Below are 144179 nucleotides of genomic sequence, written 5' to 3' on the forward strand. Positions count from 1 at the left end.
TGTTTAGCAAGGGTAATTTTATATCAGATCTTTGACCTGCCATGTTCATTTCATAAGAGACCTTGGAAAACATGCAGGTTAGCTTTGTAGAATCTAAACAAGCCTATGCAGTACTCTTCAACATTCCAATTAGAAATCACTTGGATTGGAGAACAGGATCCCAGGTTAGTTCTATAAAACCAACAGAGACTGTTGGCAATCTCAATTTCAACTGAATGTGCTAATTAGGAATACCAACACATATTATTCTCTGTCCTGCTGTTGCTCAGGTGATCCATTGGAACACTACACACGTCTTCTCTCCTGGCTCAGTACATATGTCTTATGGCTTGAGGGATGAATAGCCAATCTAAGCACTAATGAAGCAAAATGCCCAGAAGAAATGCAAGATTTATTATGTACTTACAGCTTACACCTTTCTACCTTGCAGTGGTCTAATTACTCTACCTGTTTCTAATGCTTGATTATGTCTGATTGTTCATTGAAATGGGAAGAAATTTCCACAGTACCTTCGTCATAGTCAGTCAAACTAGTCAGTAAACCAAAAACTTAACTTTGGTTCTAACACTATGACATTTAAAAAACAACCAAACTGTATAGATTCACCAATTTCGCCTACACAATTAAATTGCCTGTTACAGCTAATCAGGTGCTGTTTGTGTATACCTACTTAACCATATTTTGGCAACAAATTTGTATCCAAAAGTGAGCTAAACCTGACAAAATCTCCAAAAACCTCCCTCTGGACACACCCTCTTTTAAAAATCCTATAAAAAAAAAGTAAACAAAACAAAGTTTTTTTTTTTTAATTGTAAAGATGCACAAAGTTTCCTGTAAGGGGTAGGGTTGGTGTAGGACAATTTCACAATTTCAGGTAAATGCTGTTCTTTTGAACTTTCAAAAGATTCTGGAAAAAAACAACAACAACTGTTTACACAATTATTAACAGTATTATTATCAGCATAATAAAATGATTTCTGAAAGTTCATGTGACACTGAAGACTGGAGTAATGGCTGATGAAAAACAGCTTTGACATCACAGGAGGAAATACATTTTATTTTTACATATAAACATAGGAGCCTGATAAAAATGCTAATTTTAGCTGAAAATTTTAGATGACACTTAGAGGCTTTTGCATCTGAACTCTTCAAATAAATAAATACAAAGTACAAGAAGTACAAGAAGTGAACATTGAAATGAAAGTTACAATAATTAACACAAACATCAAATGAAGAGTATTGTAATAAAAACTGCTTTATATTGCATAAAAATATATTTATTATTGAGATCACATGATCACATGAATTATTCTTAAAGATTACCCTGATCTGACATTTTCTGGGTGACTGAATAAAATAGAACATATAAAACAGAAAATTTCTACAATCTGCAAAAAAAACTTTTCTTTGTGTCATGCAGCATCAACACCACTTGGTATCAGAATGAGTACAAGTCTACAGGCATGTAATCTTAAAAATCCCTGTCTGCATCTGAAATCACATACTTTTAGACTACATAGCAGCAGGTGAAAAACATTAAGTGAAAAGTCAATGTCTGAATTCACAGTATTCATAAAAGAGTAGGCAAAAATTCCCCAGATGACCTACAATTTCTAGGGAGATTCTGCAGTGGCATCTGATAAACACTGTACTAACCCATGAGGCAGTGGGAGAAGATTTTTGAATGGCAGTTAAGCAACTGATATTGAAAGTCACATGACAAAGACACCATTGCAGATGTAATAGGCCTACTTAGAACATAAATTTTTGATATAAGTTCTTATTCAAATGTAGAACCTTCTCAGAATCTTATTGAGTATATTGAGTTGTCTATTTAGGAAAAGACTCCCTGTACAGCAGTAAAAGTGTTTCTCCTCTGACAGATGAAGTACATTAGCAATCAATATAGTTTTCTCATATTTCTTCCACTTTTGACAGACAGCACTAAGGTCCTGTTGGCTTCAGTTGCTCTTACAGACCATATACTCTAATTTCTCCTCTTTAATTATTGAAAACTCATGTCTTTCTGTTCTTGATCTTGTTGCCATAAAATGACTTCTATAGAAGTGAAGGCTATTCTGACAGTGGGACATTGTGCACCCTAGGCACTTCATGAATATGATGTTCACTCATGTTTAAGTCCCTTACACAATGCAACACAAAAATCTGCTGTTGTTTTCTCTCCATTTCAGGTATGAATTCAAGTGAAATGACACTCAAGAACATATATGTGGCCTCTGTTAGAGAAGCATTGCATTTAGTATCAGTTGATGGGAAGTTGAGCAAAGGTGGTTTGACAAGCAAATGCACACTGTTGACTTCTTTAATGTTCTAAAGTGCTCAGTATAACCTGTATGTGCTGCTGCTATGAAGAATCCAGCATAGCTCTTACTGGGTCAAATTGACCTGAAATGACAAATCACAATTCAAGAGTCACAATTTGCTGTTTGTGACTGAGCATGAGTAAGAGTCACGATGACAGTGAAAGCATTTTATCTTGACAAATCACTGTGTGTAGGGTGCCATGAGGTTCCAGGTCAAAAGGTTAACATTAAGTTACAGAAAATCTGTTAAGGTGAGGCCTATTATGAATTTTAAGCTGATGGAACATTTTTTTTTCAAGTTGATGTACATTATCGTGATTTAGGAGTCTCTTTAATTGCCCAAGATATTTATATTGGCTAACTTATTATGGCATTTATTATATTGCTCAGTAGTCTGATATCCATGCATGTTTGTATATGCTAATGAATCTGCCCTGTGTCCACTTAGCTTCCACACCTGTTAAACTGAGCATTGAGGAGTGTAGAGGCATTCAGTTGGTGTTTTCTGGCTGATGTGTAATTCTGTATTGCCAGGTACAAATGGTGTTCAGACGTCACTGACAGAATGCAGCATGTTCGGTGTATTGCAAAGGCAAATACACATTTAAAATGTTGGTTGCAAAGCTGTGGCTTCCTCTGTGAGGAAATCTTTGGCAATGTCTGTTGTTGATGTGAGACATGAATAGCAAAGAGAGATTGATGCCCATTTTTCATTCACACCACTTTGGCTACTGTAATTGTAAAACACAATATATTTTTCACAGTATTTTTAAACATTTAACATGCTTTTGTAAGAACACTTAACGAATAGATTTTGTGATTAGATTTTTGCATATTGATTTTCAGTGTGTCAGTTATGAACAGTAAAGTAAAATGTTATCGGCTGCAGACCATAGGTCACGAAAATGGATTTTGTTTTAGAACGTCACTGCCACCTACTGGCAAACAATTGCATTGCAGACTCTTAGTGACATAACAATAAGACGCGGACAACCAGGGCTGCGTTTCCCAAAAGCATCGTAAGATTAAGTACATCGTAGACCCATTGAAACCAATGGAGCTACAGTCAGTTTAGGCTTACGAAGATATTTGAAAACGCAGCACAGTTTTGTTCAGTGTATTAAGAAAGAAGTAAAAAAAAAAGAAGAAAAAAAAAACGCCTAATCTATAGCTTTATTGTTCAGTCAGCTTGGTTCTGGGTCTCAACTCCCCCAGAATCTTGTTTTCCATTATTGCATATGGGCCTTCTCATGGATGAGACATGCGGATAACTACATAGTTTCAATTTTAGTCAGCCTTCACTGAATTTTCTATAACCAATAAACTCTGAAAAAGTAATCAGTCAGTGTTTAGCATACTATTTGTTGTCAAAATTATTTCATTGCAACTGTTTTTTCATACCTACTGAGCTATAGAATATCTGCAATAATGTGAAATACCAGAAAAAAAGAGTTATTTTATGCATAAATATGGTTTCATTTTTGTACTTTACAAATTAATGAAAAATTACCGAATAATTTCTAGTACAGCTGCACTGTGCTCACATTTAGCCTACTTATGCATTAAATTACAAATGAAAAATTACACATCATCTTGCGCCTTATTGTGATCACAAACTGCAGAATATTAAAGTAGATGCATTTGGGGCTTGCCGGTCAGTACAGCCCGTGCACCAACACCACAAACTACTCCTGTCAAAGGCAATTAGGGAACTCCTGGTCAGGCCTACAATCACGCTGCCCCTCCTTCACCGGCCAGCAGGACTCACCTATTCCAACGTGTGAGCTGCTCACGTTGAGCATTGGCATGAGCCTTCCCGACCGGGCACCCCAAATCAGGTAGTTCCAAACCAACAGCTGGTAGGGCCTACCCATCCAACGCCATAAGCCGCTACGATTGAGTACGTAAGCTCTTCCAGCCGGCCAACTAGGCGTCTTCTCGAAGCACCAGCCCCTGTCAAATCTCAGTGCTTAATTTGGGGGGTCATTAGTCTGCCGGCTGTCCTTCGCTCATTTGCTTTTTGGGGAGTTCTCTGGGTTCGGACCATTCCCAAGCTCGAAGCCCTTCCCCGGACAAAATGCCAAATATGCATTACTATACTTCATCTTATTATATGTAAGTTTGAATTCTCTGGGCACGAATGGGCTGGCCCGCACTGGGCCATCATTGGATTAATGTGGGCAGTCCCATAGTGGGGGCTACTCACAGAAAGCCCGCGGTGAGCCCAAAAATTGTGGGCCTTGCATGGGCAAGCTCACACTGGGCCTGTTTAGGTTTGGTGTGGGCTGGCCCTAGTCTATTGTGCCCGCAAAAAGTCAGCATGGGCCCCGCAGGGGCATGTTTGCAGGGTAAGCAAGTGATGATGAAACAGACTCATCTATGTTTTGGATGGCCTGAGGGTGAGTAAATAGATATTAGATATTAAGTTTGCAATAAAATCTGTATTCAACGTGTAGAATTTTTCTTCTGCTTTCATGTTCACTTATAGATCTGGTCAGTACAGAGCATTGAACTTTCAGTCCCACCTTGACATGCGAGGACTGTCCTTGCACCCAGTCATTGCATTAATATTTAAAAAAGTTAATAAATGCAAATTTATAAATATGTTGTTGAATTAATAATAACATAAAACCAGTTAATATTTGACATTAGGACATTTCTTTAAAGTACCTGAAAGATGTGATCCCCCTGCTGATACTTGATTGCTCTAAATATTGTCTTCATCCTACTTTCCTTGACATATTTGCATTTTCCTGTTGAATGAGGTTATTAAGGCATTGTTTGTTACTTTAATTACTGATTATTACATTTAAATAGTTGCTTACACTTTACAAATGAACCTTAAATGATTTATAGATTTAATGGAAAGACTAACAATTTGTTTTAGTTTGATTAAAAATGCCATTGCTGTTGTCAGGCTTGTTCTCAGACTCAGGTGTTTCCTATAAGCATTTCCATCTGCTGTAAAAATCAATGCATTTTACCTATTGATTGTTTTGAACTATGCAGTACGTGCAAGAATAACAGGCTTTATAAAAGCCCACTTGCATGACCTCAAAATAAAGTACATATCAAACACACACAACAAATAAAACAAATTACCAAGTACACAAGTGTCTTTATTTACGCAAGCAACTTTGTTCCTACAGTTCGAAAAGAAAAAAGCCACTGTCAAGCTGTTGGCACATTTATGTACAAAACCAGTTAATTTTACTGCCTGCTACAAAGCATTCTCAGTGAAAATACAAAAAATTAGTACAGTATGTGGATAAAGCTGAAAGCAATGTCAGGGTAATACTGGATACGCGACATCATAACAAGACATGGTTCGGAAAAATCATCACGAACTAGAAAGGACAAAACTCAAACACTACAACCTAATAAGATATTTAGCTTAATATTGTAAGCGTAGCAACTGTAATACTGCACATTAAGAAAAAAATATAATTGACCCCAGCAAGACAGTCATAAGTGTAAAAATCTAAATAAAGGATTTTTTTTTGTTTGTTTTTTTGAGTTAGTTAAAACTTTTACCATTGGATGCATAACCATGCCACAAATAACAACTATATTTATGTTTTTAACCTAATACAAGTTTCTGGTTTTAAAAAAAGCTGCATAACTAATAAGAGTACAGGGACTCAACTCTGATTCCAAATGCACTTACACCAAAAAACTCACAATGGTCCATAAGTGCACAAAAACTAGCTTTTTTTTTTTCTTCCATTTTTTTTTTTTTTTTTTTTTTTTTTTTGAGACACCAACAAAAGTACTTTACTGCAAAAGTAGGGCAACTGAAGTCGGCAAGACCGAGCCAAAACACTGAGATTGTAGTAACACATGCTTGTACATCCCATATCTTTCTTGTTTTTATTCGAATGTCATGTAAATACATTGTTTATTTAACCTTCCACAGTGTTTGGCAGAGTCGTTGCAATCAACTTTTCCACTTAGATTTATACTTCTCCGATATGAATGACAATCTCAAGAATATCACCTAACACTGACTGCCGATATGTGTTTTAGAAACCGACATGAAATGTGTATACATTTAAATAGATATATATATACAGTTAAGAGGAATGACAGAAAAACCTGTTTTTGTTTGGATACTTGCATTTAAAAAGTTAAAGCTAAAACTAAGCAATAAAACACCTGAAAATGTTATTTGCATGTGAGAGTATGGCTTGCAATGGATGAGAGAAAACAAATATCCGTAGAGTCTCCCAAGGCAAATCCGACTAGACCACTCTAGCTGATTTGAGACGTTCTTTCTTTCTCAATCAGCAGCCATCTCTGTCAAAGCTTAATAAACATTACTAAGCACCAGTGTCACGCCTTCCATTAGTACTGCGCACAGCTAGCATATACAGTTAGGCCAAGCTACAGTATAGCAGTAAAAGTCACTTGAAGGTACTTTTTGAAATCCCTGGCACTCCAAAACTGAATTTGTTGGAAAAAGAATCTGTACATTGTTTGTGCTGTTGCTGCTGTAAGTGTGGCAGCTTGAGCGATTAACCTGTAAATCATAACTTACAAGTTTGGTCACATTTTGGTTTTTAAAAAGTCTAAAGAAAATCTAAATCATGACTAGCCGTTTATAGGGTGAACGCAAATCATTGGTGTGTAATACAAAAATGTGAAAAGTGTTCTGTAATCCCTTTGGCTAAACTCAACCCCCCTAACAAGACCCAATGAGACCCAAAAGTGTGTGGTACAAAAGAGAAGCCACTCAACTTAGTGTGTTTATCAGGTTGTGCTCTCAGACATGTCAAAGAAAAAGGGAGGTAGAGGAGAAATTAAATCGGAACAAAAACAAATCCTGGGTAGTCAGAGACGTTGCTATGGAGACGATAAGCACATCTCTAGACCAACATTCTGGGTCACACCCGTACATAGCAAGTATTACAATTAATTACCTCCCCATCCCATCCGATCCCAAACCCCTGGAAACCATGGAAATAAGACGTAGTTATGTTTAGTTTATATGTGTGTCTTCAAGGAGGGGAAGGGCATGCTTGTGTGTGTTTGTGTGTGTGTATACATATTTATATGTGTGCACATGAGCGCGTGCTTTATGTGTATGCGTTCAGACGCTCTTTAGAGCGAGTAGAGTGGATATCGTGAAGCTCCTGCTCCTCCTTGGACTTGATGTCCTCGTATTTCTGCATCCGGCAGGCGTCCTTCACGTAAGCCCAGTTAGCCGACAGCACCATCAGGTAGTGCACCTACAGCAACACAGGGGTTAGAGGGGAGGGTTAGTGTTAGTGCTGATGACCCATCTGTACCCAAAAAGGGTATTACTTTGGAAACTGTGCGGGGGTTTAGAAGCCCAGTTTAGATTGGAGATCAACTAAATCAGTTATTTCCCCCATCGGATGACGTGGTAACCAGTTTCAGCTCAATATAAGCCAGGTTAGTTAGTTCATTTACACAGGTTATTGCTTATAACTTGTGTGTTAACTTGAGGAGGTGGGGAAAGGACAGGGACTGAAACGATATTGCAAAATGGAAAAGCCTGGGTGTCATTTTAATCAAGCCAATTAAGGGACGTCATTATAAAAGTCGCTGTCGTAGGTGATGGTGGTGGGGCCCTTGCTGGACAGAGAGTGTGACGGGATGTGGGGAGGGACACCCAAGACCGGAGTTGGCTTCAGAAACGCGTGCAGTACCTCCCCGTGCTCTTAGATGTCAGAATGACGCGGTTACGGATGAGGACAGACACTGCCACCACCTATCACAGTAGCCAGATCATTGAAAAAGAGAAAGGAAGACGGTTACTTGCTGCCTTCCTAACTCCTGTTCACCCTCAAACCTGTATGATTTTCTTGCTTCTGTGGAAAAGAGAATGGGATGTTTTATTTATGCTGAAAGTGCAGTAAAAGCAAATGGTGAACACGGGCTGTCAAGCCATATACATTTTTATTTACTGGTAGTCTTGTTTTTGCTCAAAGCGCTTGCATGTTATTCATGTTCTTGTATATTTGAATACGTGCATCAAGAAACCCAACTAGGTTTAACATCAATGCAGGCAAGCGTCATTGGTTCTTGTGTGTCTCATAACCAACTGTGATGCTCCAAATGCATTCCATATTACTCCATATTCATGTGCATTTTTTAAGAATGAAAATGAGAGCAATGAGTGAAGGGAAAGACTTACAATGCCTTTTAGGGTGCATGTTTGGAGACTCTGGTCACTATTTTCTTTCAATATATGAAACGTCTGTGAAACGTTCAATGTTTGGAACAACAGAATAAATAACTGATGCCAAAATTTTCATTTTTGGATGAACTATCCCTTTTAATTCGGATGGTTCTGAAAATTATGGTATAATTAATGCACTTCCAGGACCAAAATGGCTCCTGCAGTTCCATTGCAATGCCACAGTCGATTCTTTTTTGCTGAAGTTCCTCTATTCACCAATGGGTGGCGTTACTGCTGCACAAATCAGCAAACTGCAAGTATGCAGCAATGTTCCCTGAAAGGTATGATGTAATTATATTATCAAAAGAGCACAAATTATGATCCAATTCTGTAGACTCTTTGTTTCTAAGTACTTAATGTCCAAGCTGTTTTCTCATTTCCAAACCAATGTGGAATGCAATGCAACCGACTTGAATGATGCCAGACTGTTGCCTTTGCAGAAAACAAATGCATTGTGCTCTTCACACACACTGCAAGGAAGCTTAAGCCGAAGACAAAAGCACAGTGCAGTGCAAAAACACTCACAGTGTATTGACCGCATCAAATTAATTTGATGCTATTGTATTTATCTTCTACATAAGCTCTAACATTAACCAATGAAAGACAGCTTTCCAAGGTTCAAACCTAAGGGTAGAACACCTCACAGAAAATGTAGTCTCACAATCATTTATCGCCGTTCCAAACAAGCTTCTCTCCTTTCTTCCCTCTCCTCTTCTGTTTCCATGGCAACAACACCTCCTGCATTTTCAGTGATGAGTGTTCCTCTCCCTCTCTCTGTCTCCTGTCTTTGCTCACTCACCATTTTACAAGAGGCCTTGGATGTCTATTGCATTTTAGACAAGCCTTTAGACTGTAATTCTGAACTAGTCCTTGATTTCTATAACATACTTGCTGTGCTTAGATTTCATATTACCTCTCTTGCAGGTGTCACTGCATTCATAGGATTAATGAAACTCATAAATCAATCCATATTTCATTTATTGTCCTGAAAGGAAATTTAGATTCAGGGAAAATTCATACAATGCAGAAACAGAACAATAAAGAAAGAAAGACAGAAAGTAAGAGACAGCAATGGAAAACCTCACCATGGCAATAACGGCTGCTCCAGCCCCCGCAAGTGCACAGACAAACAAGTGGAATGTCAGATCCAGCTGGAGAAAGAGACAAAAACAGATTCTGAAGAGGAGAAACGTGGATGGTTTAAATAAGTACAGATAAATCCAGGGCCAGATTTACTAAACAAATAAATGGTGCAAATACTGGTAAACTGACTACCACAAATCACAATGCATGATTAAATGCTCTCCATAAATGTTGTGGCTAAAAAGAAAAACTCCTACTAATGCATATGCAATAAGGTCAGCCTCAAAAATAACCCACAACGTTTCACTCTTACAGAAAGACCACATGAACTTCACATGCTCAGACGTTAAAATCAAGTGTGAAATATGTGAAACTCATTTGAAACATAAAATGAGCATGACACGTGGTTTTGGAAAGTGTTAATGTGCAAATGTGTGAAACCCATGTGAACATGTGTGGACAATATGTGATCACATGGGTTTCAAACATTTACACCATTAAAATGTTCCAAAATGTGTTTCATATGTGTTTCACATATTTCATATGTGATTTTAATATGTGATTGAGCATGTGAAGTTTGTGTTTTTTTTCTGCAAGGGCATTGCTAATTTTTCACTGCATTTCTTTAGTAAATCATGCTTGTGCAAGCTGTAAATCTGGCCCTAGATCTTCAAAACGATCTAAAACGATCAATTCTAGGCCACTGTGACATCTTTACTATAATAATAATAATAATATTGTGAAAGCATAACATCCACTGGCATATGAGTTGTGGTACTGTCCATACAAGGAGCTGCACAATCTTGCAAATAAATATTATATTTTAAGTATTACATATTTATATGAAGGAATCCCAGCTGCACTGCGTGACTTCAGACTTAAAAGCATGGAAAGGTTCACAATTTATTCATATTCTCTCTCTCACTCAACAATTCTTTTATGCCATAGGTCACTGACTGTAATGGCAGACTGAATTTAGATGAAGGCCATCAGTCAGGATAAAATAGGCCCTGCTTCAGAACTGCCAACTGACCTCATTAGATTCACACATCTTGATGAAGTTCTCAGAAGCGGTGCACAGTTTTTTCTCCTCACCAATGGACACAATTCCTGCAGTTCAAATAAAGTAAGATGTTAATGGCAGATTCATTAATAATGCAATGATAGTACATGCTTAAATGACAATTAGGTATGTCAAAGCTGGCATTTATTGTTCAGCTGTAGTCATGCTTAGGTCATTTTATTGCATAATGGTTCTCATTATGGCAAAAGGTGTACAACAGATCAGTAGTGGTGATTTAACTATGTAAATACAGGGCCACTGTGATTTTGCCAAGTAAGACATGTTCCTGGATCAACATTACTGTCCAAAAATATAGATTAAACCCAATCCCTATACCCCTAAATCTAACCCTACCCATAATTTATTAGTAAAATCAGTGTGAAATGATAGCTGATTAACAAGGGTGTAGAAGCACCTAACCCTGATCGTAAGCATAAAACAGATATTTCCTGAAAAGTTATCTCTCAATTCTGATTGGTTGATTGGAATGTTGTTCCAGGATCAAACAAGGATGTTGATCCAGGAACACGTTGTACTTGGTGAAATCACGGTCACCGTAAATACAGAGTTCTGGCATGAAACTCTAGATGGTAGCAGTTTGCATTGTATGCATCAGCAAAATATTAAGCATATTACCAGCAGCATTTAGCATCTGTGTTTATACAGCTGCCTGGAGCAAAGGCAGTTTAGAGCATGTTATTGCTCTAAGGAAAGTGAAATAAGTATTTTTGTGTATGCATTTCAACTGGGGTTCACCATATACATCGGCGTAATCTCAGTGTTCACATTCATTTTTCTAAGGTCAGTGATTTTATTGTGATGAGTGTGTGGTTGATTTCAGCTTCGTAGCGTCAGAAGCACGCGGTTATCGCAGTCATATCAATGACAGTGTTGCGGAAAGAAAGGATTTTAGAGTTATTGCTAAAGATCATGGTTGACGCAATCTTGAATGAAATGCATTATGGGTACTGTAGTTCAGAGAAATGTGCTCATTGTGACATACTGTATGCTCTAGCTGTGCTGCGTATTTCAGGAACCGGAGAAAGAACATTAATATTCTGCTTTTATTTAATTTCATTCAAGTTCAGTCCACCCAGGAGTTTCGTGCACTGTAACCCTGATAACTTTTGTCTACACCAGAGAGTAAATGGCATGCATCTGCTAACTTTGTCTGTATCATAGCACGAACATGAATTAACCAGCTGTTACTCTGCTGCTGGGACTGATGAAGTGTAGAAAATAACAGCAGATATCAAATTACAAAATTATGATATTTGCTCAGGTGGATGCTGAGGTCTTATCTATCGGATTGCAACATATATCCATTTTGTTAATTAACATTACACATAGTGCATGTCTAATTAGAGTTAAGCCAGTCGGCGTGGTAGCCCAGGCTCACATAGCAATAGGCCACTAGTGATAATCCAGTCGGCATGGTAGTCCAGGCACACATAGATAGTAATACATCCATTTCCAATGGTTCTTCGGAGCAGCAGCAGTACATATGTCTTGGCAATAGATCTGCTTTGTTGGGGGGTTACTTGTCTTTCATTGTCTGTCCATCTTCATGTGTGTGGATGTATGTATGTATGTATGTACACTGATGCAGCAGTTTATCCAGCGGCATGCATATATTAGCTTGTATTGTATTGTGCTCAGTGTCTCCTGCTTTGTTGGGGGGTTATTCATATATGTTATATGTTATTCATATGTTATATGTTATATGTGCAGCAGCAGTATTTCCTACATGCTCAGAGCAGCATGCTGTGGATGTATTGGCAGTAGCAAGTGTCTGTACTTCCCTGCCGCAGCAGCAGCAGTGTAGCAGATCTATTCCGCCAAGACCAAATACATTAACATTGTCATGTACATTACCATGCCAATCCCTCTGAGAGTTGTCATGACAGAATTGTCTTTTATGTTGCAATACTATTTTAAAAATGGCCTTATTATATTTTAATGTCATAATGGTGCTTCCAGCAGTAATGATACACCATGGTGTTTTGTAATATGTAACAAGGGTGTTTAATGATATCTTAATAGTGTTTATATATGCGTTCTGTCATTTAGCTGTTGCAAAAAAAAAAAAAAAAAAAAAGTTTTTAGTTATTTTTCAATATCCTCTGCTTTTGGATGTCTAATACATGCACTAAAACATCCAATAAACTGCAATATAAAACAACTTCTAAGTTGTTTTAAATGATCTCAGCCAACCCTACAGCCAACTAGACTTGGCATTCACTGCTAACTTATTTAGTAATCCAGATGCACTTTAATCTTGACTAGAAAATCCTAGGCAGCATTCCTATCCATAGATCCATATTTTATTTTGCTGGCTAAGTATTTTATTTACACCAGTATGCATAGAACATGAGAAATGACTGAAAACATGTCTCCTTAGATGAGCTACGCACCAAACTGACGCAGGTCGAAGCAAAGGTTGGAACTTTCTACCAGTGTAGTGTTCTGACAGGTGTTCCAGATGTTGAAATACATGAAGACTGGCAGGGAGCTGAAGGCTGTAACTCCTAGCCAAGCCAGCATGAAGATATAAGTAAGCATGATGAACTGAAAAAGAGAGAAAGAGATATGTATGCATTTCTTGATAACTTTCAAGTATTCCCACACTATACCATATGGAATTAACTAAATATAAGTATAGTTATGCCAAACGTATACTGCAAATGTGGCATAGAAGTGATTATGAAGTGTCTGAAGTGTCTTGACACAGATTATATAATGCTGTGGCATAAGAGGTGGCATAAATGCATACACAGTATTTACAACTACTATACTGTGATACTAGGGCTAAGGTGGGTCAGAGCAGGCATAATTTAGTCTGGCTTTCATGCTGCCTTTTGTCTTCAAACTGAATTCTGAGCTGGCACAAAGCAGTCTTAACTTGGATATGTAAACTCCATAACTTTAGCAACTAATAAATTAGGAATGCATGATACAGTGGTGACCTTATCAGACATTTGAAGCATTTTCTGATACTGGAATTAGATCATATCAGACAGCTTTTCTTTTTTTTTCTTCCCTAATTCAATAAAAATCCTTATTTTCTACTCTACAATGTTTTGATGCCTCATTTAAAGGGATAGTTCACCCAAAAATGAAAAATCTGTCATTAAACACCAACCCTCATTCCAAACCAAAAACAAAAAAAAAAAAATAAAAAAATTCTTAATAAAACCTAAAACCTTCCTAAACCTCAAAACAAATGAACTGACACTTTCAAGGCCCAGAAAGGTAGCAAGGATATCAATAAAATAGTCCATGTGATATCAGTGATTCAGTCTTAAATTTTATGAAGCTTCTTGTGAACATGTGTCAAAGACTGACACAGAAGAGAATTCTTGTTTGATGTCACATGAACTGCTGTCTATGAAGGGTCAGAAAGCTCTCAGATTTCATCAACAATATCTTAATTTGTGTTCCTAAGATGACTGAAGTTACAGGTTTGGAATGACATGATCTAATTAATGACAGAATTTTTATTTTTTTGGGTAAACTATCCCTTTAACTTGAAGTATGCGATTTCTTTCAGTGCAAACTATTTTTTTAAACAAGTCAAACTTAAAAATAAAATCATGCATAAGTAAATATAATTTTATATAATATTCTGTGATAGACCTAATTTCAAGATCATTGCTTTTCGCATCATATGGTTGTGCATTAGTTCTTTCAGATGGGTGGTTGATCTTACCCAAGCACTGACACAGCGCCCACATGTGGTGATCTTAAAGTCCCCATAGAGATCCCGGATGGCCCCAGTGGTGAAAAATCCCTCCACCATCAGCAGAATACCATAGACGAAGAAGGCTGCTGCCACTCCATAGATCACATACTTAAAGATGTCAATCCTGAGGAAGCAAAACAAGAATAATTAGTCATTTCCATACGGAAAGACTGTCTTGTGCTTATCTTGCACACAATGGTAATTCAATAAGATAACAGGGAGTATACTGGTGTCAAAGTATTTTGTGAAGCCCTAATCCACTTAATTTTGTGTGTAGATTAAATTCAATTATACAGTCTCATTTTATAATTTCAAAGCATTTGGTAAAATAAGATAAAATGGCTGAAAAAAATGCTGCTTCACTTCCACTATTCCTTCGTCCACCCACTCATTTCTTTCGTTCTCTCCTCTATCCTGCATTCCTTCCCACCAGTAAAGTTCCGGTGAGCAGGTGTGCTTGGCTGATCTGGTGCGATTTCAGAACACTTAATTCTCTAAATGGGACTGATTCCCAAACCTAACATGGTAGAACTTGTGTTTCTGTGTGTGTCACTGATCTTTAGAAATATGTGTGTGGGAAAATGTATTTCCAAAAAACAGTCTACACTTCCTATAAGGCTGAATTATGTAAACACACAGTTCAGTGAATTCAATTTTTAATTAACTATAGTAATTATAAAGTGCATTTCTTTACTCATATAAAATAGAAATTACTCTGTATTGTCCCTATTAACAAATCCTTGTGCTGTGCTGAAAATCCTTCACGTGTTTCAGTTAGCATTACATTATTAAGAACTGGTGACAGAAACTGAATTAGATTCATGTACAGCACTTTTGAAGTAGGTGGCTATTAAAACGGGCCTAAATAAATTGGGCTCAACACAGAGCACTGCCTGACTGTATGTTCTTTTTTTATTATGACTTTGGTATTGTGACACTCACATGGTAAAGACATCCAGGGCATCAACCGGCGACCGGACAACATCAAAATATGTCTGCAGGATGGTGACGGTTCCAGAGAGCGCCTCATGACCACAGCCACAGAAGAGTGCCACCCCGGCGTACAGCAAGATGGTCGCGATCAGAGATGCATAGGGAATCCCACTCAGGCATTTGAGGCAGCATTCAGAGCACCCTGGGAACAAGAGTAATAGTAAGTCCATAACTGCTGTAAGTGTGTATAACAACCAATAGCATAGCTTTGCTCTCCATATTTGTCAATGATGTTGATAAATGCAGGTGTAGAACGTCCAAAGAAATTCAAATCAAGTAGAATCATGGGAATCAAATTTTAAATTGCCATTTCCTGCAATTTACTGCCAAAGCATAATTCTTTCAGGGTTATAAACAACAAAGACTACATCAAGTCAAAGCTGGACGGTTTATGTACAACAGATGGAAATTCTGAATTCGAGTGCTGTCAGTCCAATACCTTACTCAGAGTGGTAACAGTTTTACTGGATGAAAGTGCAAAGCAAATTCTATTTGCACAGTCCAAGAGAACATTCATTCCCACACATGTCACAGGAGAGGAAGTTTACTGTGATTCTAACCAATCATAACTGCCGCAGATGAGATTCATGGATACAATTCAACAGCACACAAACAATATTGATTGCAAAATTGCAAGTAGAGAATGGCACCAGTGGCAGCTATTCTGCAGCATGGCGCAACAATGATTTATGGGTAATCATAAACAAAGCCCACCAGTACAGGAAAACATAAAGAGCAGGTCTTCAGAGGATATTCACTAGTATGTATAAACTTAGAAGAAAAATAAGAGTTCTTATTGTTCTTACAGTAAGTCAAGCAGGCTAAATGTTCACAGCACAAACTCTTAAGCCCTGCAGCAAAGACTTAATATGGACGATACAGCTGAAGCTAAACGCACACGGTTCTTGAGCTTACATCTAATTTTCCCAATAAGCTGATGCAATGACATTGTATCTGCTTTCTCCTCACTCCTTGCAGCTGCGCCCCAGAACCTGCTGTTTACAGGAGTGTGGATAATGTGTATTTTGCAGCACTGACCCAGCTGTTACAGGGGAAACAGACTTACACCTCCATTACACCTTCAGAAGAGCCTGCAGCTCTGAACACAGTATAAATGCTCTGAAGGGCAGGCAAGCGTTACATCATCAAAACACGCTTTATGTAATCCTGACTGATTTTTAGTAATACACTGATTAAAAAATTATAACAATATTTATTTATTAAACACAGTGCATTAGTACTGGAATTTCAGTCAGTGCTCAAACATTTCATATGCGTTGACTCTTCTCGTATAGTTTTTTTTTATTTTATTTTTTCAGTTCAAACATGAATTAATCAAAAAAAAAAAAAATGTCAGAAATTTTAAGAACACTATAAAGTCTGCAATCTGGGCATGGGTCAGTAAGATTTTATTTATTTATTTATTTATTTATTGAAAGAAATCAATACTTATTCAGTAAGAATTCTTTAAACAATTAAAAGTGGCATTAAATATTAATAATCTTACAAAATATTTCTATGTCAAATACCTGCTGTCTTTTTTTATCAATAGAGAGTTCAAAAGACAGCCGAAACGCGCTCTCTCTCTCTCTCTCTCACTCTATCTATAACAGTTATTATAAATTGTAATAATTCATAATATTTCACAGCCTTGGTGAGAATAAGACTTCTTTTAAAATCACTTAAAAAACTTTTGAATGGTATTGTAGCTGTAATTTAACAGATTTTGCCCAGGAAATCATTTGGTGTGGCCCTATTGCAAGTTGTGAATTTTGGTCACTCTTTTGGTATTGTATAAACCAGGAAAAACAAACAATCTCTCTAAAAGACTTCTGGATATATATATAATATTGTAGGCAAATTTATGCAATCCATACAAATACTGATCCAGTTTGTCCCTTGTGCATCTTATTTACACAAAATCAATATCATCACTAATACTAATACATTTTTTTTCAGTGTAGAGTCAGCAGAAAGTCTATGTCATTAAGGTCTTCAGAGTTTTTGCTATTTCTGGGATCCCTATTTCCAAGAGTAATTGCACCTCATTTCAGGCAGACTCACTGTGATATTTGGGAGTGGAGAAGGAGTGACACGTTACTTATTTATCATGCCAATAAACAGCACCAAACTGCCATCCCTGTGGTGTGCTTAAGATGCAGTCGTTCTTGGAAGTGCTGAAACAGATTAATGAGGAAGCCAAAGTCTGTTCTTTGATCTCAGTAGAAAGAGACATGAGATCAATACTGTCAGTGGAAAACACAAGCTTAAACCTGGCTCGTCAAGTGCATCCCTCTCATGCCATATGTATTGGCAGGAAATCTATAACATTGGCATAGGTAGGAATATTGCTATATGTACGCTTGATTCAAACTCTTTTAAAAACAATAGTTCAAAAAAGGCTAAAATCATCTCTCTGGCCTTGGATCACAAACAGTTTGACAGTCCAGAGTCAATAATGCCTCAGTGTGGATGTCTGGTTCTTTCAATGTTATTTCACATTCAAAATCAGTGGAGAGGTTTTTATTTTTTTTATCATTATAGATGCCCTCAGGAGGGAAGTCTGCAAACTGTCTGCAATTGAAGGTGCATTCAGTTATAAGTGTGTTTGTGGTAAATCAGATAGTGCTCAAAGTCCTCAGATACAATACTGATTTTCATTATATATACAGCAAAAGGAAAATAATAGGGAGCAGTGGGTGAATGAACCTATAGGTGTGGATTATGAAATAATAGATCAGAAAACAGTAGGGTAACAACAATAGTAAACTTGTTGGAAAAATAACCCTGTATTATTGCAAGATTTATTTGTGTCTCTTACTTTTTCTTACTAGTAAAATCATCTATGATCCTGATTAATTCAGTAAAAAAAAGGACCATATTGGTTGATTTAGCTAAATTTGAGTCATAATGTTACTAAAATTGTATTTCTTGTCATTATGTGACACCACTGACAGGAAGAAAATAACATCACAAATAATAAATGAAGCACTAAAACAGACCTGGTGGAATTAGCAGGCACTTTCACAGGAACACTAATGGAGGAAGACTATATTGACTATATTAAGGTTGAGAGAAGTGGTGAGCAATTTATAGTACGCCCGAAGAAGCTTGTCTCTCTCACAGATGAATTGCTTCCTGCTTGGTAGTATATCAGCAAATACTACTTCCACTTTGTCCAGGAGATCAGAATCAGAAACCATTAAAATGATAATCTTCAGCCTTTCTTATGTTTAGTCCAAAAGTTATTTTAGTTATTCAATTTATAATAATAATAATATAAAATATTGCATAATTTGTCTTCACATAATAATATATTTTTATTTTAAAAAATCATCTTTGTACAACAACAACAACAACAACAAAAAAAAACATTTGTGTGCTTTCAGTTGGTTTCAAATTTTATCTCAGTCTGATTTAATATTTAAAATGGGGTAATATAATTATACTATAAATTAAACATAATATCCAAACATTTAATTTGAAAATACAAACAGATTAAATTCCTTTCAAATGGAATGAAACAGAAGAGCAGCCCAAACCTCAAAAGCACATTAGAAAGGCCATCAAAGCTGATGAGGAAAAATTATGTAACCCAAAAATAAACACCACACTTCCATTCCAGATGACTCGTTGTTTCATCCTGGTGCAGCACTGCTGGAGTAATGTAGGTTTACAACAGGAACACCTGTCTCATTTCCTCTCTGTCCAATGTCTTTAATCCACTGTCAGAGGAGGGAATGCGCCACATCTATCAGGATAACAACACGGCAGATGTGAAAGATTATCGAGAGTCACTTCATTCTACATTTTTATGGTCACATTGGAAAGCATCATGTACCTCCAGCCAATTATCCAAATGGATAAAAACAATATTGGAATGCTTATATTTCATATGTGGGAGTTTAAATTAAACACACCAATGGCTTCTTTCTAAGAAGAAATTGGATATTTGCCCTATTGTTCTTTACTGGAAAACAACAGTGTCTTATAATAACAATCCTTATCCTACAAAATACAAACAAATTACAATATTTTTACATACAGTATAACATAATGGAGAAGCAGACCAAACTACAAAAGCACACAAAAAGACCATCAATACTGATGAAGAAAAATTATGCATTGATAAAATACATTCAATTTACATTCAATTTTGTCACCTTTTATAAATACGCTAAAGCCAACACTGTAAAAAAGAAAACTACACAGTGTTTTTCCATTACTTTATCTCATCAAATTATTTATCCAATTTCAACTTCATTTAAGTTATACAAGCAGTTATAAAGAACTTGGTTCTTTAAGTCAGTTTAATTGAAAAGACTTGTACAGATAATACATTTATTACTTAAAAAAAAAAAAAAATCAAGGCAGCAACTGAACTAAAGTTTTTAAGTTGAAGTAGGTGGAACTTACTTTTTACAGTGATAGCTTTAAAACTAATACACATTGACTTTTATTTCATGGGGTCTTAAACATCACCAAATAAACATCATTATTTAAACATTAAATAATATCACCTAAAAATAAAATATGCTGCTTGTATCAGCCCTTTGATGCACAACATGGGTCTAAAGTAGTCTCAGCCTCAGACTTCACGTCCACAGACCGTTGGCTGAATGTCTGATATATACGGCACACAAAAGTGGAAACACTTCAGGAGTGTCGAAGTCATCATCGAATTTGGTTGAATTCTACAGTATTTCCGGGAGATGTGTGTGTCGCGTTCTTTAACGTTCAACCTGGAAACAAAGATGCCGTGCCGCCAAACCCCCTCACGAAAGAGAATCTTTTTGATTCTCAAAAGTATGTAAAATATTTAAAGTATGCGGCCGACTGATTTTTTTTTTCTCTGTATCTTTGCAAGAAATTAATTTCATCATTCAGAATTCCATGACCCCAAAACGTATGCCGCTGAACGAAACGAACTGGTGATTGATTTTTTTTTGTCGGTTTCTCTGTAATTAACTTGTTTTTTACAAAAACAAATTATTATATATATATTTTTTTTTTTCTCTGTATCTTTGCAAGAAATTAATTTCATCATTCAGAATTCCAGGAATTTCTCAATTAACTTGTTTTTGATCATCACAAATTCTTATTTTTATATATATATTTTATTTTAACAACATGAGTCTAAAATGACCTGCATTCATTTCCTATGTTATTTCAGTTATGGATGAGTGTTTCTTTGCTGAATCTCTGAAATAAAGTTTTTTTTCTATCATTTATTATTACAGATGGTCTTTAAATATGTTGTTTTCGACTTCCACAAATCGTTTTGTATATTTTGTTTCTTTTTTTTTATTCAGTTTTACACACATGGGTCTAAAATGACCCGTATTCATTTCCTATGTTATTTCAATCATACCTGAGTGATTCTTTGCAGAATCTTTGAAAGAAATGCATTGTATTATTTATTATTAAAGGTATTCATTAAATATATTGTTTTTTATTTACACAAATCATTGTTTATTTTTCCTTTCTTCACTTTATAACCCCCCCCCCCCCAACACACACCCCACAGTTTTTGTATTTCTACATCAATTTTACCCACATGGGTCAAAAATGACCCATACAGAAACCTCTGATATTTGCTAATTCTTTGCAAGTAGGAACATATTTCTTGCAGAAAACTATTCACCTGTCCCCGCATTTCACAACTCCGCATGGCTGGTTTTGTATAATTGATGCATTTAGTCTTATTTAATTTAAAGTTATTACCAAAGAAAATATTTGATATACTGTGGAAAATAACTGAACATAATATTTGGATGTTAGGCTAAGGTTCCCTTGACCTTGAAATCTATTACTAGTGAGACAGAGAAACATGTTCAATACTATTAACTAGCTTGTTTTTGACATATTCTATTTTAGCTAACTAATGTTAGCTAGGTCAACAAAATAAAAGTCAAAATAATATGTTATTATATACAAGTATCATTGCTGTCATAGTACTAAATCACTATCACCTGCTTTTAGATTGAGCGGCTGTCACTACACAGAGCCGTATTTCACTGACAAACTAGGCGATATCGTGAAATACGGCTCTGTGTAGTGAAAGTCGCTCTATCTAAAAGCAGGTGATGGTGATTTAGTACTAATCACGGGACCGGCTTTACTGACGAGATGCGCACGACAATCGAATGTGATTAATTGCACAGCCTTACTATTTTATGACATTAAGGATTTGGCTGATGAGTCGTCTGAAGAGGAAACTCAGACCTAGTCCAATAGATTGACTAAAAATCGTTTGCATTTACTCATGTTAGCAGAGAACACCTAGGTGGCCCATGGTGCCATGATGCAATGTGCTGGATGTTGCCATCCTGATTGCCTACAACAGGGGTGGCCAACGTCGGTCCTGGACAGCCACAGTCCTGCAGAGTTCAGCTCCAATCCTAATCAAACACACCTGAACAATCTAAACAAGGTCTAAGGGTTACTAGAAAGCTAGAGGCGGGTGAGTTTTTATCAACGTTTAAGCAAAATTCTGGAGGACTGCGGCTTTCCAGGACTGACGATAACCATCCCTGGCCTACACCAACTTCACTGCACAACACCTTGATTACATGGCTGGTGTGACCAATGCATGAAGGAGCTGGTCAAAGAGCTTGTCGTGCCACATATGAAGAGGCATTTGGAGAACAGGCCCCACCTTCAAGACAATATTACAGTAGGGCTGTGCGATATGGACAAAAAAAACCTATCGCGATTTTTTGATCAATTTTGCGATTTCGATTTTAATCACGATTCTGACACACACAGACATGCTTTACAGTCATAAATGCATTCAGTATAAATCTGAAACATATTTCCAAAAGAAAACCATGAGAAGCTTTAAATCAAAAAGTTGTAACGCCTCTAGAACAGACATAAGTCAAAATAATCACTAAATGAAGATGTCAAACAAAATGTCTTGACATATGGCAAAATAAAATAAAATAAAATAAAACCCGTGTCCAGGGCTTTTTTTTTTTTTGCCATGCATTGGTCATAGAGCTCATTGTGTAGGCTCCGTTGGCGGTGCCTCAGGTGCTGAAATATATTTATTGCCCAAGGTTCACACGTACTCCGTCTGCAGTGCGTGTACAGTATGTGTATGCAGTGCAGAAGCAGCAGCGAGAGCGCATTATTGTAACACGAAAGCACATTAAAATAATGCAGATTTCCTTTGCTTTGTCACAAAACCAGACACGCGTGCTCAGATACACGTTGCTCTCGTCCAGAGAGTGCGTGCGCAATTAAAACATGTCTCCTCTCACTCACTCACTCACAACTCTCTATGCTCATGCACTAGATATTCATTCTTTTCACACCTCTCGATTTCTAACCTTTTCTGTTCACATCTTTTACAGAGTGCAGTGTGAAGCTCTGATCCATTAACATGGGCTCGGAAAAAATACGCATCACAGACAGAGTGTGTGAACCTGGAGTTAGGCATATACCCAGTCTGTTCTGTTCTCGCGCTCCACTTAGGTGCGATGCATTCTGATTGGATCGGATGGCATACTGCGGGAGGTCGGGAACGCGGAAAATCGTGCTATAAAGCGATTTAGAAATCGCGCACGCTCAAATCGTGATTTTATTACGATTTCGATTAATCGCACAGCCCTATATTACAGAGGCAATGGGAATATGTGGGATAAAAAAACAAAACAGAGTCACCACCCGGCCACAGGTATACATCAGGCAGGAGGGTCAATCAAAGAGGAAGAGGTGCAAGATTTGCCAAGCTGCCAAAGACAGACAAGTCTTCAGCTGGTGTTCTGTGTCAGGCTGGTTTGCAAAGAGCACAAACCTGTAGTTGTCAATTGTGAGGCATGTAAGCACCGAGATGGCAATTTGAGATGGCGCTGTACCTTCTGACAAAGTGGCAAATAAATATATTTACAATGTTAAATATGGTGGTCTAAATAACTTTTAAAATAATAATTTTAATAAAAGGTCTTTTTTTTTTTTTTTTTCCATGCTTGCATAGATGGGCCATTTTTGACCCATGTGTGTAAACTTGATGTAGTAACACAAAACCTGGCGGGGGGAATAAAATATTAATTTGTGGTCTTTGTAAAAAGATATTTTGAATATTCATGGATCATGGAATTTATAGATCAGGGAATATTAAATGCTAAAATAAACTGATTTCAAAAGATAAAAAAAAAAAAAATGCCCAGCAAAGTATGAAATAACATAGGAAATACGGGTCATTTTAGACCCATGTTGTGCATTAGAAGGGGTTTTCATAGCTTGTGCATCAAAGGGTTAGTATTCAGAGACTGCAAATTCACACTGAAGAAAAAAACGACTGCCCTAATGAGAATGCAAATGGCTTACGAATGGCTTTTAAATGTGAATCATTAAAATGAACACTTTATGTATTTTGAAGAGTTTTCATACTATTTATGAGCTTATCATCCTGGAATACCAACAATATAGCGTTACAAATCTTGAGCTGCAGTGAATGGACAGATCGATTGAAAAGCGTAACATTACTCCTGCCACTGATGCACAGCACCTCTCTTGACAGCAGACAGATCATAATTCACCCCTCCCTTTCTTTACCCCACAAAATATCAGGTTTAGTTGATTCTAAGAATTTTGTATATGTTGTAAACCTCTCCCTAACTCAAATATTAAACGAAACAGCTCCACAGATGCAGGACTCTGAAAGGCTCTGTTAGCCGCAGCCAGCTGCCAGCCTGACCGGAATGTGAAACAGTTCCCCAGCATGCAGCTAATGGCATGTTGAATGACCGGAGATCAACCAGAGAGAGAGATAGATGGAGGAGCTGATGCATCACATCTGTGTAAATGAGAACTCCAGCACCATCAGGCAGATGCAAGTGCAGTAAGTCAATGTTGACATGTATTACATGTTTATATGAGCCACTCAGCACAGAACATTCATAATTTATCTTCCATAATCATGATTTAGATTTTACTTTGAGTTGAGTGTGTGTTTGACAGACTGCATTGTGTTCCATTTCTTGTTTGAGGCAATTTGTTCTGTTGGAGAGGCATTACAAGGTTTGATGAATTAGAATAGACCACAATTAGAAACACAGAAATGAACCACCTGGGCAGCTTGGTAAGAGATTACAGCTCCTCAAAGGACATTATTTTAAAAGATCAGAAATTTGGACCAACAATGGCTATGTTTCTATCTAAACCTGCAAATTTAACTTTAACTTAAACTTAGAATATTGCATAAAACATTTGCGAATAAAGCCCATATCCCATATATTCAAGACAACAAAATTATGCATTCCTGGGAAAATGGCGCAAGAGTATTAATAATAAAAATGAAAGTTGCTGCAACCGAGGAACCCCTTTTTTAATACATAAATTACTTAGGGTGCTTTCATACCTGTAGATTAATTGCTTTGTTCCAAAACAGGGATTAAAATTATTACAATGTTGCTTTTTTATTCTTGGTGTGGTTCCCTTTCACATGGCAAAGTTTCTAAACGGACCAAAATTGTTAATACAAGTCACATGCGAGTAAACTGTCCTCTCACTGGTCAAAGTTCCACAATAAAAAATGAGTGTCACTTATAGACATCAGCAATTAATTTAATTTTTTTTTTTAATTATTATTATTTGTTTAGTTTTTTTTTTTTTTTTTTTTTTTTGCTGCAATTATTGCTTGGTGTGAAGGGTTTTTCTAAAACCTACACATGGTACTCTGTTGCTGTGTGTGCATGTCCGATAGTGAGCTCTTTGCTAACCACAAATATCTGAAATCCAAAACCCCACTCAAAAGACATCAGGGACCAGGCAGTGTTTATCCCCTGTTAAGTCTCTCCATTGCTCCATCACTATTAAATCAAGCACAAGGGGCAACCCAGAGGAATGCATTTATGATGTCATGGACAAGGAGCACAACTCCTTTGACTTAAAAGACTATCTACCAGTAAATATAATTAATTCTATGTGAAGGGATAACAATGCATACAGGTATCATAATGTTTAATGTGTTTGATTCATATGCACAGTATGGGTGGAATACTTATCCGTGCTTTTGGTGTTCAAAAAGCAGTGTGGATATCAGCTGACAATCAAATCCATAGAGGCCTCTAGGAGTGTTTAAAGGGTCTGGGATATTCCTTTAGAAGTATCCACTGCTCTCTGATGCAACTTGCTTTAATTTATTCAGTTAGTAACTCTTACAGCCATTTCAGCATTAATGACACTGCTGCCCTATTATGACAATTAAGCGAGTAGAGGCTTTTTACATTCTACACAAAGGGTGCTTAAAGGTGACCAAATAAATGTCTTCACTCCACTAACTGTGCAGTGGTTGTAATTACTGTATTATTTTTATATAAACATTACTAAACTGTTAAGGATGGCATACAAGACATAACAATTACAAAACCAAATCCAGTAATAATTTCACTCTATTCCAGTCCACAAATAAATTAAATTCTAGTTGCCTGTGCATCTAATGAAAAAAAAAAACATATGCAATTCAAAGGCTTGCCATAAAAATTGACAGAAAAAAAAAAATAAATAAATAAATAAAAATAGGGCATGTTAAACCAAATGTCTTCCCAATTACTCAGCACTCTCGCAGGTCATGAATCAGAATACAGACTCTTCATGTTTATATAATGTTTGTAAATTGGATTCATATGAATTCATTTCCCCTTTACAAAAGAATCAAGGACTGAAGCAGGCTGTAGACGAGTGATATGGTTTGTGCTTATTGCCCACAGGCTTACATTTAATCACCATTTCTTAAATGATTTATGAAGAAACTTTGTCAATGAATATTAAGATATAAAATGCAAATGTAAATTAATTTAGCTGGGTAACCAGACCCATACTGAACCAGAAAGTAAACAAAGAGAAGAGAATTGTCTCTGAGATATTTTGTTCTAATATACTGGTTCTATAGTTACAATTCATTGTAGATTTAACGGTAAACGTAAACGTTTAGAAGTATTTTAAATAGGAGTTTCTTTAACCAGGAACAATTTAATCTATAGAATTGTATGTATATTTTACATGCATCAAATAATACTTTCAATCATATCGTCATACTGTTGTTCAATATTACTCATATTCATATTTTCAGTATATTACAGCTTGATTGGAAATAACAATAAAAATATTCTGTTTACACAATATTCAACTTTTTTTTTTACCCATCACATTATATATTTCATTTCAAAGCACTTCACACCCAAATAAACTAACTTTTGAACCATTATTAGGGCCAAAAATTTAGTTTCTGGTGTTAACAACACTTTTTCCCCCCATCACAAAATTAATATAAAAAATTCTTCACTCTTTGTTTGCAATAAAATTGTATACATTTTTAATTGCACCGCATTAGAATTGTAATATTTTTCATATTTAAAGACAAAGTTTGACGCAGGTATTGTTTTAATGATAATAAAGCACTTAATAATAATACAACTTGTAGTAAAACAACACTGTATATGAATGCACATTATACTCATTAGCCAATGATATATACACAATACCAAAGCAGAGGATGGAGGCACTTCATTGAGGCCCGCTGGCAGACCAATACCATGCTCCATAATTCTCCTGGGACTGACAGACATTGCATCTCAAAGTGGCAGACCTTTATTAAACCCTGCGAATTAGCAAGAAGTCTTTGTGTTGATTGCTTTGAACACTTCTTATTCTCACACCAAGGTCGTTAATTGGACGGCTTTATAAGGGAAGTTTGAATAGAGCCACCCTTTGAGATTAAATGAATTAGTGAAATATATTTAACAAGCTGCTGTTGCACCAGTGACTGTACGGCATTTGTATAACAGCAGCTCTTGCAAAATTTATGAACAGTCTGTTCCTTGATGGACTTAATATAATTGCATTCATTACAGACATTATGACAGATACTGAATTTTATGACCTGTAAACGAGTTTCAAAGGAGTGCTTAGTGCTTGACACAGAGTAGTCAACAACTTACAGAGACTAAGTGCTCAGATATATAAACCCATAAACCAGGACCATACTTCAAACAAAGACAAGCCTTTTCCCACTTTGGAAGTAAATCAAGGCTACATGATGCTTTGAGGGGCGATGAGTGTAATAATGTATTCAACTTTGCTTTTTTACCATCTCTTTCCTCTCATCTGTCCTTTACTCACATTCACGCCGGATAATCGGCTGGTGAGACAGCGCAGTACTGCCAGCTGTCAGGCATCACAAGCATCATTGTGATCTAGGCAGCATGGGGTCATAAACAAGGGCTGTACTGAACTCAGCTGACATCACATCAAGAGACACAGTTCTGCAGGATTCAGTCATGCACAAAAATCTTTTCCTTTAGTTACCTCAACAACCCAAACTCACAGCTGAATATATATTACCAAATATTTCTATTTTAAATAAATGCTTTTTTTTCCTACATTCTGTCCATCGAAGAATCTTGAAAAAAAATTTCAACATAAGAAATATTTACTGATCAGCAAATTAGAATGATTTCTGAATGATCATGTCACACTGAAGACTGTAATAATGGCTGCTAAAAATTCAACTTTGCCATGACAGGAATAAATTACATTCTAAAATATATTGAAATAGAAAACAGTAATTTTAAATCATAATAATATTTTTTTCAGTATTATTACAATATTACAGTATTATAATATTTTAATATTTTTAATATAGACCCCCAAAATACATATCATATAAAAAATATACAAACAATTGTAGTATTTTGCTATGTATATTTACTATGCATGGAATTTTTACTATGAATTGTAAAAATAATTCATAGTAAATTTCACAATTAACTACAATGAAATAGCACACATTGAATTTCACATTGAATTTAAAAAATACTTCAATAATCTTTGTTTCATTAAAAGGGTGGATGTAAATCGCGCAGAACCTGTGAAAGCACACAACTCTTAATGGTATGTTTTTTTTGTTTGTTGTTGTCTCATACTTTTAGATACACTGTTATTTGTAAATGCTACTGCTTATGTTAACTTTTAATATATTGTTTATCAGGGTTTGTGACATCACAAACCCAGGAAGTAGCTCATTGTAATCCCTACCAGCTGTTTTTGTAGGCATTAAACTGACAGAATTTTACATTACACACTAACTAAAGTTAAAAAAGTGAAACCGTAATCAACCACCCCTTTAACTACTTTGATAAGTATCAAACAAGTGTATCACGACAATAAACAATCTGCTATAAAACAGTGTAATTTTGTTAGAATATAGAGCTACTATAATCACTTAGTTTTAATGTGTTTTCAAGGCAGTTTTTTCCCAATTAAAACCCAGGTATTATTTATGATACATTCATTAAACCAATGCTAATTCAGTCTAAATGAACTATTATTGTTAATAATTTTTGTCTGCATATTTTAAATATTTGGAAATGCCATATATAAATAAAACTGTAGTATATTTGTGGGTTGCTGATAAATCTATTGTCCCTCCACTGTATTCTCCATTGTTTAATTTTTTGAAGTGGTTTGCTTTTATTTGCCCATGTTGGATAGTTGAAGTATTCTATGAGCAGACTCATCTGTTCTGCCCATTAATTGTGGGCCATAAACCAAACAATCTGCTCCTAATTGCTTGCAAATTTCCACAGCCTAAACTTAGAATATTGCTGAAAGGTGAGCCCCATTGTTTGGAATATGTCAGCAGTCCCACAAATGCACTTTAATCACTGGCCTGTTCCTGTCATACAGTGACCATATGTTGATTGTTCAGTGTTCAGCGTTTCGTTTTCCCACCAATGGGCTCAGATGAGCATACGTTACAGTGGCAAGACAAATGGGTGAGTGTGCCCGTGCACATGCAGCAGGCTTCATCCATTATTCAAAAGCAGTGCAGCGCGACGCGGAAAGGGGCCTGCCATCACTATCAATAATTCAACTCTCCCACCGCAAGCCCCCTCCATTTCTCGCTGTCTTTCCCTTTTTTCTCTTTGTCTGTTTCTTTCTCGGGTCTCCTGTAAATGAAGAGCGTCCACTGATGCACAATGTGCTAAAGCTGTCAGTTAGCACAAACGACATCAAAAAAAAAACCCTACATCAAAAAAAAAAGTGACAAACAGAAAGAACAGACACAAAACAGACAAAATCTATAGAGAGAATAAAGAGGATTTTGTACACAGACTGGAGCATCATTGGACAGTGTGTCCATTTCAGCTGCACTGTAAACCCGAACAGTACTACTAACTTATAAAGAATAAGAACACTGCAATTAAAGTCTGTTAAATCGTTGATGCAACTTATAACATCGGTTTACTGAGTGACGTAAAACTAAACAGTTTCGAGTAAACTCTTCTAAATAAATTATTATTTTTAAGTTTACTGAGTGACGTAAAGTGACGTCACATCGTTGCTCTAACCGACGTTCAGAGAAAAATCCATTCAACATGGCGGAGACTCGTAAGCGACCGGAGCAAACTTAATGGAACAACTTTTTGAGTGTTGTAAAAATATCATGATAAAGGAATGTTTTCATTTTTTGGGAAACACTGTTTTTACACAGCGCTGTAAAGTGCGGTATTTCCCTAGTGCCTTTGAATGCACATTTTGAAAGCTATTTTAGCGTCACTGCTTATAGTATAATATTAACGTCAAAGAAGGGCACTAATGTTAACGTTACCCGGTATTTTTCAGTAAACACAGTCCTAATGTACATTTTGAAACTTCCATATTTAAGGCTGAATTTGTCAAAAGCATCGTTAAGTGGAATGTTGAGACCATTTGGTGGCAAATGTTTCTACGATCATCTTAGCCATACAATGCTTTTGGGAAATGCCCCGGTAAATTTGATTTTTATTTGGTCTGTTTTTAAACAACCAGCAGCTAAGAGTATTAATCCTAAATTGGTTTAAAGCTAATTTGGAAAAAATTACAAAAACAAAAATCAGTAATTAAACCTTTACAAACTTTCTTTAAGTGGTGTTACTCTCTTAAATTGCAGGCTGAGCTGGATGCTGAATACAAAAGAGTGAGCCTCACACTCAAGGTAAATTCTATTGAGTAAGAGCAAGTTGTGTGATGTGTCCTCACAAATAGGACATAGACTTGGCTTTCTCTTTTCTACATCCATTGTTTGTTATACACTTACTTTTAAACATTTGTGGTTTTCTAGGTTTGTGCTGAGTTTCACCATATCAGAGAAAGTGGCACACACCAGCAAGATTTCACAGATGTTGCATGACATTCTAAATGTTTGATCTTCAGGTGAGTGCAAATTCACAAACACTAGCTACCTCTAGCACATACAACATAAAATATAACATAAAGTTTAACATATTTATTAACATTTATATACATTATTACAACAACAAAATACCAACATGAAAGAACAATAAGCTCTCCCAATGTACGTGTGTAAGGAGAACTGTTCTTCAGGACATGAAATGGAAGTATTAAGTGCATTAATAGATCTGAAATAGAGTGGGGGAACAATGACATCAGAACCAGGAAGTGTAATTCGCTGCGGGTTCCTTTAAGATTTCCTATGGGTTTTTTTAATGGGGTATTTCAATTTATGAATAAAATAAAGCTTGTGGTAAACATAACTTGACGATACTTCTATGTTTTTTTTTTTTTTTCCTACAGTGTAAACTGCACACACACTCAGCCTAAAAAAACTAACATAACTACTTAAAAAAAATATACGTTTTTAAAAATGAACATAACTGCTTCAAAATTTGTATTTTGGGTATGGATGTGTGTAATTTACGTTGTACAACACAATGTAAAAGTATTGTCAAGTTCTGTTTACCACAGGCTTTATTTTAATTGAAAAACCCCATTATAAAACCCCATAGGAAAATCTAGAAGGAACCCACGGCGAATTACTCTTCCGGGTACTGATTTTAGTCTCTGAAGTTAAAGTTCTACCCTCTGTGCTTATTCCAGGAGGAACTGGGCGAGCCAGACCTCACTGACACAAACACCTCTCCTGCTGATTTTGTTATCATGGACCATAAAACCACTACAAGTGCTGCAAGCACTGCAGTTGTGATGAGATGATCTTCCAGTGTTTGACATTCAGAAATACAAACACACGGTTTAAAAAAAGCTCAATAAAAAATCCTCAATTGTATAGCCATAGTTGTGCGTGTGTTTTTTATGCACAAGTGTATTTTTTGTGTTAGTATTTGTATTTAATTTAGCACCACTGCATCAAAATAATGGGTAAATAAAAAAATAAAATAATTACAAATAAAAAAGATTAAGCAAAAACTAATTAAAACCATTTTTCTGAAAAAAACTAATTAAAACCTATTAATAACAAATAATAATCTATAAAAAAATAATTTTAACTTTAAAAAAAAAATTTTTCAGATTTATAGGTGTCCACAACATTTTTGAGTTTTCTGAAATTATCGGGTTTTACAGTGTGGCATGGGACAGTTGTGCATTCTGAGGACACTGATTCACTGTTTCAGTGTACAAAGATTTCCACTAAATAAAAAAAAAATAATAATACATATATTTTGGGTTAGTTTTTTTAACAAATTAATACTTTTATTCAGCAAATATGCATTATATTTATCAAAAGAGAAAAATGTATAAATAAATGTTACAAAAGATTTTTATTTTAAATAAATACTGTGCAACTTCTATTAACACAATAATCCTGAAAAAAATGTCATGGTTTCCACAAAAACATTAAGCAGAACAACTGTTTCTGTTTTTAAGAAATGATGGCAATTCTAGTTTTATTAGTTGTATTACTATGTAAAGTACATTTATCTGTTTAATAGTTGTTTAATATTGTTACCTTAATTCAAATTTGATTATATAATTTAAAATATACATACACTGTCATTTAAAACGTTGTACAATAAATTCATTTCTAAAGTTTAAAAACATTTCTATTTCAAATAAATTTTTATTATTTAGCAAATCAACATATTGGAATGATTTCCGAAGGCTCATGTGACACATTTTAAAATATACATTAAAATAGAAAACAGTTAGTTATTTAAAATTGCAATAATATTTCACAATAATACTTTTAATACTTTTGGTTTTTTTGGTAAACACTGACTACAAAACAAAACAAGCTTTGAATAAGTGACCGACCTATTTTCAAAAAGGGCTTGATGAGTCGAGAAATGTCCCACTACTACCATACAACCAGAAAGGGACTTCCAATTGACCCTGCCCCTCTGATCCATATCCCTCTTGTTCATTTGCTCCATCTGCCAGACTCCTGTCAAACAGTTGTGAGGGAATTACACCCTCCAGCCCATTGCCCGATCAGGTCAAAAGGTCAAAATTATCTAATGGTTAGCTCTCAGTGCAAGAGAAAGAGCAGGCGTGGCTGTAAAGTGCTAAGCGAGTGGCTAATTAACATGCAAACCAGCTTCTCCCATTAACCCCATTAGGACTTAAACATGAACCATTCCAAGCTTGGGGCACGTATAGAGCAAAGCATAGATAATGCCCCAGTCTTGCTTGGAATATAAATAAAATAAAACTACTACAGTATATTCTAGCTATAATATCTGAAACCTATGAGAATAGCAAAGCGGGGCAGAATGGTGTTTGATTGAAATACATTATCTCGTTTAAGGTTATTTTAATTTTACACTAATGGCCAAAAGTGCTTTTTAAATATTCAATTTTAAAACCATGAGAATTAATATGGTGTTAGTCCACTCCACTGGGAAGGCTTTGGAACATGACTGCAGGGATTTGCTCTCATTCAGAGTCAATGGGTGATGGGACCTGGCTCACTGTCAGTATGCCATTTCTTTATGGACCTTGCTTTTTGCACAGGTATGCCAGTCAAAAATAGCATTGTTAGCAACAAGAACAATCATAAAAGCTGAATATATTAATTAAACATAAGCATCCAGATCATTTGGTCCGTGATTTGCATGCTAGCATTTAGCATCCTGCAGATTTTTGAACTGACTTATCTGGGCATTTAATCGACCAGTGACATTTCCATGCCAACCCAAGCAAATTCAGCTTGAGTGCAATGACCCACTTACTGTATGCCAGCAAAATCAGTGGGACAATGGAGAATCTGACACATCTCTTACACACAGAGCTCAAGGGTTACCAGCAGAGAATAAAAGGAAGGAAGCTCAAGAAGCGAAGCTATGGCTCTGGGTTTCAGGATTAGACTAATATTATTGTATTCCACAATGAACAACTTCTACAAAAGTAGTGTTGGATCAGCCCACAAAAGGGAAATAACAAGTTAACAAGTGCTTAGACTTGTTAAACTCTTGCATGCAATATTGAGGAAGGAGAGGGTGTTAATTGTGGAAATTAGTGAAAAAAAAAAGTGTGAAAAACACTAATGGTAAAGGGAAGGATAGAGGTGACCAAGTATTTTTGCTGTTAATATGGTTTACGACTCAAATAGCAAAACACATACACAGACACTCCAGGGCTAGAGACCCATTCTTCCCACTGGTCACTCTTTTCTCAGTTGGTCACACAAGCACATAATTTGGTCGCTATTATTATTATTTTTTTTTTATTTATTTATTTTTGCTAAAACATGGGATTAAATCAATGTATGCTGATGAACTTGTATCATAGTTTATAGTTATGGTAACGAAAGTGTTCAACATTCACCCCGTTGCTTTTTCATCACTATTTGTGATTTACATTTTGTGAACCGGAGTTCCTCTTTTGCTGTGTTTTAATCCAGGCTTCGGACACTTTCACTTTCGCTTTTGAATTTGAGATCTTGGTGTCACGTTTTACAAGAAATGATAATTGTCTGTTTTGCTTACATCTAAACACTTTTCACTTTTTAAGACTACAACAAAAGATGGATTCATTGTTATTCTTAACTAAAAAGCACAACAACAATAAAACAGTAGGCTACGATGACAAACTAGCCAACATAACATTTATTAACAAAAACGAATAAGACGAGGCATGCAATACACATGGTGTATTATATTCACCTTTTTCCTCAACCTGGAAGTAAGCCTATGGGTGAGACTTCCGTTTCATTAGCTGCTATAGGTAAATAACGAGGAGAATAACAACATGTAGTAAGCGGTAAAACTGTTTGCAGTACAAACCAGTGTGTTCTTAATTAAGATAACTGATTAAAATAATATGATAGGACACATCAATTGTCAATATCAAGCAGCAAAACGAACTGTTTTGTACAGCTAAAAATAGCTGGACGCAAATGTGACCGAAAACTAGACCCATAGAATTTACAAATGGCGGCGCCCATTTTTATGTCAGGAAAAAAGGTGGATACGGATTAATAAATTACAGAATGTTTAGCAAACACTGAGGAATCAAATAAATATAAAAAAAATAAATTAAAGGAAACCTCCATAGTGTAATGTTAGGTAAACAGCAAAGATAACAAGCTTTTCAAAATGAAAACAAAAAGAAAAGTAAACAACAAAAACCATGTTTTTCTCCACAAGAATACCAACATGTTCACCTTCTCTGGTTTAAGAAGCGGTCTTTACTTTACTTTAACCTGAAAACTTGCTGATGCGGCAAGTATAAACCTGGCTACAAACCCGAACCACTCGCACTGAAAGCACCTCTCTTCATGTGATCTGTGAAATCTGACTCCTGCTACAATGTGCCATGGCTGTGCAATGCACGCTGTGTGGAGCAGACTCTTTGGAGCAGCGCAGACCATGCACTCACACAAATGCGACCACGTCAAATTTTATATCGCACAATCTCAAAAAAAATTGTCTAGAGCCCTGCACTCACACTGTCATAAGACCTGACAGGAGCGTTTAACCAGCTGACCCCCACCCTTTAACCAAGCTATAATTCAGTCTCGGCCAGTGTGCACAGATTCAGTTCAGCACACCCTCCTGAATAATATAATTCTCAGAATTGTTCTACGGTACATTAACAATAAGCCCATTAGCATCAATCACCATAGCTTGGTTTGTTTGGCATCAGCTGAAAACAGTCTCAACCATTCACTGAGTGAATCTGAGGCCATGGATTTTTTGATGATTTGGCAGAGCACCCTCACATCCTATTCAGTGGTGAACAGTTATCCAAGACCTGGCAACCACACTCGAGAGAGTCTGCATGTGTATGAGTGGGCAGGGATCAAAATTATGTTTGGTGAATTCTAACATCAGTCAGCTACACTCTGAAAATTGAAGGTTCCAAAAGCAGGTTTAAGGAGTGATTCCATAGATGAACCATTTTCAGTTCCACAAAGAACCTTTCAGTGAACAGTTTTAAAAAGAACTGTTTTGTTTTGTTTTAGTGTGAACCACACTTTAATAATCTGAAGAACCTTTTTTTTTACTATTAAGAACATTTTTCTGCAGTGGAAAGTTTCTATGAATGTTAGAGGTTCTTCATGAAACCATCAATGCCAATAATCTCAGGGACTCTAATTCCTTGATTCAGATAATAAAATTCTAGGTATTTGGTAAAAGACTAGTAGGATTGGGCAATACGGTAAAAAGTAACATTTCAACTTTTTTTCAGAATGTGTGACCGATTCAAGATAACTATGTTAGTTTTTTATGTTATCTAGTCAACTTAAAATGTAACTACAACATGATTCAAGTAACATTCTCTACATTAAAACTTGCAAAACTGCAAAATATTTCTTAGACAAAACACATTTTTAGAGGTCAACTCAAAAAGTCAAGGCAATTCAAATTAGAAATGACAGAGCATAACACCAGTAGTAGGCTGTTATTATCTCTAAATGTTTTGTAAAATATACAAAGAAAATAACAGCATCAGCTTGTCACCATCCTGCAAACATGAATATCAAACATACAGTAGTAGTTATTTACAGGTTTTTTAATTCCACTTCACTGCTTGTCCACTGTTTTTTTTCTATATAAACATGCGCTTGATGGATGAGTTTGACCATTGCGCTCGCGTCTCACACATGAAACGGCATTCTAAAAATGCGGTGCTTAAGTTCAAAGAAGTTCAACTTGCGTCTCATAACCTTATATTGTTCCTATTTCACTGCCCATGTCTCATTTTATTTTTCAATGCAAAAACTCATTCTTTTAAATAGGAGCTTAAGACCGGTAATATGTTCTATGTCACAATTCTTAAATTCTTCATAGAGCGTGTCACATGTAAGCAATCATTCTTTCCTCCTAATTCATATCATTGCTGTATTGTCATCTTGTCTAATTGTAATGTTTGCTTATATTTCTAATGAAAACTGCAATTCTTTAATAAAAAAAATAAAAAATAAAAAGTGCAATTTTTTGCTGTACTTTTTCTATCAGTATGCTTATTCATAATCACAAACTCCAAGACTTTCCACATCAAGCAGAAAATTATGATACAATTGTTTGTGTGTGTGTGTGTGTGTGTGTGTGTGGCCCCATCATCCCAGAGGGTCGGAGGCAATCGGATCAACCCTCATCTGAGCCGTCCAGGCCAGACAGAAAGGAGGGGGTTTATTGTGGGAGTAGGTGGGGGAGGGGTGCCCAAGAAGAGAAAGTGGCACATACTCCCTCCCACATTATCATACAATAGGCTTGGGACACCCATGTCATCACAACACCGCCCTTATACAACGGGGCTTTGTGTTAGCGTTGAGCACCATGTGATAAGATCACGTACATACACTGGCTTATCACTAACTAATTAGTGAGTGCCAAAACAACATCTCGGATCAGATTCTGACGTAAACAAACATCCCATCTCTCAGCTACACACACAATTGTGTTTACTCTAAACAAATTTTAATTGTAAGAAAGAGTGATCCACAAAATGGCTAGATTCTAACACTCTTGAAACCACATTGTTTGTGCATGTTTGAGTGCTCCTGGAAGAGTATTAAATAGCTTGTCTGGAAGCAACAATGAGGATTGATGAATTGTCTAGCTGGGCCAAAAGAGAGAGAGCAGGATGGTTCATCTCCTGATTCTGGAGAAATTTGTCATCCAGCCACAGTTGTAACTTGAGCTGGAAAATTGTGCTGAACGGACTGACATTCAAATTCTCTATTAATTAATGGCAAATCTTTCTTCATCCACCTAAATTTGTAAACTACTTTTTTTTTTCAATATCACTTCTCGTGAAATACGCATTTTTAAGTAGTTTGTCTTGCTTATTCCTGCCTATATGTATTAGGAGATTTTAAGAATTTTAAGATTTTAAGTATTTTAAGAATCCTATAGATGCTTTTAAAACAAAATACAATTTTAAAAAAGTACATTGCAAGGAATGTCACATCTCGCAATGCTAAGCAAAAGAAATTAAGTTAATTAGTTTATATTTTTTAATATATATATATATATATATATATATATATATATATATATATATATATATATATATATATATTTATATACTTTTAAGTACATTAAATGATCTGTTCAGCATGAAAAAAGGGCTCTCTGCTTCACTCTCCGCAATTTTAAAAAGTACATTGCAAGGAATGTCACATCTCACAATGCTAAGCAAAAAAGAAATTAAGTTAATTACAGTTATATTTTTAATATATATATATATATATATAATATATATATATATATATATATATAGCATATATATATAATAACTTTTAAGGACATTAAATGATCTGTTCAGCATGAAAAAGGGCTCTCTGCTTCACTCTCCGCTGTACTGCATGTAACACTGGCCGTCAATGAAATCATAGTAATCACTGTCCCCTCAAGCAATAAACAACACTGTTCCTGGTTCTATACCATTATGCCACTATAAATGTCCCATTTTTTTGTCCATAGACGCTGCAGATCCTTCAAAGGCCTACCTTAGATTGTTATCTACTGTATATTCCCTGATTTGCCGGTTTACAGTTGGACATATTATCAGCCATTATCATTCCAATAAACTGTACATTGGATTGCCCAGAAACTACCAAATCTAGAAAGGATACTAGCAAAGCAGTCTGCTCTGCATGTGTGTGTGTCTGTGCTTTCCCTTCAACTTGTTTGTATTCATTTCTTTAATGCTGTTGAGGAACTTCTGAGGGCTGAGCCTGCTGTGTGACAGCTCAGTGATTCTAATTGGGTGTTAGTATTGGCGTGAGAGCGGGTGATTACAGCTGACAGCATCTCTGCCAGGCTCTTTGAAGCTCTGTACAGCACTTGTGCACTGAGATGCACAGAACTATGAAAATTCAGGCTGGGATCTCTACAGGAAGTGCAAGATCTGTGGCTCTGTGAAGATCAGAACACTGTCTAGACAGACTGTATCTACTCAAAATGCAATGAGGGTGAAATTTACCATATTAGGTGTTTATATTGTAATAAACGAGGCACTGTTCTTCGTTGCCTGTCATGTTTCATCCCAGTAGGGCTTGATTTTTTTTTTTTCTGACTAAATAGATGCTGCATATGGGGGCATTTATTCACTTTGAGCTGGATATAGCACAAGACCTCCAAATTTTTGTGCATCTCTTGCAAAAACACATTTATATTGTTGTTTGGCAGAGTTACTTAAGAATTGGGATTACAAAATTGACAATTATTTATGCTCACCCTATAATGCAAGAAAATAAGAGAGGGGACCTGTTAAATCACTTATAGTGTATAATAGATAAATAAGTGTATTCATAAAGTATGCATATACAATCACACAAACAAAACAAATGAATTCATTCGTAAATAAATTAATTAATAAAGCAAAAAAAAAAAAAAAAGCCTGCATATCACAAATGGATCTATTTGATGTGGGAAAATTAGATAAAGTTTGCCACAAACTTTGCATGTGACAGAAAAACAAAATTATAATGTCATTACCTCACACCACTCTTTTTCTTATACACTGACTGAGCTACAATATAAATATGTCCACACACACACAAACACACAAATCTGTAATTATCCCAAGCAGTATTAAAAATTGATTGACGGCTTTAAGAAGTACCTGAAATCACAATGCCAAAGGCATGACATCATACAAAAAAGTGGTTTGACAGTATAAAAATAGAGTAGAGACAGATGGCAGAAAATTGCCCAGCAGGCTCAGACCACATTTACTCTGAATCTTCTCTGAACAATCCTAGAACCCTTTTACATCACTTGCATTATTCATGAGCAAGGTTTTCTTTGTTAAAAAAAAAAAAAAAGTTTGTGTCACTTGATGACACTGACTTAAAATGCCACAGATCAAGCCCTTCTACTTAAGAGCAGTCACAACATAATAAACTGGAGAGAATGGAGAGAGAGTGTGTTTGACAAAACAAATTATATCACTACAATAAAGCATAAAGGGGGAAAAAAGGTTTTTATGACTCAAGATTTTATTAATTTAAATTGTCATCCCTCCAAATGAGTCTTAAAATATCAGATTTTTTAAATTTCCACGACTGTGGGATCCCTATACATGACTAGCAAATTAATTCACGGTTGTTCACTAAACCTGTAAAATCAATGAAGCTGAATAAAAGCTTTCATCGAGATACTTGGCCTTTGTTATATTGTGAATAGTGACTGCCATGCTTGTTGAAAACAGCTTTAGGGCACTCTGACAAAGCAGTGGCTAATTAACAGATGCTAATTACACTTGCGTTCATCAAAATCATCATTTAATTTCACACATTCTGAAATGGCTTTAAGGCATTTTAGATGCACACTGCTGGGGTGCTTCAAGAACGTCACAAGATAATATTTAGTCATCCTTATTAGTATTTTTTATTTATTTATTTTTTTTGCAAGTTGAGTGCCCTGAAAAAAAGTGAATAAAAATGATCTAAACAGCTTTCCAAAACATCTATAAAGGTTGGCCACAAGCATGCAACAGATGCACAATTCAATGAAACATGACATGTTTACATGAAACAGCTCAGGACATCAGTCAGAGGGTTTCTAGCCCAGAGGACATCATTGATCAAGAGGCAGGAAGAAGCGACATATTAAAAAACAACACACAGAGCTATCATAAATATTAAAAAAAACCCCAAATAAAAACAACAAAAGAAGCAAAAGATCAATAGTACACAGAATCCTACTTCATAGTGCTTCTTCTGTCACTGAATGATTACCTTTCTAAAAGTGAAAACAAATTTTGAATTCTATGATATCATGACTTCACACCAATCCAATTCACAAAAATCCAAACAAACCAACAAACAAACAAAGTAAATGTCTGCAATGGTATTTCTATAATTTCTTCAGAATGACTGCTCTCTTTAGTAACATGAACAGACACTTACAATGCAATAACATTCAGGAATCAGGACAAAGTTCTTTTCCTAAGGAGAACATACAAATATGAACATAAGTTATTTGCATTTCTCTCTCAGAACTGCATTCAAAACCCACTTTTATATCATATCAGGGATTTGGATGTCCAACTCTGTTCTGTGTGTGACTGACACTATGACCTATTCACTTAGACCTAATTAAACATGATTTATCCAGTCTGCAACAATAGCTAAATATTGTATGAATTCGCAAATCAAAGCGCAAAGAATTGATTTCACTTCTACATTAGAGTTTATGCAGTTAACGAGAGTGTTTGAATGATGGCTGCGGCGAAAGAACGAGGCAGTCCCGAGTATTTAATTTCGCTATGCACTGTAGCATATCCCAAGAACAAGATCAATAGAGTTTCCATCCAAAAACTGCCTCCAGGTCAAGCTGTGGCTTAATCTATGCACTCAAAGGAGAGTAATTACTTTTTATAATTACAATAACAATAAATTCCAAAGCCACAACTCTAACACCACATCAATTAAACAATACAATAAAAAAAAAATCATATCTATGTCTATGTACTCAGTCTCAACAAACCATGGCGCACACACATTCATACAGGCATAAAAACTTCATTATATACATTGGAAGTGCATAGCTTGTGATGGTAGCTTATCTGCCTGCTGATTATGGAAACTAAAGATGAGAATTAATCCAGAGCACTCTGCCATCTGCTGAAGATGAATGATTTATCTATCTTAACCCCCACAAGCAGCCATATGACACTGCCTGTGTTATAATCAAACTGTTCATTTCAATGACTAAGTCTCTATATCCACAGCCAGGTGTATCTTCCTGGGTTCCTTTCCATGTCCCTTCTCTCTTACCAACCTAGTAACCCAGTGAGAACAAGAAAATTCAGAAAGAAAAGGCCATCAACAATGAGGTCTGGAAAGCTTAAATTCATTCACAGGCAGAGAGAGCGATTGATATGGAGACCTGGACTGGGTCTGAGAGAATCCCTTGCTGACAGTACCCATGGGCAGTCTTTAAACACTGTTATTGCGAAGTGCTTTCTCACACGAGTGAAGTGGAAATAATTGATTTCCACAGAAAACGCTCAAGGACTGCACATCTGTTGAGCAGCTTCTGTAGGCTGTGTGTACAGCATTTCATTGTGGGTGTTCACATAACAGCTAAAACCAGCATCAGGAGAAACCAACGCACCTTCTATTAATAGTCGAATTGAATTCAGACTCTCATATCAAGCCTTATGCAACCTAAACTCTTCAAACACATAGCGTTTTGATCAACAGCTGGTTTGTAACTCGTATTCTGAGGCGATAACAAGGAAGAGGGGTGCAGTATGGGTTAAAAAGAGAACATTTTGCATGCTCAGTGCCGCCTTGATTTCCTCTCTCTCAATCAGAAGTGGGTCAGTTATGGCAGGCAAGCAATGCTGTTACTTAAAGAAGAGCTGCAGTTGCTCAGAAGCACCATTTTGATGACACATATCCACTCATGCCCTAGCAAGCGGCCTTAATTTTTTTAACTCTTTTTAATTTTTTAACCTATTGTTCTTCAGCATGTCCAACTACAGCAATAATAGAAAAATGAAAGCATGAGAGTGGGATGTGAGTGGGAGAAACACTGCAGGGCTTATTTAAGACTAAACATCAAAAATATTGGAAACCTCCTCTCACCTATAGCCTACATTAATTCAGTGGATTTCTAATGAATCCCCATTAACGTTCTCGCATCTGACATACAGTATTCTCATAACTCATTCTTAATACATGCAACACCAGATGCCCTCTCCCACACGCCTCCCGAGCCAAATACATAACAAAAGCTATGGCTTTAAATCAGATGAGTGACAATCGTGAAAAGTAAACAGTTTAAGAGACAAAGGCAGTAAACAGCCTCACTAATCTAATCTGACCCGAGTACGGTTTTGTAATGGCTGCACTGTGGTGATAACCAGAGCATCCCAATGATGGAAAGAAAGAATGAGCAGGGAAAAGAAAGGAGAGCTGTGACAAACCCTCATTATCCATTAAGACAAGCACACACAAAAAAAAAACAAATGACACAAATGAGCGCACTGACAATTGCCATTCCCACAGACTGTCCTGTGCACCTGAAACCCCACCAGCATCTGATCTTTATCAGCATCACTGCAAATTGTGCAGCAGTACAACCACTGATTCTGAAGGCTGTAAAAATATAGAAGTAATCAGAGCCAATCGAGCTTGCCTGATTAAGATTGTAAAAACGTATGCATCAACACAAAGACAAGCGCGCTTGATAAAAGATGATGAAGAAAAGCAATTAGACACGATACCTTTCTGTGTCTGTCCCTCTTCCATGTTCTCTTCCATTGTGGATCAAAGCGCGGATTATAGAAGTGGATGAAATGTAACAATGCCTATACGGTCAAGTGGATGAGCGTCTGTGCGCGCGGTAGAGAGATTGAGCGCGTGTGTGTGGAAGAGCGCAAGCGGGCGTGTGTGTGCGTGCGTGCCTGAGGTTGCTCCGCTGCTCCTCTTCTCGACCGCAAATATCAGTCAACGCGATCTTCAACTCTCTCAAAATCATTCCATCAAAAAATAAACATTGCAAAAGAAATCAGGCGCGTTTTCAAATATTCGTTGACTTCTCAAATAGGCGCGTCGCGCATGGTAATTACCTCTAAGATGTTTGGTTTTGATAACGAGAGATTTGAGACACTTTGAACCTTGCAATGCAGGTGTTTTGAACAACTGAGCTCTTTTCTAGCGCTGATGTAAATGCACCGCATTGAAAACAACTCCCCGCACTAACAGATGGATGGGTGTATCCTAGTAACCAGCAGGGGCCCCCTCCCTTCATCATGAAGACTTCAACATACAGTACACAGACACATACACAAACACACACACACACACAGAGACAGATACACACACAGACAGACACACACACTCACAAACAAACACCGTGGTCCCTGTGTCATCCTGTGGACGGTAATATGTGTTTTTACATTTCGTGCCTTGATAGATACATCCAATCTCTTCTAAGTAAATCAGTGGGCTCAAACTAGAAATAGGTTTTTGAACCCCACAGAAACAAGAAATCTGTTTATTATACTGGATGTCATCATTGATAATGTACTTTATTACTATTATATTAAAAAGTATAATTAATTCCAGCAGCATTAATCAGAAATTATCATAGCTGGATCTTAACATAAATGGACCATTTGTTTGACACACTTGTGTCTTCAGAAAAGTGTTTAATCCACAATAATTCCATGAGACATAAACTTTTTGGTTTTCCTCATTACTCAAGAATCAGTCATCTGGGTGAAATGTAGACCAATTCCACTTGTCTGATAAAAAAAAAAATGAATATGGTAATGCTTTGAAGTATGGCCTGCACAGGCCTGGGAGAATGAATTAACAGACACAGAGTGTTGGTGCTCTACCAAAGCATTCTCAACTTTATTCAGGAAGATAGGTCATATTTATACAAACAACATCAGGCTGTATGTCTCGGACATCTTCAAAGTATTCAGTTATACGTTACATTATATAAATAGCAAAGAAATGTAATTGTTGATTATAAGATGTAAGTAATACAGTATCAGCACAGTATGTGTAAAAGAGTAAGTAGACCTACATGAAGTACAGTATGTCTATTTGAGAGATAAAAGGACAGAGAGTGAAGCCTTGAAACAATATTAACAACACAAATTTATTCACAGTAGCAAATGTATGTTATGGTAATTGCAATGCTGAAATATCATTAAGTATTCCATATGTAGTGAATTACCCAACATAAATCAACAGTGTTGTAACTATATTGCCACAGCAGTGTGCTTTCTTTCTAAAGGTTTCTGTCACCTCCAGCTGTTCTGATCAGTGTCAATGACACTCTCACTAGCAGCTTGAAACTGAACATTTGTTGTCACAATGCTGCCAACACACTTGAGAACATAAAGAGCTCAAGATGGCAAAAGGTAAAGAGCATAAAGATGGCAAAAGAGCATCTGAGCAATTCATAAGGGAAAAAATGGCAATGTCAAGCAATGAATGTTTAGCTATGCTTTTTATCTTTATAGACTCAAATGTTGCCTTCACCTTTTCCATTTGAACTGTATAATGTGAGATAATAAACGTATATGGTCATTTCATTACACAAAGAAAAACTGCCTTATTTTTAAATTCCCAAAAGTCATTTCAAGAAGCAGTGAATTTCAAGCACATAACTCTCAGAACTTCCTCTCGAGAATGTGCATGTTAATATGTGTGCATGTTTCTAGAGCTCTTGTTGCTGAGTTAGACATAAATATGTGCATTCTGCATTGATTCTCTAGTTCACTTAATCAGTAATCACTATTCCACAGTAATTCCTGCCATTTGGTTTCTGATTGGCTGAGATGCTCACAGGGGATGAGTCATATGTTACAACCTCACAGCAACTCATATTTCTGTAAGAATGTGTCAGCACTCTGCAATGCACTAGATGTGGTAATTGTTTGTGAATTGAATTTTGAATGCTACATACCATTGATTTCATTGATGCATGCAAAGAAAATTATTCAGAATAATTTTTAATTAAATTGATATATTTTGATTAATACACAGCACATATATATATTGTTTAAAAACTAGAACAGTTCAGCGTAAACACATGATGTAACAGGAGTGCAAAAAATGGATGCTAGGCAAGTCATTAACATGGACCGTGGAACATGCTGCCAGCTGGCTTGTGTTTTAAGAAGATTAGCTGGAATACCTTGTTATCATAAAATTATTTCTCCAAACTGCAGTCAGTGCTGAGAATCAAATAGATGTGCTGTGTGTATACTTCTCTGAGGTTAATTGGGCTTTCCTTCTCTATCAAAGCTCAATAAAGTGATTCATTATTGTCAATTACAACACTGGCCTGCAATCACAACAGTTGTTTTAATTCCAGTTCTCTATTTATTCAAAATCAGGCCTAAGAAATCTGTAATGATCAGATTTATTTGACAAAAATGGCATTTAACAGATGTCATGTATGTATTTGTTAAGGTGTAGAAATTACAGATAATGCTTTACCACGTCTGCAGTTAGTAAATAGATTACATCTGACCATGACATATAGATGGACTTTCTTCAGGAAGATCACTGATGAACTGCACTGCTGCCACCTGCCTTCAGTCTAAATGTCATTGCATCTGCATATACAGGTGCATCTAAAAAAATGAGTATTGTGAAAAAGTACATTGTTTTGTAACTCATTTCAAAAAGTGAAACTTTCATATATTCTAGATTCATTACATGTAAAGTAAAACATTTCAAAGTTTATTGGTTTTAATTTTGATGACTAGAGCTTACAGCTCATGAAAGTCAAAAATCCAGTCTCTCAAAATATTAGAATATTTCCTAAGATCAATAAAAAAAATATATATATAAAAAAAAGGATTTGCAAAATGTTCAAGTTCAAGTTATTTAAAGTGTAATAAAATAAAGTGCATAAAATTTTTATTTATGCACTGAGAACTTGGTCGGGGCTCCTTTAGCACAAATGACAACATCATTGAGGTGTGGCATTCAGCAATCAGCCTCTGGCACTGTTGAGCCTCCACTCGTCTGTATTGTTGGATCGACTGCTTCTCATCTTTCTCTTGAAAATATCCCATAGATTCCATATGGGGCTCAGGTCAGACATATTGGCTGGCCAATCAAGCACAGTAATATCATGATCAGCAAACCACTTGGAAGTGGTTTTGGCACTGTGGGCAGGTGCTAAAGTCCTGCTGGAAAAGGAAATCAAGATCTCCATAAAGCTTGTCAGCAGATGGAAGCATAAAGTGCTCCAATATCTTCTGGTAGACTGCTGCATAGACTTTGGACTTGATAAAACACAATAAACCAACACCAGCAGATGTCACAGCACCCCAAATCATCACTGACTTCAGAAACTTCACACTGGACTTCAAGCAGCTTGGATTCTGTGCCTCTCCAGTCTTCCTCCAGACTCCAGACCTTGATTTCCAAATGAAATGCAAAATTTACTTTCATCTGAAAAGAGGACTTTGGACCACTGAGCAACAGTCCAGTTCTTTTTATCCTTAGCCCAGGTAAGATGCTTCTGACATTCCTTCTGTTTCAGAAGTGGCTTGGTAGCCCTTTTCCTGAAGAGGTCTGAGCATGGTGACTCTTGATGCACTGACTCCAGCTTCAGCCCACTACTTGTGAAGCTCTCCCAAGTGTTTGAATCGGCTTTGCCTCACAGTATTCTTAAGCTTGCAGTCATCCCTGTTGCTTGTGCACATTTTCCGACCCAATTTCTTCCTTCCAGTCCACCCCCCTACCAGATGCCTTGAGACAGATGGCTTGTTTTTAGTAAATTTCTAACTGCATTTGGCAATGGCAGATTCTGGCATGTGTAGACAGCTACCTAGGGCATAATATTACATGATCCATGTAATGCGTGAGGACGAATCTCCACTCGCAAGCGGATTTTCTTCACTCACACAAAACTGGACATAAGCTTTTAAATATACATTGTTCTTTTATGAATTGGCTCTGCTCTCACTCTGATACTACATGTACGCTCAAACGTTGTCCTCGCATCACTGAAGGCCAAAATAGTTTTTTTTTCTAATTCAGGTGAAGAGTAGGCTTTTCTCACTAAATGGAAGCAAACTGATTATAGCAGCCTTCTCTAGTTATTTTGTTGTCAGTTTCCTCTTAGCTCTGCGATGTATTTTTCACTGTGTGAGAACCTGTCTGATTTGTAGTGTGAGAGCAGCATTGTTTGTCATGGATGGCAACAGTAACTAAAGAGGGTGGGTCTTTGCGAACGGTCAATTAATAGTTTTCACGTGACATCATACACTCATAGGAATGCCCACCTGGAGGACAAAACAAAGTTTAGTTTATTTTCACGCAGTTTGCATTGAGTAGTAATGTAGTAAAATGCAGATATTAAAAGGTGAAATTCAGTAAACATCTTACTGATGATGTATATTTTGTACAGGTAAGCATATGAACCCAGAATATAAACACAATGTGCAATTTCACGTTAAATAGAAAAACCGTTATAAGGAAAAACCATTAAGCGGATTGCGTTCATATTCTGACCTCATCTGCTTGCCTACGTAAACTATGCATCATTAATATAGTGTTTACTGAATTTGATATTTTAATATTACTGTTTTAAACATATTAAGGCACTTTAAGTGTTTTTACAACATTTGTCACACTGTTTAATGATTGAAATAATGCAGCGGGTGCTTAATATGGATTACAAATGGCCAAAACTTGCATTTTGTTCACATACCTTTGTTTTATTCTTTTGAGAGGTGATCTAGCCTAAATATTTGCGGCTTAGAAACAGATGGAAAATTGATAGGCTTGTTCTGCAGTTCTATGGATGTTTTGCCCTCTAGGTCTTTGAGCCGGTCACGTGACTGACAGCTATCAATTGGGTTCTTGGTCACCTCCATGACCAAGACCTTGCTGATTGAATCAATACAAAATTTAACAACCAGCAAGCTGTGGGAGCAGTCTTGGGGTTTTCAAACTTCCAACATTTGACATTTGTAGAAGACATTTTTTTCACTCCTAGAAACCTTCATTTCATGACTTGATAAATGTCATAGGTGGAATATAAGCCACAATATGGATCAAAGGCCAACTGACATAGAGAAAAGAACCACAACCAAACAGAACCATAACGTCTTATGAGTGCAAATATTAGAACCAGTTTATATTTAATATTATGTTATTGTATTTGAACAATAACATTAATTATAGGACATGCTGATTAAATCAAATAATAACACATACCAATATTTTTTACATTTCATTATTATGGGAGACGAGTATTGCTGGAAGGAGTGACTTCTGGAGTGTTTTAATGCCATGCATACTCAAATTACAGAGTCCACTGTGTAATTCAACAGCAATTTTCATACCACTTTTACAATACAGCATCTGTTTTTGCCAAACCATCACAACAGAGTTGGTTGAATGCGATGTAAATAATTTTCACACCCCACCTTTATCTGATTTCTCACTACACTATAAGTGCAGAGAGAAGAGGATGAAATGTTAAGCCCCATATGGTCTTGCTGCCAGGGCCAGCATCCAATCAGAATGCCTCGAGTAGCAAGAAAGTGACAGAATTGGGCCTGCACATTTATTACAGAGCTGAGAGCAGTCATCCAGTCCCAGATATGGAGAAACAGGACTAGGATTTCCTATTGACTGGTCTTTTTTGAGAAAACATTCTGGTAAGGGGTTCATGGTTAAATGAAAAAAATAACACAGGATTGCTGATTAAGAGCTGGGCCAATAGGTAATTAACTGATTGAGTAACTGCTCAGAAGAATACAGTTACATCCTGCTCTTATCTCTAAATTCTTTGTAATCATTGCTTGAATGATTATAGATAAAAAATTGATGAGATGACATCCTTCCATAGTTTAAATATAAATATACTTTTGTTCCTCTATGTTGTGGTGTGAGTAAAGAGCTGTCAGCTTTCTGCCTCCACCCTGCTATAGGCTGCCTTTTTCCCAGAATTGCAAGAAACAAAGTCAAAATTGTGAGATAAAAAAAGGAGAAACATCAAACGTAAAATATCCAAACATTAAATTAATTTGTAATTTATATATTTATTATAAAATAACAATACCCTTTTTAAGGGGTGAAATGTGACCTGGAAATACTTTCATGAAATTGCATTCATGTATGATTCAAACCAATCTGCACAATCCAATTCATTAGTCTCACTACACACTGGACAAGATAGTCTGCAATTACTCTCATTTGGCAACACAAATCAGATTTGACCATACCTCAATCAATTATCCCAGTGTGCGTAATAATCTTTAATGACATATTTCTGCTGTGATTGATTTTTGGATTGAGTGGAACCACGAGAGAGAGAGAGAGAGAGAGAGAGAGAGAGAGAGAGAGAGAGAGAGAGAGAGAGAGAGAGAGAGAGAGAGAGAGAGAGAGAGAGAGAGAGAGAGAGAGAGAGAGGAGGATCATGTTAGACACTAATCGGTTTTAATATGCCAAAGATTCCCTAATGAATTCATTTGTTGATTACATTCAAAAAGACCAAGAATAGGCTGCAATGAAGGAGGGATGATTCAAAACATTTCAAAGTAATGGACTTTAATCTTGTCTTCATATTTAAAAAAATATATAGACATTTGGTATTTCTATACAATTTCTATACACATCCTATATACAGTATGTAAAAAATATCTACACACACAGATGGTGCCCAAAGCTCATCCCCAGTTCACTCCCTCTCTCTCTCCTGTGTTTTTCAATCATTCCATTTGTATTGCTAAATCCAAGGATTCCCTTGATACTTAAAATAGCACACAGAAAACCGGATTGAATACTCATTCATAGCCCCCATATACTTTCATCTCATTCTATGAAATACCTTCACTACATCTCTCATTTCAGATGTGCAGATGCCAATGGCTTTACACAAACAGCAGTTCAATTAATTGTATGGTGGGAGGAGCCATAAAAACTGTATGCGTGTCACGATGTTGATCCTGTTCCCAACACAATGGCCTAGAGGAGAGGACTAAATGGATTTTTAATGCTACAATAAATGTGCCGATCATTCATACTCACTGCTGTCTACTGATTTTCCCCAGGATGAGCTCATAGATACAACAGTAATTATTTAATGTTATGCCTATGCTCTTTAGTGAACATAAAAGACGTTTATGGTTTAAACTGATTATCATATGTGTGATTCTCTGAACAACTAATCATCACAGATTCTGCATTTGGCTAAATGTGACTCTGAAGATGGTTAATTCTCTTTGAATGGCTGAGAAATGAGGACAAAGGAATGACTGACGTATGGTGTCATATATTCACATGGACTGAAAAAAGCATTGATGACCTATTTTAGCATACTATAGACAAATCGCTTAAGCCACGTACTTGCTTTAAACGAGCTCTCTTGAAGACTATATTCACCACATGGCATTTCGATTATGCTGCATTCCAATGATGGATATGTACTCTCCCATCACAGACACAAACACATACACACATATACAGTACATTTTGTATAGGGGGTATTGATCATATAAGTTAACATCAAATTCTAGTCAAATGTAAGATTTTTAGAAAAAAAGTAAGCATGAGGGTCCACCCTAAGCCTGACCAGCAGTGGAGCCAAGCGTACATATGAATTCATATGAATACACACAAATTAGCCACCAATTCAGCAAAATTTAAAATAGCACAAATTGCAATTCTGTAACCCAACCTATCAAGGAGGTCTAACTGTCATAATGTTGCTCATCCAGCTGTGACAATGTCCATAATAATAATTCCACTACTAATGGTCCGGTCTATGTCTGTCTTGATAACAATAAAGTCAAATGAGGTAAGTTATTTTGCAAGAGGTTAATAAGAGTCCATAAGAGTGAGACTCTAACTGTATTTGAAACATCGTTTCCATGCAGGAAAAATAGAGCACACACATTATATAAATATAATGCCTTGTAAATGGTGATTTCTTTATGGTTATGTACAAAATCTCTGCTTGTGTGAGAATGAACATAGGCCTACTGCAGTCAGATGTCTCAGTAAAACACTTCATGTCCAATTGATATTGCCTATGACAATTTAAAATGCTCTAGGAAATTCTACAGTTAATAAAGTGAAAGTAAATGAAGTCTTGAGTAATTATGATTGAGATTTTGACCTTAGGCAAGAGGGAACGAGACTGTCACCTGAGTTATGAATAATTTAGTCGCTATTTTAACAAACTATAAAAATCACCTGAGAGCTTCTTCCACTAAGCGACCTGATCTGAATACTGGATGGACAGAAGTACATGTGCTTGTATAAAGTAAATGTTTACATTATGATCAATTTAAAACATTTGCAAACCAAAATTATAAAGATTTAAGAGCTGAAAATTATTACAATTGTACAATTGAAATTATAGATAATCTGTTGGAATATCTAAATATTTGGTCTCCTGCAGGAAACACACCTCTAGTAAAGTTGATGACTTTATTACTACTTTAATATGTGAATACACCTCATTAGTACTGTAGATCTGCCTATAGTCATATTTGTTCTCTGGACTCTGCTCATCTTAGATGGGACTGACTAACCGTCTAATTTCTGGTTGACAGCTGTTTTTAGCCTAGTTTAATCATTATGAACAAATATATTAAACATGACAGACAGACAGCTGTTAACTGAGATAAACTGTATCATCATGCCATCCGTGAAACCACAAAGCTCCAATTTCCATTCACTCCTCTCCCGTATAGTGAATATACTGGAGTCCACTATAGTGAATAGGACTAGTACATTTCAAATGCAGCTCTTGTCCGCAGCATGTCACATAATCAGCTGGCTTTGAACACTATAAATTAGCTTTCGCGTATCACTTGCTGATCACTTGCTCCAGTTTTAGCCTGTAACCATGGCAACAGACTGCACTTTCTAGAGAGAGGGAGACTGAGAGGAAGAAGAGGAAACACGTACAAACAAGCCAAGGATCTGATTCCATCCCACAACCTTAATGCACTGCCATTGCAGAAAAAAAATAAATAAATTAGAATACAACAAACTGCCCAAGTGATGACATGATTAGGCCTAGTATCACATTCTCTTGCAACATTAGATTTATATTTTATTAAACTGCCACGTACCACAGCACTAATGAACTCTATAAGTGGGCTTAAGGCTGTACCATGCATTGACTGCATACCATGTCAGGACGGCATCAACCAGCAGAGACTACGCCATTTATACAAAGATTAGTGCTGTTAGGCCGGACAACTTTACATTGTTTACACTTGAGAGTACTAAAAGAACAGTAATGCAAAACTTACATATCCAAAACAGGTCAAGATGAACTTGTTATTAATCTGTTTTATCAGGCACAACATGAAGCAAAGTTAAGTTATTTAGCAAACAAAGCAACTTGCCGCATTAATCTAATGAATATCAAAGGCGTGCATTAACTGGCTATTTTACAATGACTTCCAACATGGCTCATCCAATCACAATATAGAGACTTAAACTCTGCGGTTTTGAGGCCGGTTGGATGTAATGGAGACGGCTTATGGTAAAGAAATGAACATTCGATTCACAGGCAACAGCTCGGGTGGACATTCCTGCAGTCATCATGCCAACTGCACGCTCCCTCAAAACTGGCAACATCTGTGGCATTGTGTTGTGTGATAAAACTGCACATTTTAGAGTGGCCTTTTATTGAGGCCAGCCTAAGGCACACCTGTGCAATAATCATGCTGTCTAATCAGCATCTTGATATGCCACACCTGTGAGGTGGATGGATTATTTCGGCAAAGGAGAAGTGCTCACTAACACAGATTTAGACAAATTTGTGAACAATATTTGAGAGAAATAGGCCTTTTATGTACATAGAAAAAGTCTTAGATCTTTGAGTTCAGCTCATGAAAAATGGGGGCAAAAACAAAAGTGTTGTGTTTATAATTTTGATCGGTGTATTTTACAATATTGGTGTTAATGTATGAAGTGTCGAAATGGAGCTGTTTGTGTTGCACGGTTGCACCTAGATCATAACTATATTTGCAATGCTGTATACCATTACCTTGTTATAAAATTATTCATACCATGATATCATACCATGAAGATTTTGTTCATACTGCCCACTCCCAGGTGGGCTGTAAAGAGCAGAAATAGGAATGGTTTGACAAAAGGATGCTACCCCTCATCTCTCTCTCTCTCTCTCTCTCTCTCTCTCAGCTAGTGATCTAAAGATGATAGTAAATTATCCCATTTGTTCCTGGTGTTTACTATGTGGTTTGTACAGCTGAAACTGTACACACATGTATCACACATGTAGTGTCATAATGAAATAATAAATGATGGCCTCTCTCATTCAAAAGGCTGTAATGCTACCTGCAGAATGAAAATACACTTTTATTAGCAACAGTTATAAACCGTTTCAAGAAAAAGCTGATATAGCTGAATATTTAAATAAAAACCTATTTCAGCATATAAATGAAAAGGATTCTTACAGAGCATGAATGTTACAGCACATTCCCAGTGCATCAATATTTCTCAACCACATTATGCTAAGAGATTTCTGATATTTCAGATGTAATTATGACAATATTATGAGGCTTGTCATTAAGCTAGGGCTGAAGGAAATATTCCAGGGCCCCAACACAAGAATTTATTATGTCATTAAGCTAGGGCTGAAGGAAATATTCCAGGGCCCCAACACAAGAATTTTTGACCTCAGAAAAGTGTAAAAGTGATTCAAAACAGCTTTTGCCATTGTAGTTAATTGCCATTCATAGCAAACATATGAGAGTGGAGTAACAAAAATCTAAGGAGAAGAATGGGGTTCCTCATATCGCTCTACATAGCATCATTTGAAAATGTGCTGTACAGCACCTTTAAAGATATGTGCAATATAGCACTTAAAGTGGTTCCCCTATATCTGTTTGGTCTTTGGATCAGATTGCAACAAGTGACATGAACATGCACATGTTTTGTTTATCTGTCCTCCTCATACTTCTTGTAAGATGCCACTCAGGGGGAGTGTTTCCTTTCCAAATTCAGTCAAGCTAATAATATGCTTCATGCCAGTTAAGTATAAACATTAGAGAGAACAGATAAGTGGAAAAAAGCATGCATGTGCTTATGATTACCCTCTGATTTAACATATGCAATAGCTTGAACTACAGATTAAGATACTGTATTAGTGTGATAACATTCCATTAGAGACCAGAAAGAACCATTCTAATGCTGTGTGACACAACTCCCTAATGCACACAGTGAACAGTCACATATAATGCAAGATGGAAAGTAGTAATCTGACATTTAAAATAAATAAAGGCACATAATCGTTTTGTCTGGCAGAAAGAAAGGGCAAAGACTGTAATTCATGGTAACTTGCTGACAAGGCTTGTGAAACAGACAAGGAGTTTGACAGCATACTACTTAAAAGCCTAGCTATTGTTCTGAATTCCACCTACACACCTCAAGACAGGCAAGTCTACTGGAATACAGAAAGAAGCAGTGTGTGTGTGTGTGTGTGTGTGTGTGTGTGTGTGTGTGTGTGTGTGTTGGGGGGGTCATTCTAAATTTCAAGAATTCAAAACAAAATTCTCACTTCAATTAGGACTGCACGATTATGACAAAAAATCATAATTGTCGATTAATTCCTTGAAATTGTAATTGCGAGTATTAGTTATGATTATCACAATTTACATTGACGGACGTTTATACCATTGTTTGAAGCAACTTCATGCCATATTTGTACACAGCAAAATCCCCAGAGTTAAATCAACTTTAGATGAACAACTACTGTTCAGGCTTTTAGACATGAAAATGCATCACATAATCCGTATTACCACATAAACAGTGGTAACTCTGCTTCAGTGTTACTTTAACACTCTGTAGATTGGGACAATGTACTCTTGAGCAGAGTTGATTTAACTTTAGGGATTTTGCTGTGTATGAAAATAAACAAGCTGAAAACACTCAAAGAAAAATCTTTTATTGGTTTTCTATAGCATTAAGGCTCAAATGTCAACCGTACATTGGATTGGTTTCTTCTTTAATAATAAAAAAGCAAAAATATGAATGGTATTATAATGTTATACAAAAACTAAAATTAAAACAATGGAAAAACCCTTAAAATAACCTGTAGAAAGAAAGACACACATCTTAAGCACTCAGAATAACATAAGTGGACTTTGGACGATTAATTTGCCGCTTTGAACGATTACGTAATTGTGGCATCTGTTATTGTAATAGTGATTAGAAATTCGATTAATTGTGCATCCCTAATTTTTAGGCAAATAAACCAGAATATAAGAAAGATAAAACAGCAGTGTACGAGCAGTATAGAAAAATAAGTAGATTTATGTTCAAATAAAGTGAATTCAAAAATCTTAATCAAACAGCGGTAAGGGATACATTTTAAACAGTACTGTTTATTTACTTTTTATTAAATAGTAATACTGTTCAAAACTTTGTGGTCAGTAGGACTTTGTAATGCTAATGTCTCTTATGCTAACCACTGCTGCATTTATTTGATTAAAAATACAGCAAAACAGTAATATTATGATTATTACAATTTATAACTCTATTACAAAAATTCTATTTAATTAATTTTGTAATGACAAAGCTGAATTTTCAGCAGCCAGATGTGCCAAATGGACTTTGAAAGATTAATTGCCGCTTTGAACGATTACGTAATTGTGGCATACATAATTGTAATCACGATTAGAAATTCGATTAATTGTGCAGCCCTAACTTCAATGAATAATTTCCTATAATAATAATAATAATAATAACAATAATAATAATACTTGTACTATTTGGCAATATTTACTAAATCAGCAATTAGGAATCTTTAGAGAAAACACTAAAGGCGTACAAGTAGAAATTATGTGACAGTTTTATATGATGAATAAAATGAAACTAAAGTTATTCACTGTAAATAGTGTCCTTCTCACAGATCCATCAAGCCTGATGTCAATGTAGTCATATAAAGGTGTTAAAATCACCAGTCAGTTTTTGTAGAATATGATATACATTATGTGGATTAAGAATGAAATGCAGAATATATTGAATGAAAATTAAAAGCACACAGGACTAAAAAAGAACAGACTAAAGAATAACTGTTCATCTAAGGACTGATTCAAACACTGATCCAAGATGTGAAGCTTTTGTCTCGACATGTGCCATTGTGTTTGTTGCTTTAATGACCCTGAGCGTTGCTACAGTAGCTATTGTACCGAAAGGTCAGGTCAGTTGCGTCACATTGCATGGATTCCACAGGGGATTGAATAGAGCCCTGGTCACAACACAGTGGACTTGGCTACACCTAAAGCACTTAAGATTAGAAATACCAAGAACTAGAAGCTACATAGAACAATATGATACAATAAAAGGAACAATACAATGGACTAAACTGTGCACCATTGCAAAGAGGTCATCTTCATCTCGTTGAAATATGATGTATTCTGGCCATAGACTAAAATCAGTGAGCAGACTAACAAAAATACTACTGAGCAGAAGACTTATGTGCTCCCAGCACAGATGTCTGTATTTCCCATCAGTAGTTGATACTGCTCCAGGGCCTAGTTTCCACTAAAGGGTTTGCATCACTAGACTTACAGACAGTGGGAATTCACCGCAGGCCATGATATGTCTCCTAATATTTTACTGGTTTAGACACTAACATAGTTGCATAAGTGTCTTAAGTTCTTAAAATGACCTAGTAGCCTACATTTCTCCTCAGGGATCAATAAATGTATGTCTTTTTTATCTAATGTTCTCCTCAGAGGTAATGGTTTTAGAAGAAATATGGATATTAGGACACAATAAAAAGCCAAAGTCATTTGCAAGTCTGAGCTAGTAACCAGGCTATTTATTAACATTTAAAAAACACATTCCCAATTTTTTCTATTTGTGGTTTGGGATCATGATGTTTTAATGCTGCTCAGGGACAAAGAAAATCCAGAGTTTCCTCTTAAACTACCAGTGGGTCGATTTCAATAGGAAGGTTCTTACCGCACTAGAGAAATCACTCATAGCCTCAAGATCCAATGATGTGATTGCATGAGCCAGAAGATTTGTTTTCTACCAGAATAAATGAAAATGGTCTCAGAAGGGGGAATGGAAACAGGGAAATGTGAGGGTGGTTCAGACTTAACTGAAGTCCCATTTCTTCTGAGGACTGTTTATAATTCCTTTGGAAATGTTAAACGGCATGTCTCAGAAGAGAATAAAGAAAGGAAAATATGTAGGATACAAGCCAGTTGCAGATTTGGGCAGCTTTGAGGATATATTGTCTGTTTTTGCAATTTTCACTTTGTCATTCCATACAGGAAATGGTGGAAAAAAGGGGAACCATATCCAAAAGTCACTTGCCATATATGGAACGATGGATTTTTCAGGTCTTAAGGCCCGTTCACACCAAATACAAAAACTACATGACAACTATATTAGGATGATAATGTATGTTTACTGTGCACATCTGCGATTACAAACACAAGACTGTATTCAAGTCGCTGTATGAATATACTGTATGTCATGTCTTTTTTCTGAGAAAGAAAAAAAAAGTGCTCTGGAAGTGATTCTAAGGATACTGTTCCTTAAAGCAGTTAAATTAAGCACATAGAAATTTCTGTTCATTAACACTTTGCCCAATTAATTGAGTCAATTACATATGTGTCCACAATAGACAATTAAAAAAAATAATAATAAAATGTTACAAGTTTTTAAAAAATGTATTCACGTTGGTTCATATGGTTTAAAAAAAAAAAAAAAGAAAAAAAAATTTAAATTGAATGTCTCTTATAATGTTACGTGGTAAACAATCAAGTAGAAAAAGAAACATTTTCCTTACACATTGAATAAATCTTAATTATTTTTAGGGGAAAACTTTTTTTAAATATATTTTTCAAGGTAAAAAGTATTATTTACTAAATGAAATTATTTCTGAATTATTAATTCATAAATACCATGAAGATTTTGGGAAGTCTCTTGACAAACAGACATGAGGGTCTGCTGGGGTCTTCTCTCGATGTCATTATTTCCTGTTTTTAGGTTTTGTTTTGCTTTGCTTTTTCCTTCTGCATGCTGTTTGCATGCACCACATAACTTTTATCTGGCGAATTTTTCAAATATTGATTAGAAAGCAGCAAAGCAGTTTTAAGAAATATTTTTTTGAATAATATTACTCCACAACATTTCACAAAACAAAATGTCAATCTTCATGTATTCAAGTCGCTGTATGAATATACTGTATGTCATGTCTTTTTTGAATAATATTATTCCACCACTTCTGTCACAGCACTGTTTCAATGTTTCGTCACAGCAACTGAACAGCTGCGTCATGCAGATGATATACATTCACAACATATGGAGCTCCCACTTCATTACCATATGGGCAAATATACAGACTTGGGAATCTGCTGTTTCCTCCTTTTAACAGTTATCAGTGTGGCTGTGGAACACATTGCACTTGTACCCTCACACAGAAAGGCATACACACGCCAAAGGCACTGGCTGACCTTTTAACTGGACATCTGTAGTAGGACACGGCTGTGGCCTAGGAGACAGCATTCCAGTTTTAAGTCCCTGAACCCCATAAACCCAAACCCATGTTCAGCTCATTAGACCGACCAACAGTCAGTGAAAGAAGAGCGAGAACGGAATGGTGGGAGGGGAGGGCAGTCTCACAAAAACAGAGGCACTTGTCAGGATTATCAAAGGCCCCCCACACAAGAGGAGAATGTTTGGAGGCGGCTAACAGAGAGACATAATGTAGCTATTTATCCCTCATGTGACTCCGTGCATATATTAGACAGAATACAGAGGGGACAGACCATCAGCAGGCACCATGAATGAGAGCTTCAACAAAGTCTGTCTTTCTTCAGCACAAATGAGTGTTGTCATTTTTCATATTCCAACTATAACTGGTAAACAGAGCATGGAATGAGATCCCCAGAACAGCAGTACCTTTCAGATGCCAAGACTCAGATCTAAAATACACATAATAAGAACAAACTGTTTTGTACCTAGAAAGAATCCATTCAGTGTGTGCTCTGAAGCAGGTCTAAGGGATTTAAAGAGCTGTGATTGATTCTGTAGCAGGTGGTCAGTAGTGCTGCACATTACGCATAAGGTGCATTTGATTAGTGAGGTGACCATGAACTTCTGCACCTCTACTTCCAGCTGTTTCATTTCCTGTATTTTTAGATGAGTTTTCCTGACAATAATAAACCTTCTCCTCTGTCATGTTTGCATAGCGTCTGAAGGGGTGGGGGGGTAAAAACAACAGGATGTTGTGGGCAAGAGGATGTTGGGACCTCAGGTTGTCCCAGTCACTGGAAAGCATCTTGTCACATGTGTCTTGTCAGATAGAGTTGCGGACACTTGCCTGTCAACTATTTGGAAGTAGTTTGAAATATGTTGCTGCAAACTCAATGTCTGAATGACATTAAAAGGCACAGTTGGTTCTTATTATCTGCACCAGATACAATCACTATAATCTGATTATGAGCTTGAGCAACTTACCAGCCTACTTAAATCGGTATCAAAAGAGAAAGGCATGTTTGCTTGTACAGTATACCAGATACACTGCTTACATATATAACTGCAAATTGAAAGAGAGACAAATCTAATGTGATCTTCCTAACAATGCTGCTTTCCCTCTTTCCTTTTTTGAAAAGTAATAAATCGCCTAAAATGATACTTGTCGTTTCAACGCCTCATTTTTCTGCTGTGGAGCACAACAGGAGATGTGAGAATGACAGTCACCATTCACTTTATATGCATGGAGAAAAGATGCAATGAAAATGAATGGTGACTGAAGCTGTCATTCTTCCTAACATCTTTTGTGAAAGAAAGTTATACTGGCTTGGAACAACATGATGAGAGTAGGTAAGTTGTTACAAACACTTCATTGTTTCTGAGAGCTAATACTTTAATATATTTAAGTTTACTTTATAAAAACTCTCAGCTCTTTCTCTCAGTAAGTGGGAACTTGTTGAATCAAAACAGTTCAATCACACAGCGGCAGAAACAAATATTATGTCATTCTCTCTACTAAGTGGTCGTACTTGCACTTCACACACACTTTTCAAAGTCGTCTTCTCGACCTCACTTAAAACGACAAAAGCAATGACTTACCCATGTTTGAGACTAGCAGCTTGACAATGCTGGAAAAGTCCACGGTTCAAGAGTTTGACACTGAAGGCTGGAAGCGCGACCGACAGTATATTAATGAGGTGACGTCACAATCACTAACGGGCGGAGAAAACTTATCAATGACAAGTTGTTTTTATAAATAACATGTAAAAAACAATTTATTATTATATTATTTTTTCTGTTTTATAAATAATAACTCTTTATTTATTGAATCTCTTAAATTATTAATAAAAAAATATATTAATGAAATGGTATAACAATATTAAAATGATGACGACAACAATAATAATAATAATAATAATAATTTTGGTTTACATGGAAGAGGAAACTAAATAACTAAATGAATAAATACATATTTTCGTGCATTTATATATATATTTGATTAGTTTCACCATGGCGGGGTGGTCGTTCATATTTTGTCGTGGTAACAATCTCTTGTCAATTAAACATATAGATCTAAGCGTACCTTGAAAATACATTTACATTTAGTCATTTAGCAGACGCTTTTATCCAAAGCGAATTACAAATGAGGACAATAGAAGCAATCAAATATAAAAATAAAAATAAATAAAAAATAAAAATACTTAGGCCTAATATAGAAACTTCTATGAAATTTGTATGATTTCATTATTGTTCACTAATTTTCCAAGTGATAATTCCCGGTTTTTCACGGCCGTGGGAAGCAGGTACTAAGGTGTAACGTCTCATTTTTCTGCATTTTATTCGACAATACCTTCTTCTTATTTAGTATTTACTCCGAACACACCCTTCTGTAGAGTGCTATGGTTTACAAAATGATATGAGTTAGGTTAGCAGTGCCCTCTGCCGGTAGTATAGAGGAGTTGCACTTTAAATTTGATGAATACACGAATAATCCCCTCTTTATATTTACACATTGTATTTTATCTACAGTAAATAACGCTGACACGCTTTTATACCCAATCAACGGCAGATATAATCTTTATGCAAAACCGTAATCTGTTTACCGTTATCTGTTAAAATTGCCAGTGTGATTTGCAGCATGCGAGGGGTGAAAGTCTGCTAATGAAACTGAATCTCTGTGTGAAAAGGCTGCCGGATAAATAATGCATCGCATTCTCACCCTACGCAGCCTTCACAGTCGGATATGTTAGCCACAAGCAATCATTCTGAATGAACAGTTGCCAAATTGCACATTGTTACAATTCCTTAGGTTTTTTTTCAACAAGAGATTGCCAGCCATTTGGACTACAAATACAAGAAAGCACGGGCACCTGATAACACCTCCCCGAGTGAAGATTACATGGATTTGGGCTATGATTTGCGTTGATTGATCAGGCAAATGACCAATCAGCGTTCAAAAACTGGGACAGCGTGTGACGTCATGTTTCGAATTGACCAATCGTCGCAATGAATCGGAAGAAGCGTTAACAAACTACATAAACCGAGTGTTTGTCCGTCAGCGATACACCTAATCTCAGCACCAGGTCGCTGTCCACTGACACACAGAGAGGTAAGCGGTCTGCATTATTTGTGTTCACACGTTTCACTTATGTTTTCATCACAGTATTCGAGTGTATTCGCTTACATCAAAACGAGAGGTTTGGATACATGCGCTGCTTTTTTTAAAAAAAAACTACTTTGCCAACCCTGCTCATATGGACCGGACCGTGACTAGCATTGCCCATAATTGTTGCTGTGAAAAAAGAAAGACAGACAGAAAGAAAGGAAGCCAGAAGGAAAACAATAGCACTGTAAAGGACATACAATTGCGTTTCATGTCCTTTTTGAGAGGGCTCCTGTTGAAATACATTTATACAGAGATTTTTCAGTTACAAAGCTGCAAAGACAGTTGTATATTCTGATTATTTATTGTGCTGTAACTTTTCTGAAGGTGATTTGGAAGAACTCCAGATGAACTGTGATTGAGGGAATGTACCAGAGGCTCTATTAGTGCTGATAGAGGTCTGCTAATGCACATCAGAGCCTCGTCACAGATTTCATTATGATTCTGAGCATCTGAGCAGACAGTGCTGGGCAGATTAAACACAGTGAGAAATGAGATACATAATCAGCTTTCTCTTGCCAAGATGTGTAGACAAGCAGGACTAATGGCCAACGCTTCTTGAGACAGGTGAAATTGGACATGCAGCCATGCAGATCATCACAGATATCCACCTGACACGTTGATTTGAGCAACAAGTTATGAGACCTCATGCACAATTTATTTTAGAATAGTTAGCATGTCTATTTATGTGTGGTTTTTAACATAGGCCGAGTGAGTTACTTTATTTTAAGGTAGGAAAGTGTGCCATCTTTTTATATCATAGGAGAACTGCTTGATGCAATCACAGTCAGATTCAGCAGAGTGTTTATACTGTCCCTGGGGAATCTTATATCCTAGTCTCTATGGGGTGTTTAGCGGAAAGGATTTACAGATTAAGTAATTGAAGACGTGGCAACGTGTGGTTAGGGTGATGAGTGTTTGATTATAAAAAGAAAATGGGGAAGACAGTGTTGTTCAGATTTTATTTGAAAAAAAAAAAACTGTACATAATGGTGAGTAAAGATCCTCATTACTAAGAAATGATTAGATATGCAGAATGCCCATTGTTTCTTTTTGTTGTCAATCTTTTTATCCTCTTTAGGCCCCATGAAATTATGACTATGATATTGTAAGTACTGTAAAATGGTTAGGGCTGTCAAGACAGTACATTATTTTTTTTATGTATAAAATATCCATTAATGTCATGTTTTTGTAGTTAATGTGAAACTTTCAGTTTTGGGGGAAAAAATATTTGTATGTACTGGGTCTGTATTTGTGTGACTGAATATACTTGCACAAAAAAAAAAAAAAAAAAAAAAAAGTAAATCAATTGCAATGATGGCCAGGATATATAAGACAAACAGCTGTAACATATTTAAGTCAGAAATGAGCTTCAGCTGCATGTGCTGTTTTATGAAAAGCTTTGGTGCTTTTGTTTTGGTGCTGCAGACAATGAGAGACATAGCTACTGTTCTCTTCTATCTTTTTCATGTTAGGGTAGCAGGGCTATAGGCCCCTTTTGATGTTATTTTTTGCTAAAACACTGAATAGAAAAAAAAAAAAAAAAAAAAACCCACAATACTTTTCTAAACACCTGTTTGGTGCTATGTCTGATCTATGAGACCATTGCTGCTAATGTCTTAAAGCTAGTTGTATATATATATATATATATATATATAATCACCTTAAAGTGAAAATCACAAATTTCAGAGACTGACATTAGCTACATAAATCTGCAACATTTTGAATGCTTTTTGAACTAGAACATACACAATTATAAAAAAAAAAAAAAAAAAATTATGTAGCTAATGTGCATCATTGAAGCTGTCACATAAATTTGGAGATGTAAAATTTTCACCTTTTGTTAAAGGTGATTGTTACACATGTATTTCAGTAACAGAAAAATATTTGAAACATATTTGAAACCTTTCATTTTAACGATTGGATCTGTTGCTGGGGCAATAGTGACAATCTCAAACCTGCAGACATGGTTTCTGACTTCTTTGTTTTACTATCACACAATTATGGCCTGGACATTGTGGTTCTATTCATAGATTTATATGGAGGGTAGGATAATGGATGTATCTGTGTCAGTCTTGCATTGAATTAACTGCTATCTGTGGCATGCAATGTGATTTCTTTGGTCACAGTATTGTCCCAGTATCATAGAAAGCAAATTCTTCAGAGAGCAGGCTCCAGTGCTTTATTTAAAACAAAACAAAAAACAAAACAATGTTTCCTTCATTTATGCAGTAGTCTGTTTGTTCAGTTCCAGCTATTGCATGTGCCCTGATCTCTTTGGATTTGTGCTCAGGCAGAAGTAAACAAAGATAAGCATGTAGGTATTCCTACGTTCATGATGAAAGAGAGGTACTTACCGAGCTATCTAAATTATGCAAATGTTATTACAGATCTCATTTCAGTGCTATTTGTATGTAAATACATTGTCTGGGAAAGAAATTGCCATGAAGCAATTTTCTCAAGGACTTTACTTTTGTGAGACATGATCTCAGAAATTTTATCTAGAGGATTTTTTTATTTGTATTTTTAAAATAATTGTAATGTTTTAAATGTTTTTCAGTATAGATGAATGGGCCATGTGTGACTCACAAAAGTTACTCACGGAAGCGTGCGAGTCAACACGACAAGTTTAGGTAGGTGGTGTGAGGAAGAAACGTAGACTGTACGTCGATACGGTGCATGTGTTACCCAGGTGTAGGAAGTTTGATTCTGGCAGGCACTCTCGCCCTCTCCAGCAGTGCTCCTGCCACTTCATCTCAACCGCCTCTTGGAGTTAAAGTCTTTATCACCAAGGAAACGGTTTCATGATTGGCCTATCTCTCGCTCTCCCTCTGTGTGTGCTTTGCTCTGTCTGCATTTCACTCACGCTCTCCCCCGCAGCCCAGCCGAAGGGGTAGGAGGTGTTGAGGGGGTGACATCTCTAACAGAGCCAAACTTCTGCTGATCACGATCTCTGTGGCATTTGGAGGCCTGAGGTCAGAGTCATAGACGAACACACAAACACCTTTCTCAAAGATCACCCATTATTTGATCTCCTGTCTCTCAGACATCTCATTATTGCTGCCTTCACATGCTATCTGAATTATCATAGTTTCCAAGGACATGAATGGCCTCTAAAGTCATATTTATGACTGGGAAACTTGGAGAACTTTGGCAGTCTATGAATTTTAAACTTGGCAGAGTGAAGCACGATTGCTGTAGTGACTGTTTTTTTTTTTTTTTACCACAACAGCTACATTGCCTTGTCTTGACCTTAAAGGGATATTTCACCCAAAAATGACAATTACCCCATGATTTACTCATCCTCAATCCATCCTAGGTATTATATTGAAAAATGTCCTGGCTCTTTCAAGCTTTGGCAGTGAATGGGGGTCAAGATTTTGAAGCCCAAAAAAGTGCATCATTCCATCATTAAAAAAGTGCTCCACATGGCTCCATGGGGTTAATAAAGGCCTTCTGAAGCAAAGCAATGCATTCAAAAAATATCCATATGTACAACTTTTTAAATAATAATAACTAGTTTACACTAACTGTTGTACACATGTTCACTACAGAGTGGCGTTCCAGCATAGGATGTACTGTAGGCGAAGCATAAGCTCCGGTGTACCTCCGGAGAATATTCTAGTCTCGTGAGAACCAAGTTTTGTTTACAGCAAATGAAAACCAGTCTCCTCTAGGCTTATATCGAAAGCCTCCAATATTTTTTTTTTTTTTTTTTTTTTTTTTTTTTTCACAGGTCGTCCCACTCCTTGAGTTCTCTCAATATTGGAAAGTGATCCGAAATTTACAAGGGTCCTACTTCCTACTTGCCTTATCGTAAGCTTTTTTTTTTTTCGTTCCACAGATGTTTTCCTCTTTTGTTTTTTATCCGCCATCTCTAATTTCTGTCGAAAGCTCGGCTCATCCACATCATGAGTAGACACGCCCCTTACTGCTGTTTTGACAAGTTTGTTTGGTACTCAGCCTGACTCAACTAGTTTTCTAAAAGAATTTTTTTTTTTTTTTTTACAAATCTTTGTACTTCTAATTCGTGACCAGTGTTTTGATTTGCTAACTCTTCTGCAATTTCTCACTTTTTTAATATACGTTTTTAATATAACTCAGATTGTATTCATCTAAAAGAAAGTCATATACACCTAGGATAGCCTGAGGGTGAGTAAATCATGGGGTTATTTTAATTTTTGGGTGAACTATCCCTTTAAAGGCTTGCATATTTACACTTACAAATAACCAATACATGTATATTGCATGTTTTATACACAGCATAAATAACATGTATTTAATTCCAGAATCAACAGCTAACTTCCTATCTACAGTGCCCTGCGAAAGTATTCATACCCCTTCATTTTTTTTCACATTTTATTATGTTGCTGCCTTATGATAAACTTCTTTAAAATACTTTTTTTCTCAAATCAATCTACACTCCATACACCACACTGACAAAGCAAAAACAGAATTGTCACAACTTCGTAAATTTATTAAAAATATAAAACTGAAATAAGTACATTGCATAAGTTCATAATCAAAATTCATAATCTTAACTAAATATTTAGCTGAAGCACCTTTACAGTCTCAAATCTTTTTTGTTTGATGCAACAAGCTTTGCTCATCAGCATTTGGCAATTATCTGCCATTCTTCAGAATCAGAATCAGAATCAGAATCAGAAAGAGCTTTATTGCCAAGTATGCTTGTGCATACAAGGAAGTTGTTTTAGTGACATAAGCTTCCAGTACACAGAGACAACAACAACACACAGACAAAAAAATAAAAATATATTGCAAAATAAATTGAGAAATAAATAAATTCTATAAACAGTGGTGCTATAGATGATAATGGAATAGAATAGATTAAGATGCAGGGATGTACTAGGATGGAGGTGGTAACAAATTAATATAAGGATATTGCACATTTTTATTGCATAAGTGGGGAACATTTAACTGTTCATGAGGTGCCTGGGGGAAGAAACTGTTCTTGTGCCTGGCTGTCCTGGTATTTGCGGCTCTGAAGCGCCGGCCAGATGGCAAAAGTTCAAAAAGGGGGTAACTTGGATGTGAGGGATCCAGAGTTATTTTCTGAGCCCTTTTCACTCTGGATGTATACAGTTCTTGAAGGGTGGGCAGGGGAGCACCAATAATCCTTCCAGCAGTCCGAACCATTTTCTGTAGTCTTCTGATGTCTGATTTTGTAGCTGAACCAAACCAGACAGTTATTGAAGTACAAAGGACAGACTCAATGTCGGCTGAGTAGAACTGTTTCAGCAGCTCCTGTGGCAGGTTAAACTTCCTCAGCTGGCGAAGGAAGTACAACCTTTGTTGGGTCTTTTTAACAATGAAGTCAATGTGATTGTCCCACTTCAGGTCCTGAGAGATGGTGGTTCCCAGGAATCTGAATGACTCCACTGCAGCCACAGTGCTGTCTATAATGGTGAGTGGGGGGAGTGCAGGGGGGTTTCTTCCGAAGTCCACTATCATCTCCACTGTTTTGAGAGTGTTCAGCTCCAGGTTATTAAGACTGCACCAGACAGCCAGCTGCTCAACCTCTTGTCTGTAAGCAGACTTGTCACTGTCTTGGATGAGACCGATGACTGTAATGTCATCTGCAAACTTCAGGAGCTTGACAGAGGGGTCTTTTGAGGTGCAGTGGTTGGTGTAGAGGGATAAGAGCAGTGGGGAGAGAACACATCCCTGAGGGGCACCTAGCTGTTGGCTATCTGTCAGAAAGCTGGTGATCAACTGACAGATAGAGCAAGGAATAGAGAGCTGGGTCAGTTTGGTCTGGAGGGCTGTTGGGATGATGGTGTTAAAAGCCGAACTAAAGTCCACAAACAGGATCCTCACATAAGTCAGATGAAGTGCAATCCCATGTTGATTGCATCGTTAATGGAGCTGTTTGCTTGGTAAGCAAACTGGAGGGGGTCCAGTTGCTCAGTTTGGCCAGGAGGCCAGCTCTAGGAAGAGCCCTAGTTGTTTCAAACTTCTTCCATTAAGGGTAACAGAGACTACATGCTTCTATGAACCTTCAATGAAGCAGAATTTTTTTCTGAACTCTTCCACAGATGTGTGACTTGACATATACCTGTTTCTGAGTGCTTGGTTTTTGCTCTGATATGCATTATTAGCTGTTATACCTATTATTACGATGTGTGTGCCATCCCAAATCATACCCATTCAATTGAATTTGCCACAGGATAACTTCACTTGAAATGTTGTAACATCTACAAGCAAAATGAATGCTCCTGAGCTAAATGTCAACTGTCCCAGATAAGGGTATGAATACTTATGCAATGGAATCATTTTAGTTTTTTTATTTTTAATAAATTTGCAAAGATGTTAAAAACCTGTTTTTTTGCTTTACAATTATGGTGTATGGAGTGTAGATTGTTGTAGAAAAAAAAACTACTTTAAAGCAGTTTAACATAAGGCAGCAACAAAACAAAACGTGAAAAAAAAATGAAGGGGTATGAATACAGTACATTCGCAAGGCACTGTAGATAGCGCAGTGAAAGTATACACTAGAGCGGCTTATGTATGTTTGACCACAGACAGGAAGCTGTACATTTACGACAAAGCATTTGAACTTTAATCACGACTTCAAAAAAATTATGCCTGTCAAAACAAGCCACTTAAGAGAGGCCATTTTGACATTTGCATCTTGGTTTAAATGGAAGCTTTTTAAAATAGTTCAAATTGGGCTTATTTTTTATGTCATTTGGAGCAAAATGCCCTGCTGTGTGTGCATTGTGGGCTGTGTGAGTTTGTGCTTGTGTTACATGTACGTGTCATGCTGGACAGTTTAGAGGAGCGTGTTAATCATGACGAGCAAAAGAATAAACATCTTCAAGAAGGCTGCGCGGGGTGAGATGAGGTTCGTGGTTGCTCGTATGTCAGGGAGGGGGTAAGAGAGGGAGTTTAAATGAAGGGATCTTGCTGTTGCCTGGCTACCGGCGGGAGCTGTTCCGTCGCTCTCGTCTCCAGCCACCTCTCCCACACGAGCAGCCTGCACCAGTCAATGAGTATGTTCTCTTCCTCTCTTCCTCTACCCCCATTTTTCCATACACATGCACTCGCGTAGTGGGCAACAGTCGCACACAGACTATTGAAGCGGCTCTTTTTCTTGTAGTCGCTAGCGAAGAGTCCCATTCAGCTTTGCTTCTGTCAAGGCGAAAGGATAACAGACATGGAAAGCCTGTGCTGGTTCAGCAGATATCACAATGAACCAAAGGTAGGAGCTGCGTGACAGTTTTTCTGGTATAGCTTTATCCCTTCAAATGTAAAGAAGAGAAAGGGGAATGACAGAGACAGTGATGAGGGTTGTTTTTACCAGTGTCACCCTAAGCGGTCGCTCTCACAAGACGTGCACTTGCGTTCAAAAACCTTTAGACGCAGCTCAAGAGGAATGGAACAGACTGCAGGTGTCTTGAGACATGCATGTGAAAGTTGAACATGGATGGGCCCAAATGGAGCTTAGGAGCAACGGAGTGATGTCTGGTATTCTTAGGTCTGATGATTTCACGCAATTACAAATCATTTAGTTTTTTCAGTCTTAAAATTTAGCTTATTGTGAGCTGCTATTTAAATATTACAGTCATATTAATGTTATTTTGCTATCTAATGATAATAGTGACAGATCTTTTCTTCCTTATTGTGATATACATCTGAGTGAAATGGATTATCCAAACAGAAAAAAAAAAAAAAAAAAATAAATGTAGGGCGGAGACTTGGTTCTATTCATTGGTTGTTGATTGGATTGGAAGAGCTTAATGATTGGAGAAGTCGAACATACATCACCAGAGGATTGAGTTATTTGACCATAGGGACGTATTCTTTGCTGAATTTATCTCATTATAATGGTCAGAGGTGATGGTGTTAAATGCCCAAATTAATAATTATTCCTTTACTATAATATTAGTGAAACTATAAAGCTGGCACAGAGGTATGTATAATTACAATGCAAAGCAGGATAAAAGAGTCAATGTCAGTGTACAAATTCCTCGCTTCATTTTGTTCACTCTTTCCCGATATAGCCTAGTGCACTCAACTGTCATGCACTATATAGGTAATGAGTGAACAAGTGAGCGATTTCAGAAAGAGCAACAGAGTCAAAAACAAGGGTTGATTCCTGTGCTGGAGTTGACCCTGACCCTGACACCGTCTATTCAGAATTAGGGAATCAACTATTTTGGATTCCCTAACTTTAATGTCTGTTTTCGCAACCCCACACTTGTGTTTTTTTTATTTTTATTTGATTGCTGAGACCAATGGACATGTCACCGATCTTAAATGGTGTTACTGGCATCTCTTCATTCAGGTAAAGATGTCTCAGGTGAAGCAGGTTGGCCTGTTGGCCGCTGGATGCCAGCCCTGGAACAAAGATGTGTGTGCTGCCAGTGGGGACAGGTTTGCATATTGTGCCACGCTTGCCATATATGTGTACCAAGTAAGTGCAAACTATTGGAATTTGAACTAAGGTAAACCATAGACTGTTAATGGAGAAAATTGCTCTTTCTTCACCCAAAAATTAAAATTCTGTTATTTACTCACCCTCATGTCATTCCAAATCCATAAGACTTTTGCTCATCTTCAAAACTCAAGTTAAGCTATTTTTGATGCAACCTGAGAGTTTTAATAAGAATAATAAACACTGATCAAGGCATATACATAGAGCACATCTAATGTGGTATAAGGAAGCTCGAACATGTTTGCTTGACATGCGAGAACCATGGTCTGTTATTGAGCGTCAAGCAAGTATGGTTGAACTTCCATTTACCATATTTGATGTGCTTTATTTATGTGCATTGATGGATGTTTATATGTGAATTAAAACCTAAATTAATCATTTATTGCTTCATATAGTATAAAGCAATTGTGTTTCTTCAGAAAACTAAGGAATCAAAACTCTTGGTTCATATAAATGACTTTTACAATGCCTTTATGAACATTTTGAAGTTTTGGTGGAATTAACTCTTAATGGAGGGACAGAAATCTTTCACGTTTCATTTTCATTTTCATTTCTGGGTGAACCTTTTAACAACCTTCAATTATAGTCTAATTAGAATTTTGGATTTATTAATTTATATATATATATATAATGAGATTTTTTAAAGGTATTAATTGAAATCTGTCCTTCTAGCTTGATCACAGATATAATGAGTTTAAGCTGCGAGCAATCATGTCTGAACACAAGAAGACAATCACAGCTATATCATGGTGTCCACACAACCCCGAGGTGTTTGCCAGTGCTAGCGCTGATAACCTGCTCATCATCTGGAACGTAGCTGAGCAAAAGGCAGTTACACGGCTTGACAACACCAAAGGTACCGATACACTTACAGTAGTATCCAAAGAAATGCACACCACCTCACGGCACATATTCCACCTGACAGCATGTGTCCTCCAAGACATGACTGTTTCTGTTTGTGATTGATTTATGTAAGGTCTTAAACATGCCTAAACGGGTGTTTTTCAGGTATCCCAGCTTCTCTAAGCTGGTGCTGGAATGCAGGTGATAGCGTTGCATTCGTATCCCATCGAGGTCCTCTGTATATATGGACCATCTCTGGGCCAGACTCAGGAGTCACTGTGCACAAGGAGGCTCACAGTTTCCTCTCGGATATCTGCTTATTCCGCTGGCATCCACTGAAGAAGGGAAAAGTGATATTTGGACACACTGATGGCAGTCTGTCCATCTTTCAACCAGGTAGCATGACTGCTCTTGTTGGATTTTGAAGAATGTTGGTAACCAAATAATTTTGTTGGTGACCAAACAATTTTGTTGGTGACCCTGCGTCCAAAATTTTGAAGAATGTTGGTAACCAAATAATTTTGTTGGTGACCAAACAATTTTGTTGGTGACCCTGTGTCCGAATATGCCAACTTCAATACTATATATAGTATGTCTGAATTCATAGAGATTCAAAAGTGAGCATCCAGTGGACACTTTACTATTACAGTCATGGCCAAAAATATTGGCCCCCTTGATAAATATGATCAAAAAAGGCTGTGAAAATGCATCTGCATTGTTAATCCTTTTGGTCTTTTATTTAAAAAATGTACAAAAATGTATCCTTTCATTGGATAATAAGAATTTAAAACGGAGGGGAAATGTCATTATGAAATGAATGTTTTTCTCAAATACTCGTTGGTCACAATTATTGGCACCCCTATAAATTCTTATGAGTAAAATATCTCTGAAGTATATTCCCATACATATTCACAATTTTGAGCAATCCAGCATGATTATAAACATGAAAGCTCTGGCTTCCTGTTTCACAGAAATATAAAGCCCAAATTCCCTTAATCATCCATCACAATGAGAAAAACCAAAGAATATATTTCTGATGTGCAGCAAAAGATAATTGAGCAGGGGCGTCACTAGGCCCTTTTTAGGGGGGCTTCAGCGAACATCAGAGAGTACAAGGTGTGTGTGTGTGTGTGTGTGTGCATTTATTGATAGATTGCTATGATATGACATCTGCATTGGTGCAGTTCTTGTAATTGCAGTTTAAATAACGTTACTGGACCAATACACAGTTCGATTTCTCATCCAATACCAATACGTCTTCGCTGGTTGACCTTCAGCCCTCATCACAGTGTGATAGTTGTTTTTTCTTCCAACAAAAACGAAGCGATTAACACCCATGAAAACGTACTTTAGAAAACGATCATAATTTATTTTAATTTACTTTTTAAAATTTAAAACATATTATTGTGTATTTTGGCATTACATTATGCAGCCATGCACAGAAATGATTAAAAGACACACATCATTTTCTGAAAGCACTAAAGGGCACAGAGAGATAAACATCATGTGGAGTTATTTTGGTTTTGTATTATTAAATATAATTTTGTATTAAGTAATAATGAATCATTAGTGTATCATGATACATACTGTATATTAGAGTAAGAGGCGAGTAGAGTAAAGGGATCACAGATAATAATTATTATTTTTTTAAGTAATTGATTTATAGAAGTGGCAAATTGATAATTCATGTTGTTATTTTTAATAAATAGAAATACATATAGAACAGATTAAACATGTTGCCAACAGACAATTACATTAATACATGTTTTGTCTATATTCTTAATGAATATTAGCTGGTTAGTTAAATGATTTGAAATGAAATAAATTTTCAGGGGGTGACTTGATGTATAACCAACCGTATTGTTGATTATAAAGGCTAAAAAGCTCAATAATAATAATAATAATAATAATTTATATTTCATTGTAGATGGATATACAAATTCTTTTCTTGTCGTGCGGGAGTAGGTCTGCAAATGAGCAAGTCAGGTGAGAATAGAACGTAGACAGCCTCTCACACACAATACCACTGTGTTCACAAGATTAATTGCAGTCATTGAACCCTTATGTTGTTTTAATTGTCTGCCAATTTCCACGTACATTTCATAAGAAAAAGCAGTGGTATTGTCAAAGGATAAACATGAATGTTCTAATAATGAATAAGGAAGTCTTCGGTGTAAAAATAAATCTACATTCCCAACTCAAAATTTTCTAGTGACTGGTCACATCTAAATTGTTCTTTTTTTTTTTTTTTTTTTTTTTTTTTTTTTTTTTACGGTGTTGTATATGGCTCAGTCATACTACCCTACTCCCATATATGAAATACAGGGAATACAATGGAATAGTGGATTACAATAAGGTTAGTAGTATACAACCCAACCCTAATAGTCAAATAACAATCTCACATAAAAAAACACTATATTCTCCATTCATTTTAACCAATTAAAATCGATGCAATTTTCTTCTTAATTGAGCTTCACAAATTAGCGAAGTGGCTTTAAAAAAAGAGCTAGAGCAGTGAAAATTCCCATTTCCACCATCAGGGCAATAATTAAGAATATCCAACCAACTGAAAATGTTACAAAACTGCCTTGAAGAGGACGTGTGTCTATATCGTCCTAATGTGCCGGTGAGAAGGAGAGTTTGAGTAGCTAAAGACTCTCCAGGGGGTCACAGCTGGAGAATTGCAGAAAATAGTTGAGTCTCTGGTTCAGAAAACCTTTAAAAAAATTGTCAAACAGAACCTACATCAACACATGTTGTTTGGGAGGGTTACAAGAAAAATTCTCCTAGCTCATTCAAAAACAAACTAAAGCATATTCAATTATCAGACATGACTGGAACTTTAAATGGGAATGGCTTCTATGATCAGATGAAACTAAAAAAATGAGCTTTTTAGCAGAAAACACTCAAGATGGGTTTGGTGAACACAGAGAAAAAAAGTACCCCATGTGTACAATGAAATATACTGCTGTATTTTTGATGTTGTGGGCCTATATTTCTGCTGGAGGTCCTGGACATCTTGTTTAGACACATTGCATCATGGATTCTATCAAATACCTACAGATAAAAAATCAGTAAGTGACTGACTCTGTTAGAAATCTTATAATGGGCCAAGTTTGGATCTTCCAACCGGACAATAACCCAAACACAAACCTCAAAAACAACACAGAAACTGGTCACTGGGCACAAAACCAAGCTTCTGCTTTAGCCATTCCAGTCCTCTGACCTAATCGCTATGGAAAATGAGAGGAGTGAAATGAAGAGGAGAAGCACCAACATGGAGCTGGGAATCTAAAGGGTCTGGAGTGATTCTGGATCCAGGAATGGTCTCTGATCTCTTGTCAGGTGTTCTCTAACCTCATCAGGCATTGTAGGTGTTAAACTGGCAGAGTTTGACCTGTTAAAACTGGCAAATGGAGGTTTCAAAAAGTAATGAATAAAAGGGGGCCATTAATTGTGGCCAATGTGTATTAGAGAAAAACATTTATTTCATAAAGATATTTCCCCCCATTTTAAATTCTTATTATCCAATGAAAGGATAAATTTTTTGTGAATTTTTTTAAAAACTATTTACTGCTCATTAAAACAGTTAATAATGCTAAAGTCAAAAAAGAGTTACTTGGTTAAATGTAGCCAATATAAACATTAGCCAATAATAAAAATGTGGCCAGGACAGAGGATTTGTGAATGGCAGTGAGGCAACATGCCACAGGTCACATGACAGTGACAGCATAGATTATATAGTATTGCATTCATTCTATATAAAACATACTTTTTTTGTGGTCACAAAGTAAGTTTTAAATCGAATGTTGTATCTACTATGCAATTTCGGAGGCAGCCACAGTGGAAGAAAGACAAACATACAGGTTTAGACTAACATGAGGATGATTAAATGGATTTTCATTTTTGACTGAACTATCTGTTTATTACAAAATACTAAAATCTAACGTGACATCAACTTGTGCAATGTGCACAAGACTAACAGGCAAAATAACCTGCAGTTCTTTTTAATTATATTACTTTAGGCTCAAAGAATCAGAAGCATGTACTGCGTCCCGAGTCGTTAGAAGGCACAGATGAAGAGGACCCCGTCACAGCTCTAGAGTGGGACCCTCTCAGCACAGACTACCTGCTGGTGGCCAACATGCACAATGGCATCAGACTACTGGACTCTGAATCTCTATCCTGCATCACAACCTTTACTTTCCCCAGTGCCGCTGCCTCTGTGCAATGCCTGGCTTGGGTGCCCAGTGCCCCTGGCATGTTTATCACAGGGGGTAAGATAACTGCGCACAGAAGGGCCAGTGGGAAAAAGTAGTTTTTAGCTTAACAGGCCAGCTTTGATCTGATTTTAGAACTCTCATTTAATTATTAATTAGATTTACATTAACGTAAAAACAGAAGGGGAGTAGTTTGAAATGGAACACTTAATAATATATTTGCATAGTTGCATCACTAAAAATGGTTTATTTTATTACATTGAATTCTAGATTCTCAAGTTGGCGTGCTGAGAATATGGAACGTATCAAGAGTGACACCTCTGGATAACTTCAAACTGAAGAAAACCGGCTTCCATGCACTTCATGTTTTAAATTCCCCACCCGCGAAGAAATGTACGTGTTTTCATGTTTACCATTTATCACTTCTGTATACTGTGTTTGTGTACCTCACCACAATAACTATGTTTACATGCACCTTCTTAATGGAATATAATGAGATAAAAACAATACTTCGATCAAATTTATGCAAATTCGCTCATAGTCACCATAGTAGCAATAATCATAGTATAATATGTGGAGTATGCAGATTTTAATCACAATAAAGGGGTATGTAAACATTTATTTCCACTTACTGTAGACCAAAGAGCACATTCTTGGATGTAAATTGCATGTAAACGGGAGTGAAGAGGTTTGCTTATGTCATGTAAACTCCTTAATGTGATAAAGTCCTTACTCTGATTATTTGAAATAAGCTGATTATTGGTGCACATGTAAACATAGTCAGTGTTGTCATCTCTCTTTTAGCCTTTAGCACGAATTCCCCTTCCAAGAATCACTACACCTCCTCCACTAGTGAGGCTGTGCCTCCACCTACTCTTTCACAGAACCAGGCCTTCTCCCTCCCACCCGGCCACGCTGTCTGCTGTTTTATGGATGGCGGGGTTGGATTGTATGATATGGGCACCAAAAAGTGGGACTTCCTGCGGGATCTGGTAGGAAAAGTGACATGTTGTTACCTGTGGAACAAACTTTGAAAACCTCAAAAAACTTTAGTGACTACACTTAAAAAAAAGGTTTTAGGTTACATTGTAATTAAACAGTAAATGCACTGATGGAAGCACCTACAGCTTAAAATTATGTTAGTCAATTAAATTAGTCATCTTGCTGTTGAAGAGGTACCCTTCAATCCTAGTGATTTTAAAGGTCACCTGATCAGTTCAGCAAATATACATGTTATTTTCCCAACAAACAGCTCTTTTAGTTGCCTTGATTGTTATTAATGACAAAGAAAATGCAACAAAACCTTTTCACCCCATGGTTAAGTAAGGAATAATGGACCACTGAATTGTCATAAATTAATGCACACCTGAGGTGATAATGCGCCCACAACACAAAGCAAAATGTGCAGACCTTGGGTGTGAATTAATTTTCTGAAATGGTCCTGCATTCATTTTCAATAAATCATCCGTTTGAACTCATTTGTTTTGTTTATAGCACTAATATCTCATGTACTGATGGTTATTTCAGGACATGTGCAGAACTACTTCCTTGTGCCGCTGATTAAACATCCTGTGTCTGACTCACATTTTAACTGCAACATACATGACCACATATGTTTTACTGTATTTCAATTCAGTTTCAAGTTTGTCAGCGAATCAGAATAATAACCAGAACCAGAAGTGTTCATTTAGTATTGTTTATTTACTATTATATTAGTTATCATATTTAAAAAAAAAATAAATATATATATATATATATATATATATATATATATATATATATATATATATATATATATATATATATACACACACAGTATATTAATTAGCTTTTATTTTTATATTTTTGGCTTTTGTTTTAATTTTAGTTTAAATATTGGTCATTTTGTGTTTTATTGATTTATTTTTATACTTCCATTTAGCTTTCATTTATTTTTATTTCAGTTTTAGTTTTAAAAATTTGATTTAGTTTTTTAAATTGATTTTATTTCAGTTAGTTTCCAAGGTAACATTACTAATTTTCAACATTTCATGTTTTTCGTCTACTATTAATATTTTATTTCAGCTTTATTTCAGTTAGTGAACACAATTTTCATGATTTTAATTTTAGCTAACAATAACAACACTGGCAAGAATTCCATCATAACTATTATACAAATATAATACAAACATGAAAGTTTTTATGACTTAAAGATGTTCTTTTTGTCACAGGGTCATGTTGAAACTATCTTTGACTGCAAATTCAAGCCAGATGATCCAAACCTTCTAGCTACAGCTTCATTTGATGGAACAATAAAAGTCTGGGATATAAACACATTGACTGCTGTGTACACATCTCCAGGCAATGAGGGAGTGGTTTATTCTCTGTCATGGGCCCCTGGTAAGAATGATACACAATATTAGAACAGACCGTTATCACTGAAGTTTCAGACAGGTTTTGTTTTTTTTGTGGCTATTCAGTAAATCTGTTTCTTCATTTCTGTTTTTCAACGTAACCCAAAGGAGATTTGAACTGCATAGCAGGAGCCACATCAAGGAATGGCGCCTTCATTTGGGATGTGAAAAAGGGAAAAATGATCACAAGATTTAATGAGGCAAGCACTGAACTTTTTTATCGATTCTGATTTATCCAGAATTCTCACAGTTACTAATTATTCAGAATGGATAACTCTAAATTAGATTTCATTAAAATTTATATTGTTTTAATGTTGATTGCACAATCTTCTGAGTTAGTATGGGTCTTTATTTTGACTGCAATTGTGTTGCAGCATGGGAAGAATGGTATTTTTTGTGTTGCTTGGAGCCATAAAGATTCCAAAAGAATAGCCACATGCAGTGGAGATGGATTTTGGTGAGTCTGTTTACATTTTGAATAACATTCTCTCAAGTTTCTACTTAGTCCATAAATGCTATGAAGTCATATTATCCTCACTGACATGACGTTCTGAATTTTTTATTTTTTTTTATTTCAGCATAATTCGAACCCTTGATGGCAAAGTGTTGCACAAATATAAACATCCGGCAGCAGTGTTTGGCTGTGACTGGAGTCAAAATAACAAGTATGTGTATTAATCAAATACATACACAGATGTCAGAACTTTTTACCAGTATTATTTTCTCTTGTTATCACAATTATAATACATCGTGTGTCTGTCTCTCTCTCACTCTCACTCTCACACACTCACACAGAGATATGATTGCCACTGGCTGTGAAGACAAGAATGTTCGAGTCTATTACTTGGCCACCAGTTCAGACCAGCCACTAAAAGTCTTTACAGGTCACACAGCCAAAGTATTCCATGTGCGTTGGTCACCTCTCAGAGAGGGCATACTGTGCAGCGGCTCAGATGATGGGTAATAGTTGAATTAAATCTTCATTTGCACTCTAATATAGGCTACACTACACACTGGGTCAGTAATTTTTTTTTTTTGAAAAGTAGTACTTTTATTCAGCAAGGGCATATCAAATTGATCAAAAGTGACAGTAAACACTTTTACATTATTATAAAAAAATAATTTATTCTTTTAAATTTTCCACAAAAATATTAACCACAGCCATTTTCAACTTTGAGTATAATAGGAAATGTTTTTTGAGCAGCAAATTAGTTACAATGATTCCTGAAGGATCATGTGACAGTGACAACTGAAGTATTATCTGCTGAAAATTCAGCTTTGACATCACATGAATAAATTACATTAAAAATAGAAAACAATTAGTATAATTAACTAAATTATAAAAAAAACTATATTATAACTATATTAAACTATATTATATAAAAAATAGTATAACTAAATGAATTATTTATTCATGTGATTGTTAAATAAAACAACTTTGATTTACAGTTTTTGCTGAAATGTGGAAAAAAGAAAATATTTATTGCCTTACTGCCATAATGGGCATTTCTACAATGGCACTGGTAACTGAGAATTTGTATGTGAAGTTATATTCACATCAGTGACGTAATAAGCTTATGAAACCTGAAATAAACTGCCATGTAAATCATCCTATTTTTATCATCCAGCTATTAGAACAAAACAACATGAATCAAAAACCACTGACATCACCCAAAACTTTCTACAATGGCACTGGTAACTGAGAATTTGTATGTGAAGTTATATTCACATCAGTGACGTTGTTCAAAACAACATGAATCAAAAACTCCTGAGAGCACCTTAAACTTCCTAAATGGATGCATTTCTGTGTGCATGTCTACTAGGACTGTTCGTATCTGGGATTATACCCAAGATGCCTGCATTAACGTCCTGAGTGGCCATACCGCTCCAGTGCGGGGTCTCATGTGGAACACAGAGGTGCCGTACCTTTTGACCTCAGGGAGCTGGGACTACACCATCCGTGTCTGGGACACCAGAGACGGCACCTGTCTAGACACTGTATATGACCATGGAGCTGATGTCTATGGTAGGGTATTAAATGTATATGCTGCAGACAAAATTATGATTTTATGCATTGTGGATGAATTTTGCACATAGACTATTTACTTTGCGTGTTCAAAATCAGGGTACAGCTTCTTTGGTTTCTATGCAATTTGCCAAATACTAAAAATTCATGTAAAAACAGAAAATATATATTGTAGCCTTTTAGTGTCAAATTGTTGATTTTTTGGAAAATTGGAGGGTCAATTGGGGTTAATGGGGGGGCAATTTTTATACAGCCTTTCCGAATCTATTTATCTTTGTGTCAAAACTTTACATGCACATTCTAGACCCTAACTGAGAAATTTCAAAAAATAAATCAATAGTTTAGCCATGATTTTCAGCAGTTTGAAAATCAGGTGTGGGTTCAAATTGACCCACACACAACATTGTGATAGCTAGACACAGTTGACTGATTTAAGTTATTTTAATGGAAGCAGGAAAAGCAGACCAATGAATAGTTAAGAGACCTAAATATGTGACAGGAACACTTATTTTTGTCCAAGGACTGTCTTTTAGAATTATGCACACAGTGGAGGAACACTCATACATCATTTTGTGTCATTCCAAGGTAATAATACATTATTTATACAGCCTTGTCAACCGTATGAAATCCCCAGGTCTGACATGTCACCCCAGCCGTCCGTTCACCATGGCTTCCTGCTCCAGAGACTCTACGGTCAGACTTTGGTCACTCACTCCTCTAATTGCTCCCTTAGTGGTCAACATTCTTACTGACCACAGCTGGGATGACATCATTGGCAACACAGGTTAAAAACATGCAAATATTATATACTGTCTGTATGCATTAGTTTTTTAAAGACATTAAAACATTTTTTTTTTTTTGAGTTTAGATCGTGCTATGGTACCTGGAGCTCCTCCGCTCCTGTGTGGAAAAATTTCCAAAGATATCAAACAGGAGCTGGATAAACTCTCTAGTGACATGCACATGAAGAAGCTCCGATGGTTCTCTGAGTGTTTCTCAGTGGGTGAATCTCAACACAGAACTCTCATGAGCCTTTTTTAGGAGTCTAAAAAATAGGTTATTTGTTCTGTCTTTTTAGCCACCAGGTGGGAGTCATAACCTTTGGGATCTGGTTGCTGTAATCAACGGACAAGATGATAGTCTTCTTCCACAGAACTATGGACAAGGCATCATGCACATGAAACATCTGGTCCGCTTCAAAACTGTGAGTGTATAAAAAGTGATGTATCGTTCTAATAGTGTCACAACTGAAATGTAAAATGAAGTCCTGCAAGCTTCTGGTGAATATTATGTTGCCAATACTCCTATCCACCTTATTCCTAAATGCGGAAGTAAGCCTATGGGCGAAACTTATGGTTCATTAGCCGCTATAGGGAAATAGCGAGAAGAATAACAACGTGCAGTAAACGGTAAAATGTTCATAATTAAGATAATACACTAAAATAATATGGTAAGACACCAATTTGTAGTATCAGGCTGGTTTTGTACAGCTAAAAATAGCTGGACGCAGATAAAATGCCCATTTTTACATGAAGAATAAGGTGGATACTATTTTAAATTAAGTTTTTGTCAGTTTCACTGTATGTGTCTTTTCTGCAGTCTGAAGCACAAGAGCTGACTATAGTAAAGATGTCAAAGTTTGGGGGTGGTATTGGAGCACCTAGTAAAGAGGAAAGGCTCAAGAATGCAGCAGAAATCCATATAAGACTGGGTCAAATCCAGAGATACTGTGAGCTTATGGTGGAACTGGGAGAGGTAAAGATTTAAAAGCCATTAAATTTTTTTTTTTTTTTCATTACATCAATATACTGCTTAAAGGGATACTCCACCCCAAAATGAAAATTTTGTCCTTAATCACTTACCCCCATGTCGTTCCAAACCCGTAAAAGCTCCGGTCATCTTTGGAACACAATTTAAGATATTCTGGATGAAAACCTGGAGGCTTGTGACTGTTCCATAGACTGCCGAGTAAATAGCAGTGTCAAGGTCCATCTGCCATCAGACGTGCAATCTGAGTTATATAAAGCGACAGGAACACTTTTTGTAAGCGAAGAAAACAAAAATAACGACTTTATTCAATAACTCCTTTGTCAGTGGTCTCCTCTGTGTCTCTTCATGCTGTGTATGCTCTTCTGTGTCATCCGCGCCACAATGATGCGCTGTTTCTACATGTATTTGGCTTTGATTTGAAATAAAACAGCGCATCCTTGTGGCACGGATGATACAAAAGAGCATACAGTGATATGAAGAGACACAGAGGAGACCGTTGACAAAGGAACTATTGAATGAAGTCATTATTTTTGTTTTCTTCGCTTACAAAAATTGTTCCCGTCACTTCATATAACCCAGATTGCATGTCTGATGGCAGATGGAGTATTCTGACGACGACTACTATTTGACTGTTAGGCAGTCTATGGGACAGTCTCAAGCCTACAGGTTTTCATGCAAAATATCTTAAATTGTGTTCCGAAGACGAACGGAGCTTTTATGGGTTTGGAACGACATGGTGGTAAGTGATTAATGACAAAATTTTCATTTTGGGGTGGAGTATCCCTTTAAGTAATCTATTTAATAACATATCGATATTTGTTGATGGGTTGGGATTTAATTATGGATTAATTATATTAATTGTGTTATTTCAGTGTTTTTTATGTAATTAATCAGAAACATGGTAAATTGACAGCTCTAATAGATTCATATTTTTACACTACCATTCAAAAGTTTGGGGTCGGTAAGATTTTTTAATGATTTTAATTTTTTAATCTCTCAAGGTTGTCTCCCTCACAGCTGCGTTATTTGATCAAAAATACAATAAAAACAGTAATATTGTGAATTATTTTTACAATTTGAATTAATATATTTTAAAATGTATTTTATTCATGTGATGGCAGAGCTTGTCATGGTCGGTTGCAGCAAAGCTGAGAAGAGCAGGATCTATGCACAGCAGTTATTTTATTAAAAGCAAACTCAAAGCAAAACACTCAGAATACTCAGGCATCGTTAGACACAAACAGAGCAACCAGTATACACAGATATGATCAGACCATGAACAGAACAAACATATATATACACAACAGCAAACAAATCAATGAAACAAGACACATGTACATGAAATCAATCACACACTGAATTAAAAAACAAAACCAAACACAGGAAACAAAACCGAGAAACATGCAAAACCCACCTCAAAATATAGTCAAACACAGATCAAAAATGACAAATCTTATTTTTCAGCAGTAAATACTGAGTCTTCAATTTCATACGAAACTGCAGAAATGGTTTTAATATGATCATTTTCTGTTTAAGAAACATGTCTTTTTATCAGTGTTGAAAAAAGTTGTGCTTTTTTCTCAGAATTCTTTGATGGATAGAAAAAACATTTATTTGAAAAATGAATGTTTCGTAAGATTAAAAATGACTTTAGATAAGGTTAGATTAGATTCAACTTTATTGTCATTATGCAGAGTACAAGTACAGAGCTAATGAAATGCAGATCTTTACTGTCATTTTATGCAATTTAGTGCAAATCGTTAAAAAAAAATAAAGCATTCATTTCTTTCAAAAAATAAAAAATAATATAAAATAAATAAATAAAAATCTTACTGGCCCCATTTTCTCATATATGAGAATGGATGGTCCAACACTTTTCTTTCAGAACTAATTTTTTGATGATGTTGGATATGTATGATGTTTTATGTGTTTAGTGGGAGAAGGCTCTTTCTGTTGCCCCTGGTGTCTCCATGAAATACTGGAAAAAGCTCATGCAAAGGTATCTCATATATTCATTTGTATTTTTAAATCAGTTGTTATGAGTGAATTACCATTCATTAACTTCTTATTGCAGGAGAGCAGACCAGCTTATGCAAGAAGGCAACGATGATGTCATCCCGTATTGCATCGCCACTGGTGAGGTGAAAAAGTTGGTGAATTTCTTCACCTCTAGAGGTCAGCTGAAAGAAGCTGTGCTGGTGGCTCAGGTACAGGGCACTGTTATCTTTTTACCCATTTTACAGTTTAAGACTGTGCACCCCTGTGTTGAGTGTCATGACAAATGAGGCTATGTTATTAATTAGAAAATGCTTTGTTTCATCAGGGTGCTTGTGAAGGCAATATCCATGGTCCTCAGATCACATCAATAAACCATGCTGCAAACTCAGACAATGACAACATAGAAAAATACTGCGGGTACTTATACTTAATTTAAGTCACAATCAAGTATTTCACCTCTTATTTTCTTACCCACTCTCTCCTTCTTTGTCCAGGATGTTGCACAGAGTGTGTAAAGAGCTGGCAGAGTGGTATTTCCAAGATGGCCGTGCTGTGTTGGCAGCTTGCTGTCATCTAGCTGTAGACAATGCAGAAGTAAGCTCATAATACTGAAAGAAAGTTTTGACCACCTGTAGCAATATTTAAAATCAGACAACCTGTAATAATATCACGTCAGTGTTAAGACAATTAAACAACTAAAAAAAAAATGATAAAGCCTACTGAGACAATTTAAGATGATTTTAAAGACACTTACACTACATTTCAAAGGTTAGGGTCCGTAATGATATAAAATAAATGTACTAAATGTTCTCTATTTTAATGTTCCTCCAATAGAAATGCTGAATTTTCAGGATCATTACTCCAGTCTCCAGTGTCACATGATCCTTCAGCAATCATTCTAATTGCTGATTTGCTGCTCAAGAAACATTCCTTATTATTATCAATGTTGAAACCAGTTGTGTTGTTGTTTTGTATCACTGCATTTATTTGAAGTAGAATTTCATACTATGAAAGTAAAATTTGTTGTTACCTTTGATGACTTTAAAGCCTACTGGCTAAATAAAATAAAAAAAAAATATTACTGACCCCAAACTTTTGAACAGTAAATTAAAGACATTTTTCAAGCTGATGACAGGTTTTGTGAAATTTACCCTTAAAACAACAAATATTTCTGTTTCTGTTGTTATGAAACAGGAAGCTTTATATGACTGACAGTGTTATATGAGAGTTTAGGTTAGGATAAAATAGTGTTTTTATCTCCTTGTGTCAGCTGGCTATGGCATCTCTGATCAGAGGGAATGAGCTGGAGCTGGCAGTGTGTGTGGGCACAGTCCTGGGAGAATCAGCCAGTAAAGCCACCCACTACGTTCTGGAGCTCTTGGCCAGGAAATACATGACCACTGCCACCTGGTAAAAACTGATCCGTGAGATCAGTGCATCTTTTCTTAAAGTCAAGTCTGAAAAAGGGAAACAGGTTTTTGTTCAAAACTTTATAAGACCAAAAATGTCACATTAAATTGTATTTCCTCTGAAACAGTTTGCCCACTTTCCTCTAAATGCAACCCATCTCTTATCATCAGTCATGTACAGAAGTGTTGACATGATTCTGATAGTCATCCCGTACTGAACACCTGTTACATCTTTTCATTTCCATTTCTCTCTAGCTTTCCATCTGTGGCATACAGGTATTTTCTCTGCCCCCCTTGTGTCACTCAGTTTTGATTAATTGATGCACATTAGGTTTATATGCTTAAATGCTTATTAATAACATATTATCTTATTAATACTATAAATCATAATTGACTGAGTTGTTATGCCCCATTCAACTTGAAACTACACATTTAACTTTAACTACACATTTTTAATACACCTATTAGTTGACATACTATACCTAGGTAGAACTTCAAAAGGAATAGCTCTCCCTCCTGTCATTATTTACTTACAAGCATGTTGTTCCTAACCTCTCTGACTTTTTTATTTTATGAAACGCAAAAAGCGGACAGTATTTTGTTTACATTTTTCAATTTAAAATAAAAGTGTAAGAGGGCAGGGCTGTTGAGCTTCAGAAGAGATGCAGAATGAAGTATATAATGTCTTTGATGATTAGCAGTGAATAATATCTTAAATTGCTCTTCACAGTTATCATACAGTACCATTCAAATATTTAGGGTTGGTGGAATTTTTTTACTTATTACATCTCTTATGCTGGCCAAGGTTGTATTTATTTTATTAAAACATTAAATAAAATAAAGCAAAAATCATTAAAAACAAAATACTAATATGTATTTAAATAACTTATATATATATAAATATAAATATATATATATATATATAATATATATATTATATATATATATATATATATATTATATATATATATATATACACACAATTTTTTTTTTTTTTAGATATTTATTTTTATTTTGTCATGGCAAAGCTGAATTTTCAGAAGTCTACACTGTCATATAATCCTTCCAAGATCATTCATCCAACATTTCTTATCAAGTAACATTTTTTGTAACACATAAACGTCTGTACTGTCACTTCTGATTGGTGCATTTACATCCTTGACAAAAATTAAAAAAAAATATATAAAATCTTACTGCCCCTAAACAATAGGTAGTGAATATATTCTAGTGTGTATTCATTTTTATTATGGTTCTTGAAAGCCCTCATTTAGTTTATAATATTCAATTAGTTTGTAATATAGTACATTAAAATATTCAAAAAACTATGAATGGCATTTCCGCTTTTTCCCTGTGCTTAACTAACTCATGTTGCATTGGGTCTTCTACTCCCTAGGAATCTTGCAGCCAGATTACTCCAGATGATCCCTGATAACGAGATCTTGTTAGCCAAACTGTGTGCCTTCTACCCTGGCAGCTCAGCGGAAATCAATGACCTACACGAAAAGGTAGCTACTTCATTCATACTCCCCAATGTTCACCATTAACCCAGTAAAAATAATTCATGCATTGATTGTGAAAAACCAAACAAGAATCCATAGTGTTTATTATTTGAATGGGAAATGGTATATTCTGCAATGTCAGACTTTTATTTAGCTATAATATTTTATAATACTTCATTTATTTATTTTCAGTGTGGTCTACCAACTTTAGAGGAATGTAAAGAACTTGCTGAAAGTGCACATGCTGGGGGAGAAATCTTCCCAGCAGTAAAGTATTACCTCCTGAGCCCAGAACCAGAAAAAGCTCTTCCCATTGGGATCACATATGTCAAAGGTGAGTGTCTTAGAGACAGAGAAAATGTATCTGTGTTCAACTTTATATTTTATCACAGTGCTATTTCCAGAACATTCATTTTACAGACTATGCATACTTACTGTAGCAGACTGCATACTTACATTTTGTCAAACTCTATTTTAAAGGTTGACTGAAATATCGAATGTAGAAAAATTAGACATTACTTAAAAAAGAAATGCAATAAAAGCAATTTAGTACAAGCAACTAAAAATATTAAACAGCAAGAAATTACAATGTTACAATTTTAGCAAAATGTTTGATTATAATTTTAATTCAAAAGTGTTAAGGTTCAGGTCACCATTAGAGTGATTAGTGTTCTCTACAGTAAAGTAGATGATGCCTTGATGAAAAGGTCTTAATACAGCCAACAGTAGATTACTGGCTCTCTCCCCTCAATAGAGCAGCTGAGCTCTCCTGACTGGACGGTGGACTCGGTGTACCACATCCTAGACCTGCTGAGCTACATCAGAACAGACCGTCTTATTCTTCCAAAGTGTAGTGAGTAAGTCAATGACCTTCCCTCAAAAACAACTGTTGATGATGTCATATTTAGCAGCTTTCATTCTATGGTCATCTCATTATCTCTCTCTCTCTCTGTCTTTGGCTAGAGAACGCAATGAGTTGCTTATTCTCTGTGGGTATATTGGTGCACTATTAGCCATTGGGAGACAGTATTCAAGTATAGTGCCAGCACTGTATGAATACACAAGGTACGTTAACTGTTGGATGTATATTAAGTTACTCAATTAATTATGTAAATATCGCAATTAGTGCCTTTCTCTCTATTTTTCTCCCTCAGTCAGCTGCTGAAGAGGAGAGAGGTGGCTGTGCCTTTGCAGATAGAGCAGTTGTCTGTAGAGTTGGAGGCCTGGAGAGCCTGCACGTTTTCCCTCAAGTCTGTACCACAATACATTACTGTAATTCATAATTTACAACGGCTTTGTTTCAAAGTCAGTATTTTAAAGCATTGTACGCTATTCCAAACAGTTTGCAAAGTCATGCTGCCTTAACAGATACCTTATTTTAAACCATTTCCAAGTGAGGATCATGGAAAATGCACTCCCAGAATGCACTGCCCTTAACACTTCTGCCATGTTGAAAATCATTTGCCTAATTTGGTGTTCTCTGTCGAAAATGGCCAGCTGATTAAATTGCTTGTAAATGTCTCATTTTGCTATTGTATCATGAAATACTGGATTGAGTATTTTGTCTCTCTACACATACACAGAGTGGCAGATAATGCATTGTACAATCCACCATCTGAGGCCCAGAAAAGGGAGTACAGCCAGCTGTTAAGTCGGATGAGTGAGGAGCCTATCAAGGGCCTAGAGGGTCCTGACTATGTCACTGGCTCCAACTTGCCCAGCCACTCTGATGTCCAGATTTCCTGCTTCACTGGCCTCAGGATACAGGTGGGTTTTTTGTGGATAGTCTTGTATTAGCACTATACAAATATCACTGAACTTAAATATGCCTTTTCTTCCCTGGCAGGGTCCAGCATTCTTCCTGGAAGATGGCAAATCAGCCATTTCACTAAATGATGCCCTGATGTGGGCAAAAGTAAACCCTTTCTCTCCTTTGGGGACGGGTATACGCCTCAACCCCTTCTGAACACAAATACAACAAATGTGAGCAGTATTCTTGCTGGTCTGGCTCTGGAAAGGCGACAAGGCATCCATTTCTTTTTCTCCGAAAGCCTGATGTATGTCATAAAACAAAAGAAAGTAAAATTGTGTTCAAATCAACATTATTTGAAGCTTTGCCATTCCATGCTTTGCTTATTACATTCAGGATTGCAGCTTATATGCAAACACTCAGCAAAAGTGCTGCTGTAGTGAACATACAGTACACAAGGCCAACAGCACAAATGGGATGATATTTCTTTTATACAACAGTTCAGTAAACGAGAAATCAATATAAAGTAATGCAAGTGCATTTTGACAAGCAACAAAAGACTGATGTACTAACATAGGCAAGCAGAAGGATATGAACAGTAAATATCTTCTCTTCACGCACAAGAACATGTTAATTTGATACAGGCCAACCAAATTAGAGCACCACAACTAACTGTTGTATGAAGAGAGATTCATGCTGGATACAGTAATGAATGTTACATATGAAGCAGAATATTTAATGCATTTCTTCCTTACCTTAAAACATAAGCGGGTTCAGGGATTCGGGTTTAGGTGTCACATTCAGGTCTTAGGGTTGAGATCTATAGCCCAAAGATTTTAATTCTAGGTGGTACTGTCACTGATATTATGGAGTATGAGCATTTTCATCAAGCAGCCTGAATGTTTAGAAGATCTAGACATCTTTTAATTCAATTTTACAGGGTATTCATCTGTACATTTTTGTTTGTGCATTTGATTTCATAAGAGAGACATGTTAGTTTTGCTGCTTTCACACTGAAATTGTTTGCCATGTCTGTTGTCTGTTTTATATGAACTGAATATACAGTATTTACTGACTAGTGAATATACACCTTATTTTAGTAGAACCAAATACTAAAAAATGAAACCTCATATTGTAACAATCACTATTTAATGTTACTTCATTTCATTCAGGAACTATTATCAATGGTATACAGAGTAGGTCTGGGGCCAGATGTGTAATATTTATATTCATTAAGTATAGCAACACTATTATTACATTAAGTCTTGCTGTTACATTCAAAATATGTCTAGATGAACTTAGGCAATAAGTTTGAGAAACTGCACATATAGAGTGAGGAAGCAAGACATTTCTGCTTATACATAGCTATATGTTTGGAATGCATTTCTGAAGTTAGGAAATAAAAGACAAAAAGTGTCATTTGTATTGGTAAAATCATCAGTTGCAATGGCTGTCATACATAGATGAGTATATGAAATGGTTTGGAGGAATTATTTTATGAAATTTTGGTTTTATGTTAGAAAATACAGATACAGAGACTATTTTCATCAAATCGCACTGTGAAATGTATTTATCTGTATATAGTTCTAGAATTTAGAATGTCTGAACTCTAAGCTCTAATGGGTGTACATAGTATATTCATATGATAATTGTTAATACGCAAAGAGGACATTTACATGTCATATATTGATCCTGAAGTAGAGTCAGGCATTGGATTAAGCCAGGACCGGTCCAAATTCTGCATGCTTCAAGTGTCTCATCTGTTTATTTTGACTGATCCTAAACATGCAAGGCAAGATAGAAGAACAGGCAAAACTGTGTCAATGATAAATTACCTTCTTTTTGTGACTATGATTTGATAATTACTATTAAAAAGATGAAGTGTACAAGAAATCTTTTGACTTTATTTTGCTTATAAGTAGTGCACTACACTGAACACGACTGAAATAATTAGTTAATTGATTAGAAATGGATTGAAAAAATAATACATTTACAGTACCAACTGCAATGACAAAGACAAAGGAGACCAATTAGATCATCATATTTAACATATCATTCTTTATTTCAATGCAAGTTACTGTGTGTATCATGCTTTGTTTTGGCAACAAAATGTTTAGCCAAAGTAAAGTATTAGATTGAATCTTTCCAGTGGTTTTCTGTTTTATTTTCAAAACAATTCAGGATGCAATTAACTTGGGAAACTGTTGAAAAGTTGAGCTTTTGAGAATTTTTTTTTTTTTAGATTACTTTGATAAAAATATAAAATTCACTATACTGACATGCACTTAAATAATTTTATCCTGACGTGACAAAATGTGTATCATATTAGGCATGCAGCTTATATTGATATATAAGAATGTGCAGGTTAAAAATTACTAATTTACATTACTCTTGTTAAGATATTATTTACAAAAATATAACTGATATTCATTGGTTGCACAAAAATATATCAGTTAAAAAAATGTAACTTAGAAGAAGTAAAATGAATGGCTAGCATGATTTAGCTTTTTGTGCGTTGGTGGTCACATACAAGACTGGGTGACTTATTTTGTGTATTAATGCACTTAATATACGGAAATAAAAGCGGGAGGGGCTTTATGGTTGGAGGTAGAGAACCTATCTGTACTGGAGGAAACACTTGAGCAGAGTAGGCAGTTTGAGGTGTGGAATCAGATGCAGTCTGGATCGGCCCATGTAGTTTCGGATACTCAGTCTACACAGCTGACAGAGAGACCGCGGCATGGCTATCAAGGAAGAGACAGTCGAAGTTAGCAATATCCCCCTTTTTTTTAAAAATAAATAAAAATAATAATAACAATAATAATAATAATAATAAATAATAATAATAATAATAATAATATATATATATATATATATATATATATATATATATATATATATATATATATATATATTTATTAACAACTTAGTAAGTATATATACAAAGTCACCCTTGTTCAAATGCTAGCCTACACTGAAAAAAATGTTTTCATTATTATGTTCCCATCCATTTAAATTTATCACAATAATTTCTGTAATTTTAACTCAAACATTAAAGTTTTAACTAAACATTTTCACAAATGAATTTAATTATAGTAGTTTACTAATTTCAACAGTAACATAGGCTATAATGTACGGAAGGTGCAACTTTAGAATGACTGACTTAGTATGTGAATTGGTGATTTCTGCACCAGACAGTCTTTTAGCTTAATTATTTCATCAATTCATCAAAGATACTTTTTCCTTTAAGTTGCATTCAAAATTCACAGAAGACCCTGGCTTATTTCCTGAACCCATTCCCTTGCTTTCCTGTCAAAATCAACTGAGCAGCATTACCCTCATAAAGAAGAAGCACAGCCTCTGCCGCACTGCTGGGTGGTGCTGTTTCTATCGGCCTTTGTAGCTCCAGGTTGCGAGCGTTGATGTTAGCGCCAAAGTCTAGTAGCACACTGATGATTTCTGGACAGTCCTTCTGTGTTGCAGCATGCAGCGGTGTCTCCAGGAAACGGCCTTTCTGCACATTTGCTCCTAAGTAAAACAAAATTTATGTTTTAAAGAACTAAGGTGAGATGACCTGACCACACACCAAAATACTCCAAGTAACTGAATTTCTTTTTTGTGTAGTTTGAACAGTAAAAGTGTGCACAGAGCCACAACAAACTCACCTCCATCCAGAAGTTTCTGTGTACACTGGAGCTGCTGGGAGACACAGGCAATGTAGAGAGGTGTTCCTAGATGAGGGATGTCATAATCTACATCTGCTCCCCACGAGATGAGAGACTCTATACATGCTGCTCGGCCTGAGAAACAAACACATGTATGTTTACATTTTTGTAACCTCTGCTATAACTGTTTAGTGATTTTGCTTTCGCCAACCAGGGAGGCGAAATAGTGTAGTGATGGGTACTCACGTCACCAATGACGTTATGATTTTTGGATCACGTGTCACTTAAGGTGCAGTTATGAGTACATCAGATAAGAAAGATTGGTGGGATATCTAACTTGAAGAACCTCTTTCTGTATTATCAACACATGGAAGACACAAGTGTAATAAAATCAATTTTATTTTACAAATGATAGACAAAACTTATCAACAAACAACTACTAAATGAATACCATAAATGAAAAAGGAATAAAGTGCATAAGATGCATAAAATGCAGGTGATTAAGTTGGATGTTGCAATGGCAGAGTTACGATATCTTATGAAAAGATAAACTGAGACTACTACTGAAAAAAACAGCATATGCTGGTTAGGTATGTTCCCTTTCAAGGGCGTCCTCTAGGGGTCGCTATGGGGAATGCCTCGTCGTGAGAAAACACCAACAAGTTGGCCGGCTACAGCCCCTGATGTCACTACCGGTGCGACCGTTCTCTTCTTCGTCTTCACTGACTGTTCTGTTTGAAGCATGCATCTGAGCGTCGTAAGAGCGATCTATCATGGCGACTACTAGCAAAGCGTTTAGACAGTGTGTGCATCTGTGTCATCGTTATTTGAAACCCGATGACACACACAATCTTTGCATTGTTTGTTTGGGTGAAGAGCATGCACGCGATGTCCTTGAGGGGCCAATCTGCATGCATTGTGAGCGTTTTTCAATGAAAAAGCTCCACTCTCGTTTGTCTCTCTTTTCGAGGAAAGAGGGGCAGCCATCTGCTTCCCGCGGTTCAGGACCCACCGATACTGAGGCACGGAGGAGAATGAGCTCGAGGGGATCACAGATGGATCTGGCTGAGGAGTTTAGAGAGGGACTTTCCCTTTTGCGCTTGTCAAGGGTGGATGCGAGAGAGCCTCTGGAGGATGATGTTATATCTTTAACACTTTCCGATACAGAGGTTAGTGCTCTGCTGGGTTCAGCCAAGGAAGAGCAGGAGATGTCCGAGGATGGCAAAGAAGCTGAGGCTGAGCCTTCTCAATCCTCCTGCCCTGCACATGTAGAGCTGTTGGAGGTTATGGATCACACCACGGCAAAGTTGGACTTGCCATGGAAGCGCGCTAGCAAGGTGATGCCGCGAGGTCATCTCGACGAGCGTTATCGTTCCAACCATTGCCCTCCAGCTCAGGTGAGCCTTCCATTTCTGCCTGAACTCCATACAGAGATCAAAAAGGAATGAAGGGGCCGTTTTCTTCTTGCATCCATCGGTTTCAGCATACGAGTTATGCCAACATCGAGGCGATCCGTGAAAGCGGAGAGGATGCCCCCTGTTGGCTAGCCATCTCTCTGTGGGGGAGACGTTCTCTCTTAAATCTCCCTCCTTGCCATCTAAGCCCCTTCAGGGTACATCTCGCTTAAATGACAAGACATACGCAGCAGCAGGTCAGGCTGTGGCTTCATTGCTCACAATGGCGGTGCTTCAAGCATATCAGGCTGATCTGCTGAAGGACCTGGATAAAGGCGAGGGCCTTTACCCTGATCAGGTAGCTGAGCTGCGCCGCACCACAGATCTCTCTCTCCATGCAACCAAGCAGGCCGCCTCCGCCATGGGAAGGTCTATGGTGGCCATGGTGGTAACAGAGAGACATCTGTGAGTGAACCTGGCAGATATTGGGAAGAAAGAAAGGGGCTTTGTTCTCGATGCTCCGGTTTCGCCTTCCAAACTTTTCGATACCTCCGTTGAGACGGTAGTCGAGAAGTTTAAGGAGGCAAAGGCGCGCTCAGCTGCCTTTAAATCCTTCATTCCACAAAGGTCCAGGTCTAAGCCCGAACAACATAGGGGTCCTGGTCCGTCTCGATCTGAGGATCAGAGATGGGCACAGAAGGCTAGTGTCGCGACTCGCGCTCCTCCCCCACCTGCGGGTAGGTGTAAGAGGAATCGTGGGTCAAGGGAAGGTAAGCAAGACCTAAGGGGTGTGATCCAGATGAGGCAACAGCGCTTTCGTCCAAATCAGAGCGATACTTGAGTATCTACTCATTCCCTTTGGGGGTTTTTACATCTGCCCTTATCTTCCCCTTCCTAATTCCCCTGTTACCACCAGCTCCCCACCTGACCGAGGTTAGGTGGGAACTTCTTGCATAACAGTCTCCTATGCTGGACCTATGATGTTTTTGGTTGGTTCTATGGTCCATAGAAACCACCTTACTGATGGTCCGGACTAAAGGGAGTCGCTCCTTGAGCGGAGCTCCAGCGCAGGAACTAGGGTGGGTGAGTATGATCTGTTCTATATATACATATATATGTATTAAATTGCTGGTGGTGATGTGTGTACTAATCCTCTGTGAGTTTTCTTTACAGTGCTCAATCGCAGTGTTTACTAAATCCTCGTCGACATTATGTCCAGCCGGTATGATAGCCCTGATTCCCGCTTCATGCTTCCGGTATCAGGCGGCCAGATCATAGGTTTCTGGCTCTCGTAGTACTTTAGCAGGGCCCGGCATGGCACTGCAAGGTGCACTGCATATGGTGGTGAGTGTGCACGTTGAACACTTTGCACACTTTCTAAAATCCACATGAGTGGTAAGTGTGCACGCAAGACTCTGCGCACTTTCTGAAATCCTGTAAGGTAAAGGTTACGCGCTCAGCTTCATTCCCTTCCTTTGAGTTGGTTAGACCTTGGTTCCTTGGGCTCCACTCAGCCAGTGTGTCTTTATTAATATACTTCAAGCATCGCTTCCCTCAACATGAAGGGCTATTTGGACGGTTCTCGTAGTACTTTAGCAGCGCTCCCATTTACCAAAAAGGGTTGCCTATGAGTGCGAAACTCTCTTCCTGAATTCAGAGTTTTCCTCTCCCGTGAGATTGAGTTCTCTGTTTTTCCCCAAGAGCGCTCCAGCATTATTACCATAGATTGAGTTGATGACTCTCAAACATATTGTTTGGGATGCACCATCCCATCTATGAGCTGCTTTTTCAGAGTGCCCCCCTCCCCCCTTAGTATTTAAACAGTATTTAAAATCCTTGTTATGGTAAGTGCGCACGTGCGCTCGGACGCAAGCTTCAGACGAAGAAGTGAATGACGTGTTCTCCCGGTGCCTATTTATCTATAGTCGCACCAGTAGTGACGTCACGGGCTGTCGCCGGCCAACTTGTTGGTGTTTTTTCAATGTATGCTTCAGACATGGGTCACGACGAGGCATTCCCCATAGTGACCCCTAGCTTACTCACCTTCCCCTTCCCTACTCAGGGAACCATGGTTACATTCGTAACCTGAGACGTTTTGAAGCATGGCAGCTGGTTTGAGCTGGTTTAAGCTGGTCCTTAGTTGGTCATGAGCTGGTTTAAGCAGGTCTTGAGCTGGTTATGAGCTCATTAAAGCTGGTCATGTGCTTGTCCTAAGCAACTAGCTCCTGCTCAGGACCAGCTTGAACGAACCAGCTCAAACCAGCTGTCATGCTTAAAATCAGCATATGGTGTTTTTTTTTTCAACAGGGCAATAAAGTGAAGAACCCTATTATGTATCAAACAAATAAATTAATCATTTGTTATCAGCTAACATCAACTATATAACATCTAATGTAAATTAGAAAATCATATCAAGTATAATATAAAATAATGCCACAGTCTCTGGAAGAGGTTTGGATAAGTGGTATTTATGTTCTCTTGGTCAAGTGAACAGTCCGGTGGTGGTGACTTCTTCCACTGGTTGTGCTGGAAACAATGCAGTGGGGAAAGAAGCAGAAATCTGTTTCAACAATTTTGAACACGAAGTGCTGTAGGACGCTGATTTCCTGGAGCACCAAAAAAGTCCTAAAATCTGAAATGCAGATGTGGCCCTGGAGTAGGAGCAGAAGGTAATTTGCCTGGAATACGCAGATGAAAGTACCTTGAAGATTTGCAAGGCTTGAAAGAAATGAAGGTTTGCTCGCTGGAGCTTCCCCTTGTTGCACATGTCTGTATGTCTTCTGCCTCTCTAGGCTAGAGAGTCAGAACTTGGGTCAATCCACTTTTTCTCTCTTGGATGGAGACTCTGGATGTGCTGCATCTGTTGTTGTCTTGCTAGACAAAGACTCTGAACGTAGAGTATCTCTTTCCTTGCAGGCTGAAGGCTCAGAACGTGGTCCTATCTGTTGCTGCCTCAAAAGCTGGAGACTCAAGACAAATGAGTCTGTTGCTGCCTTCCCCGTAGTGGACTCCAGACTCACAACTTGTAGAGTCGCTATTATAGCTGTTATTGCCTCTTCCCTCATGGGCCATAGATTCAGAACTAGTGTATCTGTTAGTGTCTCACTGGATGTGCCAGAGACTCAGAAAAAGGAGTGTCTTTTGGAAGGGTGCCTTTATCCCTTTCAGATGAGGAGGAGATTACAATTTAGCACTTCTCCATTTCCATGCTGTGATTGGCTGTTTTCATCAGAGCAGGGGAACATAGTGTGGCTCACCCTTCTTTCCTCCTGTGGAAGTTATTTGCAAAGTCCAAACACAAAGTTAGAAAAATGAAAAATGTCACTAAAGTTTTACCTGTTTATTTCTCACTTTCCAAACCACAACCATGCTTTTGGCAATGTTCCGAATGCATTAAGTCCAAACATGATGGAAAAAGATTGAACTGTCTTGCATGCATTGATTTGTCTATTAACATCTGAGTTTGTGTTAGATGTTGCACTACACATACAACACTACACGTGTTGGAGTTTCATCCATTTTAAGGTTTGAAAACATAGATATGAATGGATTTGGATGGATCTTTGTGATCTTTCTCGTTGTTTCTCCCACTGCTGCACTTTTGGAGTTCCTAAGGACTTTTTTATGGCGGTCAAAGGCCAGAACCTTAGGAATCAGTCTCTAGGTGGGTGAAGGGTTGAAAGTCCTTTTGTTCCTGGGCTTTGTACCAGAGGTCTTCTTCTTGCCCTCTAAGAGGTGCCTGGACGTTGTCCTAGCATCTTTATCTGATGGTGTTGGACAGTTTCAACCAGTAGTCCACCAATATCCAATCAAAATAGCAAATCTTTGTCCACTATAAACTGGGCTGTGGAATCTGCTGTTCATTACAAATGCATTCAAATCAATGGATTTTTTTGTGGTTAGATTAAAGCAGTTACCCGGCAAGCAGATTTACTTACCTTTTCTGGAGGCCTCATGAATCGGTGAAGGCTGGCACGCTTCTGCCTGTGGTTTTGCTCCATGTTCCAAAAGCACCTCTGTGCAGGTGACACTTCCTGCTGAGCAGGCGTTAAACAATGGGGTCACGCCATCAATGGTCGTGGCATTCACCTGCCATGTACAAGAACATTTTAACAGCACAATCCACACAAACAGATCAAGCTGTCTTTTCAGTCTTCTACTATACAAAGAGCAAGTCTTTCCTGAAACAATTAAGGAAAACCGGGTTTAGTTGTCACAAAGGTAAGATATCATAAGGGGATATTTTAGTAACTATGGTTTTAAGATAAAATTCAATCATTTATGCAAGTGACATAATTTATTTACATAATTTATTTAGTTTTTTAGAAGTTCAGTTGGTTGCAGAAGTTCAGTTGAATTTTTGCTATAGCTCTAAACCAGCAAAAAATAAATAGAAAAATAAATAAAAACAATGGCAAATATTCAAGCAAGCACATATATATATATATATATATATGTATTCGTATATATATATATGTATGTATAATATATATGTATGTATATTATATATGTAGTAATTCTATATATGTATGTAGTATATATATAGTATGTATATATATAGATATGTATGTATATATATATGTATATGTATATGTATATGTATATATATGTATGGATATCTATGTATATGTATATATAGATATGTATATTATGTATATGTATATATATATCTGTATATGTATATATATATATAAAGAGTAAGCAAAAGACTAAACTGTATACTCATGACAAGAGTATATTTCAGAAATGTAAGTCAGGGTAAGCTGTGTTTTGTTTTTGGGGCATATATAAAATATGTATATGTTGCTGAACAACTTTTAATGTTATTTAATAACTGTAACTCACACTGGCACCAGCTTCAATGAGAGCCCTGGCACATGCTACGTGATCTCCCAGACAAGCTTCGTGCAGTGGAGTCACATGATCAATGGTGATGATATTTGCACTGTAACCCTGGTAATATGGAGAAAAAAACAACAACTCAAATACAATGTATTTTCTTTTTTAAATGCTAACATATTATTTTGACCTCTTTTCAGCAATTTCTGTTCCATTTCTGTTTGTGAACCTGTGAGAGAAGAGTCTTAAGCGCCAGAAGTCGACCCTGACACGCAGCTTCATGGAGTGGGGAACGATCCGCCCATGAACCTGTGAACACACATCAGATTATTCTTAATAATATAATAATAAAATGTACTGACACCCAACTGTTTCCCATGACTAATAAATGCCCTTTCATCTCAGAAAAACAAACTACAAAACAACCTCAAAAAAGTTAAATTAACATAATTTACAGCAACCGTTATTTGTGGTATTTAAAAGCCGACCAAAAGCACTATGTAATTCAAGAGCTTTAAATACACCCACTCAGCCACAGCCAGACTTCATATAATTTCTAGTACATTGTAAAGTGACAGTGGTGTAAGCACTGGTGATTTTGACACTGCCCATTGACAGCTGTTGAGCAGAGAGCCTGTTAGTGGAATTGCTGAAAATGGCAAAGCATTATCAACTAACATGAGAGTAGATCAGCTCTCTAGATACAATAAAGGTCGACTCATTTCAACTGTTGAGCCATTTGAACAGATTCCCCTGTGTTGCTTCAATACAAAATGTAAATTAAATGATTTCACTACATAAAATGCACAATAAAAACCATGCTGTTATGTTATCAGTATGTAGGAATAAAAGCAATATTATTATCCTATAAAAGCAGCTATACTATTTCATGTATAAACGATACATTTACAAAACACCTCACATAACAAAAGCCCATTTACAAAAACTCAGTGGACAGTTCTTGGCGTTCATTATTCCTAGGCAGCAAATGCCAGGGCTCTCCATTAGTGGCAACAGGGCATTTTGGACAGCATGTCTTTTCTATTATATGTTTGAGCGGAAGCCATTCAGTGGCAAAGTATTCATTACCAGCTTTACGCTTCAAAAAAAAGCTAAATTTTTAATAAACTGGGGAGCAATATTTTTGTGCTAAAAAAATCCGTAAATATTTTGAATAAAAAAAGTTTAATGATCAAAAATCAATTTACCCATGACATTTATTGACAATTATTATTATGATTCTATATTTTTAACCCATCATTAATGTTTAATGTTAGACGCATAAACTGATGATATAGTGTATTTTCCATTTATATTTATTTGTAAAGTGCTTCTCAAAATAAAAATAATAATAATAATTTCAAAGCAATGTGTTACAAACAATCATGTTAAACGAATCTCATAAATGTTTTAGTTAAAAAGTTACCATCAATATCCCTAAAAATTAAAAAGGTAGTATTGTAAATATTTATTATTTTTTCTCAAATTTTCCATAGATTACCTAGCACCTCCTTTCAACCTCCTGGGGTCCCCAGTCTGCATTTTGAAGATTCCTCAATTAAACAACTGCATCAACCTCCTGACCACATACTGTAAGCAACAACACAGCTACCAACAACACTGTCTTCAGACAATTTATATTTAGTCAGAACCAGAATCGTATGTGTAACAGAATAGTTGTGAGGGTGTTACATATGCCTTAATTCACAGTACTAGCAGCTCATACCATAGGTATGTATCTATTCACAGTGGACTGAGGAGATCTATATTTAGCAGGAGCTCAATCTAGCCACAACAACATACGGCAACTGCCTTCTGCTACTGCTGGCACAGAACGAGGCCTAAGAGCAATAGGTTCTGTTACGTACCCAGGTCTCCGTCGCCCCATGGCACATCTAGCCATTCATACGAATACGCCATAGCCTGTAAATGAAAGGACGGCTGTCATCTTGAGGCGCAAAAAAGCAGCTGCCTTCTCTTTTTAGCTTAGTTGAGCGAAGGAGTTGAGTTACTGCCACTGAGATTCTACAATGACGTGGAACTTTAGGTCACGGCTGTGCTTTAGTCAGTTACAATGATACTAGATTACTAGATGCTAGTATCATTTAATAATGCAATTTTGTGTTTTCATGGGCATTATGCCATATAAAAATGATTTAGTTAAAATTACTTCAATAGTGACAATTTAGGTCAGAGAAACCAGCACTGCTCAGTATGAATGCTGGCTGTTTAACAGAAAATAGTCTTTATTGTCTTTCATGAATATTTCAGTTCTGTTCATGTGACTACAGTTGGGCTCCATGGAGACTAAGCGAAGTTACAAGTCAAAGACAGTACTATTCAACTATTCTATGGCACACTGCAGTGATATAAAGGATCCCTCCCCCTCCGCATTATAGGGTAAAAGACAAAGTCTAAAGCATAATGCAGAAGGAGTCCAAAAACATAATAGCCTACAGTATACTGTGTTTACTTGAACTCTCATGGCCTTGCTAAGAGGATTCAAATGCTGCCAACTACAAATAACTAAACTTAGTTTTGTGCAGCAATAAAAACTATAAAATTAGATAGAATTTTAACTTAAGAAACTATCAGACTTTCACATACTCAGATTTTTACCTTAACTAATAACCACTAGGCCTTGTACACAACATGGTAAACACATTACATATTGCATGCTACTATTTTTTTGTTCCTATACTTACTGGTGCAACTGTTGCATAGTCTGCAAATAGCTAGATAGTTTTGTATTTGGGTTGTGGGGAATATAGGAAACACTAACCAGGCTTTAAAACAAAATGTTATTTTTTGCATCTACCACTGCAAACTATAAATAACTAATAACATTACAACAACTGTAAGCGCTGATCAGCTTTACATGACTATCCGCAGTACTGTTTCATATTCACTACATTCATCGTTCTGCTCTGATGAGAATGATGCTTGCAGGTGTGCGCGCTTCTGACTGACACTGTGGAAATTATGTAGCCTAGTTAATATCCATCCTTAATCCATTCCTTATTATTTTTTTTATTCAATTTTCTTATTTGTTAATAATGAAAACATATTATTTTGTATAGGCTAAATATAAAACACTATTTATGTTTTTAACAATAATTAATATTGAGAATGTCATATAAATCATATAGATTTTTATATTATTTATCTAATATTACTTAAAATGTAATTTGTCATTGTACATTAAAGGTCCGCCTTATACAAACGCATTACTGCATTACTGCAAGGTGACTGCAGGGCACAATATAAAGGCACATTTATTTACACGTGTCGATAACTCACCTTGACTAATTAAAATACCCCAGCGCGATTTCTTATTCTCAGAAAAATCATCGACGTCCTCTCGCTTTCTTTTCTTGGGAGTATTATCTGAGTACTTGGGTTCTCCGCAGGGAACTTCGGGCATGTTTGCATCAGCTGTGTCCTCTACACGGGGTAGAGCGACTGTGACTAGCGCCCCTTCTTGATTGGCTGCTCGGCTTGTTGTTGTTTCAGATCTCAGTAGAGTAGTGTTGGCTAACTTATGAATATTAATAAGGTCAGAATGACGTTGCTTGCTACATTTTTTAGGAGCTTCTGGTCACGTAACCTAATTAATATGCATAAGCCGAACCACGCCCACTTTCTGCGATTACGCCTACTGGGCGTACTCTTGCAACGTACTTTATATTCATGAGATAAATATTCACCATAATACCAAATCCATGTCAGTAAGACTATTTATATCTCGGGTTAAGATTAGAACGCTGCCACTATTATTCCGACGCAAGTAGCTTGTAATAGAATCATCAGGATTCTAAATGGCTTTTCCCCTTGTACACCCTTAACATTTATCAAAAATAGATGGAGTCCTATTGTAGAATTTATGAGTTTTAAATTATTTTAATGTTACAGTAAGTCACACGTCCTTTTGCGTCATATAGTCAAACATTTCAGTTTATCTGTTGCTTTGTTATCGTCAGAAGCCAATGCTTGAATTATAACTGATAATTCAAGCATGCATCTAAGTAACTTGTTTAGCATTTCACATCAGGTAAATTTGCATGTTATTAGGACATAGTAAGGAATAACATAGGGCAAAAAAAAAATAAATAAATAAATAAATAAATAAAGAAGTGAGAATCATACAGAGAGAGGATAATTTCCACATATAAAATCACTGCATTTTTCTTTAGACTTTAGATAGTCAAATTATACAGATACATTAATAAATATGACGGATGCATTACTATATAGTGCATTGCACCAAACAATTTAATTTCAAAATGTTTAAATGGCTATTGCTTTTTCAACATTGTATCCAGTCAACACAGTCATTTAAATAATCAAAATAAATAATTTTCCTTAACTGTGTGTTAGGTAAGAACACGCTGACCCCATTTTCTCAGTGTTACAAACTGGGCCATGCTGCAGAAGCTTCCTCTTTCACACCCTATGCAATCAGTTAAAGTTCTACTTACCTTACAAAGAGACATAAAGACCCTATAGTGTCTAAGAACATGCTCCAAAATATATAGCCTCAATATGTCCCATTCTTGCGTACTTACTGTGCCCTTGGCCAAAATCATAAAACTCAGCTGCGATCCGGGCCGCCTCCTTACGGTTTCCTTTAACCACATAGAAGTGGGTCAGTATGTTTAAACTGATCTTGACAAATAATTTGAAGCAAAAAAGGACAAAAATCGAGAGATAGACGTTGGTATACTTCGAGCCGAAAGGCCGCTCCTCCAAAATCTCAGTCATTGCTGCTGCTCAGTGACAGTGAATGTTTTGGAATGGGATCCTGGGATGTGTTGTTGGGGATCATATGCCAGGCTGGCCCAATTATTCCCCACGGCAGCTGGGCCCAGAGTAGAGATGAGATAAGGCAGCTGTACTTTTATCTAGTGGAAAATGAGCCACTTGACTGAGGCATAACAATAGGTGTTGTCATTTGTTGGGATGTTTGTCTCATGATACATAGTGACAGCTTTGTTTTCATTACGGTATTTGTACTATAACATTGTTGCTATAGAACATTGTCTTCAGATTACTGTATTTTTAAAGTATTTTTATGTAACAAATGCCTCTGCCATGATTATTCCAATAACAGAAGAGTCACCAGGATGAAGCATTTGCTTGATCATCTGAGTTTTATCATATTTTGATGAGTAGTAATACAGTGATTTATGAATAAAGGATTTTACAAGCATTTAATTATGCTTTTATATTTTTAAGAACTTGTAAGTGGTTTTGTTAAATGTTCATAGGAAATATTAATATTATTAAGCACAACTAATAAACATTATAATAGGTGAATCGGCTTCTCATAAAAGCCTATTATGGACAAATGTAAATACTTTGATTTATCTTGTACAAATTTTTATTATTTTGGGGAAATTCCACATACACAAAAAGGTTATTTCCTGCAGGAGCCTTTAAAAAAAAAAAAAAAAAATAATAATAATATAGAGTTTTTGATTACTCAGTGATTATTATGTACACTCTGCTGTATATTTTTGTATAACATTGTATACTTTTTTCCCTTTCAGTTGCAAATTGTACATAAGACAGGGAACATCCAACAGCATAAGGCACATCCTCTATAAATAATTCAAATAATCAACATATATAATAATTATTATACTCACAACAATAACAGCGACAATGAGGAGAAAAGACTAAAAAACACAACACAAGGAGCAATAGAAGTACAAAAAGTATTTTGAGATAGAGAGGTAAAGAGTTAAAGACTTTCTATTTAGATTTTTAAAGTGCTTAAAGCTCTGAAACATTTTCACAAACTCACAAAGAAATATATTAAAGGATGGCTTACATTTTCCATTTGCATGTGTGAATATGAAATTTACCCAAGAATAAAACAAAGTTGACAACATCTGATAAAAGAGAAATTAAATCACACTTAAAAAAGAAGATATCTTGCAAAACAAATGAATGAATTTCATTTGTTTTTGAATTGCAACTTCACAGTAAAAGAACACACTATCAACACCTCAAAAAAAAAAAAAACAAAAATAAAAACGCTAACACCTCAAAAACAAATCAAACCTAAATAAAATACCTAACAAAACACCACTCCTGACCACTCCAACCCAGTGTAACCTAAGGTTACTACCGTTGTAAACTTTACCCAAATGAAAAAGAATTTGCACGTTGACTGTTGATGCAATTCCACTTCCTGACCACTGGATGTCAGTATGTACTTTCCAAAATGAAACAGGAAGTCGGGTTTGCTTCCGAATCATCTTTTAACTGCCTCACTTCCTGCTCTGAACCTCCGATCGGAACGTTGCAATATATCTGTGTTTTGCATTAACATTGTTTCAGTTTGATCAGAAATAGATTGAATCATGAATACGGTATTGTCCAGGGCGAACTCGCTCTTCGCCTTCTCTCTCAGTGTGATGGCAGCTCTCACATTCGGATGCTTTATTACCACAGCCTTCAAAGACAGAAGCGTACCGGTGGATATACAAGTATCCAAAGTCATGATGTAAGTTACCTGCACCGTTTCTGAGTCTGCGTCCACACGATTTATATGAAATCAGTGTTAATCTCATCAAAAATATTTGACATACACGAGGCACAACAGTCCATTCAGACTCTTTTGGTTTTGCAGCATATGGCACTTGTAGATACTGTTGACTTGGCGGCCAATAGCAGTGCAGCACATCAGCTATGCAAATTAAAATAATATATAACGTTAAAGTTTTATGGTTTTATTCAACAATATTGTGAAACGCTGTCTGTATCTGAAACTGTAATAGAGAGTGAACACTAGGCCTATGTTGTTTGAGATTCGCTGTTAGCGTTTAATTTATTCATACTATTACTTTATTTACTTTAGTATATTTTAAATGTGCATGTAGGTTCATCTTGTCACACACATCTAAGCAATGAGGCACTTTACTCACCCTCTCATTCTTCTCATCCTTCCGTTTTCTTCTTTCTGCAGTAAAAATGTAGACGACTTCACAGGACCACGAGAGAGGAGTGACTTGGGCTTTGTGACATTTGACATTTCTGCTAATATCCTTTTGACAGAAAAGACTGCTGCTGTGCCACACATTTACCATCATGTAGATGCAAAAATGAATGAATGAATAAATAAAAATAATAATAATTTAAAACCACTACTATAGTTATAGTTTCAATGGAAGCCTGTTTCTCTCATGAGATATAGATAAGATGAGGATAATGAGATGAGGAAAATTGTGACTCACAATTACAATTCAAACTATATATACAGGTCTTTCTCAAAAAATTAGCATATTGTGATAAAAGTTCATTATTTTCCATAATGTAATGATAAAAATTAAACTCATATATTTTAGATTCATTGCACACCAACTGAAATATTTCAGGTCTTTTATTGTTTTAATACTGATGATTTTGGCATACAGCTCATGAAAACCCAAAAATTCCTATCTCAAAAAAATTAGCATATTTCATCCCGACCAATAAAAGAAAAGTGTTTTTAATACAAAAAAAAAAGTCAAACCTTCAAATAATTATGTTCAGTTATGCACTCAATACTTGGTCGGGAATCCTTTCTGCTTCAATGCGGCGTGGCATGGAGGCAATCAGCCTGTGGCACTGCTGAGGTGTTATGGAGGCCCAGGATGCTTCGATAGCGGCCTTAAGCTCATCCAGAGTGTTGGGTCTTGCGTCTCTCAACTTTCTCTTCACAATATCCCAAAGTTTCTCTATGGGGTTCAGGTCAGGAGAGTTGGCAGGCCAATCGAGCAGAGTAATACCATGGTCAGTAAACCATTTACCAGTGGTTTTGGCACTGTGAGCAGGTGCCAGGTCGTGCTGAAAAACAAAATCTTCATCTCCATAAAGCTTTTCAGCAGATGGAAGTATGAAGTGCTCCGAAATCTCCTGATAGCTAACTGCATTGACCCTGCCCTTGATAAAACACAGTGGACCAACACCAGCAGCTGACATGGCACCCCCAGACCATCACTGACTGTGGGTACTTGACACTGGACTTCAGGCATTTTGGCATTTCCTTCTCCCCAGTGTTCCTCCAGACTCTGGCACCTTGATTTCCGAATGACATGCAAAATTTGCTTTCATCCGAAAAAAGTACTTTGGACCACTGAGCAACAGTCCAGTGCTGCTTCTCTGTAGCCCAGGTCAGGCGCTTCTGCAGCTGTTTCTGGTTCAAAAGCACACGCCTGTGCACGGTGGCTCTGGATGTTTCTACTCCAGACTCAGTCCACTGCTTCCGCAGGTCCCCCAAGGTCTGGAATCGGTCCTTCTCCACAATCTTCCTCATCTTACCCTCACCCCTTATCGTTGTGCAGCGTTTTTTGCCACACTTTTTCCTTCCCACAGACTTCCCACTGAGGTGCCTTGATACAGCACTCTGGGAACAGCCTATTCGTTCAGAAATTTCTTTCTGTGTCTTACCCTCCCGCTTGAGGGTGTCAATGATGGCCTTCTGGACAGCAGTCAGGTCGGCAGTCTTACCCATGATTGCGGTTTTGAGTAATGAACCAGGCTGGGAGTTTTTAAAAGCCTCAGGAATCTTTTGCAGGTGTTTAGAGTTAATTAGTTGATTCAGATGATTAGGTTAATAGCTCGTTTAGAGAACCTTTTCATGATATGCTAATTTTTTGAGATAGGAATTTTGGGTTTTCATGAGCTGTATGCCAAAATCATCAGTATTAAAACAATAAAAGACCTGAAATATTTCAGTTGGTGTGCAATGAATCTAAAATATATGAAAGTTTAATTTTATCATTGCATTATGGAAAATAATGAACTTTTATCACAATATGCTAATTTTTTGAGAAGGACCTGTATATATATTCTTTTTTGCAATTCAGAAAAGTCAGAATTGCAAATTGTAAATCAGAATTGTGAGGAAAAACAAAGTTAGAATTCTGAGTTTAAATCTCAGGAGTGCGAGGGAAAAGTGTGAGATATAATCTCATAATTCTAAAAAGAAAAAAAGGAATTACCATTTATTTTGTATGTCATGGTGGAAAAAAGTTTCAGATTTGTAATTATAATATAAAACTTTTTTTTTTATTTTAATGTTTCTCTGTTCACTGTTTTATGTTAAGCATTATTTCTACAAATGTAATTCCTGTGTACGTGCATTTATGCCACATCAGTGCACCATTCATCAGTCTTTGTAAATGCACATTTTTGTGGTATGTGCCACTTCAGATGTCAGTTTTGCAGTGCAGTTTACACATAGAACTAGATTTACATTATTTGCCTTAACCACTTTTTAACATCTGCAGCCAATATTTGACTGGAATGTAAAGGAGCTCTTTCTTTACCTTACTGCTGAATATTCAACCAAAAGCAATGTAAGTCTTGACCACTTCAGTCTGTCCATAGATCAGTGGGCCTGGCAAATATAATTAACTGTTTTGTTAATGAAAATCTGTTGAGAGCTGAGTATTTGTTGTGGTGAAGATTGTAATATTTCAGACCTGTTTGTGATTTTTACTGAGTCTTTATCCCATATTAGGCACTGAACCAGGTTGTTCTATGGGACAAGATTGTCCTGAGAGGTGAAAACACCAAACTCAACATGAAGGACGTTAAATCCAAATACTTCTTCTTTGATGATGGGAATGGTCTAAGGTTAGTACTTTTTATTTCATTATTTTTATTTCATTATTTATTTATTTTTTTATAAACTTGTTTATAAGAATTGGTGAAAACTCTTTTTGACAGCCATATGCTCTTATTAGACCGTCTCATTCTAGTGTTTACTGCTGAGCAGCACTCTAGACTAGGAGGAATGGACTAGGAAGGCATTAGGGTGCAGTCTTCAGTTTAAGTTTGCTTCAGTTTAAGTTTACTTTGTTTCTGAATTAATCAACTGTATGAATGAATGAATGTCTAATTAAGACTTGCTGCCACCTACTGACGATTGTAGTTTAATATTTAGGGTTTTATTTCATTTTCTTTTTTGATAGTATTTATTATCATTAATACTCTGATAAAAATCTACATCCTATTTGAGCTGAATGAATATTGAAAATGTGTGTCAACCTTGTTTGGTCTATAGATATTTGACATAAAGAACTTAAAGGGTTAGTTCACCCAAAAACTTAAATTAGCCTATGATTTGCTCACTCTCAAAGTATCCTAGGTGTATATGACTTTCTTCTTTCAGACGAATCCAATCAGATATATATAAAAAATTATCCTTGCTTTTTCCAAGCTTTAGAATGGCAGTAGGTGGTTTTTTTTTTTTTTTTTTTTTTTCAGCAGTCCAAAAGTAGTTAAATAAAGCTCATCCGTCCATAAAAAAACGTGCCTCACACAGCTCCGGGGGGTGAATAAAGGCATCCTGTAGCGAATCGATGCATTTTTGTAAGAAAAATATTTTATTTTTACTTTTTTTACATTTTTACATTTAAAATGTTATAAAACATTATTTTTTTCACTTCTGCTGACAGTCACACATGCAAGCCGTTTCGGCGGATGATGTAGGATTTATGCGTCGTGCACGAGCCGGTGAGATATGCTAGTTTCACGAGTTTGTTTACAGGAGCAAAGGAAGCAAAGTTTCCTTAATTTAGCAAAAGAAAACCATTGTCCTCTTGGTTTATATCAAAATCCAATGACATTTTTATTTATAAATCCTCATTTTGTGCTTCTAATTCGTGACTGGCATTTTGTTTTGCACTCTGTCAACGTTCATCAACGTTCGTTTTATTATGGATGGATGCGCTTTATTTGACTACTTTTTGACTGTTGAAAAAAAAACACCCACCTACTGCCATTCTAAAGCTTGGAAGAGCAAGGATAATTTTTAATATAACTTTGATTGGATTCGTCTGAAAAAGAAGAAAGTCATGTACACCTAGGATGCTTTGAGGGTGAGTAAAATATAGGCTAATTTAAATTTTTGGGCAAACTAACCCTTTAAAAGTATAGACATGAACCTATCAATTTTTCCCTAATACAGGGCGAATAAGAATATCACTCTTACGCTCTCATGGAACGTGGTGCCAAATGCTGGAATCCTGCCATTGGTCATGGGATCAGGACACAAGAGTCTCGCATTCCCTGAAACATATGAAACAGCAAAGAGCTACTGAACTGTTCCAGTCCATCCCAAACCATATGTGTAAATGTTGTGCTCTGTATGGGTTTTAATAAAAGTTGACAAATTGTTTTAAGGAGTGACTTGTTTAAGAGGGTTACGACAATAATTACAACTAGGTATGGGTAACAGTATGACCAAAATACTGTTGTACTGTTTAACAGTATAAGATTAATTTTATTTTACAGTAATAATATACAATTATTATAAAATTGTTTGTATGATATACAAACACAATATAGTTAATTATACATGTAGTTATTCTGAAAATTAGTAGTTATTCTTATTCTCATGCTAAAGATGGCAGAATTTAAAAAAACATTTTGGACAATTGACGGAGTATTTCTGTGCCTAATACACTCCTCCTCCATATAAGTTTTGGAACGTTTAATTTATTTATTTATTTTTTATTATCGATCATGGCCCTTCCTGATGATGTCATGAAGTGCAGAATTCCTTATGGGCACTTCTCCTGAAGGAGCACCAATAAAAAGGCACCATTAAATAAAATGCATTATTATTATTATTATATACATCACGATATTTGAGGAAAAAACATAATGCTAAGTCCTTATAATGTAATATTATGTAAAGGAAACAGCGCTGAGGTTCACTTCGTTTGAACCAGATACTGAAGCAGTCATGTGTTTTTCAGGTGAATGAAGCTTTGGACATCATAGATCATGTGCTTTTGGCAAAACGAATCAAGCACCGATAAAGTGCTTTAATGTGAAATGTGTTATTTTTTAAAACAAGCTTCGAAGCTTCGGTGTTGAACGTAACATCACTAGTAAAAACACACTTAGCTTTTAGATTAACTGCCCCCAATGGATTGATATTAAATGCAACTTGTAGGTGCAATTAAACCTTTAATAAGGTGTTTCTGAATTATTATTTTTTTAAGTTACTTTGATATGTCCCAGACCACGGTACAGCCCTTTGTGGCAACCGGGTTCCCTGATGGCAGTGGCCTCTTTCAGCAGGATAATGTACCCTGACACACTGCAGAAACTGTTCAAGAACCGTTTGAAGAACATCACAGAGTTCAAGTTGTTGCCTTGACCTCCAAACTCCCCAGATCTTAATTCAGCTGACAATCTATAGGATGTGCTGGATTAATAAATTCCATTGAGTCCCCAGCGAATGCGAATGTGAATGCGGCTTCCAAACTTTGATACCAAGTATCCATTTAGTAGAAAAAAAAAGTTTAGTTTTGTTTAAAATTACATAATCTTTTGAAACAAACTGGCACTTGTTACACATTAAAGAAGGAAATATTTAAGTTTTTAAATGGATTAAAATCTCATTCACGAGAAACTACTCCTGTTTTTTTGCAAGTAAGACACTTTTGGACAAAGGAGTCTGCCAAATAAGTAAATCTAATAAATGTTCATGTTTTCAGTATTAAATCAAACAATCAGTGTTGATACTTCTGTCTGTGAGCCCCTCGTTCAGTCTGTTAATGTTCATTTCTGGGTTAGTAGTGTCTGTTTTTTTACCGCCATAACTGCTCAATCTATTTCAATCGGATAACTGCGTACATCAGATAATAATGTACAGGTGCTTCTCAATAACTTAGAATATTGTCGAAAAGTTCATTTATTTCAGTAATTCAACTCAAATTGTGAAACTTGCGTATTAAATAAATTCAATGCACACAGACTGAAGTAGTTTAAGTATTTGGTTCTTTTAATTGTGATGATTTTGGCTCACATTTAACAAAAACTCAACAAATTATAATACTTTATAAGACCAATAAAATAAAAATAAAAACACTTTTTTTTGTGAATTATTGGCCTTCTGGAAAGCATATTCATTTACTGTACATGTACTCAATACTTCGTAGGGGCTCCTTTTGCTTTAATTACTGCCTCAATTCGGCGTGGCATGGAGGTGATCAGTTTGTGGCACTGCTGAGGTGGTATGGAAGCCCAGATTTCTTTGACAGTGGCCTTCAGCTCAACTTCAATTTTTGGTCTGTTGTTTCTCATTTTCCTCTTGACAATACCCTGTAGATTCTCTATGGGGTTCAGGTCAGGTGAGTTTGCTGGCCAGTCAAGCACACCAACACCATGGTCATTTAACCAACTTTTGGTTCTTTTGGCAGTGTGGGCAGGTGCCAAATCCTGCTGGAAAATTAAATCAGAATCTTCAAAAAGCTGGTCAGCAGAAGGAAGCATGAAGTGCTCCACAATTCTTGGTAAACGGGTGCAGTGACTTTGGTTTTCAAAAAAAAAAAACAATGGAGCAACACTAGCAGATGACATTGCACCCCAAATCATCACAGACTGTGGAAACTGAACACTGGACTTCAAGCAACTTGGGCTATGAGCTTCTCCACCCTTCCTCCAGACCTTGGTTTCCAAATGAAATACAAAACTTGCTCTCATCTGAAAAGAGGACTTTGGACCACTGGGCAGCAGTCCAGTTCTTCTTCTCCTTAGCCCAGGTAAGACACATCAGGAGTGGCTTAACAAGAGGAATACGACAACTGTAGATAAATTCCTTGACAGGTCTGTGTGTGGTGGCTCTTGATGCCTTTGACCCCAGCCTCAGTCCTTTCCTTGTGAAGTTCACTAATACTCTTGAATCGATTTTGCTTGACAATCCTCATAAGGCTGCGGTTCTCTCAGTTGGTTGTACATCTTTTTCTTCCACACTTTTTCCTTCCACTCAACTTTCTGTTAACATGCTTGGATACAGCACTCTGTGAACAGCTAGCTTCTTTGGCAATGAATGTTTGTGGCTTACCCTCCTTGTAAAGGGTGTCAATGATTGTCTTCTGGACAACTGTCAGATCAGCAGTCTTCCCCATGATTGTGTAGCCTAGTGAACCAAACTGAGAGACCATTTTGAAGGCTCAGGAAACCTTTGCAGGTGTTTTTAGTTGATTAGTTGATTGGCATGTCACCATATTCTAATTTATTGAAGTGGTGGGTTTTTGTTAAATGTGAGCCAAAATCATCACAATTAAAAGAACCAAATACTTAAACTACTTCAGTCTGTGTGCATTGAATTTATTAAATACACAAGTTTCACAATTTGAGTTGAATTACTGAAATAAATTAACTTTTCCACGACATTCTAATTTATTGAGAAGCACCTGTACATGAGTTTGACGACAGACTTTCATTTTTGCCCAAATCATTTCTTGTGTCTCTTGAAAAACCAGTTTCACTGATTGATACAGAGATGAGTTTTAGGGTTTTTCTCACCATGCCAGTTCAGAGGTGGAACAAGACGCCAACAAATGTTCTCATTTTTCATGGTAAGTTAGTAAATACTGCTTCATAAAATACTGACCTATATCTAACACATTGTTTCTAGAGTTTTAGTATCAGTCAATTTTGATACATTGTGCATCACAATAGTGTTCATGCTCATTAAAGGGATAGTTCACCTAAAAAATGTAAATTCTGTCAATAATTACTCACCCTCATGACATCCCAAACCCAAAAGAGCTTTGTTCAACTTCGGAACACAAATTAAGATTTTTTTCGATGAAATCTGAGAGCTTTCTGACCCTGCATAGATAGCAACGTTACCATGTTCAAGGCACAGGAAGGGTGTAAGAACATTATTAAAATAGTCCATGTGACTTCAGTGATTCAACCTTAATTTTATTAAGCTACGAGAATACTTTTTGTGTGCAAAGGAAACAAAACTAATGACTTTATTCAACCATTTCTTTTCTTCTGTGTCAATCGTCTATGGGCATTCTCGACAGTACCACGATGCATGCGTGTAAGAGAGAGTACCAGGTGAAATATCTAAAACAATGTATCAGACCCAATCTTTAAACAATAGCATAAGGCAGTTGTTAACATCTTGTAGCATTACAATTTTAAAAATGTAAAGTTTCCTGCCAATATTTTATATACATGGGATGACAAATTGATTAAAACAAGAACTAATAATCCCATGATTATACATTCAGTTCAGACTTGGTATAAACTGCGGTCTCTGCTGGGACAGGATAATTTTCTTTCCCCTAAAACACCTTTATGGGGGAACAGATTGCTACCAATGTGTCATCAAAACAAAAATTTTAAAGATATGGGCAGAGAAAGGAACTAAACTGTTGGAGCATTGCTTTGATGGCGATGTTTTAATGACGTTTGAACAGTTAAAAAATAAATATAATTTGAGTAATAAAGAATTCTTTAGTTATCTACAATTACGAGATTTTTTAAGAGTCAAAGCAAAAACTTTTCCTAAACTACCGGATTTGACATTTGTTGAGCAACTCTGTTACTCTGATAAACCACTATATAAAACAATCTCTAGAATATATGAAGCTCTGATCTCAAATCAGCCTTTAGATGACCCAGATAAATCCAAAAAGAGATGGGAGCAGGACTTGGGGGTAAGAATAGATGCAGACCTGTGGGGTCAATTATGTAAAGATGGGGTCACCTCAACCTTGAATTCTATGTATAGATTAATTCAGTTTAATTTTTTACACCAGCTTTACTACACTCCATCTAGATTACATACATTTAACAACAGTATTTCACCCCTCTGCTTCAGATGTGGTACAGAGGAGGGAACATTTTTGCATTCCACCTGGTTGTGTCCTAAGGTTAAGGTGTTCTGGGAACAAGTATGTGATAGTATATCACAGATTCATGGAATTGACTTTCCAATGGATCCAGAGGTATGTTTATTAGGCAATTTTACCAACTCTAACCTCCGAAACAGACAAGCTATTAAGCTTACTGAAATGTTGTTAATAATAGCTAAAAAAATTATTGCTTTGAAATGGAAAGCAGACACTGATGTGCCAATTGGATTGTGGTTGTCGGAGATTTGCAGCTGTGTACCTTTAGAGAAGCAGGGGTGAATTATTTTATAAAATCTGGAAACCCTTTTTGAATTATATAAATATAGCACCACATGACTTAATTTGATAGTTAATTTTCTAACTGTCTTACATTGTATCTCCGTTTTTATTTTATTTTTTATATTTATTTTATTTGTTCTCTTTGTTGTAGTTTTCGATGTTACTGTTGCTTCATTTGTGTTTTGTCTGATGTTTGTTATTGTATTTGAAAAAAAGTAAAAAAAAAAAAAAAAAGTAAAGTTTGTTGCTGATACAGGTTTTGTTTAGTAAGAAAAGAAAAAGAGCTGAGTATGTTATGCAGTGTCCACAATACACAGGGTCCTCACTGGTGACAAAACTCGAGTTACGCCCACCATGGTAAAACCACACCCACTACTGACCCCCCTAACACTGACAGACAGGTATGCACGTATACACCTTGTGACGAGCTATTTAAAAGGGATGCAAGTGACTTATCCTTATCTAGACACAAAATTAAGTTCCAAACGTAGGTTTGGGAGGAGCCTAATCATTCAGTCCTGTCAATTATCCTTAAGAGCCTACATAAGCAGCTCTCATTGCACCGTTCCAGCGTCAGTTCTTCAGGCATCCCTCCACCTCCCCATCTCCTCCTCTATTTCTGTTTTTCTTCCTCTGGGCAGTACTGCAATGGGGGGTTGAACTCAGTGCTCAAGCCAAACCTCGTGTTCGAGCCTCCATTAAGGACACCCAGCTAAGTTCGTTTACCATTAACCATCAGGACTGGATGGGCAGGCATGCCCGTGAAATACAATCGGTGGTTTTATACAATGGCATTTTAGTGCCACATTAAAAAAAAAATGAATCTAAGATTAAGATAAATAAATCGTAATATTTTGAGGATAAATTATTGATTGCTAATTCAAGCCTGTATGCTAGGTGGCGCCAACCAACAATGTATTTTTTCACATGTATGTATTCTTGTATACAGTATGGCTTTAAATAGTCTGCTTAACATTTTTGCTAAAAAAAAAACAAAACAAAACAAAAAAACACTTTATTTCATCATTGAGTGCTTGTAATAACTTCTGATTATAATCGAAAATGGAGTTTGATTCTATAATAGGCAGACTTTTTTATGAGGTGTCATCAATCAAATTTTGACACTTCTGAGACCCGGTCCCCTCTCTTGTGTTCATACATCTGCCTGTAAACAAGCCGCAGCACATCCAGGTTCAACATCAGAATAGCGGCTCCTGCATCAGCAGCACCACACATATGCATTGTGGTACTCTCATGAACGTGCACCGAAGACTGACACCGAATAGAAAAAATTGCTGAATGAAGTCTTTATTTTTATTTTCTTTGCATGCAAAAAGTATCTTCGTAGCTTCATAAAATTATGGCTGAACCACTGATATCACATAGACTATTTTGTTGATGGCCTTGGTACCTTTCTGGGCTTTGAATGTGGTAGTTGCGTTGCTGTATATTCAGGATCAGTAAGCTCTTCGATTTCATCAAAAATTTCTTAATTTTAACTCAATAGGCCATCCGTATGGATTACTTCTGAGCGCTATCAAGGAGGAGCAGTGGAAATCCTGGAGCTGTGTTGCTGTTGTTTTTCCACCCCTTAACTTAATTTTTTTTTTTTTTTTTTAACAAGCAAACCCTGGTCTTGTACATAGTTATATGTGGTCACAATAATTGACCACCTTCAACAACTTAAAAAAAAAAAAAAAAAAACAAAAAAAAAAAAAAAAAAATTCTTAATTTGTGTTCCAAATATTAACGAAGGCCTTACAGGTTTGGAACAACATGCGGGTAAGTAATTAATGACAGAATTTTCATGTTTGGGTGAACTAACCCTTCTAATGTTTTTTTTTCTCTTTTTTTTTTTAACTTGTCCTGCAGGAATGAATCAGTGAAGGGTGATGGCGTCTGTGAATCAGAGCCGAAGGGTGATGGCATCTGTTTCAGAGCAGCTTCTGGCTGATCTAGACACAGATAAACTGAAGAGGTTTAAATGGCGCTTAAAGAATTATTACAGTGTTTCAGCCACTGATCTGGAGAAAGCAGATGCACCTGACACAGTGGATCTGATGATAAAGCGTTTTGGACCAGAAGTAGTTGTGAAGATCACCATGGACATCCTGAGGAAGATGAACCAGAACCATGTGGCTGAAGAGTTAGAGAAGAAACACAAGCAAGGTAACATGTTACAGTGAAACTGAAATTTAACTGTGTTGTTTATACAAATAAATTTAAACTAAATAATTGATTTTTCAAAATTTAACAACGTCCTTTTAATTTATCAAATATGATATTTTTCTATGATTTTTGTTTGACAGAGTGAACGTTTCCAGAATAAATGCACTGTTTGCTTTGAGCTGAAGCTTTTGATGTGCTTGTGTGGTTTAATGTCACTGTACATTCATTCTGATATGGTTCTCTCTCACAGCTCAGGCTGAGAGCATTATTGAGGATCCTGCCCCAGCTGGAGCCAAATTAAAACCGATCAAAGGTAAAAACTGATCCCTGTCTGGTTTTATTCTTATTTTAGTCATATGGACTCCTTGAGTAGATTCCAGAGAAAGTAAAAATCCAAGCAGCAATTGCATGACAAAACATTGATATGTGACCCTGGACAACAAAACCAGTCATAAGAGATTTATACATCATCTGATTGATGCATGGTTTGTTAGGATAGGACAATATTTGGCCAAGATACAACTATTTGAAAATCTGGAATCTGAGGGTGCAAAAAAATCTAAATCTTGAGAAAATCTCCTTTAATGTTGTTCAAAATGAAGTCCTTAGCAATGCATATTACTAATAAAAATGTAAGTTTTTAGATATTTATGTTAGGAAATGTACAAAATATCTTCATGGAGCATGATCTTTACTTAATATCCTAATGATTTTTGGCATAAAATAAAATTGTATAATTTTGACCTATACAATGTATTTTTGGCTATTGCTACAAATACTGTATACCCGTGCTACTTATGACTGGTTTTGTGGTCCAGTGCCACATATAGGACATTATTAAATTATATAGGATATAATTTTGACATTATAAGAAGTGGTTTAAAAACATAATTAGACTGATATACAGTTGTAAGTAATCCAGTCTTCTGAAGTAATATAATCAATGTATGATGAACAGAGCAATCATTGATCAGCTTATGTATACAGTTATCAGAGTGATAAAATCTAAGTGTTCTTAGTGTTATAATGATTTGGGCTCTGTAAACAGCAGACATTTATCAAAATATATGCGTTGGGATTTTGTGTTGGAAAATTTCTGCATAGAGCACCTCAAGAAGATCTCAGACAGAGGTAAAGTCCTGGAGATTCATCTGCTCTCAAGAAAAAAATCATATTAGGAATTGATGCAAGATTATTTTCTCTTGATATGAGAATCACACTAATAGTGTATGTTCATTTCAGCCGTCACATTCACCAACATTGTTCCCAGGACCAGGAACGACTTCCTACAATGTAAGTCAGAGAAAAAAAAAAAAAAAAAGAAGAAAAAAAAAATTAAAAATTCTCACTGAGTGTGTAGAAGGTGAAAGAAGAGTTTTATAATTGATTATGTAAATGATATATCTGGTAATCTGTACTGAGACACTGAACATGAAGAGTTCTACCACATTAAAAGATCAAAGAGATTCATAATTCCTAATTCTGATGTGTTTTATCTCCATCAGATTCCCATCAGCTCACTCTGGATCTGAACACAGTGAATAAAAACCTCCGTCTGTCTGAGAGCAACAGAGTGATTACTCATACTTGCCCATACTTGTATCCTGATCATCCAGACAGATTTGAGATTTTGTGTCAGGTGTTATGTAGAGAGAGTGTGTGTGGACGCAGTTACTGGGAGCTGCAGTGGAGTGGATTTAGTGTGTTTATATCAGTTTCATATAAGAGCATCGGCAGGAAGCAATCAGGTGATGAGTGTTTGTTTGGACGTAATGATCAGTCTTGGAGTTTGTCTTGTTTTCCCTCCAAATACTCATTCTGTCACAATAAGATAGAAACTGGTCTCCCTGTGAAACCCATCAGCAGTAGAATAGGAGTGTATGTGGATCACAGTGCAGAAATTCTGTCCTACTACAGCGTCTCTGACACATTGAGCCTCATCCACACAGTCCAGACCACATTCACTCAGTCGCTCTATCCTGGGATTTATGTTTGTCCTGGATCATCAGTGAAACTGTGTTGATGAATCAAAATAGTTTGACAAGAGATTCTACCCATAATCCATTGAGCTGCTTGACAAATCAGTAACAGTGAGATTTTATGAAGTCTCTTCTTTACATTAATACTGCAGCTGAACTTCTGTCAGAGAAATAGCATGTCAGAATAAATGTGTGTAATAAATCCTCATATAGACAGTGAGATTACTGTGTGAGTCCTGCTGAGTGAGTATGTGTTTCTGTGCTTTTCTCAACCTATATTTGTGTTGATGAAATCAGCTCCTTTTTGAGGGATCTTGAACTGTGTCTTCGAACGGTTGCTATGGGGAACACCTTCAGCTTCAGTGGTCTCTGAAGGACATGTCTTAACGCGACAACAACATTGACCAGCGACACCCTATGACATCACAACCAGCATGACTATAGTATAAAAGGGCACCGGGAGAATACAAATTTTCTTCAACTTCACTGCCATATGTTTATGTCCTTATGGTAGAACTGGTGATACTCCCCTCTCTATGAGTGTGAACTTGAGAACACATTTTCCCTGAGGTATGAGTGTGATTGTACTCCCTTCATTATTGAAGTCCCTGTTATTAGGGGCTTTCGCACCACGTAGTTCTAGGAACTAGCCAGCAGGGTGGTTCCTAGAGAACCAATTTCTTCCTCGGGCCGTTTTCCTGGTTGCATTCACACTGGCAGCAGGAACTTTGAAGCGGCCAACAGCAAAGTCTTTATGTGTGGCATTTACATACGCCAACAACCGGTGAATGGAGGACGCCATGATCGGAGCTGTTTTTGTTGAGTGTTTTGGGTTTCGTTATAATGGAGATGGAATGTAAATGCATAATTTACACGACTGAAAGTGCAAAAAGTTGGACTAAGAGATGAAATCACCTATGACAACTTGCAGTGTTACATTTCGAGGCTGAAAAAAGAACACAACACTGCAGACAACAGGTAAATGTTGTTATCGCTGTTTTCCATGTTCATGGAGTAAGTATTTTTACATAGCTTTTTAAAAATGCCGGGTAGACGGGGTTTCGTACATCACTGGTAGTTCCTATAAAACTGTTTTGGACCCTACACTGAAGTAGTTCCAGAAACTAAAACTTCTTAGTTCCTGCGGTGCGAACACGCCTAAAAGCGGGTACTTAAGCCAATAGTTCTAGGAACTATGAAAAGGTTTCTCTGGTGTGAAAGCCCCTATTGAGTACTTGCTCTGAGGGGCCCTTTCAGGTGCACAAATGGATTTGGGTTCGAAATTGCAGCCATACCGGGTTACTAGGACTCGGGCTGGCCACCCTGGTATACTGCCCTTGTGGTCAAACTGGCATTGTTTCCCTTAGTCCTAAGGGCTGCTTAAAGTGTCCCCATTATGGGTAATAATATGTTCATATTTTGGTTTTGGGAGTCCCCAGCAACAGGCTGACATGCATGCAAGGTCAAAAAACACTTTCATTGTCTTATAATTTATATTTACCTTATTTGCTCAACAACTCCTAAACGATTTGCTCAGTGATTCATTTTTCCAAATCCCCCTTTGTGTGATGCTTATCTGTGGTGATTAGTCTGATTGGCCAATTTAATTTCCATTTCATAATAAAAGCTGCGTTTGTGAGCGCAGTGCTGCTTTGTATACAGCCGTTACCTGGGAAACCGCTATTTTTACCATTCCAAAAGAGGCACCTAGTGGCAAAGAATGAATTTGAATTTGAATTCAGACCAATGCGAAAAGCCCAACAAATGAGCGGGCAATATGCTAATGTTTAATGTGATGTCAACATGAAATGGCTTGGGATTCATTTTAAAAACAACAAATTTCAATGATTCAGAGTCGACTCTTTCTTTTGAGATACAATAACTTTATACACGGTGCATTTTCAGAACTTTGCAGGATATTTTCATTCACTTAGAGCTGTGTTACGCACTGCATTAAAGGTAATTTTCAAAAATCCATAATAGGGGCACTTTAAAAGCCCGCTACTCCCACGAGCCCCTTCAACAGGCTCCTTCCCAGCTTGTTTGAGCTTGGCAGTGGTCTCCTCTCTCTAGAGGGTCGTCTATGAACATGCCACTCTCGGGAGATCTATCTTGCACATAAGTTGAGCGTGTGAGTTTTCTTTTCTTTCTGAGAGTTGAGTACTCTGCTTCCTAGAGCTCCATGAAGCAGTCATGCCAGTTTCCTAGGTCTCTTTTTTATAAGCACTCCTATCACAAAACCACCACCCGAGCCCCATCTCTCAGCTCATTTTAGAGGGTCTTCTATGAGCACGCTGCTCCCAGAGCACATATCTTACACTATTATGCGGGCTGCCCATATAATGGTGCTTGACAGTGCTCACTTCGATTTAGATGGTCACCCATGAGAACACTTCTCTCAGGAGCCAAGTAGGTTGAACATGTGAGTTATCCTTTCGATCTGAGATTTGAGTACTCCGCTCTTTTGAGCTCCTTGAGGCAGTCATACCAAGTTGATAGGCTTAGCCATCCTGATGAGATGCCCTTTTGGTTTGAGCTTGGCAGTGCTCCCCTCTCTTCAGAAGGGTCGGCTTCTCCCAGATTGAGCATGTATGTTCTCCTCTCAATCTGAAAGTTGAATACTCCAATCCAAAACTCACCTGTCTGTAGCTTTCTAGTAACCCTTAGACCTTTATTAATATGTTCAGGTGTGTTTGATTAGGGTTGGAGCTCTCCAGGACCGATGTTGGCCACCCCTGTTCTAGAGGGTAACCTATGAGCATGCCCCACCGAGGCGGAGCATGTAAATTCTCTTCTTATTCTGGGGGGTGAGTACTTCACTCCCTGGAGCTCTGTGATGCAGTCATACCAGGTTGCTAGGCCTCCTTTTGGCCTCTCTGACGCTCTACCTTCATGGTACTGAGTGCTTTGGTCCAGTGGAAGGTATTTATTGCCAATTCATTGAAATTCCCTTTGCACAGTACACCATTTTGTCATATCTACAAGTCAGAGACTGATTGTGGGCTATCCTGTAGCCTCCCTGGGAGAATTAGGGGTAGATTTAGGAAGTCCCCCTAGGTGACAGAACAAGTTCTGGTAATATGGTGAAACCGAGACGCCTGGCCATATCCACTTAAAGGAATGACATCGTTATCTGATTCCAAGCCTTTGAGCCTTTTAGTTAACAGGTAAGTAATTTTGGGTATGTAGCTCAGACCTTTGGCCGATAGTGTTTGGGGATAGTGTCCCTGACAGTTTGAAAGGGAATGTCTCAGGTTAAGCAGGTAACCATGGTTCCTTGAGAAGGGAACGAGACACTGCGTCCTCTTCTCTTGCAATGCCTCACAATGCATGCTTCGATATTTTAGAAACAGATGACATATTCTCCCAGCACACTTTTAAACTTTGGTCACGCCAGTAGTGACATCATAGGCTGTTGCAGGACAATATTATTGTTGTGTTTAGACATGTACTTCAGACAACGGTCACGCTTAAATCGTTCCACATAGTGACTGCTAGAGGACACAGTGTCCCGTTCCCTTCTCAGGGAACCATGATTACATGCATAACCTGAGACATTTTTATTCTAGTGACAAAATGACAATCGAGACAGCGGCATAGAATAATGGTAAAATTAGGCGTTTTCTTTTTTTTTTTAAACAAAGCATGAAAACATGTTACACTGCACCCCATTAACACAATCAAGCCTAGGAAAAAAGCAGTCAACCACCCCTTTAAAGTGCAGTTGTTTGATGAGGCATAAGAATCAGCAGCAAGACATTGTGAGACTGGTGCTGGCTACATTTTCTCAAATTGAACGTGAACATATAGTGGACAAAGCTCTTAATAAAACAGAAAATAAAATATAAAACAATATTTTTTCATCTTAATTTTCATTAATTTACATTAATGCAGACACTCAAGTGACCAATATTTTTAAATTTTCATATAAATAAAAGACACAACTCACAGACACAAGCACAATACATAATCCAGCATGTGCTAATATAGAGCATGTGTGCTAATGCTAACATTCAAGTTGGCTAACCATTCACACACAGAACATGATAAAAACTACATAACTGGGACAAACAGGACAGTTTATTGATGATGCTTGAGAGTCTTAATTGAAATAAACAGAGGTTCAAAGTTTACAAGCAGGCCTAATACACACACCCTTTGTTTTATTGTCACAAAAAAAAAAAAAGCATATTTTACTCAACTAAGAACTACGACGGTGGAGGCAAGTATTATAATTGGTGTATGACCAAACATTGTGTATTATGCCAGAGCCCAATGTGTGCTTTTCTTTTCCATATTGAGTGTTCTGTGTTGCTTTCTCCGAAAATTATGCTTTCGTTTGACAGGTTTCGAAACTGGAAAGTAGCATTAGAACGTGACTGCGGTATTCAAAAACATGCGTGTAGCAAGGTTCATTTACAAACCTTGGCTGCATGTACAGAGTTTTGACAACAACATTATTTTGTAACCATTTAGTAAATTTGTATTTTGATAGGCTATATAAAGCTGATATAGTTGCAAAATAGGACAGAAAAAGAATAGAACATTAGAAGAATATTCAAAAAATAAGAAAAAACAACAACACTCACCTCTCCACATACCCCCAGCCCATCCCCCCTTCATCTCATATCTGGAGCCAGGCCTGATGTATACTTGTTATACTGTATTATATTTAATTTGTTGGTACAGTTGGTATAGTTGGTCTACTTATTATACTGTGTTTTTAAGGGGCTTGTTTTGTTCTTGGCAACCCTTCACCTGGAGCCTTAATCAAGAGAGGAAAGAGTTCAGTAGTGACTAGAAGGAGAGCAGCAGTATGCAAACTGAACATCAGCTACTGATTTACTAATTTTGTGTCAGATACAGGATTATGTACATTTGCTTTAACAAGCAGGTTGTTCATATCCACGGCCATAGATGTAGATATACGGTATAATGTAGATATACGGTTTTACAACCAGTATAATGTTGCACAATGTTGTTGCATCTTGAAACTCATTGTTATTGTGAGTGAGGAGGACATAGACCATTCCAAGATGGGCGAAGTGTCAACGCATCTGTAGTTGTTGGATGTGGAATCTATACATATCTATGACCACGGCAACCATGATTGTTTTGTGTAAAAATTAACCTGTACACAAACTTCATAATTCAAAAAAATAAATACTTCTCCTGGTTAATTATAGAAAGTATACAGATTCATCTACTGGACATGCGCACACCAATATAGTGTAATTTTGTCATACTGTACAACAATAATTACTGTTTTTGCATTATTGTAAGGGATAGGTTTAGGGTTGGGATAGGTGTAGAATAGGTATAAAATTTAATTTATTGTTAACTTCCTAACAATTTAGAGAACCTTAATTTTTTTTCCTCCGTTGTGAGCCTGTATGCTCCTCTAAACTGTCCAGGTCCAAGTGCTGCAGTGCTTTCACGATTGACTGCTGCACCTTTGCTTCTAGAATATCACATTATTAACAACCCTTTTAGAAAATCTAATCCTTTGTGGATCCTCCTGATCTGCTAGTTTTCCCCATCCATGTTTCTTTGACAAATACGTCACGCGACAAATCCCAGACAGAAAACTGCTGACTCGTTCTATTTATGACGTGCTGACACAAAGTTCAAATGAATTGCAATGCTTTGTCGCGTCCAATGTAGATATATGATGTGACAGCAAAAACATGGCAAGTGTGAAGTAAAGAAAATTGGACACTGAAAATTGTTGATTCAAATGTGAATGGACTGAACAGTTTTGAGTGAGTGAGTAATACCATCTTTGTTATGGATGTAGTGAGCTCACAGTTTTAACGTAAGTTTGCTTTAGCCTAAATTATTTTCAAGATCTGAGGTAAAATATCTATTGTTGCTTTTACTATGGCTATAAGATCACGCAAAATAATATTCAAACTCACATTAGACACTTTTAACATTGAATAAAGCACATAATCATTCCCTGAGATTATCACATATTGTGTATGTTGTTCCTGCCATGACGTCGCAGAAAATAAAACCCATTTCTAAAATAGAATTCCTTGTCGCTTATTGTCACGTGTCACTGTCGCGGATGGTTAGGACAAAAACTACATGCAAAATATACTTTTTTATCGCATTGCGTCACGTCTGGTTGGGACACACGGTGTTACAGTTTGATCCCCCCAAAAAATCTAAGTATAAAAATATTAATGCTGACAGATCAGATAATTGAATTTGCAATTAGGGAAAGTGGAGAGAAGATCCAGGCTGGAGATGAGCAGGAACAGTTGATTTGCATGGCAGACGTGGAGATCCAGATTTTTTGTTTGTTCATTTGTTTTTAATATTCAACAGGCAAAGTTCTTCTGTATCTAAATGCAAAAATGTTCATAATTGTTTTAATAAAACAGACTACTGGCAAGATAAATCTGAATATTTACAAAAACTAAATAATTATATTAATAATAATAAAAAAAACACACAAACAACAAAAACAATAAAAATAATAAAAAACTCACAAAAAAGCACACACACACACACACACACACACTTGGCTTGGTAATGTGGCCACATTCGGCCCTTGGCGAAAACAATTGAAGAACCCACCTAGGCCCTACCCCGTCATACTGTCCAGTCCTAATAATTTACATATAAGCGTTGGATGTTATATATCCATTCTGTTCTGATAGCCACCTACATGCAGAATTTTTCCAACTAATCAAATAGGAACAAATAATCAGGCCCTTGGCTTGGTGTTTTTGAAGTGTTTTGCGACTAAACTGCATCAAAAAGGTCCTCCAATGGTCTTTTTACATGATATTTGAAAACCCTGTGTGTAATGTAGCAAAGAGATTACATAGTGTAACACTACTGTAGGTTTGGAGAGACCAGGGATACTTTTTTTTTTGGCAGCACTTGAACGCTTCACTATGCCTCAGATTCAGTCACCAGATGGCAGCACTTGAACGCTTCACTATGCCCGTTACAGTATTTTAATTGGATACACACTATGACTGAATCAATACACCAAAACATACATTTCTTGTGATAATGTGCCAGAAACATATACAGTTTCTTTGCAACTGTGTTAACGTTCTTCTTGTTTTCACACAAATTGCAGGTGTGGTGTAAAATGTCATGCATAACTCATGCATAATATTTTCATGTGTGAACTCACTAAAGCTAATGTGGAAAAACATCTCTCATCAGCCCAAATGAATCAAAATGCTATACTCTGCTTTCTTAATTGTCTAAAATGTAATTTGAAATACCAACAAAGAAACAGAACAATTGTACAATGTGAATAAAATGGTTATGATTAAAACCCATTTTTGTGAACTGACAAGGTCAGGAACCAGAACCAGAAGTTATTGCATAGAATCAATCATGTGATAACATCCAAATGGCATTATAACACTTGTTCTTCCAATCAATGGCATAACAGCATTTTCATTGTTTGGTAATATGGTCACATTTTATTTTTATGTTGAGTGGAGTGTCCATATGTCCAGAAACCTTCCAGATATTCTGCTTTCAATATGCAATTTGTGCAACAGTGCATGAGGTTTGGAACAAACGTACTCAATGAGAAAGTTAAGAAAAGAAAGAAAGAAAGAAAGAAAGAAAGAAAGAAAGAAAAAGAGAGGGAAGTAACCCACTGTACAATTGCTCATCTCATTCCTGTGAGGGCAACATTGTATCACACAAAAGAAACAAAAGATCAAGGTTTCTTATTCAGTGAGATCAGGTGAAAGGAAATAGGCCAAATATTTGTACCTAAAATTCAATTTCTCAACATACACAAAGGAAGTAATTTTAGCAGTTCAAGCTGTTTTGCTAGTACATATGGAGTGAATAATAATAAGAAATTTACCATCATTTGTGTGAGCCATTTGGCCCAAAAGAGAACGTTCTGGACATTTTCATAAAATAAGATGTTAAAATGAGGCGATTGTAGTGAATAAGATGGATTTTATGCTATAATAAAACCAAATGACCACATTGCTGGAACTTCTCCCTGTCTCTTGAAAAAAACGAAGCATGTAACCGATAGATCAGAGAGGGGAGCTAAAGTAAAAGAAGATCACAGGTCTTGTAAATTGAAAAATATGTGATTCCCTGTTTACAACAAAACTATCAAATGGCTTCAGAAGACATGAAATATTGCACACAAATGGTATGAACTGATTCTTTGATGCTTGTTTTCATTTGGAAGCGTGAAAGATAGTCACTTTGATTATCAGTCTTTACTTTTTTGATGATGATAGAATTGAAATAACTTTTCCTTTAAGATGTGCATTTATTTTAATTTACATTAGCATTTTTTCATGTCACTTTCACTTTCTTTTTCACTTTCATGTCAAAAAGTGGGGTAAAGCTTTGCATATTTCAAATACATTGACCATTTTTGACAACTTCATGTCCTGCTGTTACATTTGTTTGTTTAAAAATGTACTCTCCGGAGAAATTAAAAACCTTCACAAAAGTATAAACACCCTTAATTTAAAGCAGCTGTACTATTTCATGTGTTGTACTATATTAACGTTGAGCATGTGTTTTGAAATATCCCCTAGAATTACTTTAATACTTAGAGAGTTAAACAGGTTAAAATAATGCCATTTAAAGGTCACACTAATTAAATAACAGCAAAAACATTTGGGTGAGTAAAAGAAGAGTTAATCCAAACATAAAACTGATGAGAAATTTCCTCAGGCCATTAAGATGTAGATGAGTTTGTTTCTTTCACAAAATGTTAATAGATAGAGCAAAGTTAGTTAGTTTGTGCTCTCATTCTACCGGCACCCATTCACCGCAGAGGATCCATTAGTGAGCAAGTGATATAATGCTAAATGTCTCCAAAACTGTTCAGATAATCTTGGATGGCCTGAGGTTGAGCAAATTTTCAGCTGATTTTCTTTTTGGATGAGCTCTTCCTTTAATAAAAACAAATACTTTGTTACACATACTAATCATTTCATCATTTGCTTGGTCCCCAGTCCCATAATACCACACAGATTCTTTCCAACATGGACAGTTCACAAATCAAAAAACACAATTCATGTATTTATGGAAGTGGACTGTGTAAACAGGAATTAATACTAGATTCCATGGCAGTTCATTCCTGTTCTGGAGTCAGGTGGCAGGCAGCACCACCGGAGCACAGGGACTTGAGTAAGCAGGGACACATTGTGTTGAAGTCCTTCAAACGGAATGCCACAGATGCTATTTGTGTGAATCGTGCCTTGTCTCCATATGCTCTTCCTCTAATTCCCAATGCAATTCATTGTAATATTTGACATTATTTTGGGCTGATGTCCATCTGTGGCATTTAAGGAATTCTGCTTTGTGCCTTCAGACAGAATAGATATTCATTCCACTCTGTGATGTGCTGTTTTGGTTTGTTTAAACGACTCTTTTTTTTTTTAGCCTCTGTGCTACACATTCCACTTGTATGATTCATTTAACATTTAAACACAAGTATGCAGGTATAGCCATTGTAAATTAAATTACAAATTCCTTCCTTGGAATAGATTATTGTGTGTTCTTGCTGGAAATTCCACTGTTGTATGTGTCAGTGTTTCGGATTATACTGTGTTTGTTTTCTCTGTGCAACGTTTTGACTGTTAATCTTTTGTCTCTCTGAAATGAAAAAGGCCAGTCTCAACAGCAATCACACTATTCCTTTCCAGCCCATGTCAAATTCAGCATTGAGTTTTTTAGTGTATGCGCTTGTTTGTCTTGAGGGGAGAGTACGGAGTGCAAAGGATCTTCAGGAAAACAGATTTGAGGAGCAGGGCTATCTGAATCACTGGAGTTCAAAGGTGTCTGTTTTCCTTGCTAAGACTCCAACAAGCTTTAGAAGACCTTACGTATGAAGTGCACGTATTGTACTTCAGCAGCGTCTCAGGAGAGTGATCATATTTGCTAAACTCAAACCTTTAGTTTCCTACATGATAATGCTAAAACTCATGTTGCTGCAGTGTCAGATTGAACCTTGCCTTTTTATGGAGAAATGCAGGAAATATTTCACACACACACACAACATAAAGTATGAACATACACTCACACACACACAAACACACACAAAAGTTTGAGTTTGAGTTAGATTGCTTGAGCAACTTTCTAAGTCTAGTCACTTTCCGTTACAGTCATTCCGTCCATTAGTGGTGGGAATTTTTGCTGACTAAAAGCACCAGTAGGTCTATGAGTGGTTTTATGAGTGAGTTCATCTGCTCAGCCGATTTCTTCAAAAATCCTGATTCAACCATTACCATAAAGCAAGTCATTGAATCATTCATTTAACTGATTTGCTTAAAATTCATGTTTCATTTAGGGATGAAACAAGAAACTGGCTGTGTCCGAAATGAGTGGGTACTTCTTTTGCATAAGTACTTACAGTACTTTGCAACCATTAGTAGAAAATAGTATATACTGCAATTATTTTGTATTAAGTATATAATTTGAATGTGTGTAGTAAGTAATCCACCTTTGTCAGTTCCATCATTTCATACTCTCTCATGGCCTCATGGGATAGTAAAGTATTCATTAGACTTGCACTTTAGAATTTCGCTTAAAGTATTCAAACACTTTATTTATAAATGCTGATTCATTCAGGAGCAAGTGATTTTATGAATGAGTCATTGAATCAGTCACTGAACCGATTTATTTAAAATGTCTTCTAATTCCTAAGCTTTGGGCTGATTATAATAAGTACCGTAGGTTCCGCCTTCAAAACCCAAACCATACACAAAGATAATATGATGTAGGCTTTACACGATTCAATTCTTATGCTGTGAGAGGACTGTTAGACTTGCTTTAGAAACTCTCCCCATTTTTATTGTTGTACGTCCAATCCAGCACACACCCATCTCCTGAAACACAAGCTAACGCATATAATGGGATTCTCAGTGACTCCTGCCTCGCCCCTTAAAAAGGTCATAAGTCGTGTTCAATTTCTATAGCAGGAAGAGTGCATGATAGTAAATAATGGGTGCTATGATGTAATATATGGTGTGAACGGGTCGCAGTGGCATGAAGACTATCTGACAATCTGGAGAGCAGAGCAATTGACACCGTTTCCTTCCCTCCTCTGAGGATTTTGGCCATCCTTGAAAGAGTTTCTTGGACCCAGTCAAGACTCTTGTTATTGTCTCAAAGTATCTAGGAGACAAGCTGACAACAAACTGTTTTTTGTGCAAAAAAAAAAAAAAAAAAAAAAAAGTTTTACATTTAAATTAAATCCTAAAAATAATGAAATTGATTTTTTGAGCAACAGTGTTTGGATGGATGTCAAGGTAATGATAAACGTGTACGATAAAAAATGATTGCCGGGAAAAGGACGAAATATGAGAGAGGAATTTTCATTTCACCTTAGAAGCTGGATTTAATTTTAGTATGTACTTTCAGTGACATACTAGTAGACTTTGATTGAACTAAAACATAAATTGCTGTTGACACTTAAGATTATTATGGCTGGTGTGGTTTGGCCTATATTTAAAACATTCAAAGAGTTTCGTCATAATGTCTTCACATAAGAAGGTGATGTTCACTATAAATCTAAAATCCCCTGAACTGCTTGATGAATATGTGGTTTAAAAATCATTATCCCCTCTAGAATTCAGTGAGAAAACATAACCCTGCTTTTGGTTAAAGCTGAAATAATACTTAGACAACATTACTTACGAGCTTTGATAGCAGTGTTCTGTGTCCTCTGGGGATAAGATTAATTATTTATTGAAAATGGTATAAAAGTTATAATAATAATAATAATAATAATAATAATAATATTATATATATATATATATATATATATATATATATATATACACACACACACACACACACACACACACACATATCAATAATTAATTAATAAATACCAATAATAATATTGTGATAAATAATAAAATTATGCCAGTTTACTTAATGCAATTGTATTTTCAAGAATACATTTTTTAATTGAATTTTTTTTTCTTTTTTCAACATTATGATATTAAGTTTTATCACCCTGACATTTTTTTTTTTACTTTATGACCCCAAATAATATAATTACCTGAAATGTATGACCTATAATTGCATAGTTCTATATATTTTGAATAAATGATTAGATCTAGTCTAGACAAGAAACACTGACAATCGTTTTGAATCAAAAAGTGATTAAAATCAAAGGCTACCAGGCTTTAGGACAAAATGCAGGTGGGCTGAGGTGGTCTGGATTAACTTAAAGAAATCACTTTCAACAAACCTCTCCTCTTGGCTAGTTTTTTTTTTTTTTTTCTTTTTTTTTTCATTAAGCCACACAGGAGCATGTCTCCCACATGGAGCTCAGTTGTGAAAATGTGTTGCAAAATGGCTTTCTTGAAGAGTAGTAAAGTTGAAGTGTGAAAAGCAAAACTGTGTGTTTGTGTGTGTGTTGTTAGACACCACTGGTTGTTTCAGATGGATGCAGACTACATCTAGAGTGTGCGAATTACATTTACAGGTTATAGTAGCCCCAAACAGCCTGAAGCCATGCATTTATAGATCCTGCCTGTGACTTAGCTCATTTTCAAAGTTTTAACAACCATTGTAGACTCCAGTATAGCTGTGGACCTCAGTGGAGAGCAATGGTAAGTCTCCTCTTGTTTGTGCAAGGAACTTGTGAGATGACTTCAAAATACCAGTATACGACCAAATAGACAGAATAACCTAACAATTCCCAGATGACACAAAGCAATTCCAGAAGTAAGGGTGAAGCTTTCTCTTTTAAGTAGGGCTTTGTGTTTATGACTTGAAGAATGCTTACTTGTAAAATCAGCACATACAACTGGTTCTATTTGAAAATTGTTCCAAATAGCACACGTAGTCCTCTATAGACAATGGAGGAATTTCCAAAATACTCTGGTGGCTGAGAACAGATGGAAATTATCAGATGGATTTAGAAACAATGGATCATATTCATAAAGGCTCCAGATAATTCTACTGTCCACAGTAAGATGATGCACGTGCAACTGCCTACTTTTTGACGTTTTGGGAAATAGTTCACGCAAAATCGTCCCAGTACTTTCGGAACTGCCCACTTTTTGGCGTTTTCGCACCACCCCACCTGAACTGGGTGCGATTTTAGTACCGCACTGCCTTTTTCGAGAACCAAATTAGCTCCTACTCTGGAGCAGGGTCTAACCAGCACAACTGGTACTATTCATGACGTAAGTATACATTGATTGGCCCAAACGCGTACGAAAACGCCCTCACCAGCCATGATTTAAAATGGCATGTAAACATACTGTAAACATTGTGTCAACTTATTTCGCAAGTATGGAGAACAGCGATGGATGGACAGACGCTGAAGTGCAGGCACTTGTAGAAAATGTAGCACTGCCAGTCATTAGAGATTCTTAGTCCTCCTTTCCATTTTTCCAATCGCTTATAGCATTCCATGTCTATTATTCTGAAACCCGCGAGAGACAACAAAAACACAGCTCCGATCACAGCGTCATCCATCCTCCTGTTGTTAATGTTGTTCTTCTTTGTTTTCGTTGTTTAAAGCCACGCACAAATGACGTCACTTCCTAGTACACACTGTCGGTGCGAATGCAACCCTTTAAAATGGTACTGGGAAATAGTTTTGTGCAAAATCGTCCCAGTACTTTAGTACCGTACATTTAGTTCTGGAACTAAAGCGGTACGAAAGGCCCTATAGATTCTGCATTGCGGATAATCATGTAAACTCACTGACTTTGGTTTTGACCTTTTAAAATGGCATAAAATACTCATTGTACAAACAGATCTTTTTTAGTTTATTTGAGGGTGATCACAATCAAAATTAATCTGATAATGATTGTATTGCACAATGATGTGACGTCTGATTTTTTTTTTATGCTGAATAGGACAAAAGACAAACTAAGTATTAACATCATGAAATCTCAAATGGGACCTTTTGAAATGATTCTCTGACGTTTTAATTAAAGGGTTGTTTTTATTGAATATTAAAGTACATTTTGAATGCTGCCCTGCCTTAATGCCATACATATGCTTAATATCATCTTTGTCGTGGTTTTAAAAGATCCAGTGAGCTCAAGAACAAACACGCTGAAGCTGTAACCAATCACAAACTAAACATGTTATTTCAACCAATTTTGAGGCAGCATGAACCAGCAGAAAGCACTCTTTTATGAAATGCATGTACTGAAATGATGCATGCCTTTACATTTTTTATTTGTTTTTTACAAACACCATTTTAGAGAGTAAATCTCCAAAAAAGGATCAACTGGATATCTGTGAATGAGAACTACACTGCTTGAACTAATTGTAGGATAATATGAAATAATAATAACCATTAATAAATCAACTATTCTCAGAGAATGAAAAAAAGAGAATTTATTTTCTCAAATATTACTCACAGTCTTTATCCATGGGAGAGCACAAGTTGTAAAATTAAAAATTGATCAAACCAAAACATTCTAATGCAGCCAAAGGAAATAATCGGCATGACTGTAAAATTAAGACAACACTAAACTGAGACTTCAGCTATCATAGTGTGAAATTAGACCAATTGGATGTTTACTTTCCTACCGATTATCAAAATATCACATTGTAGATCTTGTTGCAGGCTGAACTGGTCATTGATATTTCTGTCCAAATGTGACTATTGTTTTTATTTTGACTGTAATCTGATGATTGGATTGGTTTAGGCCACCAGTGTAAAACGTGCTTTTATTTCTCCTTGAATTGAACGAAGACATGCTAAAAGTCCTGTATTTGCTATTAGCTTAATATACAGTATCTACTGGATCTTAATGTACACTTGTTTATTCTGGGCCATATTTTCCAAAGTATCACAGACCTAATGGCTTGAAATGGCATTTGCTTTGAAGGCTTATCTTGATAGATTATAACTATTTTAGGCTCTCCAAAAAGAAGGAATGTCATGTTTAAGTTTAAATGACATGCTATAGAAAAAGTACAGAGACAGATGGATTCTGAGAAGTCTGTGTCTATAGCAGGGCGTCTTTTGACCCCTGGCTGTTTCTTCACAGACGTACATGGGGTGGCTTTAATTGTTGAAAGGAAAAACACCCTTCTGACTTGCCAATATCCACATCCTCTCTTTCTTGCCCTTTCGATTAATTTTTCATAATCACTTAATGGTTTCCTTTTCCCACACACTAAAAAAAGCAGGCCCATCAGGGCACGCTGATGCTTATTCTGGTCTCTCTTGTCAGCAAGGCCACAGCGGAATTCATGCCAGACTGACTCACTAAGGAGAAGAAGTTGGGTGCTGTTTAGTACAGACAGCTCATTTTTCTGCACCCAGAAGCTTCTGTCATTTTCAAGAGATGAACATTTAGACCACAGCCATCATCCTGAAACTTGCGTGGGATACTGTGTGTTGGGGTCAACCTGTGACTGATTGATTCACTGAAAGGCAGAGATGTGGGAAAAAAGCTGACGTCCTCCTTTTTCCTTCGTGAGCTACTCCAGCACTGGGTGTAATTTAGAGGAAGTCTTAATCTTTTAGTGGAGGAGTGGTTGGGAGGTATTTACCTTCTTACACTTGTATGTTTATTGTGGCAGTTTCAGGCAAGGAGGAAAATGTAGGAGGGGGCGCTCTGGCTCGACTAGCTGGGCAGGAAGAGGGTGAGGTGCTGTGGAAGTATTTGCATCCTGTAGGTCAGGTTGACCAGGCTTATTGTACTATAATATGGATGGTTTCATTTGACCGTACATAGTAACACGCAACTTTGAATGACAGCAGGACAACCATGACTCCCAGTGCTGCCGGATCCATAAAAGCAGCCAAAAGGCCAAAAACGGTGACCCCTCAGGAACTCACTCTGAAATATCTATGATTTATAGCCTCTGAAAGAAGAGAAAGAATTGGGGTCTGTTTTCCGGGCCAATCAGTCATTCATTCCATGTACTGCCTCTGTGTATTTGCTCTTGGGTCTGTCAGGGACATTGAGAAGCAGTCATTCCATGTCTCAATCATTTGAAGAGCACACCCAACAAATACAATGTTAGTATATGGTTCCCCTTTTATTATGAACGCCAGCTTCTACCATTTCGGGAATGTTATTTGTAGGTTTTTCTTTTTATAGCCATAAACTAACACTGAATGGAAGTTTTGTGTGTGTGTGTGTGTGTTTGTGTGTGTGTGTGTGTGTGTGTGTGTGTGTGTGTGTGTGCGTGGGTGTGTAAAGAACATATAAAGAAGGTTCATTTTAAGGTTTCACTTTTAATACTCAAAATGTAACATTCACAAATAATATTTTTCATGATATACAAGCATTGCAATACACTCTCTTAAATTAGAACATATACATAAATGATAAAATATAGTCTACATATGTGACCCTGGACCACAAAACCAGTTGTATGATGCACTGGTATATTTCTAGCAATAGCCAACAATACATTGTATGAGTCAAAATTATCGATTTTTCTTTTATAACAAAAATCATTAGGATGTTAAGTAAAGATCATGTTCCATGAAGATATTTTGTAAATTTCCTACTGTAAATATATCACAACTTAATTTTTGATTAGTAATATGCTTTGCTAAGGACATCATTTGGACAACTTTTAAGGCAATTTGCTCAATATTTAGATTTTTTTGCACCCTCAGATTCCAGATTTTCAAATAGTTGTATCTCCACCAAATATTGTCATATCAAACAAACTATACATCAATGGAAAGCTTATTTATTCAGCTTTCAGATGTATAAATCTTGATTTAAAAAAAAAAAAAAATTACCCTTATGAATTTTTATGGTTTTACTTTTTATGGTTTTGTGGTTCAGGGTCACATATATGTAAAATATTCTAAAATAAATAAATAAATATAAAAAAAAAAAAAGCAATGTAAAATAAAACTTTCACTCATATACCATCCACAACTTATCATTGTGGCCAGATGTGATTGGTTCTAGTTAAAACGCCTTAATTATGGATTTGTTTATTTAAAACATGCAGATTTTTGCTTCACACACCACAATTTAATGGACTGGACTCTGGAGTCATGTGGATTATTGTTGTTTTTATCAACTGTTATAATACACTGAAAATAAACATGACAACTGGAGTTGTGTAAGTGATTTAAAGCATAAATTCACAGGTTGGACATTTAGACAAATGAGGACAGGACTCAGTTGATTGCCAGACCTGTAGTAATGCCACAAACAGATTCCACAATCAGCTCTGAAAATAAACTCTGCATTTTCCCTCAAGATAAATGCAAACAATACAGGCCTGTTGGTGTCATGTGTGGATAATGTACATGTAGGCAATAATATCCTTAACCACTTGCAGCTTATTTTGTACTTCTGATTCCATATTAAAATCATGCACAAGTGAGTTAAGTTACATAGCACCCAGTTTGTAATAGGACAGCACAGCAGAGTGATCTCAACTGCAATGCAAAACCTGGCAATGCAGCAGACACCTAAATGATGCCATGCGCATGATACTGGAGCCCGTTCAGGTGTAAAATACAGGCAGAAATTATATCTTTTATGGACTTGAGGATTTACTTGATGACCTCTAGCTGAGGTTCCCAAGACCACACACGGGAAAAGATATTTCTTCAGCAGCGTAACATATTTCTGTTTATTGACATGTTCTGGCTACCACAAGTTTTTCTCCACAGATATCCATAAATTCATTGTTGTGCTGCATTTCGGGTGCTGCTTATTTTTGTTTACATTGTATAAACATGCTAGTTGGGACGTCTGAAACTCTAGTCTTTTAAATTAACAGAACAAGCCACTCATTTATTTACATGTCCGTACTTGTTTTCGTTTCTAGTTCATTGGAATATACAAGCACCAGACGGAAACCCTATGTTGGCTACATGTTGAAATGTAAACCTCACCCTCACTGACCACTACGAACAAGGTAAGCAAGCCAAAGCAGAGGGGGAAAATCAAGCTAGACATGACCCCCCCCCAATTCTCAAATGCTCATATCCACTAACTGGGCGGCTGTTTCTAGTTATTTCACGGTGATTCACTATGAGCTCTCACATGTTATTTTTATCAGGTCTCTCTTGGGATTATGCAGCGGATGCAGATGGCTATGGTACAATCTGTTGCAATCCAGGTTACAGGGAAATCCTCATTTCAGCTGGAAACAGATAAATGGTGCACAATTCTACATCATAAACTCCATGGTAGCATGTCAGAGAATGCACTGTTAGAGAAGGAAGAGGTAATATAGTCCAGATGCAAAAGTGATGCGACCTTAGATCTAAAGAGCCTGGCAGAAAAGGAGGTGATATGAGTGCATATATATAGTTATATATATATAGATACAGGTCCTTCTCAATCAAAAAGCATTATTGTGAAAAAAGTTCATTATTTTCCATAATGTAATATATTAAACGTTCTATATATATAGATATTGCACACCAACTGAATAATCATTCACCCGGTCTTTTATTGTTTTATACTATGATTTGGCATGCAGCTCATGAAAACCCATTCCTATCTCAAAAAATTAGCATATGAAAAGGTTCTCTAAAACGAGCTATAACCTATATCTGAATAACTAATTAACTCTAAACACCGCAGCAAAAGATTCCTGAGGCTTTTAAAAACCCCAGCCTGGTTCATTACTCAAACCACAACTCATGGTTAAAACACACACCCTCAAGGGAAGGGTCAGGACACAGAGAAATTTCTTAACACTGTTGTATCAGGCACATATGGGAAGTTGAAGGACAAAGGAAAAAAAAACGCTGCACAAACGAGAAGAGGTGCTGAGGAATTAGAGCTTCCAGAGCCTTGGAGCTTTTGATCCTTCCCATCCGATGGCTGAAGATTATGGTTCCATTATGGAGCTACAGGGGTTCTATATAAAAAGAAAAAACAAAAAAAAACACACACACACACTTCAGACAAAACACACAAACAAGTACTATGAAAGAAGAGGTGATTTATTATATTTACAGTGTCAAGCTGTAACAGTGGGTGGATACCAAGTGGAGTTGGGCCAATCACATTGCTCCTATGTACACATCCACTGAGGTCAAAAGTCTTAAAGACCACTGATCTCCAAACCTTGAGGTCATTCTTACACCACTTTCTCCACTTTATACTGCCTTTAAGGAGGCAGGTTGGATGAGACGTAAGTGGAATCCATTAATCCAAGTGTACATTGTCACCGATGTAACTTTTATCAAACGGCATACATGTAGCACCGGTTTTTAAATTGTCCGTATCCAGGTTTATGTGCTGTATTTCCCTGTTCAAAGTCTTCGATATTGTTGGGTGACTTGCGTCATGGTCTTAGATTGTCAACAAGCAATGCTTCCAGCACAAAAAACATGTCTTTGCTGGCTTGCACTGTCAGTTTGATAGAATTTAATCTGGAATGATAGATGCATACTGTACATTTGGTAGTCAAAACTGAATACATTTGAATCATGTGCAGTATAAGTTCAATAAGATAGTCCAGCTTATAAATAAGTTAACAATATATAATACAACTTTATACTTTATTTTACGGGACTTAACATGATACAAAAATATTGATCACAGTGTATTTTTCTTCGCAGAGATTCGAAATGAATGCTATGAACCAGGGAGTTTCAAAACATTTCATGGCAATAAATTATATATTCATTATCTGACAAATACAAAAAGACAATTCAATTAAAACAATGAAAAAAAACATGGCTCCAGCCTTTAGAAATCTCTCTCGGTCCTTGATAGCTCACCCCATGTTTGATATGTGGGGCTGAATGTGGACATTTCTTTTCTCCCTTTACTCGACACTAGTCCACATGACTAGCACATGTGAGTCAGATAAGCAGCAGCCAAACACAGCACTGCTCTAAATGCCAGCGTGTCCTTTGCATTCAGCGCCACCTGCGCTTAGTTGTGTTTAGTTCAGTCTCCCCCAGTATGTGGGTATACAGCGACACAGTTCTTCACTGAAATACTCATTATCGTTACATCCTCTTTTCTTGGGGTCCATGTTACATGGCGGCCTGACACAACTAATAAAAAGAGAGGAGAAAAATTGGTATTACTATCTGATATCATCACTGTAGCATTTAAGTGCAGCATTTTGTAAAGAACTATTCAAATACAAAAAATCAACACCATTCACAGTATTACTAATATAAAGTTGATCAATGTGAAAAAATAATAAGATAATATATTTGAAAAATATATAAAACGTTGGAACTGATACTGGAACATACTGTAATTCTCTGACACTTTGACAATAGAGGCTGCGAAATAATATAAACTGTATTGCGAGACAATATGGAAAAAATAAACATTTCCTAACACATTTCCACAAACTGTAATATTTGAAAATAAGGATTCTTTTATTTTTTTTAAAGGGGTCATATGATGCGATTTCAAGTCTTCCTTTCTCTTTGGAGTGTTACAAGCTGATTGTACATAGATAACATCCCTGAAGTTGCAAAGACTAAAGTCTCAAAACCAAAGAGATATTCTTTATCAAAGTTAAGACTTTGCCACGCCCCCCCTAAAACGGCTCATTCAAACACGCCCCCACATATCTACGTCACTATGTAAAAATATTTGGTGGTTTCAGTAACCGCAGTAAGTGACCCCTAAAATATATTAGTTGAACTATGAACTAACAGTGAACAATACTTCTACAGCAATTTAATAACCTTAATGTTAATTTCAACATTTAACAATACATTTTTCAAAACAAATTTTGCATCTGTAACATTACTTAATATGCTATGAACAATGAACCACTGTATATTTGTTGTTTTACATAAAGATGAATAAATGCTGTAAAAAATACATTGCTTATTGTTAGTTCATGTTAGCAAATACATTAAATGATGCTAATAAATTAGACCTTATTGTGAAGCATTAGACCACAAACTTAGGGCTCTACCATAGACACTTGATTCCTGCTGTCCTATGCTGCTCCATAAAGCATAAATCACCTTAAAATGAGGTAATGGTACAGGGCCTTGGGGTTGAGAAACTGAAACTAATAGAAATTGAGTTTTTCTGTATCAGTTGCACAGGTCAGAGAGGGAAAGAGCATGAAAAGCCATGCCATATGAAACATTTAGCTAAGGTTTAAATCAATACTGTTTAGGAAACCAATTTATTTTCCCTCCCTGCTTTCTGTATATTTTATATATAACAGTGCGTTAATTTTTGAAATGAAATAAGAATGGGAAATGACTTGAGTAAATTACATTTAAATTCAATTAAAAAAACAAAATGACAACTAAAATTAAAAGGAATTGTAGTGGCTGCCCTATCAACATAATTTATATAGTAAAGTGAGGCAGAACCAGCAACACAGGAACATGGACTCAACCACTGGTGCAAGTTTGGGACATTTTGTCCCTCCAATGGCAGACTGGTATGACACTCTCTCAGTATCTGAAAACACAATTATTTTACATCTGACAAATAACAGCAAACTCTTTTCTCACCTGCACGTGGCCGGGTGGAACCGCCTTCCTTTTAAGAAGCACTTGTTAGGGGACTCTGTGCATTCACACACACATTTGGTGCGGTTGAGAGGCTGACTACTAGGACACACCTTGGCGCAGGTGCACTGGCAAGTGTCCTTGTTGAAGCTCTGTTGAGGCCTGCAGGAAGAGGGCTTTGCTTTACACACACACTGACAGGTGTTCTTGTCCAGGTAGCGGTGCGGTCCACAGCCTGCTGTTCGCAGCTCTTTTCGGCAAACACAAAGTCACAACTCCCATCTCCCAGCCCTTTCCCCAGAACTCATAATCAATGACCAAAGACTGAAAAAAGAGAGAAGAGAAATAAAGAAGTCCTTATTTTATGTTGACTTATTTTTACATTTGTGAGGAAATCTTTTGTCAATGCTATGGAATGCCTGGCTGATTCCCAGAGCATTACACAAATAAAGAACAATGTCCAGCATGCACATTTATCAGACACGATAAACCATTCAGCAATACAAGCTTTTTACCCAGAATTCCTTATGCCACCCCCAAAGGCCTAAACAGATGTTTTTCTTTACAACTTGATGAAAACATTACGTTCGGTGGCTAATTCAACTCTACTACAGTATATTTCTTTCTTTGTTTTGGAGTGTACAAAAAGGCTGAGAAAAATAACTTGGCTGAAGAGAGAATTCGAATTCCTGACACAAGTGTTTGTGTTTTCTAATGATTAAGCTAATCGTGGCCATATTATGAAGAATCATAGTTATGTAGGAGTTTATAAACAGCCATATAAAGTTTTTGTTAGCATATTGTTCCTATACATATACGCAGAGAACCTTGAAAAATAGACAAAATTATATTATACAAGTTATATTATGTTAACCAGAATGATGTGTGAGTGTGGTTTGCTGTTGCTTTTTCAAGACATTTCTCTTGGGAAACTGCTCAGTTACGGTAAATACAAAATGATATTTGGTTTTCACTGGAAAGGTACCATACTGGTCTGGTTTTGTCGGAAAAACCACATTTAAAAAAAAAAAAGAAATCCATCACAACACAGCGTTTTTTTGTTTGTTTTTGTTTTTGTGTTTTTTTAATAATTCACTGCGGATTCAGCTCACATATATGATTTCACACAATGTGTTCCCTATGAGAGATTTGGGGTTTACCTCACTTACCATACTTGAGATTCAAGTCAGCATTTATATTGCTTAGAATAACACTGAAAGCACTTTTCTGAAGGTGTTGGATTTAGATAGTTGTTCTGAAACAGTTTTATTCAGTTTTATTCAGATGGATAAATGTTTTTTTTTATTAGAATATTAGGAGATTGGCTAAATGAGGTTGGATATATAATTTGCTTCACTGGACTCAAGCAGATCAGATGCATTCTGTGCAAGATCATTTTTGAGCACCAACTATTTGGGGGGCCAATGATATGACACTCACTTTGTCTGGACCTATTAAATGTTTTCAAAAATATATTAAAAACTGCATTTCATACTTACAATGAATATGTTTATTTTATTTTTTTCTGAGAATAATATATTTGTCTTTTTTTCATTAAAATTCATTTAGATTTTGATGTTTTGATATAATTAAGAAACAAGAAAGAACTGAACTGTTATAAGATGTCATGTGGTACAACGTAATAATAATAATAATTTTGAAAAAAAAATATATTTACACCCAAAAAAATATAAAATATTTATAAAAAAAAAAAAAAAAAACAAACAATCAATCATTTTTTTTTTTTTTTTTACATTTTCTTTATCTTGGGCTCCCTTATTTATCATTGACACTTGAACAATCAAGCCACATATCTGAAAACAAAAGAAAAAAGAATCCATTCACACCATACAAATACAGTAACAGAAGAAAATACTCCATTCTGCAAAATGCTGCTTCATAAGCACCAAACAAAATCCAGCCAAAGTTGCACGCCCTGACAGCAATCAGTGTTTTTGCAATGGTGCTCTGTCATGGTCAAGCCACATAACTGCTCTCAGACCATTTCAGCTATGTTTTTGTGCCTCAAAGGACTTGGGGAGGAGGTGAAGAGAGAGAAAGCATGACCCTTTATATCAGTATAGCATCAGTTCATCTTATGCAACCTCCCACTGAAGCTGAGGAAGCTTGTGCTACCTTTGAGCATTTATATGTTTTAAAGGGAACATATGAAATTACACAACTGGAAAGAGGTGAGTCCATAATGCTTAGGTATAAGTAGTCAAAGTAAGCCACAAGATAATGACCCACAAGATAATGTGCTATTACAAGTATGCAATATAAAGCTTTTCTGTCACAGACTGCGCCAAGTAAAAGGTGACGTGTGACATTTCCAAGAAGCAACTGAAAAGAATAACAATCACGACACATTCCTCCTATAGTGTGCCTGTTTTTGCAAAGATTCATTTTACCTGTTTCACTCCCCAACCACTACAGTGGAGCTGAATGGAAATCTAATATTCCATTTTAGTATGACAGACAACAAAATTGGCCAGCATGCTAAAGCTACATTACCATCCACACCAAATCAACCTGTCTTTTCAAATTTAATATAGTGCCCCAATATGTGTGCAGCTGTTTTATCTGCACTCACACATGCACTATGTATTTATGCTTATTTTAGCCTTAGGGTCTTCTGACTGCACAGCTCATGCATTCTTATGCTGTGTGCATAAACCAACATACTGCTGTATCCACACCTGGTTTGACCTGTCATATTTACTAAGTGTAAGGAAGACAAGTATGTCACTACCATCACACTGAACTTGATTTTCATCATGCTCCACTTGAACAAGAACTCAGGTTTGAGATCAGATAGAAGGGTGAGAAGCAATTATCCCATTTTAACTGAGCACACTTTGCTGGGGATGTTTTTGTTTGGCTTGAACAATTGCCACAAAGCTGAAAGCAGCTATTATGGCAGCTTTCCTCTCTGCAGAAACTCAACCGTGTTTTTGTAGGCTTTGTTTTGTTGACATGTAGTCAGGGGTGTTGATTGCAGAGTTTTGCTGTGTGATTGCGCTCTGCCTTCATGACAAACTATTTCCTTAATTCCAGAGTGGACAGCAATGTTCCACTTTCACCACCCATTCTAAGAACAGCATATTTATTTATTTATTTATTTATTCATACATATTTATTAAATGAATTAAAAAAGTTCACTCATTTTAGTCACCACATTTTGGCATATTAATACCAAATATTTGTTTGTTTGTATTTAAAACAATAAGTAATATGGATTAAATAAATAAATAATGCAATTTCTGATTTTATTACTGCATTTAAACAGCATATTTGTTTATTTATTAATTTGCATCTAGCTGTAGTTATTGCATTTAGAACAGCTTATCAATACCAATTATTTATTTATTATTATATAAATTATAAATAAGGTGTACATAAAAAAATAAATACATTTCTGCTTTAATTACTGCATTTAGAACAGTGTATAATACCAATTATAGCTATTTAATAAATAATTAAATAAATAAATATGCTGTTCTAAATGCAACTGAAGCAAATTTATTTATCCATTCATTCATTCTTATTTATGCTTTAGTTGCTGCATAAAAGTAAAATGTAATAGGAGGAAGTCGTGGCCTAATGGTTAGACAGTTTGACTTCTAACCCTAAGGTTGTGGGTTCCAGTCTCGGGCCGGCAATACCACGACTGAGGTGCCCTTGAGCAAGGCACCGAACCCCTAACTGCTCCCCAGGTGCCGCAGCATAAATGGCTGCACACTGCTCCGGGTGTGTGTTCACGGTGTGTGTGTGTGTTCACTGCTGTGTGTGTGCACTTTGGATGGGTTAAATGCAGAGCATGAATTCTGAGTATGGGTCACCATATTTAGCTGTATGTCACTTCACTTCACTTTAATAAAGTGCAATAAAATGAACTGCTTTAGATTAGATACACAGAATTGCACAGTTAACACAGAGGTCTGTTATAATTTAGGTTTCTTCTAAGGTGGCTGATGAATTCGCCCAATAGAAATAGGTTTTGCTCAGCAAGAACAAAAATTTGAAGGAACACTGATTCCATGCAAAGCCAGATTTTCCATAACATACTAAACTGCTTCAAATAATTTCAGCATGACTCATGATATCTGAGACTACAGACCTAAATCAGCATGCCGAAACCGTTAATTTAATAATTCTACAAACTTTTTTTTTCTTGTATATGGATATATTTATGTAGTGGTGATTGTCTGCCAAGTTATGTTCTAATATTGCTGAATAAATTAAATTAATATTCATCAAAAACTTTAGTTAGTAAAGAAAAGAAGTTCTCTCATTGGTGGGGTCCCTCTTTCAGTACAAGTTTGTTTCTCTTTCATACAGTCATGATCAGACACATATGCAAAACACAGCATTGTAAGGCTGTAAACATGTGCATTAGCACTTACCAGAATGTGGTTTTGAAAAAAGGGTGTCGGGCAGTAGCACACATCTGCATAAGCGATTGCTCCAGCTGTGATTCTCTGGGCATGTTTTATTTGCCACATGACATCTGTAGAGGAAACAAGTGATTAGCAAGGAGACAGATGGTAGCGTGGGTTTTAAAAAAATCCACAATAAAAAGCAAAATATTTCAAGTCTCAATTCAACAAGCGCTGACTCACATAAGAAATGCTAGCTTTTGACTTAACTGTTATTAAACTGATTTCTAT

The 144179-nt window shown here is 36.5% G+C and overlaps 5 protein-coding genes, 1 long non-coding RNA gene and 1 pseudogene across 14 annotated transcripts; 4 read left to right on the forward strand and 3 right to left on the reverse strand.

Moving 5' to 3' along the window:
• Positions 1 to 5422: 5422 nt before the first annotated feature.
• Positions 5423 to 60305, reverse strand: LOC109055830 (neuronal membrane glycoprotein M6-a). 3 transcript variants are annotated; one of them, XM_042716537.1, is made up of 7 exons: positions 60193 to 60305; positions 15360 to 15552; positions 14385 to 14541; positions 13090 to 13243; positions 10646 to 10722; positions 9615 to 9680; positions 5423 to 7552 (listed from the first exon to the last, which is right to left on the reverse strand). In XM_042716537.1, exons 1-7 carry the CDS (start codon positions 60194 to 60196, stop codon positions 7400 to 7402), a joined length of 804 nt encoding a protein of 267 aa, XP_042572471.1. In that variant the 5' UTR covers positions 60197 to 60305; the 3' UTR covers positions 5423 to 7399. The 3 variants fall into 3 exon arrangements, with proteins under 3 accessions (XP_042572471.1, XP_042572470.1, XP_042572472.1); XM_042716536.1 differs by lacking the exon at positions 60193 to 60305 and adding an exon at positions 42849 to 43335; XM_042716538.1 differs by lacking the exon at positions 60193 to 60305 and adding an exon at positions 42849 to 43338 and having other exon boundaries at positions 7487 to 8058.
• A 1269-nt stretch (positions 60306 to 61574) lies between these two features.
• On the forward strand, positions 61575 to 90008 carry LOC109087784 (WD repeat-containing protein 17). 5 transcript variants are annotated; one of them, XM_042716539.1, is made up of 31 exons: positions 68264 to 68769; positions 68877 to 68978; positions 70065 to 70193; positions 70887 to 71070; positions 71223 to 71453; positions 75083 to 75334; positions 75548 to 75670; positions 76082 to 76269; positions 77488 to 77656; positions 77779 to 77870; positions 78045 to 78127; positions 78249 to 78335; positions 78466 to 78630; positions 79494 to 79696; positions 80331 to 80480; positions 80565 to 80695; positions 80775 to 80900; positions 81296 to 81451; positions 83401 to 83465; positions 83541 to 83673; positions 83790 to 83881; positions 83959 to 84058; positions 84735 to 84874; positions 85129 to 85149; positions 86267 to 86378; positions 86565 to 86706; positions 87127 to 87229; positions 87336 to 87437; positions 87527 to 87622; positions 87956 to 88139; positions 88219 to 90008. In XM_042716539.1, exons 2-31 carry the CDS (start codon positions 68934 to 68936, stop codon positions 88336 to 88338), a joined length of 3924 nt encoding a protein of 1307 aa, XP_042572473.1. In that variant the 5' UTR covers positions 68264 to 68769; positions 68877 to 68933; the 3' UTR covers positions 88339 to 90008. The 5 variants fall into 5 exon arrangements, with proteins under 5 accessions (XP_042572475.1, XP_042572477.1, XP_042572476.1 ...); XM_042716541.1 differs by lacking the exons at positions 68264 to 68769; positions 68877 to 68978 and adding an exon at positions 61575 to 61702; XM_042716543.1 differs by lacking the exons at positions 68264 to 68769; positions 68877 to 68978 and adding an exon at positions 64317 to 64389.
• A 152-nt stretch (positions 90009 to 90160) lies between these two features.
• Positions 90161 to 102853, reverse strand: LOC109081495 (ankyrin repeat and SOCS box protein 5-like). 3 transcript variants are annotated; one of them, XM_042716546.1, is made up of 8 exons: positions 101321 to 101458; positions 99889 to 99943; positions 98250 to 98329; positions 98027 to 98134; positions 97120 to 97270; positions 91788 to 91922; positions 91459 to 91650; positions 90161 to 90866 (listed from the first exon to the last, which is right to left on the reverse strand). In XM_042716546.1, exons 2-8 carry the CDS (start codon positions 99938 to 99940, stop codon positions 90739 to 90741), a joined length of 846 nt encoding a protein of 281 aa, XP_042572480.1. In that variant the 5' UTR covers positions 99941 to 99943; positions 101321 to 101458; the 3' UTR covers positions 90161 to 90738. The 3 variants fall into 3 exon arrangements, with proteins under 3 accessions (XP_042572480.1, XP_042572478.1, XP_042572479.1); XM_042716544.1 differs by lacking the exons at positions 99889 to 99943; positions 101321 to 101458 and adding an exon at positions 102586 to 102853; XM_042716545.1 differs by lacking the exon at positions 99889 to 99943 and having other exon boundaries at positions 101321 to 101572.
• Positions 102854 to 104273: 1420 nt separating this feature from the next.
• On the forward strand, positions 104274 to 109197 carry spcs3 (signal peptidase complex subunit 3). The gene is made up of 5 exons (XM_019096476.2): positions 104274 to 104531; positions 104994 to 105067; positions 107291 to 107367; positions 107532 to 107647; positions 108984 to 109197. The coding sequence occupies exons 1-5, from the start codon at positions 104389 to 104391 to the stop codon at positions 109114 to 109116; spliced, it is 543 nt and encodes a 180-aa protein (XP_018952021.1). The 5' UTR covers positions 104274 to 104388; the 3' UTR covers positions 109117 to 109197.
• A 6537-nt stretch (positions 109198 to 115734) lies between these two features.
• LOC122136065 (caspase a-like) lies at positions 115735 to 116656 on the forward strand. Its single transcript, XM_042717596.1, has 2 exons — positions 115735 to 116133; positions 116384 to 116656. The coding sequence occupies exons 1-2, from the start codon at positions 115857 to 115859 to the stop codon at positions 116455 to 116457; spliced, it is 351 nt and encodes a 116-aa protein (XP_042573530.1). The 5' UTR covers positions 115735 to 115856; the 3' UTR covers positions 116458 to 116656.
• A 288-nt stretch (positions 116657 to 116944) lies between these two features.
• On the forward strand, positions 116945 to 118332 carry LOC122136066. Its single transcript, XR_006153893.1, has 2 exons — positions 116945 to 117426; positions 117639 to 118332. It is a non-coding gene; the product is annotated as an uncharacterized LOC122136066 (long non-coding RNA).
• Positions 118333 to 136993: 18661 nt separating this feature from the next.
• The window catches only part of LOC109110852, a 36066-nt pseudogene continuing 28880 nt past the window's right edge, over positions 136994 to 144179 (reverse strand).

This window comes from Cyprinus carpio, chromosome B1 (assembly GCF_018340385.1).
Source record: "Cyprinus carpio isolate SPL01 chromosome B1, ASM1834038v1, whole genome shotgun sequence".
Lineage (NCBI taxonomy): Eukaryota > Metazoa > Chordata > Actinopteri > Cypriniformes > Cyprinidae > Cyprinus > Cyprinus carpio.

Excerpts from the sequence above, each read along its gene's own strand:
- LOC109087784 (XM_042716539.1), top strand. The coding sequence starts at position 68,934 with ATGGAAAGCCTGTGCTGGTTCAGCAGATATCACAATGAACCAAAG. Across the intron at positions 75,671-76,081 it reads TTCCCCACCCGCGAAGAAAT|CCTTTAGCACGAATTCCCCT; the intron begins GTACGTGTTTTC and ends TCTCTCTTTTAG. Across the intron at positions 76,270-77,487 it reads GGGACTTCCTGCGGGATCTG|GGTCATGTTGAAACTATCTT; the intron begins GTAGGAAAAGTG and ends TTTTTGTCACAG.
- LOC109055830 (XM_042716536.1), bottom strand. The coding sequence starts at position 42,885 with ATGGAAGAGAACATGGAAGAGGGACAGACACAGAAAG. Across the intron at positions 10,723-13,089 it reads CTTCGACCTGCGTCAGTTTG|GAATTGTGTCCATTGGTGAG; the intron begins GTGCGTAGCTCA and ends TTTGAACTGCAG. Across the intron at positions 7,553-9,614 it reads GAGCAGCCGTTATTGCCATG|GTGCACTACCTGATGGTGCT; the intron begins GTGAGGTTTTCC and ends GTGTTGCTGTAG.
- spcs3 (XM_019096476.2), top strand. The coding sequence starts at position 104,389 with ATGAATACGGTATTGTCCAGGGCGAACTCGCTCTTCGCCTTCTCTCTC. Across the intron at positions 104,532-104,993 it reads CAAGTATCCAAAGTCATGAT|TAAAAATGTAGACGACTTCA; the intron begins GTAAGTTACCTG and ends TTCTTTCTGCAG. Across the intron at positions 107,368-107,531 it reads AATATTCAACCAAAAGCAAT|GCACTGAACCAGGTTGTTCT; the intron begins GTAAGTCTTGAC and ends ATCCCATATTAG.
- LOC122136065 (XM_042717596.1), top strand. The coding sequence starts at position 115,857 with ATGGCGTCTGTGAATCAGAGCCGAAGGGTGATGGCATCTGTTTCAGAG. Across the intron at positions 116,134-116,383 it reads AGAGAAGAAACACAAGCAAG|CTCAGGCTGAGAGCATTATT; the intron begins GTAACATGTTAC and ends TCTCTCTCACAG.
- LOC109081495 (XM_042716544.1), bottom strand. The coding sequence starts at position 102,781 with ATGACTGAGATTTTGGAGGAGCGGCCTTTCGGCTCGAAGTATACCAAC. Across the intron at positions 91,923-97,119 it reads TCATGAGGCCTCCAGAAAAG|GCCGAGCAGCATGTATAGAG; the intron begins GTAAGTAAATCT and ends TTTGTTTCTCAG. Across the intron at positions 91,651-91,787 it reads ACAGAAACTTCTGGATGGAG|GAGCAAATGTGCAGAAAGGC; the intron begins GTGAGTTTGTTG and ends TGTTTTACTTAG.